Consider the following 131417-nt stretch of genomic DNA (forward strand, 5'->3'; position numbering starts at 1 on the left):
GGTTCCGCACTTTTCCAATAACTACAATGCCCCAAATGTCCCTCACATTAGGTTGGCAGCAGATGTCCCTCCACATTAAATAGACAGCAGATGTCCCCCACATAAGGTAGGCAGCAGATTTTGCCCACATTAGGTAGGCAGCAGATGTCCCCCCCCATTAGGTAGGCAGAAGAATCCCATGTTAGGTGGTACCCCCCCCCCCCATAGTAGGTGGCAGATTCTCACCCCCATAATAGGCAGCAGGTTCCCCGCCATAGTAGTCGGCAGATTCCCCCCCCCATAGTAGGTGGCAGCTTCCCCCCTACCCCCATAGTAGGCGGCAGATTCCCCCCCCCCATAGTAGGCAGCAGATGGCAGATTTCCCCATAGTATATGGCAGTACCCCCATAGTGGGCTGCAGATTTCCCCCCCCCCCCCCATAGTAGGCGGCAGATTCTCCCCATAGTAGACGGCAGTGTTCTCCCATATCAGGCAGCAGCTTGGTTCCCCCCATATGAGGCAGCAGTAGGAGTCCCCCCCATAGTATGCATTGTCAGTCTGTCATGTTTAGGAGGACCTCCTATACTGACAACAACCCCCATCATTACCACTACAGACCATATAAGAGATTATAGAGCATAGCAACTGCTGCATCAAGTGGATAACTGGCTCATCTGATGTGCCTGCTGGGCCAACTGCTGGAGCGCCACGGTGGAAGCGAGATCCGGACTATCGGGCAGAGGAACCCCAGCAGGATCCATGGCCGGATCTTGCTGTAAGGGAGCTGGATGTGGATCCTCTAACCTGTGTGGCGGATGACTCGGACCGTATCGGGGAGGGGAGTCTAAGGTGCCGCTGGTCTTCACCAGAGCCTGCCGCAAGGCAGTATGGGCTTGCTGTGGCAGGCAACACTCAGGTCACTACCCCCGACACGGCTCAACCACACAGGTAGTTGGGCAGGTACAGGAGGATAAGGCAGTAGCGTAGTCAACGTAGCAGAAGGTCAAGGCAGGCGGCAAAGGTGTGGAGTCAAATAATGTTGCGGAAGGTCTGGGTACACGGGCAAGGCAAACAGGCTATAGGGAACGCTTAATCTCAGGCTAGGGGCACTGAAGATCCGGCAGGGTAGTGTGGGAGGTGCAGGGACTTAAACCCCTTAAGGACTGATCCCTTTTTCATCTTAAGGACTCAGCCCTTTTTTTGCAATTCTGACCATTGTCACTTTATGCATTAATAACTCTTGGATGCTTTTACCGATTATTCTGATTTTGAGATAGTTTTTCGTGACATATTCTACTTTAACTCAGTGGGGGTTACCACAAAGACAAAGGTCATTTAAATAGAATATAAAATATATATAATTTTATTGACATATATTAAAAACATACAATTCATGAAAAACATAAAATGAGGGGGAGGAATTACAACCACTGAGGGAGACTAGACAGAAAGGGCCGAAACTACCTGTTTGTGCATAATTTATCAACAACAAATAAAGTGCATAACTGGTGGACAAGTTCAAAGTGCATAATAGGGGCTTATACAGCTTCCATAAAGTGCATAATCATGTCTAAGGACCAGCATACATACCGGGGAGATATAGAAAAACAGTGTAGCAACTAAACCAAACAGGAGTGACGCCACCCCAACGATTGTTTCCGCGATACCTTCGTCCCCAGGGACGTGTTCCCGACATTTTCACAAAAACCCAAACATATTTACTAAGGTTTCCACATAAAATGTGGTGGATTTGAGCTGAGGAAAACTGACAGATCAGAGCATGTATAAAAAAGCAAAGTGTAGGGAAAGTGGAAAATGTAGGGAAACCTTAGTAAATACCATGGAAAATAAATTGTAGGGAATTAAAACCCACAAAGAAACCTACACTCCACTCTTAGTAAATAAGGGTCTATGAGGGACATTTATCAATGTTTGCTTATGTATTCCTTTTTTTAGTAATTTTTTCCTTACTTTTTTTTTGCTTATGTGCGACGTATTTATCATGTGGTTTCAGCCTGTTGATAATTTTCTCTCACATAAGCAATTTTTCCTTTTTTACTTTGGTAGTAGCTTTTTCTGCTCCATGTTTGAGCTGGAGTAAATTTAGTCAATTTTTAACGCTGTTGCGACTTTTTTTTGCGCAGTTGCGACTGTCGCAGTTAATAAATACCTGACTACCCGTAGTCCATTTTAAAATTATTACTACATAGTAAATTTTAGGAAAACTTGCTTTTCTCGCTTTCCAGTCAAAATGTCGCACGAAAAAGCGTGTAGTCGCAGTTGCGACAATTTTGCGACAATTATAGTAAAGAAAACCTGACTAAACCCGTTGATAAATGTCCATAAATATGTCTACTTTATATTTGCATCATGAAGTTGACATGTTTTTACTTTTGGAAGACATCAGAGGGCTTCAAAGTTCAGCAGCAATTTTCCACAAAATGTTCAAAATCTGAATTTTTCAGGGACCAGTTCAGTTTTGAAGTGGATTTGAGGGGTCTTCTTATTAGAAATACCCCATAAATGACCCCATTATAAAAACTGCACCCCTCAAAGTATTCAAAATGACATTCAGAAAGTGTGTTAACCCTTTAGGTGTTTCACAGGAATAGCAGCAAGGTAAAGGAGAAAATTCAAAATCTTCATTTTTTTACACTCACATGTTCTTCTAGACCCAGTTTTTGAAATTTTACAAGGGGTAAAAGGAGAAAAATCCCCCCAAAATTTGTAACCCAATTTCTCTTGAGTAAGGAAATACCTCATATGTATGTCAAGTGCTCTGTGTGTGCACTACAAGGCTCAGAAGGGAACGAGCGACAATGGGATTTTGGAGAGTGAGTTTTTTTTTAATGGTTTTTGGGGGGCTTGTCACATTTAGGAAGCCCCTATGGTGCCAGAACAGCAGAAAACCCCCCACATGGCATACTATTTTGGAAACTACACACCCCAAGGAACATAACAAGGGGTCCGCTGAGCCTTAACACCCCACAGGTGTTTGACAACTTTTCGTTAAAGTCGGATGTGTAAATTAATTTATAATTTTTTTTCACTAAAATGCTGGTTCCGTGAGGGGTGTAGTTTCCAAAATAGGGTCACATGTGGGTATTTATTGTTTTGCATTTATGTCAGAATCGCTGTAAAATCAGCCACCCTGTGAAAATCGCCAATTTAGAACTTAAATGTACATGGCACGCTCTCACTTGTGAGCCATGTTGTGTGCTCGCAGAGCACTTTACGCGACATTTGGGTTTGTGTAGGGTATGTAGTGTTTTACTTTTTATTTTGTGTAGTGTAGTGTAGTGTTTTTAGGGTACATTCACACGGGCGGAGGTTTACACTGAGTTCCTCGCTGGGAGTTTGAGCTGCAGCAGAAAATTTGCCGCATCTCAAACTTGCAGCAGAACTCATTGTAAACCAGCCCGTGTCAATGTACCCTGTACATTCACATGGGGGGGGGGGGGGGGGGGCAAACCTCCAGCTGTTGCAAAACTACAACTCCCAGCATGCACTGACAGACCATACATACTGGGAGTTGTAGTTATGCAACAACTGGAGGCACATTGGTTGCGAAACACTGAGAGTTTGTTACTTAACTCAGTGTTTCACAACCAGTGTGCCTCCAGCTGTTGCAAAACTAGAACTCCCAGCATGTACAGTCTCTCAGTGCATGCTGGGAGTTGTATTTTTGCAACAGCTGGAGGCACACTGGTTGCAAAACACTTTAGGTTAGGTAACAAACTCTGTTTCACAACCAATGTGTGTCCAGCTGTTGCAAAACTGCAACAATCAGCATGCATTGACAGCCGAAGGGCATGCTGAGAGTTGTAGTTTTGCAACAGCTGGAGGCACACTGCTACAACTCCCAGCATACCCTTTTGTATGTCTGTGCATGCTGGGAGTTGTAGTTATGCAACAGCTGGATGCACTTTTTCATAGAAAAAATGTGCCTCCAGCTGTTGCATAACTACAACCCCCAGCATGCACAGACTACCAAAGGGCATGCTGGGAGTTGTAGTTGGAACTCCAGCTGTTGCAAAACTACAACTCCCAGCATGCTCTTTGGCTTTGCATGCAGAGAGTTGTTGCTAAGCAACAGCAGGAGGTGAACATCCCTCACCTCCTGTTGTATCCTGCCGCTGCCGCCGCCACCGATCCTGCTGCTCCTGTCGCCACCACTGATCCTGAGGGGACCCCAGCCAGACCAGGGCAAGGAAGGAGACCCCCGCCGGCACCGATCTCCGCTCTGATCGCCGCCTCGATCAACGCCCAGTAGGTCCGTGATTGGTCGGTCGTTCCGACCGATCAATCACGTGATCATGAGGCGGCACCCGTGCCACCTCACTCCTGCTTTGTAAGGGTGAATGGGGCTGTCTTGGACAGCCCCATTCACCCTTTTTTTTCGGGTCACCAGAGACCCGAATGACCCGGAAAAAACGCAAATTGCAGGTCTGAATTGACTGGCGATTTGCGGTGATCGCCGATATGGGGGGACCTCAGGACCCCCTAGGCGATATGCCGGGATGCCTTCTGAACGATATCAGCAGGCATCCTAGTCCTTGCCCGGCGAGTGGCAGGGGCCGGAAGAATGCAGGGTGTACCCATACGCCCTGAGTCCTTAAGGACTCGGAAACGGGGGCGTATGATTACGACCTGCGTCCTTAAAGGGTTAAAGGTAGTGTCAGGTGCAAACAGTAATTATGGGCGTACTGGCCCTTTAAATTTCAGAGCTCCGGCTCTCGAGTGCCCTAGGAGACGGGGACGCGCGCACCAGAGCTGAGACACAGGAGCGGAGGTGGCAGCAGTACAGGGTGAGTGACGGGCTGGGATTCGCATGCGGGCGCGTCCCGCGATGTGAATCCCGGCACCGCCGGCAGCCAGGGACAGATGAACAATGCGCTCATGGCCGGTGCAGGCGGCTGGAGCACAGGGCATAACACCGGGCTGTATGAGCGCTAATTTTTTGCGCCATAATCTGTTTTCTGTATCGGTACCATTTTAGTATTGATCTGACTTTTTAATAGCTTTTAAACTTTTTTTTTCTGGGATATTATAAAAATTGCAATTCTGTGGATTGGTATTTTTTTTTTACATTTACGTCACTTACCGTATGGGATACATAATGTTATAGTTTAACAGTTCGTACAATTACGCACACAGCCATACTAAATATGTTTATTATTATTATGTTTACATGTTTTTATATAGGAAAAGGGGGTGAACTTTTAACATGGAAGGGGTTAATGTGCACCTTTTAAACTTTCATTAAAACTTTTTTTTTTTCAATTTATTAGACTTTTAGGAGGAATCATTAGATTCCTCAAACAGATCAATAGAGATCTATTGAACTCCATTGATCTGTGTGCTCTGTGATCCATTGATAGAGCCTAGTCCAGCCAGGCTCTATCAATGACAGACCCACGGTACAGCAGGGAACAGAGGTAAGCCCTCCGGCTATCTCTATAGTGGATCGCCCCCCCCCCCCCACGATCGACCCACTAGCCCACCAGGGAGCATTCTCAGCTTTGACAGCGGCGATCTAAAGTGTTAATAGCCAATCGCGGTGATCGCTGCATACTCGCTGTTAGCGGCAGCCCCGGCTACTGAGAACAGCCGGGGGTTGCAGAGTATGGAGCTGGCAGGAGTCAGAAAAATCAGAAAGTTTTAGGTGGTCAAAATGGGACAAATGTAAAAATACTTGTTTTGCGAAAAATGTTAAATTATTTTAAAAGCAGTACATTAATAGAAAAGCATGTAACCATGGGTAACATTTTAATCGTATTGACCCACAGAATAAATAAAAAATTTAATTTTTACCGTAAAGTGTACAGTATGAAAACCAAACCCTCCAAAATTAGCAACATTTCTGTTCTCTTTTCAATTTCCTCAAACAAATAGTAATTTTGGGGTTTGCCATACATTTTATGGTAAAATGAGTGATGTCATTACAAAATACAATTGGTCATGCAAAAAACAAGCCCTCAAATGGTTCTATAGATGGAAATATAGTTATGGCTCTAAGAAAGCAAGGAGGAAAAAACGAAAGTGCAAAAATAAAACTGGCTGTAACCTTAAGGCCCAAATTGGCTATGTCCTTAACCCCTTAAGGACACAGCCCATTTGGGCCTTAAGGACGCAGAAAATTTTATTTTTACATTTTCATTTTTTCCTCCTCGCCTTCAAAAAATCATAACTCTTTTATATTTTCATCCACAGACTAGTATGGGGGCTTGTTTTTTGTGCGACCAGTTGTCCTTTGTAATGCCATCACTCACTTTATCATAAAATGTATGGCGCAACCAAAAAATACTATTTGTGTGGGGAAATTAAAAAGAAAACCGCAATTTTGCAAATTTTGGAAGGTTTCGTTTTCACGCCGTACAATTTACGGTAAAAGTGAGATGTGTTCTTTATTCTTTGGGTCAATACAATTAAAATGATACTCATGATAACATACTTTTCTATTACTGTTGCGCTTAAAAAAAAATCACAAACTTTTTAACCAAATTAGTACATTTAAGATCCCCCTATTTTGAACACCTACAACATTTTAGCGGCGTATAAGCGGCGGTATGAGGACTCATTTTTTGCGCCGTGATCTGTACTTTTTATTGATACCATATTTGCTTATATAAAACTTTTAATACATTTTTTATTTATTTTTTTGGGGATAAAATCTTATAAAAAGCAGCTATTTTGGATTTTTTTTTTTGCCGTTCACGCCGTTCACTGTACGGTATAATTAACATTTTATTTTAAGAATTCAGATATTAATGCACACGGCGATACCAAATATGTATATAAAATATTTTTTTAACACTTTTTGGGGGTGAATTTTTTTTTACTTAATTTTTTTACTTTTATTTTTACACTTTAATAATTCCCATAGGGGACTATTTATAGCAATCATACGATTGCTAATACTGTTCAGTGCTATGTATAGGACATAGCACTGATCAGGGTTATCGGCCATCTTCTGCTCTGGTCTGCGGGAAGGCAGATCAGAGCAGAAGACTCCCAGAAGACAGCGGAGGCAGGTGAGGGGACCTCCGGCTGCCGTGCTGGATGATCGGATTGCCGCGGCAGCGCTGCGGGCGATCCGATCATCCAATTAAGTTACCGCGATGCTGCAGATGCCGTGATCTGTATTGATCACAGCATCTGAGGGGTTAATGGCGGACATCCGTGGGATCGCGGATGTCCGCCATTACTGGCGGGTCCCTGGCTGCGATCAACAGCCGGGACCTGCCGCGCATGATCCGGGCATCGCTCCGATGCCCGCGGTTATGCTTAGGATGTAAATGTACGTCCTGGTGTGTTAAGTACCACGTCACCAGGACGTACATTTACGGCGCTCGTCGTTAAGGGGTTAAAGGGGTATTCCAGGCAAAAACTTTTTTTATATATGTCAACTGGCTCCGGAAAGTTAAACAGATTTGTAAATTACTTCCATAAAAAAATCTTAATCCTTCCAATAGTTATTAGCTTCTGAAGTTTTCTGTCTAACTGCTCAATGATGATGTCACGTCCCGGGAGCTGTGCATGATGGGAGAATATCCCCATAGGAGCTGGACAGCTCCTGGGACGTGAGTCATCAGAAAGCAGTTAGACAGAAAACAGCAACTTAACTTCAGAAGCTAATAACTATTGGAAGGATTAAGATTTTTTAATAGAAGTAATTTACAAATCTGTTTAACTTTCCGGAGCCAGTTGATATATAAAAAAAAGTTTTGACCTGGAATACCCCTTTAAGGGGTTAAACCCTACTGAACATCTCTGGAGAGACCAGAAAATGGCTTCCACTGATGCTCCCCATCCATCCTGACAGGGCTTGTGAGAATCTGCATAAAAGAATGACAGAAAGTCCCCAAATCCAGGTGTGCAAACCTTGAGGCATCATCCCCAAGACTGGAGGCTGTAATCGCTGGCGAAGGGGCTTCAACTAAGTACTGAGTAAAGGGTCTGAATACTTATGTCACTGAAATACTTTATTTAAAAAAAATAATAATAATTATCAAAGTATTTCTACCATTCTGTTTTAACTTTATGAAAGTATTGAGTGCAGAATGATGGAAGGAAATCCTGATTTTAAATTTATTTTAGAACAAGGCCGCAACATAAAAAATGTTTCAAAAAAAAAAAAGTGACAGGTCCCAATGCATTTGAGTAAGAAAGCCAATATATTAACCTCTTAAGGATGCAGGGCATACCTTTACGCCTTGCGCCCGCTCCCGTGATATATAATGCAGGGTCATGCACACTTTTCCCATTTAAAAAAAATGTAAACAAAAATAAACATATGTGGTATCGTCGCGTGCATGAATGTCAGAACTATAAAAATATAATGCTAATTAAACCGCACTGTCAATGGCGCACACATTAAAAAAAATCCAAATTCCAAAACTGCGTATTTTTGGTAATTTTATATACCATAAAAAAATATAGAAAAAGCGATCAAAATGTCCCATCAAAACAAAAATGGTACCAATAAAAACTTCAGATCATGGCGCAAAAAATTAGCCCTAATACTTCCCCATAAACAGAAAAATAAAAAAGTTATCAGTCAGAAGAGAACATTTTTAAACATACTAATTTTCGTGCAGTTATAATTTTCACCAGAAGTAAAACTAAATCAAACCTATATAAGTAGGGTATCATTTTAACCGTATGGACCTACAGAATAAAGATAAGGTGTCATTTTTACCGAAAAATGTACTACGTAGAAACGGAAGCCCCCAAAAGTTACAAAATGGTATATTTTTTTCAATTTGGTCCCATAATTTTTTTTTTGTTTCGTCGTAGATTTTTTGGTAAAATAACTGATGTCATAACAAAGTACAATTGATGGTGCAAAAAACAAGCCCTCATATGGGTCTGTAGGTGCAAAATTTTAAGGGTTATGATTTTTAAAAGGTGGGGAGGAAAAAACGAAAGTACAAAAATGAAAAAAACAATGTATTATTAATTGAGCTGTGGCCTCCAGTCCAGAAGAGGCATTTGCTGAATTCATACCAATCTTACAAACAAGCATTTAGTACAGTGCTTCCCTGCCAGGGTGCCTCCAGCTGTTGCAAAACTACAACTCCAGTGTGAGGTGACATTTTCAAACCCATGCAAAAGTCGGACCGCTCCTCCGGAGCGGTCCGACTTTTGCATGGGTTTGAAAATCTCACCTCACAGCAGAATTGTAGTTTTGCAACAGCTGGAGGCACTCTGGCAGGGAAGCACTTATTTAGTACATCCGGGCCACTGCTCTATGTAATGTCTCCTGGATACATTCCGCTCATCGCCATAGTCAGAAAGATGTTTCCCTTTTCCCCAGGTATCATCCAATCAGAGATCAACACGTCATATCCCGGCGCCCGGATGATGATGCGTTCCATTTGAAGCTGCACATTACACTCTGTCTGGTGTAGATTGCCCGGGGACTGTGTATATGTTCTGTATCCCTGAGGAGATGGCAGCACGTGCCCACTGACCGGGCAGCATGGCAGAAGTAAATGGCAGAAGGAAGGCTCGCAGAGGGCGGAAGGCAGGACAGTCTGCGGGCAGGAGGGAGCTGGTAGCCCGGTCCGTACACAGCGCCGAGCAGTGTCTGCGGGATCGGGACTATGGCACGGCGTACGCGCACTTCCTGTTGGTGCTCAGCCTGGCCCCTGAGCTGAAGGATCACTTCAAGGTATCACACAGGGCAGACTCTTCTAACATGGAGGAGAGGCCCAGCTCCGAGTGTGTAATGTACTTAACAGGGGCCACAAATGGCACAGGCCACCTTTATTCCTGCCCCAGCCAGTGGATGTCAGGATGTTCTGTAGTGTCCCATCAGCCTTTATACGCATTGGAGCAGGGCCATATCTTCAGTGGTGCAGCAGCTTTCCTCCTTACTTTCCCCAGTCGGTGCGGCAGCTTTTCCCCTTCCCTAGTCGGTGCGGCAGCTTTCCCCCTTCCCTTCCCCTGTGGGTGCAGCAGCTTTCCCCCTTCCCTTCCCCAGTCGGTGCAGCAGCTTTCCCCCTTCCCTACCCCAGTCGGTGCAGAAGCATTCCCCCTTCCCTGCCCCAGTCGGTGCAGAAGCATTCCCCCTTCACTTCCTCAATAGGTGCAGCCGATTTCTATCCTTACTCAGTAGGCACAGACAATTTCTATCCTCAGTTGGGGCAGGTAGAGCCTTCACTTCCTCAGTAGGTACAACCAATTGGTATCCTGACTTCCTCAGTCGGTGCGGCAGCTTTTCCCCTTCCCTTCCCCAGTCGGTGCGGCAGCTTTTCCCCTTCCCTTCCCCAGTCGGTGCGGCAGCTTTTCCCCTTCCCTTCCCCAGTCGGTGCGGCAGCTTTTCCCCTTCCCTTCCCCAGTCGGTGCGGCAGCTTTTCCCCTTCCCTTCCCCAGTCGGTGCGGCAGCTTTTCCCCTTCCCTTCCCCAGTCGGTGCGGCAGCTTTTCCCCTTCCCTTCCCCAGTCGGTGCGGCAGCTTTTCCCCTTCCCTTCCCCAGTCGGTGCGGCAGCTTTTCCCCTTCCCTTCCCCAGTCGGTGCGGCAGCTTTTCCCCTTCCCTTCTCCAGTCGGTGCGGCAGCTTTTCCCCTTCCCTTCCCCAGTCGGTGCGGCAGCTTTTCCCCTTCCCTTCCCCAGTCGGTGCGGCAGCTTTTTCCCTTCCCCAGTCGGTGCGGCAGCTCTTCCCCTTCCCTTCCCCAGTCGGTGCGGCAGCTCTTCCCCTTCCCTTCCCCAGTCGGTGCGGCAGCTCTTCCCCTTCCCTTCCCCAGTCGGTGCGGCAGCTCTTCCCCTTCCCTTCCCCAGTCGGTGCGGCAGCTTTTCCCCTTCCCCAGTCGGTGCGCCAGCTTTTCCCTTTCCCTTCCCCAGCCGGTGCGCCAGCTTTTCCCCTTCCCCAGTCGGTGCGCCAGCTTTTCCCCTTCCCCAGTCGGTGCGCCAGCTTTTCCCCTTCCCCAGTCGGTGCGCCAGCTTTTCCCCTTCCCCAGTCGGTGCGCCAGCTTTTCCCCTTCCCTTCCCCAGTCGGTGCGCCAGCTTTTCCCCTTCCCTTCCCCAGTCGGTGCGCCAGCTTTTCCCCTTCCCTTCCCCAGTCGGTGCGCCAGCTTTTCCCCTTCCCTTCCCCAGTCGGTGCGCCAGCTTTTCCCCTTCCCTTCCCCAGTCGGTGCGCCAGCTTTTCCCCTTCCCTTCCCCAGTCGGTGCGCCAGCTTTTCCCCTTCCCTTCCCCAGTCGGTGCGCCAGCTTTTCCCCTTCCCTTCCCCAGTCGGTGCGCCAGCTTTTCCCCTTCCCTTCCCCAGTCGGTGCGCCAGCTTTTCCCCTTCCCTTCCCCAGTCGGTGCGCCAGCTTTTCCCCTTCCCTTCCCCAGTCGGTGCGCCAGCTTTTCCCCTTCCCTTCCCCAGTCGGTGCGCCAGCTTTTCCCCTTCCCTTACTCAGTCGGTGCAGCAGTAGAGAAGATAAATGGATCAACAGTAGAATTCACTGACACGGACTACAGAATCAGCTGTAGATTAATTTAGTCTTGTAAAAGTTGTCCCGGTTCCCCCAGAGTAGTCTGAAATGACAGTCCACATACCTAAAATCTCCGAGAAGCACTTGGAAAGAGGAATGACTTTTCCACATACACATCCCTGATAGTCACAGCAGGGTCCCTTTTCTTCATCGGGCACTGACTGCATATTTTTAACATACACTATGCCTCCCTAGTAAACATGAATGTTGCCTGTCAGGTTTAGCGTTTGACTCTTTTAGGTGTACTTATAGTTATGTATGCTGTCTGTTCCTCTGTTTCATAGGAGACTTTCCAGTATGCCCTATTCAAATGGGCAGAAGAGCTTTATGCTCTAAACCGAAGTCAGGACATGTTTAATTGTTATGAACAAGCCCTTGAACTCTTTCCACGGGATGATGTTATCTGCAATAGTATGGGTGAACAGCTCTTCAGGTGAGATGCCTTTTATTGTGAAAAGCCCTCAGACAAGTGCATGTACCCAAATATCTGTATGGATGTATTTCAGGTTAATGGCCCAGATTTATCAATCTGTCTGAGACAAAAATTATCTGGTTTTGTCTATAAGGTTAGGTTCAGACTACGGAATCTCCGGGCAGAAAATTTCCGCCCGGAGATTCCGAGTGCGGCCAGCGCTGACTGAATCAGTAGGTGCTAGGACCGTGCGGACACTGCAGTCTCCAATAGACTGCAATGTGTTCCACGCGGATTTCCGCCTGAAGAAAGCGCAACGCCATTCTTCAGGTGGAAATTTCCAAGCGGATTTTCCATGCACAAATTCCGAAGTGTGAATTTGTGGATGTAAACCCATTCACTACTATGCATTTTAGCAAGCGGAATTTCCGCCTGCAATTTCAAAGCGGAATTGCAGGCGGAAATTCCGTAGTCTGTACCTAGCCTAACAACCAATCACAGCTTACTTTACCAGAGCTTGGTAAGATATAAAAGTTGAGTTGTGATTGGTTTATATGGGCAAATCTGTTTTGGTCTCAGCTTGATAAATCTGGGCCATATGTTAGTGTGTTTTGCAGTGTTGTTGTTTTTTTATTTATTTTTTATTAGTTTCAAATATACAAGTAAAAAAACTGAAGAAAAAAAAGAAAACAATCATAATCCACAAATAAAAACAGTAGTGTCATCTCTGTGAAGCATATCAGCCTGGAGTGATAACAGAACAGAGACTCGAGCAATGGATCACTATAGGTCAGAATAACAAGTATCAATAAGATTCATAATCTGGGACACGAGAAAATACAAACACAGGGAAGGACGGGAGAAAATAAAGAGGGCAAGAAGAGGAAAAGATCTTTTGGGTTGGGTTGAGAGTCCCATGGGATCTGAAGAGCTATTAAAGCATCCAATTTATTATTCATGGTAGTCCAGGCATAAGAAGGGGACCAGGCTATATACACACCTGAGGTATAAGAGATTTGGCAGATGTGAAGAAGCATTTTAGCAGGAAGTTTCCTTAGTCTTTTGGCAGACACATTGAACAAATAAATCAGAGGGTATAGGGGTATGGAAATATGAAAGAATGGTTCCAGCATGAAGCAGACATCTGATCAGGGTGCAGAAAATCTGAGAGGGTGCATACAGGGGTGTGACATCTCCAGCAATCGGATGGTTAAGAAAGCAGGAGTATGGTACCAAATGGTCATACACTTATATTGTGCTTTCCATAAACAGTACACATAGAAGACACTTGTTGCCATATAAGGTACCACACAGGTAGGGGGATAGGGTGGCCAACATCTCCGGGGACAATGAGGTGTTGGTAGATAGCAGAAATAAGGTCCTTCATAGCGTGCACTAGCTGGTAGAACCTCTCAAAGGGGGGATAGGTGGGATACCATAAGGAAGCCTGATGTGGAACTGACCCATTGGGTAATGACTTTGTAGTGTTTAATTTCAGTGTGCCGCAGGCCCAAGGAGTTAACTAAGTACCTAAAAGAGAAAAGCTCTATTGTAACAGTTAGAGATGAGCGAACTTACAGTAAATTTGATTCGTCACGACCTTCTCGGCTCGGCAGTTGATGCCTTTCCCGGCATAAATTAGTTCAGCTTTCCGGTGCTCCGGTGGACTGGAAAAGGTGGATACAGTCCTAGGAGACTCTTTCCTAGGAATGTATCCACCTTTTCTAGCCCACCGGAGCACCTGAAGGCTGAACTAATTTACGCAGGATAAGTCATCAACTGCCGAGCCGAGAAGTTCGTGACAAATCGAATTTACTGTAAGTTCACTCATCTCTAGTAACCGTGTCTGCTAGATGGAAGACTTCCCACCTGTGAGCAGTTTTAGACTGTGGAAGACCAGGGTTATGTAATACAGAGGCCGTAGAGGATTTAGGGGAAGCTAAAGAAAAGTTATTTACAGGTGGACCAGAGCTCTAAGAGAAAAGCTATAAGACCTAGAGGTTTAGGAGAAAAGGTGGGGGCTAACGTGGTCCCACAAAAAAGAGTTAGGGTTCATCTGAGCCTTTTACAGTTTTTGGCATGTGTGTTGAATATGTAAGTTAGGCTAAGATCACATCAGTATTACACAGATCCGTTTGGGAGCCTTGTTCGAGATGCTGATAACATGGCTGGACGGAGTGTGTCACAACAGACCCCAACAGATCCGAACAGGTCCCACTAACTTTAAATGCGGTCCATCAGGTTTCCTTTATGCAGTCATGGCCGTAAATGTTGGCACCCCTAAAATTTTTCTATAAAACTAAGTATTTCTAACAGAAAAGGATTGCAGTAACATCTGTTTTGCTATACACATGTTTATTCCTTTGTGTGTATTGGAACTAAACCAAAAAAGGGAGGGAAAAAAGCAAATTGGACATAATGTCACACCAAACTCCAAAAATGATTGGCACCCCTTCAAAATTGTGGAAAAATAAAATTGTTTCAAGCATGTGATGCGCCTTTAACCCCTCAAGGACTCAGCCCATTTTGGCCTCAAATGGGCACTGTCAGATAAAGAAACTTTTGATATGTTTTAAAGCAGGCTAAACCAATAGGTTTTACAATTGCTTTCATTAGAAACTTTTCAGTATTTCATACTGAAAAAGCCAGTCAAACAACTGCCCCCCCTGCCTGCTTGGACACATACTAGTCCTGTTGTGTCCATGTGTCATCACCTATGTCATGGACACACTTCCTTGATTGACAGTTGTGAGCGCAGGGCTCACAGCTGGAGGAAAAATCCTCCCACTGTCAGCTTGTGTCTCGCTACTGTCAGTGAGGACATGCTGGGAGTTGTAGTTTTGCTAGGGGAGAGAGGAGCAGACAGCATACTGAGGGAGGGGGCGGAGACCTGCACCGTGAGGCCACGCCCTCTCCCTTTGAGAGGAATTCAGACTAGTGAGCTAAATTCAAAGTGTAATGAAAAAATAAATAAAGGTGCTAGACACATAAAAATTAGATGTACATGGTCAGGAATAGGTACTGACTGAAATATAAAAAAATGTGTTTTTGTTGGATCTGACGGGTACGCTTTAAGAACTTTTCCTCCTCGCCTTCAAAAAATCATAACTCTTTTATATTTTCATCCACAGACTAGTATGAGGGCTTGTCTTAGTTGTCCATTGTAATGCCATCACTCACTTTACCATAAAATGTATGGCGCAACCAAAAAAATACTATTTGTGTGGGGAAATTAAAAAGAAAAACGCAATTTAGCAAATTTTGGAAGGCTGCGTTTTCACGCCGTACAATTTTACGGTAAAAATTACGTGTTCTTCCTTCTTTGGGTCAATACGATTAAAATTATACCATGATTACATACTTTTCTATTTCTGTTGTGCTTAGAAAAAAAATCGCAAACTTTTTAACCAAATTAGTACATTTAAAATACCTCTATTTTGAAGACCTATAACTTTTTTTCATTTTTCCGTATTTTGCAGCGGTATGAGGGCAAATTTTTTGCACCATGATCTATACTTTTTATTGATACCATATTTGCATATATAAAACTTCTAATACATTTTTTTTATCAATTTGTTTGGAGTAAAAAAATTTAAACAAAGCAGCAATTTTTTATTTTTATATTTATTTATTTTTTACATTCACACCGTTCACTGTATGGTATCGTTAACATTATATTTTAATCGGATATTAACCCCTTAAGGACCCAGCCATTTTACACCTTAGGACCCGGCCATTTTTTGCACATCTGACCACTGTCACTTTAAACATTAATAACTCTGGGATGCTTTTACTTATCAATCTGATTCTGAGATTGTTTTTTCGTGACATATTCTACTTTAACATAGTGGTAACATTTTGTGGTAACTTGCATCCTTTCTTGGTGAAAAATCCCAAAATTTGATGAAAAATTTGAAAATTTAGCATTTTTCTAACTTTGAAGCTCTCTGCTTGTAAGGAAAATGGATATTCCAAATATTTATTTTATTTTATTCACATATACAATATGTCTACTTTATGTTTGCATCATAAAATTGCAGGGTTTTTACTTTTGGAAGACACCAGAGGGCTTCAAAGTTCAGCAGCAATTTTCCAATTTTTCACAAAATTTTCAAACTCACTATTTTTCAGGGACCAGTTCAGGTTTGAAGTGGATTTGAAGGGTCTTCATATTAGAAATACCCCACAAATGACCCCATTATAAAAACCGCACCCCCCAAAGTATTCAAAATGACATTCAGTCAGCGTTTTAACCCTTTAGGTGTTTCACAGGAATAGAAGCAAAGTGAAGGAGAAAATTCACAATCTTCATTTTTTACACTTGCATTTTCTTGTAGACCCAATTTTTGAATTTTTACAAGGGGTAAAAGGAGAAAATTTATACTTATGTTTGTAGCCCAATTTCTCTCGAGTAAGGACATACCTCATATGTCCATGAAAAGTGTTCAGCGGGCGCAGTAGAGGGCTCAGAAGCGAAGGAGCGACAAGGGGATTTTGGAGAGTAAGTTTTTCAGAAATGGTTTTTGGGGGGCATGTTGCATTTAGGAAGCCACTATGGTGCCAGAACAGCAAAAAAAAAACACATGCCATACCATTTTGGAAACTAGACCCCATGAGGAACGTAACAAGGAATTAAGTGAGCCTTAATACCCCACAGGTGTTTCACGACTTTTGCATATGTAAAAAAAAAAAAAATTTCACTAAAATGTGTGTTTCCCCCCCAAATTTCACATTTTTGCAAGGGTTAATAGCAGAAAATACCCCCCAAAATTTGTAACCCCATCTCTTCTGAGTATGGAGGTACCCCATAAGTTGGCATGAAGTGCATTACGGGCGAACTACAATGCTCAGAAGAGAAGGAGTCATATTTGGCTTTTTGAGAGCAAATTTTGCTCGGGGGCATGTCGCATTTAGGAAGCCCCTATGGTGCCAGGACAGCAAAATAACCCCCCATGGCATACCGTTTTGGAAACTAGACCCCTTGAGGAACGTAATAAGGGGGGGGGTACAGTGAGCATTTACCCCCCACTGGTGTCTGTCAGATCTTTGGAACAGTGGGCTGTACAAAATATTTTATTTGCACAGCCCATTGTTCCAAAGATCCGTCAGACACATGTGGGGTGTAAATTCTCACTGCACCCCTCATTACATTCCGTGAGGGGTGTAGTTTCCGAAATGGGGTCACATGTGTTTTTTTTTTCTTTTTTGCGTTTGTCAAAACCGCTGTAACAATCAGCCACCCCTGTGCAAATCACCTCAAATGTACATGGTGCACTCTCCCTTCTGGGCCTTGTTGTGCGCCCCCAGAGCACTTTGCGCTCACATATGGGGTATCTCCGTAGTCAGGAGAAACTGCATTACAAATTTTGGGGGGCTTTTTTTCCCCTTTACCTCTTGTCAAAATGAAAAGTATAGGGCAACACCAGCATGTTAGTGTAAAAAATTTTTTTTTTTTTACACCAACATGCTGGTGTAGACCCAAACTTCCCCTTTTCATAAGGGGTGAAAGGAGAAAAAGCCCCCCAAAATTTGTTAGGCAATTTCTGCCGAGTACGGAGATACCCCATATGTGACCCTAAACTGTATCCTTGAAATACGACAGGGCTCCGAAGTGAGAGCGCCATGCGCATTTGAGGCATAGGGGTGGACATAGGGGTATTCTACACCAGCGATTCCCAAACAGGGTGCCTCCAGCTGTTGCAAAACTCCCAGCATGCTTGTACAGTCAACGGCTGTCCGGCAATACTGGGAGTAGTTGTTTTGCAACAGCTGGAGGCTCCATTTTGGAAACAGTGGTGTACCAGACATTTTCATTTTTATTGGGATGGGGAGGGGGGCTGTGTAGGGGTATGTGTTTATGTAGTGTTTTTTACTTTTTATTTTATTTTGTGTTAGTGTAGTGTAGTGTAGTGTTTTTAGGGTACAGTCACGCGGGCAGGGGATTACAGCGAGTTTCCTGCTACGAGTTTGAGCTGCCGCGCAAAATTTGCTGCATCGCAAACTTGCAGCCTAATACTCACTGTAAGCCCCCTGCCCATGTGAATGTACCCTGTACATTCACAGGGGGGGAGACCTCCGGCTGGTGCAAAACTACAACTCCCAGCATGCACAGTCTATCAGTACATGCTGGCAGTTATAGTTTTGCAACAGCTGGAGGCACACGGGTTGGGAAACACTGAGTTAGGAAACAGACAATGTTTCCCAACCAGTGTTGGGAGAGACCCGAGAGACCCGATCAGCCCGATATCGCCGCAGATCGCAAGGGCGATTTCCCTACATGGCCCCCCTCGGCGTTTGCCCTGGATGCCTGCTGAAGCATTTCAGCAGGCATCCGCTTCCGATCTCTGCCCGGGGCGCGGCAGAGACTGGAGAAACACCAGGACGTACTAGTACGTCCTGGGTCCTTAAAGCCCAGGGTGCCAGGACGTTCTAGTACGTCCTGGGTCCTTAAGGGGTTAACATATGCAGCAATACCAAATGTTTATTAAAATTTTTTTTTTTTTACACTTTTTGGGGGTGAAATGGGGAAAATGGGACAATTGACATTTTTATTGGGGGAGGGGATTTTTCAAATTTTATTTTTTTTCCATTTATTTTTACACTTTTTATGTCCACATAGGGGACTATTTATAGCAATCATTCGATTGCTAATACTATGCAGTGCTATCTGTCATCTTCTGCTCTGGTCTGCTCGATCTCAGACCAGAGCAGAAGACCCGTGGAAGGCAGAGGAGGCAGGTGAGGGGACTTCCGTCTGCCGTTCTGAATGATTGGATCTCCGCGGCAGCGCTGCGGGCGATCTGATCATCCATTTTAGTGACCGCAGCGCTGCAGATGCCGTGATCTGTATTGATCACAGCATCTGAGGGGTTAATGGCGGACATCTGTGCGATCGCGGATGTCGGATTATCAACAGCCAGGACTTGCTGCGCATGACCCGAGCATCGCTCCGATGCTCGCGGTAATGTATAGGACGTAAATGTACGTCCTGGTGCGTTAATTACCACCGCACCAGGATGTACATTTACGTCCTGCGTCATTAAGGGTTAAAGGGGTACACCGGTGGAAAACTTTTTTTTTTTTTTATTTATTTTTTTTTTTAATCAACTGGTGCCAGAAAGTTAAACAGATTTGTAAATGAGTTCTATTAGAAAATCTTTACCCTTCCAGTACTTTTTAACATCTGTATGCTACAGAAGAAATTCTTTTCTTTTTGAATTTCTTTTTTGTGTCGTCCACAGTGCTCTCTGCTGACAGGAACTGTCCAGAGCAGCTTAGGTTTGCAATGGGGATTTTCTCCTGCTCTGGGCAGTTCCTGATACGGGCATCATGGGTCAGCAGAGAGCACTGTGGACAAGACAAAAAAAAATTCAAAAAGATAAGAATTTCCTCTGTAGCATACAGCTGCTAAAAAGTACTGGAAGGGTAAAGATTTTCTAATAGAAGTCATTTACAAATCTCTGTAACTTTCTGGCACCAGTTGATCTAAAAAAAATTTTTTTACACCGGAGTACCCCTCTAAACTCACCTGTAACAGATGTAGGCAATATAAAAATCACCTGAAAGCAGATAAAAATGAGAGAAGTTCACTTAGTCTTTGCATTGTGTGTCTGTGTGCGCCACACTAAGCATTGACAACAGAAAGAGAAGAGAACTGTCTTAGGACTTGAGAACCAAAATTGTGGAAAAATATCAACAATTTCAAGGTTACATGTCCATCTCCAGAGATCTAGATTTGCCTTTTTTCCACGGTGCGCAACATTATCAAGAAGTTTACAACCCATGGCACTGTAGCTAATCTCCCTGGGCGTGGACGGAAGAGAAAAATTGTGGACGGAAGAGAAAAATTTATGAAAGGTGTCAATGCAGGATAGTCTGGATGGTGGATAAGCAGCCCCAAACAAGTTCCAAAGATATTCAAGCTGTCCTGCAGGCTCAGGGAGCATCAGTGTCAGTGCGAACTATCCGTCGACATTTAAATGAAATGAAATGCTATGGCAGGAGACCCAGGAGGACCCCACTGCTGACACAGAGACCTAAAAAAGCAAGACTACAATTTGCCAAAATGAACTTGAGTAAGTCAAAATCCTTGTGGACAGATGAGACCAAGATAGAGCTTTTTAGTAAAGCACATCATTCTACTGTTTACTGAAAACAGAATGAGGCCTACAATGAAAAGAACACAGTACCTACAGTGAAATATGGTGGAGGTTCAATGATGTTTTGGGGTTGTTTTGCTGCCTCTGGCACTGGGTGCCTTGAATGTGTGCAAGGCATCATGAAATCTGAGGATTACCAATGAATTTTGGGTCTCACTGTACAGCCCAGTATCAGAAAGCTGGGTTTGCTTCTGAGATCTTGGGTCTTCCAGCAGGACAATGACTCCAAACATATGTCAAAAAGCCCCCAGAAATGGATGGCAATAAAGCAATGGAGAGTTATGAAGTGGCCAGCAATGAGTCCAGATCTAAATCCCATTGAACACCTGTGGAGAGATGTTAAAATTGCTGTTGGGAAAAGGCGCCCTTCCAATAAGAGACCTGGAGCAGTTTACAAAGGAAGAGTGGTCCAACATTCCGGCTCAGAGGTGTAAGAAGCTTATTGATGGTTATAGGAAGCGAATTATTTCAGTTATTTTTTCCAAAGGGTGTGCAACCAAATATTAAGTTAAGGGTGCCAATAATTTTGTCCAGCCCATTTTTGGAGTTTGGTGTGACATTATGTCCAATTTGCTTTTTTTCCTCCTTTTTTGGTCTAGTTCCAATACACACAAAGAGAATAAACATGTGTTTAGCAAAACATGTGTTACTGCGATCCTTTTCTGTGGGAAATACTTAATTTTCTAGAAAAATTTTCGAATTATTTTGCAGGATTTGAGTGGAGTAAAAAGCTGACATGCAGGATGTTTTTTCTCTGCTAAGGTCCTGTCCTTTAAATGGCACTCCCTAACGCTGATGTGAACGAGGCATACTAACATCATTTATAAAAATAAAAAATACAGGTAACAATATGCTTTTCTATGTCTGCCATAGACTGGGATTTCGAGATGAAGCAGCTGGGTATTTCTACAAGGCTGTGAGGTTGAACCCAAATTCGGCCGATGCCAGAGAAAATTTTTACCGTGTAGCAAATTGGCTCGTGGAACGTTGGCATTTTGTAATGCTGAATGATGTCAAAAGGAATTTGATGTATCGCAAAGCTATTGAAAATGCTGTACAGGCTGGCTGCAAGACTGTTCTGGATATTGGGACAGGCACAGGGATTCTAAGGTACAAATGTGTTATAATATGGTGCTAAGCTAACAGTGCTACTGTCTGTATGCAGGATATACTAATATATACCTGTTCTATGTTTAGCATGTTTGCAAAAACTGCAGGGGCCCCTAATGTTTACGCCTGTGAGCTCTCCAAGACTATGTTTGACCTGGCCTGTGAGGTGGTGGCTGCCAACCACATGGAGGGTGACATCAAACTTCTACACATGAAGTCTCACGATGTGCAAGTCCCTAAACACATTCCTGAAAAGTAAGTAGCTATTGTTTCACTTGTGAAAAATGGTATAAAGTGCTAGAGAACATTGATGAATGTTTAGACTTTTTCCCCATACAGACATAGAGGGAGATTGATCAAAACCTGTGCAGAGGAAGAGTGGTGCAGTTGCCCATAGCAACCAATCAGATTGCTTCTTTCATTTTCCACAGGCCTCTAAAGAGGCCTGTGGAAAATGAAAGAAGCAATCTGATTGGTTGCTATGGGCAACTGCACCACTCTTCCTCTGCACAGGTTTTGATAAATCTCCCCCATTGTGATTGTCCTGTTTTATTTTTGTCTTTTTAGTAAACATTTTTCAAAAGTAACTACAGGAAGTGTAGCCATAATGAAAGTTGTATTAGCCATATGTTATTAGTTTTTTTTAGTAACCAATATATTGGTTGCTGAAACCTATATTTAAATTCAGATTGAGCTCCCTACCCTTTATTGTTGCATATGTTTGTTACCAACAAATTCATGTTCCTCCTACACAGTGTCAGTAGAAAAAGCAGTCTGTGGTTAAAGGGGTACTCCACTGGAAAACATTATTATTATTATTATTTTTTTTTTTTTTTTTAAATCAACTGGTGCCAGAAAGTTAAACAGATTTGTAAATATCTTCTATTTAAAAATCTTAACCCTTCCAGTACTTATCAGCTGCTGTATGCTACAGAGAAAGTTGTTTAGTTCTTTCCAGTCTGACCACAGTGCTCTGTGCTGCCACCTCTGTCCATTTTAGGAACTGGAGTAGGCGCAAATCCCCATAGCAAACCTATCCTGCTCCAGGCAGTTCCTAAAATGGACAGAGGTGTCAGCAGAGAGCACTGTGGTCAGACAGAAAGGAAATTCAAAAAGAAAACAACTTCCTCTGTGGTATACAGCAGCTGATAAGTACTGGAAGGATTAAGATTTTTAATAGAAGTTATTTACAAATCTGCTTAACTTTCTGGAGCAAGTTGATTAAAAAATTTTTTTTTTTCCAGTGGTGTACCCCTTTAAAGGTGCCAGAATCAACTAGTGCCGGAATGTTAAACAGATTTGTAAATTACTTCTATTAAAAAAATCTTAATCTGTCCATTACTTATTAGCTGCTGAATACTACAGAGGAAATTCTTTTTTCTTTTTGGAACACAGAGCTCTCTGCTGAATCACGAGCACAGTGCTCTCTGCTGACATCTCTGTCCATTTTAAGAACTGTCCAGAGTAGGAGAAAATCCCCATAGCAAACATATGCTGTTCTGGACAGTTCTTAAAATGGACAGAGATGTCAGCAGAGAGCACTGTGCTCGTGATGTCAGCAGAGAACTCTGTGTTCCAAAAAAAAATAATTTCCTCTGTAGTATTCAGCAGCTAAGAAGTACTGGAAGGATTAAGATTTTTTAATAGAAGTAATTTACAAATCTGTTTAACTTTTTGGCACCTGTTGATTTAAAAAAAAAAAAAAAAAATTATATATATATATTATATATAATGTTTGATATCTGTTCCAGTGGTAGCACTGACAATTCTCTACTGCAAACATGATTATTCTCAGAGTAGGCTAGTGTTTCCCAGCCAGGGGGCCTCCAGCTGTGGCCATACTACAACTCCCAGCATGCCCAAAGGCTGTCCAGGAATGCTAGGAGTTGTAGTTTGGCCACAGCTGGAGGCACCCTGGTTGGGAAACACCTGGAGTAGGCACCTTCATAACATTGTGTCCTTTTTGTGAATAGGGTCTCACTAGTTGTCACTGAGACAGTAGATGCTGGTTTGTTTGGTGAAGGTATAGTGGAAACTCTTATCCATGCCTGGAAGAACTTGCTTCTAGAACCTAAGGTGAGCGAAATAAAAAAACATTTTTGTTTAACTTGTGTTATGTCTAATATTAGACTCTTATGGATTGATTTTCTTTCTCAGCCCAAAGATGGAAGTTATGAGTATGGACAGGTCATACCTGCAGGTGCTGTAGTGTATGGCATGGTGGTGGAATGTCCGGAAATACGCAGACATCACAGGTGAGTGAGCTGTATCTTAAAACACAGAAATTTAGTTTGGCAAACAAAGTATGTCAATTTTAGAATGTTTTACCAGTCAAAAAGGAGTTTCTTGACCACAAAAAAAAGCATGCAGCTGTAGGCTGTACAGAAGTTTGGCATATACCATTAGGCACCATTGGGGAGATTTATCAAAACCTGTGTAGAGGAAAAGTTGCCCATAGCAACCAATCAGCTCTCTTCCTTCATCTTTCACAAGTCCTCTGCAAAATGAAAGAAGCGATCTGATTGGTTGCTATGGGCAATGTTTCCTTTGCACGGGCTTTGATAAATCTCCTCCCATATGTATAGAATTCACCCCTAGCATTGCGGAAAAAATCCTCCTACTTATGTTGACTGATAGAGCCTGTATGGCTGTACACTGTATGCTAAAGAGCTGTAAACGCCTCCATGCATTAAAGCACAAGCTACAATGTACATGAGCCCTTATTTCTTCCTCCATTGTCTTAAAGGAAAACTGTCAGGTTTCTCCCCCCCGCACCAACCAGCGGTACTGGCTGGTAGTGTGGGGGAGGCTGATCAGTTTGATCCTTACCGTGTCCGTATCCGCCTCGCTGTTCAGCTGTAATCCTCTATTTTCGGTATATGCAAATGAGGTGCTAACTGGCACTCTGACATCAGTGCCACTGGCCGTAGCACCGCCCAGCTCATCAATATTCCTCTATTGATCTGAACAGGTGAGTATGCTATATTTATTTATTTTTGGGTTTGCATGCATTAACTTTTTTTCATTTCATATCTAAACAAATGGCTGAAAGCTGTCTTAAAGGAAAACTGTCACTTTGATCACCCACACTGCAGCTCTCGCATGACTGCAGCTCTCGCATGACTGCAGCTCTCGCATGACTGCAGCTCTCGCATGACTGCAGCTCTCGCATGACTGCAGCTTTCAGCAGTCAGAGCTCAGGACATGAGAGCTGTATGTAAACTGCCTGCGTATGCGCTCTATGGACAGAGCGCAATGCTCACGTGACATGTGACTCGCGTCACTAGGACGTGGAGTCGCAGGATATGAATATGCTAACTAAGGGGACAGCTGGGACGGAAAGAAGGGGCAGCCAGCCCGTGGGGCCCCGCCTCCTGCTCGCAACTCCCTGAATTCAGGAGGGGAAATTCACCAGCCAATATTTCGGGTACCACAGTTCCGATTATAGTAAGTGACCCCTCTTTGGATTCCTGGTCATCCACACTATAACCCAGTGCTGGGAGCTCACACAATGTAAGCAAGGGGAAAAGTATGTTAGACAGCTTTTTAAAGCAGTGCAGGAGAGGTGTTAGGAGTAGTTAGGGAATATAATCTGAGGTATTTTAGAAAATATGGTTTGACAGGTACTCTTTAAGAGGTTATCTTATCAGAGGCCACCAATTCCAGAATGCAGTCCCCAAGATGATTAGCTGATCCCACTCCAGGGACACCAGGCAAAAAGCTGGATGAAGCCACCATCAGAACACGTTATTGTGCATGACTGCTGTTCAGATGATTTGACATTCACAGAGGTTTTCTTCATATGATAACCGTTTGAAACTGCTGCCAAAACTACTTGGGATATATATATATAGCTCTATCTCTATCTCCTTGGACACAATGCTTATGCTTTATGGTGCATTTAAACTGCCAAAATGTACCTTTTTTCTCTCTTTATTTTGCCCAGAGTGTTTGTCAGTGAAGTTGCCGGAGTAAACATAGCAGAAGCGGTGCGGTTTTCCAGTCCTGTACATTGCAGTCACAAATCTAGTGAAGCGAATGAGCCATATGCTACGGAGAAGATGAGCCGGGTACCTGGCGGTTATAAAGCGCTGAGCCAGCCCTTCCTAGCTCTGACGGTAGACTTCAATAGCCTAGAGGTAAACATTTATTGCTGGACCAAAATGCTTGCGTTCTGTAATTCATATGTTGTAATCACCTAAGCAGTTCCTTTCTAAGAAAACGACAGTACTGTAAATAATATCATCATTTTTTGACTACATATGTCCTTCTCTTGAAAGATCATCAAAAGATTTTTTTTATATTTTATAGTTTAAAATGTATTAATTTTGTAATTTGATTGTATACATTTTAATTTTTCCTTTACTGTGTTTTTTTTATGTTTAAAATTTTGGCCACTAGGGGTCTCCCTAGGAGTGCCTGTTTGAGTGATTTCGGACTCGCACCGGGCTGGCATGCTGAGTCCAAAACCTCATACTAAGCGCAGCTCCCTGCCTGTCAGTCAGACAGGCGGGAGCAAGAGCTGTGCTCCTATCACTGCAGGGCGCGCTCCTGACTCTGCCAAGAAGTGGTCTTCAGGCTCTGCCCGCTGACAAGGAGAGCCGGGGCGTGCGGGCCGAGAGTCAGTGGAGCGCAGCTCTTCAAGGTGGTATTAAAATCGAGGTCTTCAAAAATAATTTCATTACAAATGTAAGTTTACACTCAAACACATAATGATATAATAGTTATATTAATGCATAATTTTTTGGATTATAAATCATGTGTCCCTAAAAGAGGTGCCTCCAGCTGTTGCAACAATAAGGAGGCACAATATGAATGAAAAAGATATAGATAGATATAGATATACCGTATTTATCGTCGTATAACACGCACTTTTAAGGCTAAAATTTTTAGCCTAAAGTCTATGTGCGTGTTATACGCCGATACACCCCCAGGAAAGGCAGGGGGAGAGAGGCCGTCGCTGCCTGCTTCTCTCCCCCTGCCTTTCCTGGGGACTAGAGCGCTGCTGTCGGCCCTTCTCACCCCCTGGCTATCGGCGCCGCTGCCCGTTCTGTCCCCCTGACTATCGGTGCCGGCGCTGATAGTGAGGGGGAGAGAAGGGGCAGCGGCACCCATTGCCGGCGCCCCTGCCCCGTTGCCTCCCCCCATCCCGGGTCCGCGCTGCTGCAGGCCTCCGGCGTGCGTCCCCGGCGTCGTTGCTATGCGCTGAACAGCGCGGCGCATGACGTCAGTGCGCCGCACCGTGCATAGCAACGACGCAGGGGACGCACGCCGGAGGCCTGCAGCAGCGCGGACCCGACTCAGGTAATTATGCCACCGGGGATGGGGGGGGGCAGCGGCGCCGGCAATGGGTGCCGCTGCCCCTTCTCTCCCCCTGGCTGTCGGCGCCGCTTCTCTCCCCCTGGCTATCGGCGCCGGCACCGATAGTCAGGGGGACAGAACGGGCAGCGGCGCCGATAGCCAGGGGGTGAGAAGGGGCGACAGCAGCGCTCTAGACCCCAGGAAAGGCAGGGGGAGAAGAGAGAATGCTGGGAGTTGTAGTTTTGCAACATCTGGAGTGCCACAGTTTGGAGAACCCTGTACAGTGGTCTCCAATCTGTACTCTTCCAGATGTTGCCGAACTACAACTCCCAGCATGCCTGGACTGTCTGGGCATGCTTGGAGTTGAAGTTTTGCAACATCTGGAGGGCTACCGTTTGGACACCACTACACTGTGGTCTCCAAACTGTTCTCCTCCAGTTGTTGCAAAACTACAACTCCCAGCATGCCTTTCGGCTATCTGGGCATGCTGTGAGTTGTAGTTTTGCAACAGCTGGAGGCACACGGGTTGGGAAACACTGAGTTAAGTAACAAACTCTGTGTTTTGCAACCAGTGTGCCTCCAGCTGTTGCATAACCACAACCCCCAGGATGCACGGACAGTCAAAGGGCATGCTGGAAGTTGTAGTAGTATGCCTCCAGCTGTTGCATAACTACAAGTCCCAGCATGCCTATCTGCTGTCACTGCATGCTAAGAGTTGTAGTTTTGCAACAGCTGGAGGTTTGCTGTTATGGAACCATAGGGGCTTCCTAAATGTGATATGCCCCCAAAAACCATTTCAGCAAAAATCGCTCTCCAAAATCCCATTGTCACTCCTTCTGAGCCCTCTAGTGCACCCACAGAGCACTTTACGTTCACATATGAGGTATTTACTTACTCAAGAGAAATTGGGTTACACATTTTGGGGGGCATTTTCTCCTTTTACCTCTTGTAAAAATTCAAAAACTGGGTCTACAAGAACATGCGAGTGTAAAAAATGAAGGTTTTGAATTTTCTCCTTCACTTTGCTGCTATTCCTGTGAAACACCTAAAGGGTTAACAAACTTTCTGAATGTCATTTTGATTACTTTGAGGGGTGCAGTTTTTATAATTGGGTCATTCATGGGGTATTTCTAATATGAAGGCCCCCTCATATCCACTTCCAAACTGAACTGGTCCCTGAAAAATTCTGAATTTGGGAAAAATTGGAAAATTGCTGCTGAACTTTGAAGCCCTCTGATGTCTTCAAAAAGTAAAAACTTGTCAACTTTATGATGCAAACAAAAAGTAAATAGAGATGAGCAAAGTTAGAGTGATTCGTTTCGTCACAAACTTCTCGGCTCGGCAGTTGCTGACTTTAGCCTGCATAAATTAGTTCAGCTTTCAGGTGCTCCGTGGGCTGGAGACTCTCTCCTAGGACTGTATCCACCTTTTCCAGCCCACCGGAGCACCTGAAAACTGAACTAATTTATGCAGGCTAAAGTCAGCAACTGCCGAGCCGAGAAGTTTGTGACGAATCGAATCACTGTAACTTTGCTCATCTCTAAAAGTAGACATAGACATATGTGAATCAATATATAATTTATTTGGAATGTCTGTTTTCCTTACAAGCAGAGAGCTTCAAAGTTCGAAAAATGCTAAAGTTTTAAATTTTTCATGAAATTCTGGAATTTTTCACCAAGAAATGATGCAAGTATCGACAAAAATTTGTTACTATGTTAAAGTAGAATATGTCACGAAAAAACAATCTCTCGGAATCAAATTCATACGTAAAAGCATCTGAGTTATTAATGCTTAAAGTGACAGTGGTCAGATGTGCAAAAAATGCTCTGGTCCTTAAGGTCAAAATGGGCTTGGTCCTTAAGAGGTTAAAAATCTTAGCATTCCTATCACCATCTAAACTCTCCCTAATCCCCCTCCCCATTTATCCCTGCATTTATTTTTCTTTAAAACCCCCTAAAAATCCTTTTTTTTTTTCTCCTCTTCGGTAACTCCATTCAGAGCACTGTGCGAGGGGAGGAAGTGGGCGGGACATGGCAGGCACTGTATATGAATTGCTGCTGTTTGGCCGCATCCAGGAGCGCGCATACAGCCCCAGCACATGGCAGGGACGGCAGCTCCTGGGTCTCTCCCCTCTGTCCGGATGCCAGAGCTGCCGTGCCCTGCAGAAAAAAGGACCACTGTGGTTCAGGAGCACTCCCTGCTTGCCTACTAGCTCAGTGCTCGCTTCCGCCTGTCTGACAGGCAGGGAGCTGCACTGAGTCCTGGCTGCAGAGTGATTTCGGACTCATGCTCTGAGTCTGAATTGCTTGCGGCCAGGACTGCTAGGGAGACCCCTAGTGGTGGATTTTTCAAAGTATAAATAAGACATGAAAAAAAGAACTTTTTTTTAAATAAAACCAATTAGAAAAGTGTTTATTAGGGTTTCATCTGTAATATATAAATAAAAAATGTTCATGAGAGGTGCACTCTAATCCTTCCAGTACTACTTAGCTGCTGTATGCTCTACGGGAAGTTCTTTTCTTTTTGGATTTCTTGTCTGTCTGACCACAGTGCTTTCTGTTGACACCTCTGTCCATGTCAGGAACTGTCCAGAGCAGGAGAATATTGCTATTGGGATTTGTTCCTGCTCTGGACAGTTCCTGACATGGACAGAGGTGTCAGGAAGAAAGGAAATTCAAAAAGAAAAGAACTTCCTCTGTAGTATACAGCTGCCCATAAGTACTGGAAGGATTAAGATTTTTAAATAGAAGTAATATATACAAATCTGTTTTAACTGTCTGGCACCAGTTGATTTAAAAGAAATAAAACAATTCCAGCGGAGTACCCCTTTAAATGTGACAAATGTCAAATTTCCAGTGCTGTCTTGTGTTTTTAATTCTAGGACTTGGAAAGCATTGCTGCTGGCAGGTCCTGCAGGATCTCTGTTCTGGTCCAAGAACAAGGACAGCTTGACTGCTTTATAACTTGGTTTGTCTTACATCTGGATAAAGAACACAGTCTGTCAACAGGACCTAGCGAAGAAACGTGCTGGGAACAAGCTGTATTTCCTATCCAAAACCTCCCTGGTAAATAGCTAATATAATTTTATTTAGAATCCAAATCTTTAAGAGACGAAATTTGATCAGAAAATGGTTAACCACACCTTCTCTCCATCAAACGACACGCTGAATAAGACCATACATGAGAAGGGAAAACATCTATGATCCTATCATTGAGTGACACTGCCCATTAGAAAAAGCAGGGATTTTAATCAATAAGTTTTATCATTAAAGATATCTCAATCTACTCAGCTTTTTTTTATAGATTAGATATGATGAAAGGTTCCCTTTAAAGCAGTGTTTTCCAAGCAGTGTGTCACCAGCTGTTGCAAAACTACAACTTCCAGCATGCCCGGACAGCCTTTGGCTGTCCGGGCATACTGGGAATTGTAGTTTTGCAACAGCTGGAGACACACTGCTTGGAAAATACTGCTTTAAACACTAGATTAACATATAAAATGAATCTGACTTGCATACGGTATTCTAATTCAGAGCTGACATTTCTGCACAAGACAAACTTTGGTGCTTTGCATTGTGGGAACTTTAGACTCTTTACCCATCGTTTTGGAATTATCTAATATATATTGATAAGATATAGATAGATAGAGATAGAGAGATAGATAGAGATAGATAGATAGAGATAGATAGATAGAGATAGATAGATAGAGATAGATAGATAGAGATAGATAGATAGAGATAGATAGATAGAGATAGATAGATAGATAGAGATATATATATATATATATATATATATATATATATATATATATATATATAATATATAGAGAGAGAGAGAGATATAGGTGGACATTTATCATTAAAAGTGTACGCTACTCTTTTTTTTTTTTTAACGATATTTTTCCTTCGAACTTTTTGCTTAGCAGCATGTAATTTATCATCTGAGTCTACCATAGATAATGAATTCCCCGCGGCTGTGCACGTTTGTTTGTTTTGCGCAGGGTAGAGAGGTTTTGTACGCGTGATTTTGGTATGCGTACTTTTGCGCCTAGAAATCGGGGTTAGCGCAATATTTTGCGACTTATTACAAATGCCGCATATGATAAATAAGGGTGCAGTGCATGTCTAAATCAGAAAACGTTGTACTGCTAGACAAAACGCTAGGAAACTTCTATTCAAAAAGTCGCATATAAGTCGCTAAATTTATACAATTGCGACATTCAAGCGCCAAGGATAGACGGAAAAAAAGTCTATATTGAATGATAAATGTCCCCCATAGATGGATAGATTGAGATATATATATATATATATATATATATATATATATCTATGAGATAGACAGATATATTGTCAACAAGCTTGTCATGTTTCTAATAGCAGTTAGCAGCCCTGAACTAGCTGCAACTCGGGACCATTGGGAGGTGACTTAATAGCATTTTACGGTAATACAGTGATCCCTCAACTTAAAATGGCCTCAGGTGACAATATTTTCAACATTCGATGGTCTTTTTTGGACCATTCTAACTTGAAACCAGACTCAACATACAATGCTACAGGCAGGCTGGATCTGTGAAACGCGTCAATAGCTGGAAGAAGTGATCAATCAGAATGGGCATTCACTGGTAAAACACCTGTATTACTGAAGTGCATGTACTGACTGGCTGTCTGGTAGCGCCCCCTACAGTACAGGGTGGTATTACTTGTTCTGTACTACTCTTTACCTGTGCCAGGGTGTAACACTTACGTTTCAGAAGACAGGAACCCCTGTGGATGTGGATCCGCTGGACCTGTGTGGCAGATGACTTGCACCGTACCAGGGAGCGGAGTCTAAGGTGCCACTGGTTTTCACCAGAGCCCACCGCAAAGCGGGATGGACTTGCTGCTGCAGGCGGCACCCAGGTCGCTACCCCTGGCACGACTTGACCACACAGGCGGCTGAGGAGATGCGAGGCACAGGAGGGATGAGGCAACTCGTAGTCTGGATAGCAGAAGGTCAGGGCTGGTGGCACAATAGCATAGTCAAAGCGAAGCAGGAGTTGAGTAGGCAGGCGGCAGCGGAGCAAGGTCAAGTCACAAGAGCAAGAGATCTGATACACGGCAAGGCAATACAGAAGAACGCTTTCTCAAAAGCACAAGGCAACAAAGATCCGGCAGGGAACTGAGGAGGGTGGAGGAATTTATAAATGAGACACAGGTAGATTACACTAATGTGCATACTGGCCCTTTAAATCTTAAAGCTCCGGCGCACGCGCGCCCTAGGGGATGGGGACACGCGTGCTGGAGCAGAGAGGCAGGAGAAACACCCGGAGAGTGACGGACTGGGGCTCGCATGCAGGCGCGTCCCGCGATGCGAGTCCCAGCCCCGTCGGCAGCAGAAGATAAGGGGACCATGCGCTCACGGCCAGCATGTGTGACCAGCGTGTGTGGCTGGAGCGCATAACGTAACACAGGGTTACCTGCTCCTTGGAGCCACCCTCATCTGGTGTTCAATTTTACTTTTTTGAGACCCTGTGTGTACTGTACAGGACCCTGAAGACGTTCCTGTAATCTTACAGGGACAATGATTCCAGCAGCTCTTTCTTACTTTTATATGTAAGGAATTGCTCCTCACTTGTCCTATTTTTGGATGACAAACCAAGTATCAGGTTTCCATAGTTATGGGCCGGCATTTAGCATTGTGTGTAAGTGAAGCATTTTTCTACACCTTTTTTGTGTGCTGTAATGTGTAGGAGCACCAAATTTAGTAAATCGTCGCAGAGCATTTGATAAATTTTGTGCAGGTCACATTTTCAGAAATTTCTCTCTTCACATATACCACAAAGCTGAGCGAAGTCTGAGCTGGTGTCGTTTGAGACTTTTCAGTGGCTTTGCGCCTTTTTTGCGCCTTTTCACAAAACCATTCCATATCATGTGTATTGCCAAAATCAGTGGATTGCAACTCAAAATCAGCAGAAATGTGGAAACCAAAAGGCGCAAATAAACCCTGCTTGTGCCATTTTTGTGGGTTTTCTAGACACACAAAACAGTCTAAAGACAATGATAAATGTCGGACATGGTCTCAACATACCATAGTTTCAACTTACAAATGTCCTCCTGGGACCAATATAATATTGTAACTTGAGGGACCACTGTTGTGTGAATTTATGTGATATATATTAGTTCCAATAGGAAGGAAGAGAGGATGGCACTCGCAGGTAGGATGCAAAAAAAACTTGAATTTATTCAATCACATAAGTCAGGTGGGTACAGTAGTATGGGCAGATAGAATGGAACAACGTCCGTTTCGCGGCCACCTGCCGCTTCTACTGAGGAACCAGGTGGCCGCGAAACGGACTTTGTTCCATTCTATCTGCTCCTTCCCATACTACTGTACCCGCCTGACTTATGTGATTAAATAAATTCAAGTTTTTTTTGCATCCCACCTGCGAGTGCCATCCTCTCTTCCTTCCTATTGGAACTATTGTGTACTGCCAGTTGCCTTTTGGATTAGAGCACCGCTGAAAGTGGATCCCGCTGGGAATCGCACCTGTACCTCCGGGGAACCTGATTGTTTAGAAGCCTGTAGTGCCATCCTCCATCTTTTTCCTTTGTGTGTGTGTGTGTGTGTGTGTGTGAGAATATGCAGTTAAATACTCATCCCGTATGTGTGTGTGTGTGTGTATGTGTGTGTGTATATATATATATATATATATATATATATATATATATATATATATATATATAATCTGAAACAACTAAATGATTAATAGTTAACAATTTTCATAATCAGTTGACTGATAAGTTGGTCAGCCAATTTCCAAAGTTCACATACACAGCGATTATCACTGTGTATATATACAGTTGCAAAAAAAAGTATGTGAACCCTTTGGAATTATATGGATTTCTACACAAATTGGCCATAAGGTGTGATCTGATCTTCATCTAAGTCACAAAAATAGACAATCACAGTCTGCTTAAACTAATAACACACAGAATTAAATGTTACCATATTTTTTATTGAACACACCATGTAAACATTCACAGTGCAGGTGGAAAATAACTGGTTGCACCTGCTTTGGCAGCAATAACTTCAACCAAATGTTTTATGTAGTTGCAGATCAGACATGGACAACGGTCAGGAGGAATTCTTGACCATTCCTCTTTAAAGAACAGTTTCAGTTCAGCAATATTCTTGGGATGTCTGGTGTGAATCGCTTTCTTGAGGTCATGCCACAGCATGTCAATTGGGTTGAAGGACTCTGACTGGGCCACTCCAGAAGGCATATTTTCTTCTGTTTAAGCCATTCTGTTGTTGATTTACTTCTATGCTTTGAGTCGTAGTCCTGTTGCTACACCCATCTTCTGTTGATCTTTAGTTGGTGGACAGATGGCCTTGAGTTCTCCTGCAAAATGTCTTGCTAAACTTGGGAATTCATTTTTCCTTCGATGATAGCAATGTGTCCATGCCCTGACGCAGCAAAGCAGCCCCAAACCATGATGCCCCCACCACCATACTTCACAGTTGGGATGAGGTTTTGACGTTAGTGTGCTGTGCCTCTTTTTCTCCACACATAGGGGGAGATTTATCATTACTTTTAGAGCATTTTTTTTGTATAGGTTTTGGCGCAGTTCAGGCGCAAGCAGCATATTTAGCGACTTTTATGTCTTTTAATATAGACAGTTTCACTCTTTTTGGCTATTCGTAGAACTTTTTCTTTTTGACCATGCAGTGTTCACGTATTTATCATTTGCGACTTTTGTCAAAAGTCGCTATTTTGTGCGCAAAGGTACTTTTTTAGGCGCACAGCTACACTACCTGCCAGCAGGCGTGAGAATCACTTCTACCTTCCGCAATTCAACCTTTAACCTCTTGTGGACAACAGCGTCCCACTCCCCTTCTATGACACATGCTCGGGAGCTGAGTGTGGGTCATAGCTGGGTGGTCCTGGCGGCTATCTGCCACCAGGAACCATCTCTAATGCCAGACATCACCAATCACGGTGATGCCCGACTTTAACCTCTTAGACACCGCAATCAAATTTGATTGTAGCATCCAAAATGCAAGTAAAAATGTCCCGGCAGCTCTGTGAAATTAAGTAAAAACACCTAACCTGCCAAATTCAGGACCCGGGAAAGTTTCTAGACGCTTTTGAGGGAGGGAAGTAGACAAAGTGTATGTGGTAGAGCTTTTCCCACCACAGCAGAGCTGCGCAAAATTCATCATCCTGCTGCACCTTCTTGATAAATAAGATGCACGTTAGTCAAACCCACCACCCGAATAAACGTAGGAAAATAGCTCTACCGTAGACATTCTTTGATAAATCTGGGCCATAGTGTTGTGTGTTTCTTCCAAACAACTCGGCTTTGGTTTCACTGTCCACAGAATATTTTGCCAGTACTGCTGTGGAACATCCCGGTGCTATTGTTCAAACTGTAAACATGCAGCAATGTTTTTTTTTGGACAGCAGTGGCTTCCTCCCATGAAATCCATTCTTGTTTAGTGTTTTACGTATCATAGATTTGCTAAAAGGGATGTTAGCATAAGCCAGATACTTTTTAAAGTCTTTAGCAGACACTCAAGGATTCTTCTTCACCTCATTGAGCAGTCTGCGCTGTGCTCTTGCAGTCATCTTTACAGGACGGCCACTCTTAGGGAGAGTAGCAGCAATGCTGAACTTTCTCCATTTATAGACAATTTGTCTTACCATGGACTGATGAACAGCAAGGCTTTTGGAGATATTTTTAACCCTTTCCAGCTTTATGCAAGTCAACAATGATTAATTTTAGGTCTTCTGAGAGCTCTCTTGTGCGAGGCATCACTCACTTCAGGCAATGCTTCTTATGAAAAGCAAACCCAGAACTGGTGGGTGTTTTTTGTAGGGCAGGGCAACTGTAACCAGCACCTCCAATCTCATCTCATTGATTGGACTCCAGTTGGATGACACCTCACTTCAATTAGCTCTTGGAGATGTCATTAGTCTAGGTCAGTGGTCGGCAAGCTGCGGCTCGCGAGCCACATGCGGCTCTTGCAGTGCGGTCGGGCCGCATAGTGCCGACCACTGCTGTATACTAAAAACCAGGGTGCCTCCAGCTGTTGTGAAACTAAATCTCCCAGCATGCCCGGACCGGCAGTGGCTGTCCGGGCATGCTGGTAGTTGTAGTTTCACAACAGCTGGAGGCCCCCTGGTTTTTAGTATACAGTATTAGTTTTTACCTGCTCTGGCCGGTCCCCGCCTGCAGCCGCACACGGGAGCCGGCCCGGGCAGATAACAATAGGTTTTCCTATGCCGGACATCCCTGTGTCCCGAAAAATCTTTTCGGGCCATAAGGATGTCAGCGGGCCACTAACCATTCCCCGCCCGCCGCGCGTCCTCGTGCGATCCTCCGCCTCTCTATGGTTGTACGCACTGGACCTCAGTGACGTCCCGTGCGTACAACCATAGAGGCGCAGGAGGACCGGAGGAAGACGCGAGCCGGCCGGAGCCTGGTAAGTGACCGGCGGCACATCATCTTCAGTGTTCCGGTCACCACTCCTCCGGTCCCGGCACCTACTGCTATGGTCCATAGGCCATAGCAGTAGATGGTGACCCCGGGCCGGAGGTGCGGTGACCGGAACAGTGTGGGGGGGGCAGTATACAGACATAAAGCCTCCAGCTGTACACTGTATATGGCTTGAAGCTGTATGTCTGTGGGGGGGAGCTGCCTACCATTGTGGGGGGAACTATTCTGGCAACCATTGTGGGGGGAACTATACTGCCAACTATTGTGGGGGGAACTATACTGCCAACTATTGTGGGGGGAACTATACTGCCAACTATTGTGGGGGGAACTATACTGCCAACTATTGTGGGGGGAACTATACTGCCAACTATTGTGGGGGGAACTATACTGCCAACTATTGTGGGGGGAACTATACTGCCAACTATTGTGGGGGGAACTATACTGCCAACTATTGTGGGGGGAACTATACTGCCAACTATTGTGGGGGGAACTATACTGCCAACTATTGTGGGGCGAACTATACTGCCAACTATTGTGGGGCGAACTATACTGCCAACTATTGTGGGGGGGGGGGGAGCTGCCTACCATTGTGGGGGGGAGCTGCCTACCATTGTGAGGGAACTATACTGCCAACTATTGTGGGGGGGGGAGCTGCCTACCATTGTGGGGGGGGGGGGGGCTGCCTACTATTGTGGGGGAACTTCCTAATATTGTGGGGGGGGAGCTGCTGACCTATTGTGGGGGCGCTGCCTATTATTGCGGGGGAGCTGCTGACCTAATGTGAGGGAACTGCCTACTATTGTGGGGGAACTGCTGACCTAATGTGGGGGAACTGCTGACCTTATGTGGGGGAGCTGCCTACTATTGTGGGGGAACATGCTGCCTACCTAATGTGGGGGGAACTATACAGCCTACCTAATATGGGGGGGGGGGGCTACAAGGTACCATACATCGCGGTAGGAGGGGTAGTCTTATTCTGCGAGTATATCCCAAACTCTATATTTTAACTGTGAAAGTTGGGGGTTGTCTTATACGCCGGCATATACGGTATATGTGAGGGGCACATGACAGGGGGCATTATAAGTGAGGGGCACATGTCAAGGGGGCATTATATTGTGAGGGGCACAGGACATGGGGTATTATATATAAGGGGCACATGTCAGGGGGGCATTATATGTGAGGGGCACATGTCAGGGGGCATTATATGTGGGGGCACATGACGGGGCATTATAAGTGAGGGGCACATGTCAGGGGGCATTATATTGTGAGGGGCACAGGACATGGGGTATTATATATAAGGGGCACATGTCAGGGGGGCATTATATGTGGGGGCAAATGACAGGACCCCCCCCCCCCCCTGTCATGTGCCCCCACATATAATAAAAACTTATTGAAACTAAAAACAGTGTACCATCCTATGTATTTTCGGTTTTTAAAAATGTGGCTCTCAAAATAAATTTCAATCGTGGTTTTGGCGAGATTTGGCTCAGTTGAAAAAAAAAAAAAAAGGTTGCCCACCACTGGTCAAGGTTAACATACTTCACATACTTTTTCCACCTGCACTGTGAATGTTTATATGGTGTGTTCAATAAAAACATGGTAACATTTAATAATTTTTGTGTTATTAGTTTAAGCAGACTGTGATTGTCTGAAGATAAGATCACATTTTATGACCAATTTGTGCAGAAATCCATATAATTCCAAAAAGTTCACATACTTTTTCTTGCAACTGTGGTCCTTAATAGCCTGTTTAGTGAAGAAGGGGGCCCAGCGCACACCATCTTCTGCTTTCTGCAGCCATCGGGTGTCCTGTTTGTCGGGCTCTGTGCTGAAGGCCAGACTCGCAATAGTTGCAGAGAAAAGAAGTTGATGTGTGCTGGCTCCCTCTTCACTAACTGGACTGCTTGGCGCATGGAGGATGGGCAACTAGGGAATGTGCTGCCCCTCCTATCTGGCCACAGGTAAGAAACAGGGACGGGGGTATAGCCCTTACAAGGAAAAAAAAAAGAAAATTATATTTAAGAATTATTATACATATTAAAATATAATTAAGAGCTACTCCACTCAGCCTCCACAAAGCTCGGCATCTAGCCGTCCCCACAAACTCTGTCTTAAAGGGGTTATCCAGGAATAGAAAAACAGAGCTAATTTCTTTCAAAAACTGCTCCATGTCTGTCCCCAGGTTGGGTGTGGTATTACAACTTGGCTCCATTCACTTCAATGGAACTGAGCTTCAGAACCATACCCAACCTGGAGACAGACGGGGAGCTGTTCTTGAAAGAAATTAACTCTGTTTTTCTATTCTGAAAATGATATACTGTTGAGTGTCTTTAGTAATTTATATGGTATTCTAGATGCTCATGTATGTATTTTTGGCTTTCTCCACAGCAGATGGCTATATTGTAAACTGTGGGGATACAGTGGTTCTGGATGTACACTGCCCTGACTGTTACTTAAGAGTAGATCTGGTCACAGTTCTTAGAGCTGTTGAGGTGGATAGCGGTATGTCTTCAGATGGGATGTCATTGGAGAATGAGGTCGAATTGTGCGATGCTTTGGCCAGTCTTCACACCACGCATCAGGACACCAAGCAGGAATTGTGCATTCTGGAGCCCAGTGAGATAGCCTTACTAAACAATGTTATTTACAACGAGAGCTTTAAGAACGCTATAAGTAAAGTCTTATCTTCTCTGCAACCTGGAATGAATGGTCCATTCAGGAATGCCAATGATGCAGAGGCTTCTGAAGGACATTTCGTAGACCCTCTGTATATACTGGATGTGTCCGAGGGGTTTTCCATTTTACCTCTCATTGCTGCAAAGCTTGGGAGGGTGAAATCTTACAGCTCGGTTGAAGAGGAGCAGCACTGTGTCGCCCTAGAGATGTTATTGGAGAGGAACAGCATCTCAAAAGACAGTCTGGAATTTTGGCTGCCCCAGCTGGAAGCCAACGATGAGGTTTTACAGAGGCCCAAGTCAGACAAGTTGTGGAGCATCATTATTCTAGATGTCATTGAGCCTTGTGGTCTGATCAGACAAGAGGTGATGGAGAAGTGTGCCATAGCAAGGTAACTGAGTCCTACTATAGTATAGAAACAAAGGGAATCTTGAAGAGTCTATTTTTGTTACTCTTACAATCTACCGAACAGATGAAAATATAATTTATTACGTTTTACAGTATGTGGTAATAATAGGGGGCTATTGCCTATATAATACTATGTAAATACTGATAGGAAATGTTCAGTCCATAAATGTCACTGGAATCAGACTGGTCCCTGTAGCCACATACAAGGACAAGGCTATGTTCACACAGTCAGTATTTTTCTTACATTTTTTTCTGCCAGCCAGTGAATGGGGACATTTTCTTTATGACTGCCTGGCTTATCTTTAAAGGGGTACTCTGCTGCTCAGCGTTTGGAACAAACTGTTTCGAACGCTGGAGCCTGAGTCGGGAGCTTGTGACGTCATAGTCCCGCCCATCATGTCATCACGCCCCGCCCCCTCCCATAGTCTTGCATTGAGGGGGCGGGGCATGACGGCATGAGGGGCGGGCTATGACGACATGAGCTGCCGGCTCCAGCGTTCGGAACAGTTTGTTCCAAATGCTGAGAAGTGGAGTACCCCTTTAAATCCTGGAAAACCCCTTTTAGGTTACTAGTGACATTGACCATATATATGGACATCTGTTTTGTATGCTAATACCATGTTTTATAGTGGAGCACTTTTTGCATATGGCTTGGTCTTCTTTTTCATTAAACGTTGTTAGTGTATATTGGTGTAGATCTTGTGTCATTTATACATTTCTCTGGTTGTAGGTGCTTACTACAGTCTGGAGGAAAGATCTTCCCTCAGTATGTGGTGATCCATGGCATGCTAATAGAATCCAACGCCTTACTGCAGGAGAGTTCTGTTCAAGGCACAGAACCTACACTAGGTTTCACTATAGCGCCATCTATAAATCAGTTCAAGGTAAGCTAAGACATGTACAAAACTTCGGTGGTATATCAATAATATTATTTAAGGTTAAATCTTAATCTACAATTGTTTCTGTGAAGCATTAAGGGGGAATTTATTATTGTCTGTGCTAGGGGCAAACAGCTGCAAAGCTTTTGTGCAAGCCTCAGTTTTGCAGAAAAATGTAGTGAATTTCTAAACTCTTTCTCAAAGTGGGCAGAGTTTTGCTTGAAGTGGGCATGAAATAAGGCATGGCTTCTTGCAACACCGGATTTATCACAATTTACGCTACAGAGGTAGTTAGAATCTACACTAGCTCATTACTATTATAGATTTCAAATGTATTACATACAGCCCACTTCACAGCCTGATTTATTGAGAGGACTGCGTAGGTTAATAAATCATGGAAGTGTAAAGTGGTACACTTTAATATTAAGACCAGCGTGTGAAACACCAGTCTTGATAAATTACCCCTTATGTGTTTACAGGCTTATAACAGAAACGTTAAAGGGGTACTCTGGTGGAAAACTTTTTTTTTTTTTTTTTTATCAACTGGTGCCAGACAGTTAAACAGATTTGGAAATTACTTCTATTAAAAAAATGATAATCCTTCCAGTACTTATTAGCTGCTGAATACTACAGAGGAAATTATTTTCTTTTTGTAACACAGTGCTCTCTGCTGACATCATGACCACAGTGCTCTCTGCTGACATCTCTGTCCATTTTAGGAACTGTCCAGAGCAGCATATGTTTTCTATGGGGATTTTCTTCTATTCTGGACAGTTCTTAAAATGGACAGAGATGTCAGCAGAGAGCACTATAGTCATGATGTCAGCAGAGAGCTCTGGGTTCCAAAAAGAAAATAATTTCCTCTGTAGTATTCAGCAGCTAATAAGTAATGGAATGATTAAGATTTCTTAATAGAAGTAATTTACAAATCTATTTAACTTTCTGGCACCAGTTGAAAAAAAGAAATTTCCACTGGAGTACCCCTTTTAAAGGAGTTGTCAGAATTAGAAATATGCTGCTTCTTTCTTGCAAAAACAGCACTACTCCTTTCTTCATGTTGTGTCAGAAAAACTTTTCTATCCAAAGCATAGAGGATATGTTTTAGATCACGGGGGGTCTGACCGCTGGGACCCCCCACGTTCTCCTGCATGGGACCCCGGCTGTCCCTGATAATGGGGTGTATCAACCCCTGCACAAAGCGGCGGCCAACACGCCCCCTCCATGTATCTCTATGGGATAGTCGGAGATAGCCAAACGGCTCTCCCATAGAGATACATGGAGGGGGCGCGTCAGCTGCCGCTTCGTTCCAGGATCCCAGCAATCACTCTGCGCTAATAAAAACTTATCCCCTATCCTTTTGGACAGGGGATAGGTTTTTCTGTGCGATACTTCTCCTTTAATGCCAGATTTGTTGTATATGACAGATCATATTCTGGGCAGTAATATTCTAATCAAATGTGACAGAATTTGTGAAGCGGCTCCAACAGAAGATTTCCTGGCCATACTATGGCGATATTACTACAAACCTTACATAGCAGATATGATAAGGACCTTAGAAAATATAAAGCATTTAGGATTACACAGCCTTTCTGTATATGAATTAGATTATAGTTTAGGAGTTCCCCATCATCAAAATATTTCTTATAATAAAAAGAGCAATAGAAATGTAGTATATGAGATATGAGCCCACAATTTGAATGAAAATGGAGAATAGGACTTGAAAACATTTTATGTTGCTATTGTTATATTACTTCAAACAACCATAGTGTTTTTGAAAAGTGTTCTTAAAGGGGTACTCTGCTGCTCAGCGTTTGGAACAAACTGTTCCGAATTCTGGAGCCGGGAGCTCGTGACGTCATAGCCTCGCCCCCTAATGACATCACGCCCCCTCTCATAAACGTGCATTGAGGGGGTAGGGCTATGACGTCACTAATTCCCGGCTCCAGTGTTCGGAACAGTTTGTTCCAAATGCTGAGCAGCGGAGTACCCCTTTAATCCTTATTGCCCTATATCTATTTCTTTCAGGTGCCTGTCCATGTCTTCCTGAATCTCGCTACCCTGCCTTGTGTCCCTCTAAGTGATCCAGTAGAATTGCTTAGGCTGGATCTAATGAACCCGTATTCAAACCACTGTAGCTTAGCTACGGAAGTAAAGGTAATGCAGACGGTCAATGTAACTGTATTGTTATCTCACTGTGTGTATATGGTACATGACATGAGCAACAATGACTCTTCCGTCCCCCCTATCCCGTCCCTCGCACTAACTAGTCTCTGCACCTGCCTGACGGACAGTCGGCAATATGTTGCAGCTTCCTTTATACATTTTTGGAACATATGCTGAATGTGTGTAAAATCCTGCTATATAAACATACATATGTGAATAAGGCCTTAGAGCAAATACAGAAATTACTAGAACATAACACAATGGAAGCAATAACTGGCTTTTACTTACTTTGTACTTACTGTGGTACCAACTATTTATATCATATCAGGCATCTGGTATTAATACTCTTTTCTAGATTCAGATTAAAACTGAATAGTCACTGTACTGAACCATGTTTAGTTGCTAGACACGAACTACATAACAACTCTATTCTTTTTAATAGGGTTTGTTATGTTAGATCTCTCAGAACGGGGGCACGAACATTTGGCCATACATTTGGTTTTTGTAAGAATATATGTAGTAGATCGGCTATCATCATGTCTTATGACCATTTTGCATTGTATAGGTAAAAAGCATTTATGAAATATATATATATTTTTTTGCCACATTCAAATCCTGGACCACAGTGCAGTAAGGCAACAATAATTGCCAGTAGGATTATGTCTGTTCCTTGTAATATTACTAGAAATTAGTTGTCAATGTGAATTTCCAAATTGTAAAGAGGATAAAGTGACCATTTTTATTTAAACAGAATCTGTCAGCTCAGTATGAAGCTTAGAGCGGCAGACATGATAGGGAGATAAAACAAATGATGGTGGTCTGGAAACATCATGTTTTTTCTTATAAGCTGAAGAGTCAGAGGGTGAGGTTGAGTTGCAGCACGAATGCCCTACTTGGCTTCCAGCACTGATCCTTGTACGTCAGTCATGCAGGGCAGGGAGGGGTTGAGGGGGTAAGAGCTGTGAAAGCACCGCCTCTGACTATTTAGCTTGGAAAGAAAACATGATTTTATAGCTTTGCAAACAGGACAGGCTTCAGCTAAGAGATCGGTATCATTTGTTTGTTTTATCAGCTATCTGCAATTTTGAGCATAATCTAGAGCTGACCGATCCCTTTTTAGGGTGTGTTCACACGCTAGTAACTAGCAGCGGGTTTCCCGCTGTGGGAAACCCACCGTGAGTTACGTTACCATTCCCTTTCAATGGGTCCGCAGGCAGTCCGCAAAACTGACACTATTGTGGACTGTCCGCGCACCCATTCAAATGAATGGCAGCGTAACAGTGGGAAATACACCGCTAGTTGCTAGTGTGTAAACGCACCCTTAAAGTGAGATACATCCAACAATGCTGATACTATGCTATGATATATAAACCATGAATATGTTTCCTGCTTTCCTCTAGGTAAGAATATGTAAATCAGGCCAGGTGACTGCTATTCCGTTCTGGTATCACCTCCACCTTGATGAAGATATTCATTTGGACACCTCCAGTGACACATCACATTGGAAACAAGCAGCTTTTGTGTTAGAAGAGCCATTCAGGGTGGAGGAAGGGAAAGAACTCTTACTTGGAGTACAATTCCAGAACAGCAATGTCAGTATGACTTTAAGGCAACCGTCATAGTATCTTCACGAAAATAACATTTCACTCAATAGCTGTATAATAGTTATATAGAATATAAATTCTACCTAGGTACCATATAGCAAGTTGTATAGTATTTTATTCAGAATCCATGTGATGCAGTCAGTAATGATGTCAAAAATTAGGCCTCGACTCAAGTTATATAAAACACCTTAGGCACCCACTCTAATGAATGTCGGCATTGTAGACAGTGTCCCTGTCCTTACTTAACCCTTCAAGAAGAGTATACCTTCAGTAGTGCATTTTGAGAACAGGATGTCAGATGTGTATAAATGAAATGGTTTATTTTATACATGTCAGCAGAATTCACATGACTTCTGTTGTGAGAGCACAGCTGTGACATAGAATGGAAAATGTGCTGTGTCAGCAAAGTACATCATGTTACTGAACAGCATTTTTGTAAAATCCTGAACCACAATAGGGAGCAACCACACCAGTACATTTCACCAGCTGACTAGTAAATAGATGTAAGGTTTTATATAAAGCTTCATGTTTGGAGCCCTTTTAGATAAGATGGAATTGCAACAGCAGAAGCCTTTTTATATGTCTGTTCCCTTATTGTGGTTGATGTAATAAAGGGTAGTGGGTGAGAAGTCGGGGTCCCCACAGCTGCTCAATACAGAGATACACCTTATAGCAGTGGTCCGCATTCTGTGTCTCTTGTACTGTTCTCAAACTACAACTGGTTTATGCTGTCTATGTGTTCATAATGTTACATGTTCTGTTACAGCGCAAACTTAGGTTGACAGTCTTAACCCGTTAAAGACACAGGATGTAAATGTATGTCCTGGTACATAACGCACCAGGACGTACATTTACGCCCTGTACATAACACAAGCACCAGAAGAGTGCTTGAATCATGCACAGCAGGTCCCGGCTGCTATGAGCTGCCAGGGACCTGCCGGTAATGGCGGACATTAGCGATCGTGCTGATATCCGCCATTAACCCCTCAGATGCCATGATCAATACAGATCACAGCATATGTGGCAATGTGGGCATTTGAATGAATGATTGGATTGCCCGCTGCGCTGCCTTGGAGATCCGAACATCCAACATGGCGGAGGTTCCCTCGCCTGCTCCGGCCGTCATCCCGGTGTCTTCTCCTCTGGTCTGACATTGAGCAGACCAGAGAAGAAGATTGTCGATAATACTGATCAGTGCTATGCCTACGCATAGCACTGAACAGTATTAGTAAGTGAAGTGTTTTCAAAAATAAAAAAATAAGGTACTGATAAAAACTACTTATACTTATCTTATACAGCCCTGTATACGGAAAAATAAGAAAGTTATAGGGGTTCAAAATAGAGTGGTTTTAAACATCCTAATTTTATTAAAGTTTGAGATTTAATGAGCAGTACAATAATAGAAAAGCATTTAACCATGGGAATCATTTTCATTGTATTGACCCACAGAATAAAGAAAACCTGTCATTTTTACCGTAAAGTGTACAGCGTGAAAACGAAACCTTTCAAAATTTGCTAAATTGTGGTTTTCTTTTCAATTTCCCCACACAAATAATATATATTTTTTTGGTTGCCCCATTCATTTTATGGTAAAATGAGTGATGTAATTACAAACTGGATGCGCAAAAAACAAGCCCTCATTTGGGTCTGTGGATGGAGATATAAGAGTTAGGATTTTTAGAAGGTGAGGAGAAAGGAGTTATCCAGAATAAAAAAAACTTCTCCTGTACTCAGGATAGGAGATAAGTGTCAGATTGTGGGGGTCCGACCACTAAGAACCAACACAAATCTCCCCCCCGCAATCTCCCGCCGAGCACCCCGGCTTTTTACATGAACTTAGGTGTCGACCACCGCACGAAGCTGTGGCTGACGCCCCCTCCATCAATCTCTGTGGGTTAGCCAGAGATACACAAACTATGCCAGATTTATCAATCATGCACCTAAATCTTAGTGCATTTAGGCCAATCCCTCTTTACAGAAGCCACTTCACTTTTGTCAGACCCAGTGTGGTGCAAGTTATGTAATTTATTTCCCCCCAGAGTTGTGCACATGTGCAGTAGTAAATACAGATGAGTGAAGCATACAACAACTCACTGCAGGAGATGGGCTCCATTTTAACTTCTCCCAGCTATATCTAGAGATCATTGGTAGTCTTGGCACTGAAACCCAGATGGCAGTAAAGCTTAAAACAGTAAATCTCAGCAGTTCACTTCTGAGGCCATGTTCACACAATGGAGTGGAATACAGCAAAAAAATTCTGTTCAGATTCACCTGCAATAGAGTCCTCTTGCTTCAATGGTATTTTGCTGCATCCTGCACACAGCGGAATTTCCAAGGAAGAAACATCTGCTGCAGCAATCCTGATTCCAGCCTCCGCTGACGTGTCAGAGCTGACTCCGCTTGAAACTACATTGCAGTCTATGGATTACCAAGATGCCTTAGTGCTGGCATGTTTTGCTGGTGCCGCTATTTGCAGAATGTCTGCTCATGCTTTTTATTTAAAACTTGCTGAGTACCCGGCGTTGCCCAGTTTTTCCTTCCTAATCCTTTTTGGGGAGGAAAATAAACAAAGGAGGAAGCTTTTGACTTCATATGCAGTCCTCATATATTGTTGTCATATCCCAACCCCACATCCCGACCTCCTGTCCCGTCCTCCTATCTCGACCTCCTATCCCGACCTCCTATCCCAACTTCCTATCCAGACCTCCTATCCCATCCTCATATCCCGTCCTCCTATCTTGTCCTCCTATCCAGACATCCTATCCCGTCCTCCTATCCTGACCTCCTATCCCATCCTCCTTTCCCGACCTCCTATCTCGACCTCCTTTCCCGACCTCCTATCTCGACCTCCTTTCCCGACCTCCTATCTCAACCTCCTATCCCGTCCTCCTATCCAGACATCCTATCCCGTCCTCCTATCACGACCTACTTTCCCGTCTTCATATCTCGACCTCATATCCCGTCCTCCTATCTCGACCTCCTATCCAGACCTCATATCTCGTATCCCGACCTGTAATATGTGCACCGGGTAATGAAATATCTCCAGCCTAACAGAAATTATATGGGAACATACATTTCCCATTGATTTGCATGGGACTTTAAAAAAATAAAAAAAAATCCTGACCCTCACAAATGGGGGTAGTTAAAGGTTAAATTAACTATCCTATATTTTAAGTGGACATATAAGTAACATGTGACCAAGTATTATCGAAATATCTCCAGCCATTTGGAAGTTATGCAGTAACATATTTCCCATTGACTTGCATGGGACTTTAAACATAAACCCCGCCCCTGGCAAATGGGGGGGGGGGGGAGTAAGGGTTAAATTACCTATCCTATGTTTGTTGTTGACATATAAGTAACATGTGCCAAGTTTCATGTTAATATCTTTAGCCGTTTGGATGTGATGCTGGAACATACACACATACATACGTACAAACATACACACACGTTGAGTTTTATATATATAGATTTTTTGCATTCTGCAAATACTCTGCTGTTTTTGCAGTGGATAACTTCAAGAAGGGAGGAATTATTCATTTACGATCTATTCACATGTACAGTATACTGCACATATTTGATGTGCAGGATTTGAAGCTGCAGATTACTGTAATCTGCTGCAAATTCTTCATTTCATTTTCTATGAAGCAAGATTACCACACTTTTTTTTTTTTTTAGAAAGCATGTGTGCACACATTACGCACCAAGACCTTGCGCACAGTGAACTGCATTGCAGAATAAATGTCGTTACTTATTCTGTGCAAAAAAACACGTCAGAGATCTAGGATCTCATCCAAAGCCCTAGGTTACCTTGTAATTCTTGCAGCATATTAAAGGGGTACTCCACTGGCCAGCATGGAACTAAATGTTTTGATCGCTGTTTTCACGCTACGGGGGTCGGCCACGCCCCCTCACGATGTCATGGCCGTGCCCCTCAATGCAAGTCTATGGGAGGGGGCGTGATGGCTGTCACGGCCCCTCCCATAGACTTGCATTGAGGGGGCATGGCTGTGACATCACGAGGGGGCGTGGCAGACTCTCGCAGTACGTGTGGAACATTTAGTTCCACACTGGCCAGTGGAGTACCCCTTTAATTTTACACCATGGGCCCATACAATGATACAGAGTCGTTAGGATCAAGAGTATAAACCTAGAATAAAAGCACTGAATTAAGAAATTGCTTTAAAAAAAATATATAAAAAAAAGGGAGCTAGTAAAAGAGGTAAACCGTTACAGTTTTTGACACTTATTTTATTCTATTCCACATTATCAAAGTGTATTCTTTCAACCCTGCTCTGAATTCAAATACATGTGAGGTAAGTCATGTTTTCCCATTGACATAAATATGAAACCACAGGATTCCTGGCTCCAGTACAAGTGTTCTGCCGGCATTTTAATATTTCACATACCAAGACTAAAGTGTGACACCTGCCAGGTTTATTTATGTTGTATTTACATACCAGTAGCCTCTTGTGACTGCGGGAAGTCCAGTCACCCACAAGGGTTCTAGCACATTAAGGATTGCAGTTAATGAATGTGCGCTGCAGCTAGCCATTCACTTCTGTAACTCTGGTTAGTGCTTGGTGCCATCTGGCACATGTGGTCATCTCTAGAACTCATCTCATCGTACGCATACCGACTTCCATGCAGCACATTGCTGGCAAACCACATAGTCCAAAAATAGCTGCGGAGAAAATACTAAGCCTCCATTCTCTGTACAGATTAACTTCTTAAAGGCAACGGTGGACCTTGCACGCCATGGCACTTAGGAGAATTAACTGATAGATAGAAGGGATGTTTTCATCTTTACCTGTTATATTAGGGTGTATATAGTTCGGTCTTAGGCAAATACAGAGAGCTGTGGCACACTTCTTTCAAACAGGTGCCCTTTAAAGAAGTGTATTTAGGTGAATGTGTTGCCATTTCCTATAAAGGCAGACCACATGAAAAAAAAAAGCTAATTTTTTTGAAATTTTTTTTAATAAAAAAAAAATGCAGAGTGGAGAACATTTACAAATTTTAAATAATTTCAAAGGGGGTTGTTGGTCTCACCATTTTAATGACAGGAGGAAAATAAACAACTATTTAATATACAGCCAGACGAGGCAAACATTACCTGTGATGAGTAAGAACATTAAAAGAAATCGGATAAATGTCTATTAACGCCAGTCTGAGAGGACAGAAACTATAACTACTGTAATCCCAACAAAATAGTGCCCAGCCACAACCAAACAAACATTTTCTCTGCAGCGCCCCTAGAGACAGAAATGCAAATGGCTTTAAAAATTGCATTCTCTGTATTTATATCTGGTGCAACAAGAGAACCTACAAAGATTCTCAGATTTCTTTAATGGATGTCCAAATGTTATATACTCTGCTAAAAAATAAATAAAGGGAACACTAAGATAACACATCCTAGTTGTAGATCTGAATGAATTAATCGTATGAAATACTTTCGTCTTTACATAGTTGAATGTGCTGACATCTAAATCACACAAAAATTATCAATGGAAATCAAATTTATCAACCCATGAAAGTCTGGATATGGAGTCACACTCAAAATCAAAGTGGAAAACCACACTACAGGCGGATCCAACTTTGATGTAATGTCCTTAAAACAAGTCAAAATGAGGCTCAGTAGTGTGTGTGGCCTCCACGTGCCCGTACGGCCTCCCTGCAATGCCTGGGCATTCTACTGATGAGGTGGCAGCTGGTCTCCTGAGGAATGTCCTTCTAGACCTGGACTAAAGCATCCGCCAACTCCTGGACAGTCTGTGGTGCAACGTGTCGTTGGTGGATGGAGCGAGACATGATGTCCTCAATCACATTCAGGTCTGTGGTACAGGTGGGCCAATCCATAGCATCAATGCCTTCCTCTTGCAGGAACTGCTGGCACACACCAGCCACATAGGGTCTAGCATTGTCTTGCATTAGGAGGATCCCATGGCCAACCGCACCAGCATATGGTCTCACAAGGGGTCTGAGGATTTCATCTCGGTACCTAATGGCAGTCAGGCTACTTCTGGCAATTACATGGAAGGCTCTGTGGCCCCCCCCAAAGAAATTCCACCCCACACCATACCAGTCATGCTGGAGGATGTTGCAGGCAGCAGAATGTTCTCCACAGCGTCTCCAGACTCTGTCACACATGCTCAGTGTGAACCTCCTTTCATCTGTGAAGAGCACAGGGCGCCAGTGGCGAATTTGCCAATCTTGCTGCTCTCTGGCAAATGCCAAACATCCTGCACGGTGTTGGGCTGTAAGCACAACCCCCCACCTGTGGACGTTGGGCCCTAATAGCACCCTCATGGAGTCTGTTTCTGACCGTTTGAGTGGACACATGCACATTTGTGGCCTGCTGGAGGTCATTTTGCAGGGCTCTGGCAGTGCTCCTCATTGCACAGAGGCTGAGGCAGAGGTCCTGCTGCTGGGTTGTTGCCCTCCTACAGCCTTCTCTACATCTGATGTATTGGCCTGTCTCCTAGTTGTGCCTACATGCTCTGGACAGTACGCTGACAGACACAGAAAACCTTCTTGCCAGCATTGATGTGCCATCTGGTCAACACCTGCAGAACCACTTCTTTATTGGGGGAGTCTTGCTAATTGTCTATAATTTCCACCTGTTGTCTGTTCCATTTGCACAACAGCATGTAAAATTGATTGTCAATCAGTGTTGCTTCCTGAGTGGACAGTGTGATTGTGTTACATTGTCATTTTAAGTGTTCCCTTTATTTTTTTGAGCAGTATAGTTGGAATACCATCTTATAAAAATATTTTAAACCCTACTTTTTCTCCAATTTTTCCAGAAACTTTTTCCCCATTTTCTCTTTTTTTCGCCAAGGTCTTCCCATCTGTAATCAGATGCACAGAAGGTGTGATCAACTGCCGAACATGTGTTTGTCCTTTTGTCGGATGACTGCTGGCCCTTTTACACATGTTCCTACGAAGGCTCTTTTGCCTGATATTCTGCCTATGTTAAAGGAGTAGTGCAGTGAAAAGTTAATTTATCCCCTATCCAAAAGGATAGGGGATAAGTATAGTTCGCTAGAGGTCTGACCGCTGGGACCCCCCACGATCTCCTTAACGGAGCACCGGCAGTTTAATGTAAGCTGCTCTTCCGACCCCCACAGGAAGCCATGGCCGACACGCACCCTTCTTGTATCTCTATGGGCCGAAGCTCCGTGCACACTGCCGCGACCCCGTTCAGGAGATCGCAGGGGGTCCTAGCACTTGGACCCCTGCAATCCATAACTTATCCCCTATCCTTTGGCTATGGTATAAGTTATCTTTCACTACACTACTCCTTTAATGGGCTTTAAAGGGGTACTCTGGCGAAAAACATCTTATCCCCCATCAGAAGAATAGGGGATGAGATGTCTGATCGCGGGGGTCCCGAAACTGGCATCCGGAACACGGAAGCTTGGAGCTTCTGCTATCATGACGTCAGGCCATGCTCGTAGTAGTCACGCCTCCTCCCATAGCCGTGAATGGAAGCGGCGGGACCCCCATGATCAGACATCTGATGTTTTTAACCAGAGTATCCCTTTAAGGCATACATCTCTAATACAGATCTGAAATATTGATGTATTTCATCCATAATTCTGTACAGTAAATGGGATGTCTTCTAGACAGGAAATTGAACTACACCTTGATAAACAGATGAAATACGTAGGACAGTAAGAATTTAGTATGCATTTTCTATCCACAAAGATGATGAAAGCAGCACATGCTGTATTTATTTAAATATGTGAGGATATACTTTGGTGAAATTAGCCTTAGATGGGACTAAGCTTTAACACCATTCAGAAACAATGGGCTAGAGTAGCACATTTACTGAAAAAAAGCAGCCTAGTTCTCATTTTGTACAATCCCATAATGCTACTATACACAACATAGCAATTTTTCTCCCCAAAAACATGCACACTAAACTCTGCAATTCTTGCTGCTTTACTTAATAGTTGAGGAGGCAAGAAAAGTCTATCATGATTGATCATCTTAATCTGAGATAGAAAGTTACCTTATACATTTACAGTCATGGCCGTAAATGTTGGCACCCCTGAAATTTTTCAAGAAAATAAAGTATTTCTCACAGAAAAGGATTGCAGTAGCACATGTTTTGCTATACACATGTTTATTCCTTTTGTGTGTATTGGAACTAAACCCAAAAAGGGAGGAAAAAAGCTAATTGGACATAATGTCATACCAAATCCAAAAATGGGCTGGACAAAATTATTGGCACCCTTTCAAAATTGTGAAAAAATAAGATGGTTTTAAGCATGTGATGCTCTTTTATGGTCTATTCACACGTACAGTATTCTGCGCAGATTTGATGCGCAGGATTTTCTGCTGCAGCTTTCAATGTAAACTGAATGACTGAATACAGCTTGAAATCCTGTGCATCAAATCTGCGCAGAATACTGTACGTGTGAATAGACCCTTAAACTCACCTGGGGCAAGTAACAGGTGTGGGTAATATAAAACTCACCTGAAAGCAGATAATAAGGAGAAAAGTTCACTTAGTCTTTGTAGTGTTTGTCTGTGTGTGCCACACTAAGCATGGACAACAGAAAGAGAAGAGAACTGTCTGAGGACTTAAGAACCAAAATTGTTGAAAAATATTAACAAATCTCAAGGTTAAAGTCCATCTCCAGAGATCTAGATTTGCCTTTGTCCACAGTGCGCAACATTATCAAGAAGTTTACAACCCATGGCACTGTAACTAATCTCCTTGGGCGTGGACAGAAGAGAAAAATTGATGAAAGGTGTCAACGCAGGATAGTCCGGATGGTGGATAAGCAGCCCCAAACAAGTTCCAAATATATTCAAGCTGTCCTGCAGGCTCAGGGAGCATCAGTGTCAGCACTAACTATCCAATGACATTTAAATGAAATGAAACGCTATGGCAGAAGACCCAGGAGGATCCCACTGCTGACACATTTTGCCAAAATGAACTTGAGTAAGCCAAAATCCTTCTAGGAAAACATCTTGTAGACAGAAGAGACCAAGATAGAGCTGTTTGGTAAAGCACATCATTCTACTGTTTACCGAAAACGGAATGAGGCCTCAAAGAAAAGAACACAGTACCTACAGTGAAATATGGTGGAGGTTAAATGAGGTTTTGGGGTTGTTTTGCTGCCTCTGGCACTGGGTGCCTTGAATGTGTACAAGGCATCATGAAATCTGAGGATTACCAACAGATTTTGGATCGCCCTGTACAGCCCAGTGTCAGAAAGCTGGGTTTGTAACCGAGATCTTGGGTCTTCCAGCAGGACAATGACCCCAAACATACGTCAAAAAGCACCCGAAAATGGATGGCAACAAAGCGCTGGAGAGTTCTGAAGTGGCCAAGCAATGAGTCCAGATCTAAATCCCATTGAACACCTGTGGAGAGATCATAACCCCTTAAGGACTCAGTGTTTCAGTTTTTGCATTTTAGTTTTATCCTCCTTACCTTTTAAAAATCATAACCCTTTAAATTTTTCACCTAAAAATCCATATTCTAGCTTATTTTTTGCACCACCAATTCTACTTTGCAGTGACATTGGTCATTTTACCCAAAAGTTCACGGCGAAACGGAAAGAAAAATCATTGTGCGAATTTTTTTTTAGAAAAAACACCATTTTGTAACTTTTGGGGGTTTCCGTTTCTACGCAGTGCATTTTTCGGTAAAAACGACACCTTATCTTTATTCTGTAGGTCCATACGATTAAAATGGTACCCTACTTATATAGGTTTGATTTTGTCGTACTTCATGGAAAAAATCATAACTACATGCAGGAAAATTTATATGTTTAAAAATGTCATCTTATGACCCCTATAACTTTTTTATTTTTCTGCCTATGGGGCAGTTTGAGGGCTTATTTTACGCTGTAATCTGAAGTTTTTATTAGTACCATTTTTGTTTTGATCGGACTTTTTGATCGCTTTTAATTCAGTTTTTAATTGTATAAAAAGTGACCAAAAATACGCTATTTTGGACTTTGGAATTTTTTCCGTTACGCCACTGACCTTGCGGTTTAATTAACGATATATTTTTATAGTTCGGGCATTTCCGCACGGGGCGATACCTCATATGTTTGTTTTTTTATGGGAAAAGTGGGGTGATTCAAACTTTATTAATGAAGGGGTTAAATCACATTTATATTTAAAAAAAAATCACCTTTTTTTTGCAATGTTATAGTTCCCATAGGGGGCTATAACACTGGAGACACTGATCTTTTACACTGATCACTGGCGTGTATTAACAGGCCATTGATCAGTGGTATCAGCGCTTGACTACTCCTGCCTGGATCTCAGGCACGGAGCAGTGATTTGCCGATCGGACACCAAGGAGACAGGTAGGGATCCTCCCGGTGTCCTGTAAGCTGTTCGGGACACCGCGATTTCATCACGGCCGTCCCGAACAGCCTGACTGAGCTGCCGGGATACTTTCAGTTTCACTTCAGACGCGGCGGTCAACTTTGATCGTCGCGTCTGAAGGGTTAATACAGGGCATCAGCCGCGGGTCCTGGCCGTTGATGGCCGCCGGGACCGACCCGTTATATCGCAGGAGCCGGCGCAGGCCATAAAGCCGGAGCAGGACGTCCTGCGTCGTTAAGGAGTTAAAATTGCTGTTGGGAAAATGCGCCCTTCCAATAAGAGAGACCTGGAGCAAAAGGAAGAGTGGTCCAACATTCCGGCTGAGAGGTGAAAGAAGCTTATTGATAGTTATAGGAGGCGACTGATTTCAGTTATTTTTCCCAAAGGGTGTGCAACCAAATAGTTAAGGGTGCCAATTTTGTCCAGCCCATTTTTGGAGTTTGGTGTCACATTATGCCCAATTAGCTTTTTTCCCCCTCAATTTTTTGGTTTAGTTCCAATACACACAAAGGGAATAAACATGTATATAGCAAAACATGTGTTACTGCAATCCTTTTCTGTGAGAAATACTTCATTTTCTTGAAAAATTTCAGGGGTGCCAACATTTCGGCCATGACTGTAGATGAAGAGACCATTTTAGAGTAATCCCAGTACTCACTGCAGACATAAGCGGGTTATTGGTAGCAATGTATTTTTTTTTTTAATGACCATATGACAAGAAGCATTTCAATAAACTGAGGTTCTGCTTTATTTTGAAGATTGCAGTAGATTTATGAGCAACAAAGCCATGCTCGAAGGAAAAAATAATGTTCCATGGGATATGTTATATGGTTAAATGCTAGTGCAAATATTTGAGACATAAAATTCTAAATGCAAGTACAAACAAGATTTAACCGAGCTCACACAATGCGAGTAATGGGTACTATTCAACTGAACTATACAAATACTATCCATAGAACATGAAATGATAGGTAACACATACCAAACAGTAATACATTCAGATAGTCTAAGCTTCCACTGTGCTAACTCAAGAACATAACAAAAGAACAAGAAGCTCTCAGTACCTCTCATTAATATTATTGGCACTATGAAAAAACATGATATAACAATAGGGTCATTTTACAGGGTCCCAAATGTAACTGATTTAAAAGGGGTACTCCACTGCCCCTTAGTTGGGAACATTCTTTTCCGAACACTTGGAGCGGGCGGCGGGGGTTGTGATGTCACGACCACGCCCCGTCATGCAAATCTATGGGAGGGGGCGTGGCGACCACCACGCCCTCCTCCCATAGACTTGCATTGAGGGGCGTGGTGTGACATCACAACCCCCGCCGCCGGCACCCAGTGTTCTAAACCAATGCTGGGTGCTGCAGGACCCCCTGCAATCAGACATCTTATCCACTATCCTTTGGATAGGGGATAAGATGTCTAGGTACGGAGTACCTCTTTAAGGGACAAACATGTCCAGGATCTCCACCTTTTTGCCAGTCTCTACCATTAGTGGACAGAGACTGTGGCTGTTGTGGTAGAATTGTAAAGCAGGACAATGTTGACACCTTTATTATGCATAGTACCACAAAAGATATAGGACAATGTGTTCATCCAACTAGGGGGTAAGTTTGCCAGAAAAGAGTGCAGGACTCAAAATGCAATGCCCTGTCGCACAAAGTTTTTGCCTAAAGTAAGCAGACTTATAATTGGTCTAAACTAAGACTAAACAATGCAACCTTAGAACTAGCAGTAAACAGATGGATCAAATTGTGAGAGACACTTTTAGAAATCAGGTCCTAAGTTTGTACTGTTTAAGAATTAGAGAGTATTAATAAATGCCCCCCTTTTGGGGAGTGCTGGAGCCTCTCCTAAGTGATAGCCCCAGACACATGTAGCTTCACATAATGTGTGTGGATTTTCACTGAAAATGAACGATCGCTGGATCTTTAGTGCGGTACTTACCTGCATTTAGTTGTTGCCTGTACATTACCTTTCACATGAGGAGATGTGCAGCTGACCGCTGATGATTTTTGAACAGATCAAAGCGATTCGCTCGTTGGCTGATGGCTAGTCCTGTTACACAGGGTGATATCTGCCCGTTCAACCGATAATTACCCCCCCCCCCCCCCCCCGCCCACCATAATAGGGCCCTAACAGTCTAAATTATATGTACAACTGTAGCATGTAAATGGTAGTCTAAAAGACAACCTCATTATAGGAAGAGGGGCTTATTCTCCCAAGATGAGAAATAATAGGGTCCATTTTTTTCCTGTAACAGTTCAACCCTTACAAAATATCTGTGCTTTAGAGGGGTTCTCCGCTGCTCAGCCTTAAGAACAAAATGTTCTGAACGCTTAGAGCCAGCGCTTGTGACTTCATGCTCCGCCCCCTCAATGCAAGTCTATGGGATGGGGGCGTGTCGATAGTCACATTCCTTTCCATGGACTTGCATTGAGGGGGTAGGGCTGTGACGTCACAAGTCCCCGGCTCTGGCTCTAAGCGTTCGGAATATTTTGTTCCTAACGCTGAGCAGCGGAGAACCCCTTTAAATGATTGGCGAAGCGCTGCATATACTGAGCTTACACTGAATACAGCAGCAATATATACATACAATAAAATACCTTTATATTACAATACAGTGTAGATGGTAAAGGAGGGATGAACAGTCATTTATTTTACTTATTGGCACAAATGAGTTTTTACTAAGGACATTTTGTAAAGAATTGTTAGTCCAAGTATCCTTCTTCTGTGGCTTAGAATCAATAAAAGGTAATAAAAATGATTTGTTGCACAAATGTCTGACTGTCATTCATCTAAATGGAGCTTACAGAAATTCATGGAATGGATTGTAAGTCACAGAAAATTGTGCAACAAATAGGTGTGTGAATAAAACCTTGTGGTATACATGGTGTGGTATCACTTGAATCGATTTGAGAATGTACCACCTGTGTGCACACCCTTTATTCCTGATGTACCATGCATAAGGCGCACACACATTCTTTTCTACATTTCATCATGGTACATTCACAGATTCAGATTTATTTCATTGTAGTTTAAAGGAGTATTCCAGTATTTTATTTATTTGACTATGCTACAGGGGCTGTAAAGTCAGTGTTGTTCATGATATAGTGTCTTTACCTGTGTGTGATGGTTTTCTCACAATTCTTCTGTGATTTTCACCCCAATATTTATTTTTAACAGCATACAAAATGACTGTTGTCTCAGATTTTCCCAGCTTGCAATGTGGCCGAGACCTTGCAATGTGGCTGAGCTGATGACAGGGAGCCTGTCTGCTTCAATGGGTGGAGAGAGCAATCTGCAAGTAATGCAATAGCTGTAGGCACCCTGATTGAAAACCACAGGTCTTTTGTTTCAATGGGTGGGGTGGCCGATGTGTGGGAGGGAGGGAGGAAAATGGAATTATGGGATTTGTAGTAAAAAAAAAACATAAGTCAAACATGAAATACAAGTTCACAAAAAGCTAGCCACAGTGTTATGGTAATCTCATGACATAGCCATTTAGCTCCAAGACCAGCGCAGATCCTTCCTAAGCATGTCCATTACTGTCTGCCAGGTACGTACTAAAATCACCTTATGGTGGATAACCCCTTTAATGTAATGGACCAACACAGATTAGTGAATCATTTGGAAGTAGGCAAAATTTTGAAAAAGTATTGAGTGAATATGTATTCACCCCCTTTACTGTCAATCCCCTAACAAAGATTTCCTTTACAAGTCATATTATTACTATGATTTTTATAGTACCCTTGGTTTTGTACATACAGAAAAAAAAATGGCAGACTGATACAGAGGGAGAAAGGGTCTATAAAATATAGCAAGTAGCACCCACCTGTAACTGCTTCTGGAAGCGCTGGAGGCTCTCAGGTTAATTTTTCCCAACCACGGGGACAGAAGATCGTGATGTCACGACTCCGCCCCCATGTGACGTCACACCCCGCCCCCTCAATGCAAGTCTATGGGAGGGGGCATGATGGCCGTCACGCCCCCTCCCATAGACTTGCATTGAGGGGGCTGGGCGTCACACGGAGGCGGAGCGTGACGTCACAATCTTCTGTCCCCATGGTCGGGAGGAATTAGCCTGAGAGCCTCCAGCGCTTCCGGAAGCAGTTACAGGTGGGTGCTGCTTGCTATATTGCGGGGGTCCCCTGAGGTGAAACCCCGCCGATCTGACATCTTATCCCCTATCCTTTGGATAGGGGATAAGATGTCTAGGGGTGGAGTACCCCTTTAATCTCAGTACAAAGACACCTGTTCTGTGAAGGCCTAAGAGTTTGTTAGAGCATTACTTGACACAAAGCAGCATGAAGACAAAGGAGCTCACCAAACGGATCAGGGATAAGGTATAAAAAAATATCCCAAGCTTTATACATCTCACAGAGCACCATAAAATCTATCATCAGACAATGTAAAGAAGAGGGCACAACTCCAAACCGACCAAGACAGGGCCATCCACCCAAACGGACCAGCTGGACAAGGAGTATATTATTCAGATAAGCAACCACGAGGCCCATAGTAACTCTGGGCGAGCTGCAAAGATCAACAGCTATGGTGGCAAAACCTATGCATCCAACAGATGCTTATTGTATTGTTCTTATTATTGTTTGTCACAGTAAAGGCTATGTTCACACGCCAGAATTTCTGCATGAATTTATAGCCAATACACTTCAATCGGATTCTACTGTACCGTTGCAGGAATTCCTTGGAAGCAAATGGGCAATTCATTTCTGTGAAATTCACTGCAAATTTTTCATCCAGAATTTGTGCAGAAATTCTGCCGTGAGAACATAGCCTAAAAGGTCTTTTGCAAAGTACTATGCATGTTGTGTTGATCCATTGGTAAAAGTCTATTTGAATTCCAGTTTAACACCTTACGGATGCAGGGAATTTTCATTTTTGAACATTCGTTTTTTTCCTTCTCGCCTTTTAATAGCCATAACTTAATTTTCCACTGACAGATCCATTTCAGGGCTTGTTTTTGCGCCACCAATTGTACTTTCTAATGACATCACTCATATTATCACCATATCTACGGGGGGTATCCTCTGTTTCTACACAGTTCACTTTTCGGTAAAAATTACATATCTTTATTTTTTATTACATATGATTACGACGATACTCAATTTATATAGGTTTTATTTTGTTTTACTACTTAAAAAAAAAGTTTTTTTTGTATGAAAATTTGTATGTGTGAGGTCTCATTTGGTCACAGTGATCTGTAGTTTTTGTTTTGATGGGACTTTTTGATAGGTTTTTATACACTTATAATGGTATATTAAGTGACCAAAAATATGTAGTCTGGACTTTGGTATTTTTTTTTTTAAGGTATATGCCACTGACCACGTGGTTTAATTCACACTATATTTTAATAGTTCTGACATTTATGCACGTGGTGATATCACGTGTTTATTTTTGTTTACAGGGTGTGTGATTTAAACTTAAAGGGGTACTCCGCCCCTGTCATTTTATCCCCTATCCAAAGGATAGGGGATAAGGTGTCAGATCGCCGCGGTCCTGCTGCTGGGGACCCCTGGGATCGCCGCTGCGGCACCCCGCCATCATTACTGCACAAAGCGAGTTCGCTCTGTGCGTAATGATGGGCGATACAGGGGCCGGAGCAGTGTGACGTCATGGCTCCGCCCCTCATGACATCACGGCCCGTCCCCTTAATGCAAGTCTATGGCAGGAGGCATGACGACCACCACGCCCCCTTCCGTGACGTCACGAGGGGCGGAGCTGTGACACAACAAGGCTCCGGCCCCTGTATTATCCGTCATTACGTGCAGAGCGATCTCGCTCTGCGCAGTAATGATAGCGGGGTGCTGCAGCAGCGATCCCCGGGGTCCCCAGCAGCGGGACCATGGCGATCTGACATCTTATCCCCTATCCTTTTGATAGGGGATAAGATGTCTAGGGGCGGAGTACCCCTTTATGGCAGCGGCTTATTCACATTTATTAAATTTTTTTTTTACCTTTAATTCACTTTTTTGGTCCCCATAGGAGACTATTATATGCAATCTTTAGAGTGCATACATGTACTCGCTTCAATGCGCCAGGCTGCCATGGCTTCCTGGAGCACTGAACGGATGGGCTGGAGGCAGGTAGAGACCCTCCTACTGTCCTCTCAGCTTATCGGGACCCCACGATTTCAGCATCTGTGTTCCGATCAGCTGGGATTCGATTTTTTGCATTTTAGATGCCGCAAATAACTTTGATCACAACGTCTAAAGAGTTAATGACGGGAATGATCTTGATCAGTGATGTCTGGCATTAGTCATGCGTCCCGGCTGCTGATAGCTGCAGGGACAATCCCAATATGATGAGCGCTCAGCTCCTGAGCTTGCTTCATAGACCGGGAGCAGGTGCCGGACGTCCATGCACGCCTTGCGTCCTTAAGGTGTTATAACAGTAACAAAATGGGAAAAAGTCCAAGGGAGAGAATACTTATGCAAGGCACTGTAACTCATGCTGGAAGTTGTAGTTTTGCAACAGCTGGAGGCACCCTGGTTGGGAAATACTGGTATCTAAAGATATGCCTGATTTACCAAACAGCCTGAGAGACTGTGATAAATCTGGCAGTTTCTGAGACTGGCTAGTATCCATAACTCTGCTTAAGTTTATTCTGAAAACTTGAAGGAGTTGTCCACTAGGTCAGGAAAAACCATCTACAAGTCAGAGGTCGTGTAATAGCTTCATAGGGTAAGTGGATAACCTCATTACTGTGGATAGCTTGGAAGGTGGAAAGGCACTGTATCTAGTACTGGCAAGTTGACCCATCTTGGTGAAGCCTCTCCAATTGTGGCTGCGGCCTACCCTATATGTTATATACATGTGCTGGAGAATCTATTCACCCCAATATGCACAGTAAAATCTAGAATGGGTTTTAAAAACAACCACAGCAGCTGAATGTTATACATAGGAGCTTAATGTGATGCATTTGGTACAAGTGTCAAAGTGAGCTGGTTGGTTTAAAATACCTTTAGTAGTGGGGTAAAAGGTCCAAATATCTGTTTAGCTGTTGGTGTTTATTTACATGGACACTCGCTCTTTAGCCAGTTTAAAAACACAGACGCTTACATAGAAAATACATAAAACCAAAAACTGCCCAAACTAGACGTCATCCAGACCTTGATTTGTTACAGCAGCAGATGTCCACTTGGGCACCATTTTCCCCACAAGGGGCTTTCAAGTCATAAGAACATTTGGCATGGTTTCCTATGATTTAGGAGCCTACATGTGATACCTCCACCTCATCAGGCTCTGGCGCTAGCACCTGGACATCTTCCTCCACCTCAGGGGACTCTGCGCTGTACAGTTCTTCTGGAATTGTAGCAGATGTGGGTGTAGTTTGAGGGGTTATCGTCTGACCAAACCCTTGGTAGTGTCCAGAAGGAGACGGTGGCATAGATGATGCCGCAGATACTGGGTCCTGAGTTGAGGAAGACAACAAGCTAGTGTGCTCATTCTGTTCCAGGTCATCAGGAAAAAACATTTTTCTGGGTCGACCCAAAACTGTCCTTCCTGAAACAAAAGAATAAAGCACCATATTAGTAGTGAACTTATTACTACTCACTGGCTAATACATATATTGTACATATTTATTAGGTTATTATGGTCACAAAAACAAACTTATCTATATTCAAAAACACATGTGATTGGATGCAGAATATCTATAATGAGAATAGATATTCAGAACTATGGGGGAGATTTATCAAAACCTGTGCAGAGGAAAAGTTGACCAATTGTCCATAGCAATAGATTACTTCTTTCATTTTCCAGAGCCCTTTTTGAAAATGAAAGAAGCGATCTGATTGGTTGCTATGGGCAACTCAGCAACTTTTCCTCTAGACAGGTTTTGATAAGTCTCCCCATTTGGCCTTAAAGGGGTACTCCGCTGTTCAGCGTTTTGAACAAACTGTTCTGAACGCTGGAGCCGGCGTCGGGAGCTCATGACGTCATAGCCCTGCCCCCTATGGCATCAAGCCCTGCCCCCTCAATGCAAGTCTATGGGAGGGGGCGTGATGGCTGTCATGCCCACTCCCATAGACTTGCATTAAGGGGGCAGGGCTTGACGCCAAGAGGGGCGGGGCTATGACGTCACGAGCTGCTGGTTCCAGCGTTCGGAACAGTTCGGAGTACCCCTTTAATATCTATAAAAATAGAACTTGTAACTTCTTAAAAATAAAAAAAAATCTATATATATATATATATATATATATATATATATATTTATATTATTGGTCATTGTCTATAATATATATATATATATATATATATATATATATATATATTAATAATAATAATAATAATGGAGGTTAACACCTGAAGAGGACCACAAGACAGGAGTAAGGTCGGACTTACACTGTGGAATCTCTGGACAGAATTTCCTCATAGACAGAAATGCATTTCTGAGTAGATTGCCGTCTATGGGGATGGCAATGCAATTTGCATGGTCTTAGCACCACCTGTGGGATCCTCGGTGGAAATTCCGTCCGGAGATTTCCCTGTGTGAATCTGGCCTAATACAGCATTAATCTAGACACATACATGTTAAGCAGTGTTTGCGTGGAACAACTTCAGCGGCAGAATTGTCCGCCGCTGAAATTCCGCAGTGTGAACGGGTCTCGTAGAAGATCCATTTACACTGATGGTAATGTTCACAGCGCGGAATTCTACTCGTGGAATTCCGCAGTGTGAACATACCCTAAAGCAGTCATAACTTCTACCAACTGAGTCAAGTATGAAAAAACCTTTGTCAAGGAATATAGCCTAGAAAGAATGAAAAGTATTATATAAGAGACACAGTTGTAAGGGGATATTCATCAGTTCATCTAGTACCTCTCTAACCTGGATGTAAGAGGAGATGTGGTTGGGCACGGAGGTGTACAGGTTCTGTATGGTATCTTGCATTTACAGCTGGGCCTGTAAATCCCGCACATACGGAGGTTGCTGAATATGGCTCACCAAAAAGGTTCACTTTGTGATAAATCTGGTGACTGGAAAGTCCAGTGTTGCAGACGGCAAAAACATTTCTGGGAAACACTGGCTGTGTGGACAATAATTATTTTGCTGAAAAATGCCTGTTAAAAGCCCTGCCATGAGAGGCAACACATGGCTGCAGGGAGTGCTGCACATGTCTGGTAGGGGCCCTCGTATCACTTCTAGGGGTAACAGACGGTCGTATATAATGGCTCGCCAGATCATTATACCAGCAGTGCGGGCAGGGTGGTGCTCATCTGTAGCGGTCACTACAGTTTTAGTGGCAGTCTTTCATTTAGATTTTTGAGCCAATCCACTTCTGGCACTGGCTAAAAAATGCACCAAAAACTGCAGTGAGTGACACTATATATTTTTTATACATTTAAAGAGAATATAAAGATGAAGGGAAAGAGTGGGATCATGCACAACAAGAATGTAACCTTTTAGCCAAGTATTATGCTTAAAGGGGTACTCTGGTGGAAAACAATTTTTTTTTTAAATCAACTGATGCCAAAAAATGAAAGATTTGTAACTTACTTCTATTAAAAAAAATCACAATCCTTCCAGTACTTATCAGCTGCTGTATACTACAGAGGAAGTTGTGTAGTTCTTTTCAGTCTGACCACAGTGCTCTCTGCTGACATCTGTCCGTGTCAGGAACTGTCCAGAGCAGAAGCAAATCTCCATATCAAACCTCTCCTGCTCTGGACAGTTCCTGACATGGACAGAGGTGTTATACAGAAAAGAACTACACAACTTCTTCTGTAGTATAAAGCAGCTGAGAAGTACTGGAAGGATTAAAGGAGTAGTCCAGTGGTGATTCAGTGGTGAGCAACTTATCCCCTATCCTAAGGATAGGGGATAAGTTGCAGATCGCGGGGGGTCCGACCCCTGGGGCCCCCTGCGATCTCCTGTACGGAGCCCCGACAGCCCGCTGGAAGGGGGCGTGTCGACCTCCGCACGAGGCGGCGGCCGACACGCCCCCTCAATACAACTCAATGGCAGAACCGAAGCGCTGCCTTCGGCAATCTCCAGCTCTGCCATAGAGATGTATTGAGGGGGCGTGTCGGCCGCCGCCTCGTGCGGGGGTCGACACCCGCTATCTCGGCGGAGAGCCGGGGCCCCGTACAGAGAGATCGCAGGGGGCCCCAGCGGTCGGACCCCCCGCGATCTCAAACTTATCCCCTATCCTTAGGATAGGGGATAAGTTTTTCACCACTGGACTACCCCTTTAAGATTTTTTAATAGACATAAATTTACAAATCTGTTTAACTTTCTGGAGCCAGTTCATTTAAAAAAAAAAAAAAAATTGTTCTTCACTTGAGTACCCCTTTAACATTTTGTACTTACCAACATTGCGTACTTGCTCTGATATATCTGCTCGGATATCCGATATATCCCACATAGCAAGGAAGGAATCAAAACACGAGCCTTCTTCAGCTTCTTGCACATAAGGTTTGTAGGAAAAGCTGAAGTGATGAGCGATGGCTGCCAGGAACATTTCAACACAAATCACAAAATCCTGATTCAGGGGAAAAATATTTTGGTGTTAGATCTGCCAGACATCAACTACACCACACAGATGTGTCCTTGAATATCACTACACTGGTCAGGTTTGACAGTTTTTTTGTTTATTTTATTCTTATTGTAAGGGTGCTTTCACACCACGTTTTGTACTTACGGTTCCCAAATACGGCTGGGAGGAGGGGGCGGGGCTTAATCGCGGTGCCCGCACTCAGCCTTATACGGGAACCGTATTTAATGCATGTCTATGAGCCGACCGGAGTGAACCGCAGTCTCCAGTCGGCTGCGTTTTCGGCCGTATGCGGTTTCCCGACCGAAGGCAAAAACGCGGTTGACCACGTTTTTGCCTTCGGTCGGGAAACCGCATATGGCCGAAAACGCACCCTAAGCTTTTTTTCCCCTTCAGGTTTTATTAAGGCTAAAGCATACACATCATAGGGACCCTTCTAATTTAGCATTTTAAAGAAATTCACATACACCAGCTATTAAAATTACTTAACCCCTTAAGGACGCAGGACGTAAATGTACGTCCTGGTGCGGTGGTACTTAACGCACCAGGACGTACATTTACGTCCTAAGCATAACCGCGGGCATCGGAGCGATGCCCGTGTCATGCGCGGCTGATCCCGGCTGCTGATCGCAGCCAGGGACCCGCCGGCAATGGCCGACGCCCGCGATCTCGCGGGCGTCCGCCATTAACCCCTCAGGTGCCGGGATCAATACAGATCCCGGCATCTGCGGCAGTTCGCCATTTAAATGAACAATCGGATCGCCCGCAGCGCTGCTGTGGGGATCCGATCATTCAGAACGCCGCACGGAGGTCCCCGCTCCTTCCTCCGTCCGGCTCCCGGCGTCTCCTGCTCTGGTCTGTGATCGAGCAGACCAGAGCAGGAGATGACCGATAATACTGATCTGTTCTATGTCCTATACATAGAACAGATCAGTATTAGCAATCATGGTATTGCTATGAATAGTCCCCTATGGGGACTATTCAAGTGTTAAAAAAAAAAAAAAAAAAAATGTAAAAGTAAAAAAAAGTGAAAAATCCCTTCCCCCAATAAAAAAGTAAAACGTCCGTTTTTTCCAATTTTACCCCCAAAAAGCGTAAACATTTTTTTTTATAGACATATTTGGTATCGCCGCGTGCGTAAATGTCCGAACTATTAAAATAAAATGTTAATGATCCCGTACGGTTAACGGCGTGAACGAAAAAAAAAAAAAAAAAAAAGTCCAAAATTCCTACTTTTTTAATACATTTTATTAAAAAAAAATTATAAAAAATGTATTAAAAGTTTTTTATATGCAAATGTGGTATCAAAAAAAAGTACAGATCATGGCGCAAAAAATGAGCCCCCATACCGCCACTTATACGGAAAAATAAAAAAGTTAGAGGTCATCAAAATAAAGGGATTATAAACGTACTAATTTGGTTAAAAAGTTTGTGATTTTTTTTAAGCGCAACAATAATATAAAAGTATGTAATAATGGGTATCATTTTAATCGTATTGACCCTCAGAATAAAGAACACATGTCATTTTTACCATAAATTGTACGGCGTGAAAACGAAACCTTCCAAAATGAGCAAAATTGCGTTTTTCGTTTTAATTTCCCCACAAAAATAGTGTTTTTTGGTTGCGCCATACATTTTATGATATAATGAGTGATGTCATTACAAAGGACAACTGGTCGCGCAAAAAACAAGCCCTCATACTAGTCTGTGGATGAAAATATAAAAGAATTATGATTTTTAGAAGGCAAGGAGGAAAAAATGAAAACGTTAAAATTAAATTGTCTGAGTCCTTAAGGCCAAAATGGGCTGAGTCCTTAAGGGGTTAAAAATAAGGTTGAAACGAAAAAGAATAACAGAAAAATACTGGCTAGAAAGCATGACCAGAGGATCCGTTTCCTTTACCATCTCCCTTAAGTGCACTTAAATTGACTTAATTTGAGGGGGAAGAATTTCTCCTTTCCCCTTAGCTCCAAGTCCGCTTTTCACCTTTACAGGCTTGTCCACACCATGCATAATGTACCAGGCACATATGGTTCCAGGACTAAGTTCAGTAGATTCTGCTATGTTAATGTGACCTATATTTTGAACAATTCTTTGAGGGGAATAGAAGTAAAAAACACACACTGGCTGCATTAGAGTGCACACCCTGAGGCTAAGTTCACACCTCAGAATTTCCGCATTGGAATTCTGCATGGAGACTCCACTGCAGAAGAGTCATGTTAAATTCAATGGGATTCTGCTGCGCTAAGCACACAGTGGAAGTTCCATGCCAGATGTTTCTAGTGTAGAAATTCCAAATTCCGTGTCAGCAGAAAGAATGAACTTGTTTATTCTTTCTGCCGACTTTGCACGGAATGCATTGCCGTCTATGAGACATTCCTGTGCGGTCCAAATGCTGGTGCCCGCTGTCTCTGAAATGTCCACATAGAGATTTTCCATGCGGACATTGTGAAGTATGAACATAGCCTTAGGGTAGGGTCACACGTGCCTTATCTTGCTGCAGCTGATTTTGCTACCCATTGACTTCAATGGATAGGAAAATACAGAGCAGTAAAATACAGAATGTGACCCTACCCTTAAAGGGGTACTCCACTGGCCAGCATTCGGAACATTTAGTTCCAAACACTGTGTGCCTGCTGAGGGGGTCGGCCATGCCCCCTTGTGACATCACGCTACGCCATCTCAATGCAAGACTTGCATTAAGGGGGGGTGGTGTGACATCACAAGGGGGCATGGCTGACCCAGCGTGCACACAGCATTCGGAACTAAATGTTCCGAATGCTGGCCAGTGGAGTACCCCTTTAAACTAATACTTTGTGGTAACACCTTTTGATGCTATACCAGCAATCAGTCTTTTTGGATAGGAGTCTATTAGCATGGCACATCTTGACATGGCAATATTGGCCCACTCTTCCTTGCAAAAGTTCTCCAAATCTGTCTGATTGCGAGGACATCTTCTATGCACTGCCTCTACAGATCACCCCACAGATGTTCAATTGGATTAAGGTCTGGGTTCCGGCTGGGCCATTCCAAAACAATCTGCTTCTGGTGAAGCCATGCTTTTGTGAATTTGGATGTGTGCTTTTGGTCATTGTCTGCTGAAAGGTGAACTTCCTCTTCATCTTCAGCTTTTTAACAAACAACTGAAGGTTTTGTGCCAAAATTGACTGGTATTTGGATGAGTTCATAATTCCCTCCACACCCTAACGTCTCCAAAGCATGATGCTGCCACCACCGTGCTTCACTGTGGGTATGGTGTTCTTTGGGTCATGAGCAGTGTTGTGTTTGCACCAAACATGCCTTTTGAAATTATGTCCAAAATGTTTAACCTTTGTTTCATCAGATCATAACAGGAATTTGCACACATGCAAGTGGGGGACTTAACCCCTTAAGGACTCAGCATTTTTCAGTTTTTGCATTTTCATTTTTTCATCCTTACCTTTTAAAAATCATAACCCTTTCAATATTCCACCTAAAATCCATATACGCCACCAATTCTACTTTGCAGTGACATTAGTCATTTTATCCAAAAATCCATGGCAAAATGGGAAAAATTGTGTGTGACTAAATTGAAGAAAAAAACTCAATTTTGTAACTTTTGGGGGCTTCCGTTTCTACGCAGTGCATTTTTCGGTCAAAATGACACCTTATTATTCTGTAGGTCCATACAATTAAAATGATACCCTACTTATATAGGTTTGATTTTGTGGTACTTCTGGAAAAAATCTTAACTACATACAGAAAAATTTCTACTTTTAAAAATGTCCTCTTCTGACCCCTATAACTTTATTTTTCCGCATATATGGATGTATGAGGCCTCATTTTTTGCTCCGTTATCTGAAATTTTTATCGGTACCATTTTTGTTTTGATCTTACTTTTTGATCGCTTTTTATAAATTTTTTAATGGTATAAAAAGTGACCAAAAATACGCTATTTTGGACTTCAGAATTTTTTTACGTGCACGCTATTGACCGTGCGGTTTAACCTCTTGGGGACGCAGGGCGTATGCATACTCCCTGCATCCCCGATCCTTAAGGACTCAGGACGTACCTGTACACAAGTTAAACCCGGTGGGTCCCGGTTGCTATGGGCAGCCAAGACCCATGGCTAATTCCAGGTGCGGCTGATCGGGCAGATGCCCGACATTAACCCTTTTGACGCCGCAATCAAAGTTGATCGCAGTGTCTAAAAAGAAAGTAAAAGAATCCCAGCAGCTCAGCGGAGCTGATCGGGACTATCGTGACAAAATCTCGATCAGCTTACCAGACGACGGGAGGGTCCTCACCTGCCTCTCCGTTGTCTGATAGGCTATCTACTGCTCCATGCCTGCAGAGTGCCGGTTACGCTGATCAGTGCTTTGCAAGGGAAGATTTTTTTTTAGCCCTTTTTTTTAATAAAAGTTAATTAACCCATTCCCTGTTAACATTTTAAATCAACCCCCTTTTCCCATTTTTTAAATAAAATAATGTAATAAAAAAAAATAAAAATTAGGTTAGCTAAACCACACGGTCGATGGCGTGCACGTAAAAAATTACCAAAGTCCAAAATTGTGCATTTTTGGTCACTTCATATACCATAAAAATATTAATAAAAACGCGATCAAAAAGTCCCATCAAAACAAATGCACAAAAAAAACTACAGATGACGGCACAAAAAATTAGCCCTCATACCACCCCGTACACGGAAAAATAAAAAAGTTATAGGGGTCATAAGATGCCAATTTGTATTAAAATAAAATAAAACCTACATAAGTTGGGTATCCTTGTAACCATATGGACCTACAGAATAAAGATAAGGTGTCATTTTTACCAAATATTGCAATGCGTAGAAACGGGAGCCCCCAAAAGTTACAAAATGGCGTTTATTATAGGGCTTGCTGGGTCTAGATTTGAGATCCAAACCTGTTACTGTTTATATTTTCAGTGAGAAGCCACCTCAGTCCCTTGTCTTATGCATGTGCACTTTTTTGGCAATACATCATCAGTACTGTATACTAATAGGTGTCATTACAGTCAGAAAGAAATGTAAGGTCGGCACTACTTGCTAACCTGCACATCTGGTTCACTCACAAGCATGGGCCATGTATACATTCACAGGAGATATGGTGCTCAGTTGTAACAGATACAGTTTCTTCAAAATACCATAGATGTAAATTAAAAAAAAACAACTGCACTCCTGTACTAGGTTTTTACATAGTTACATAAGTTAGTACGGTTGAAAAAAAGACATCCGTCAAGTTCAACCAAAGAACTGAAGGGAAGGGTTATGGTTGGATGAAGGGGAAGGGATGTGATTTTATATTTCTGCATAATCATTAATGTTATTTTGTTCTAGGAATGTATCTAACCCTGTTTTGAAGCCCACAACTGTTCCTGTCGTGACCAGTTCCTGAGGTAGACTGTTCCATAAATTCACAGTTCCTATGGTAAAGAAGGGGTGTCACCCCTTGAGACTAAACCTTTTCTTCTCCAGACTGAGAGTGTGCCCCCTTGTCCTTTGAGGGGCTTTAACCAGTAAAAATTTTTCCCCATATTTTTTGTATGGGCCATTTATATATTTATATACATTGATCATATCCCACCTTAAACATTTCTTCTCATGACTAAATAAATGTGATTCTTTAAATCTTTCCTCATAGGTAAGATGTTCCATGCCCCATATTAGTTTAGGTGTGGATCTCTGCACCTTCTCCAGCACCACAACTTCCCTTTTATGAACTAGTGCCCAAAACTGAACAGCATATTCCAGGTGAGGTTTATAAAGGGGGAGTATTATGTCCCTGTCCCTCAAGTCCATGCCTCTTCTGATACAGGACAATATCCTGCTGGCTTTAGAAGCAGCTGCCTGACACTGCATGCTATTCATGCTATCTGTAATCTATGATCCTTCTCTACCAGTGACTCTGCCAGTTTAACCCCCCTAAGACATACGTTGCATGCAGATTTTTAGTACCCAGATGCATAACTTTACATTTATCCACATTGAACCTCATTTGCCAAGTGGATGCCCAGACACTTAGTCTATCCAAGTCATCTTGTAGCCTATACACATCCTCTATAGACTGTACTGTACTAAAAAGCTTGGTGTCATCTGCAAAGATTGGATTGAAACAGAGCTGTTAATGCCATCCTCTATATAATTAATAAATAAATTAAACAAGAGCGGGCCCAGTACTGAACCTTAGGGTACACCACTAATTACCGGGGACCAATCAGAGTACGAATCATTGACCACCACTCTCTGGGTACGATCCTTAAATGGGCACTGTCATGAAATAAAAAAATTGATATGTTGTAGTACTTAAGTACTACAACATATCTCTGATATACTTTAATAAAAAAAAAGTGATTTTAAAACAGTTTAAAATCACTTTTAAATTCGGCCACTAGGGGTCGCCCTCCTAGTGGCCGAGTGCATTCGGCAGTGACGTCAATAGTAAATTTCGACTCATTGAAGCCTGGCAATGAGTCGGAATTCACTCACTGCGTTGCTCGCTCCCGCCTGTCAATCAAACAGGCGGGAGCGAGCGCTGAGAACAGAAAAAGCGCGCATTGGCTCCCCTGCTCCCTGGCCTTGCACGCCGGCCCGGCATCCCGTCGCTGCACTGTCCTGGTATGTCTGGGGGGTGGTGTTCGGGTAGCGGGGTTCAGGGGAGGGGTAGCGGGGTTCAGGTTGCGCCGCGGCCATGTATTGTTTTTAACACAGTTTTTCCAGTTTTTCCCCACTACAACTCCCAGCATGCCCTGACAGCCTATAGATGTCAGGGCAAGCTGGGAGTTGTAGTGGTGAAACAGCTGGAGGCACCCTGTGTAGATGAACTAAGGGCGGAAGTCAGCCCCAGCAGGCATCAGTGCTGTTACGCCTGCTCTGGAAGTCTGCCTGGTAGTGAGCACACTACCAGGCAGACAAAACTGCATTTTTTATACAGTAAAAAAAAAATAAAAAATTTAGGCAGGGATAGATGGGAAATAGGCAGGGACAGAGAGGGGAAAAAAAGGGATGGTGGGAGCTACCCTTTAAGCCAGTTTTCAATCCAGTTACAAAGTAAAGTTTCCAAACCCAAAGACCTTAACTTCCCTATCAGACATCTATGAAAGACAGTATCAAACACTTTTGCAAAATCCAAAAACACTATGGGGGGGTATTTATCAATTTTGCCTGTTGACAGTTTCTTTTTACCCTTTTTTTTTCACTTTGGTTTTCGTGTACATGCACCAAATTTATCATTTGGTGCAAGTTGTTAGTAATTTTGGCTCAAATGTTGAAATCAGCTGTTCCCAGCGCCTTTTACACAGAATTTACCGCCACAGAGGACGCGTATTTTACCCTGTAGAGCAGCCATTTCGGAGTCCCTCCTGCAGTATAATCAGCAAGCGACATGAGTTATTTTCTTTTGTGGGGTTTATAGCCACCATGTGAAAGGGATTTTATTTTCAACTTGGGTAGTTTTTTTTTTTGTTGTTACTTTAGTGCAGTGGTCTTAAACCTGAGGACCTCCAGATGTTGCAAAACTACAATTCCCAGCATGCCCGGACAGCCTTGGCTGTCCGGGCATGCTGGGAGTTGTTGTTTTGCAACATCTGGAGGTCCGCAGGTTGGAGACCACTGCTTTAGTGCTTACCTTTCCTGAACCTGTGTGGCCATGTCCAATGCTGGCTCAATGGAGGGTGAAGGTCCCTCAGAGACAACTATGTCACAGGATAGTATTGAGCAGCCCTGGAGGCGTCGCTGCTTTCACAAAAAAAAAAAAATGTAATGTATTTTGACGCCTTTACATTTTCTGACATTGCTAAGTGGGTTTTCCATGTGCAAAATTTCTTGGCGGGGATTTGTGCCAAAAAAAATGGGATTTGCGCCAAAGATCTATTGGCGCAAATGATGAACTACTGACTAAAGTTAAAATCACACACATGACCGGGTGATTTTGAGAAAGTTGTAAAAATGGCAGTGGAGAAGATGCGACAAACTTTGGCGCAAAAAGACACTGCGCCAAAGTATTGCACCAAAGTTACGTGAAAAAAAAAAAAATAAATCCTTTGATAAATCTCCCCCTATATCCACAGCCATTCCTCTGTCAAGGCTTCTACTCACAGCTTCACAAAAGCAAATTAGATTGGTTTGACAACTTCTATCCTTAGTAAACCCATGCTGGCTATCACTTATAATACAATTATCCCCTATGTATTCCTGTATGTAATCCCTTATAAGTCCTTCAAACAATTTACCCACAATGCACGTTAAGCCCTACTGGTCTATAGTTTCCTGGCGAAGACCTAGAGCCCTTTTTGAAGATTGGCGCCACTTTTGCCTTGCCCAGTCCCTTGGAACAATACCAGACACCAGAGAATCTTTAAATATCATGAACAAGGGTACAGATATTACTGAACTTAGTTCTCTAAGAACTCTTGGGTGTAATCCATCTGGCCCTGAAGATTTGTTTACCTTTACTTAATTTACTTTAAACCATATCTACATTAAGCCAATTCAGTACATTACATGATGTGTTAACAGCGCTGGCCCGGCCTGCGTCAGCTGCTCCCTCTTCCTTCTTATATACAGAACTAAAAGAACCCATTAAGAAGATCTGCCTCTACCTCCCCATTATCATTATTAAGGGGTCCTACATGCTCTGTCATTGTTTTTTTTGTTTTTTGCATTTATATATTTAGAAAAATATTTGGGTAATTGTGGTAATTTCAGGATATCAGGTATAGGACAAGAAAGCGGAGGAATGGGACAAAATCAATTTCGCATCACACCGCTGCTTCTGCTGGACCCAGCAGAATCGGTGTTGTGCTGCAAAACGGATGATGCATACTGGTGCAAACCAAGCTTACAAGATTTTCTGAACCACAAGCAGCATGAAACAGAGACAGAGTCCCGTATTGCAACAAACTAGGACTTATTTATTTAATTAATTAAAATCTGTTTAAAAACTGTCTGGAAATGGGGCTTCAAGACACAGGGATGGTTCTTGGAAGTTCTTACTCTTCAAGTAAGGAGCTGCAGTGGATGGTGATCCCTATACAAGGGAGAAAAACGCTAAATAGTAATGTGCCTACCTGTGGAAGTACAACCCTAAAAGGTTAGTACACCAGAGACACAAAAGAATGAATGTTCATTCTACAAACCATGATTACACTAGAGAAAGCCCCCGTCTATTTTATACAAATATAGGAAGAGACCTGTCAATCAAGCCTCGTAGGGAGAAGCTGCCAGGGACTGTCGATGCAGTGACTTCATTCTCAGTTCCTGGGTGTTTTTAAAACAAAACATTTCTATAAAATACTGCAGCATCTCAGAATAAATCATAAGTGCATTGTTATTAGGGAACCTGTTTTCAGGCAGCATGAAACTTTTCACAAGTTTCCTTTAACAAATTGCTTATATTGTCTTTATGATATATGTTACCTTGGTTTTTGGACATTTTTTAAAGATGTTATGAAGATGACTTGTTTTAATGTCTTCATCAAAGGATATTTTAAAATGAAATAGATTCTACCAACAATATACTTCTAATATATCATCTTACCTGAAGGCCTGTAGCAACATCTTTGACAGATTTCCAGTCCCAAAGATGTTGATCAGAAATAATTCCAACTTTCACCATGAGTGCGATCAATACAGCTTGCCTGGGGGAAAGAAAGACGTGATTTATTTTACAACAGATGCCAAGTCTAATGGCATCAGGGACACGAAACCTAGAAATGAATGAGGGATAAGAAAAGTGCCAAATTGTCAGTCTGAACCAGAAGAGAGAAGCAAGTGCCTTTTACACCTTGGTGCACTGTGTGGGTTCCTACAATAATAAAGATACCAGACTTGTATTTAACAGATTTTATAATATGACCAATTCCTTTTTCTGTGGGTTTCTGTGTGAGTGGGGATGGTGATCTGTACTGTTTCTAGATACTATTTGGGGTAAATGTCCATGTATTTCTGGATGCAAGGTGATTTACGGCATTCACTGTTCAGAATAAATAATGTTATAATTCAATTGCCCTCAGTACCAATTCCAATTATGTTAGTTTTTGGGAAAGGAGGAGGAGAGGGGGGGGGGGGGGGGGGGAGGGGGTTATATTCTTTTGTCCCACTATGGAAGTTATAAAAGCAGTGACTGAATTGCGTGTACAGTACACTGGAATACTAATGTACTGCAGGGTACTGTCCCTCTTTTTAAACATGGATGGCTAGGTAGCTTTCAGTAGGCCACTGGCAGCTAACCACTGCAGCATTTTGGGATTAAATGTGATGGCCAGCTGCAGTTAGCAGCTGGTACCCACAGCTCCTAAAACATCTCCATTCATATGGATCTCACATTTGGTGTATGCATGTCAAATGTTAGGAAGGGGTTAAGCAGGTTACTGCTCAGCCAGGATAATCCATTACATGTGGTTAGGCAGCACCACTCCCATGATAGGGTATTAGACTGAGGTGGTTCATCTCCAGGCGCACAGTTGGCTGTCTGCACACTATTTTTGAAGTGATGATACAAAAATGCACCATTCTTATAACTCCATGTGCTGCCTACACCAGTGTGATGAAGAGCATCTTCTGTGGCAACATTACCACGGCTCCTCTATTCCTTTACACATAGTTTGATAAATCTCCCAATGTGTGCTAACTCTCATTTGTCTACTCAGCCATCATGCCAGTCTTCATCTATGACCCACACCATCCTGGACCAATACCAAATAAATAACTACAAACCTAAACACTCCCAATGTAATGAAACAATAAGGCTACTGTACAAAGGCTTCAATAATTAAAGCCACACATACCAGAAAGAGACAAAGACGACCATCTTCACACACAGAAATTTGCCAACTGGTTGAATCGGATTCAATTCTTCCTTCAGCACTTTGTAGAACAGGACAAGACAGTACATAGCAAACTAGAAAACAAAAGGTAGTGCACAGACAAATAGTTAGGGAAAAGAACAATGGGTATAGAGGTGAATTGTAATAGTTCTTCAAGAAATCTGGACTCTGACTGCAAATATACCTGAAGTATAAGATTGTTCTCAATAAATGCTTTTTACATTTCAAACAGAGCAAGCGGCTCTTTCCAGGGATCTTAAAAGGGGTACACTGCCCCTAGACATCTTACATCTTATCCATTATCCGAAAGGGGGATAAGATGTCTATTCGCAGGGGTCCTGCCGCTAGGAACACGCCCCCCTTGTTTGTTTAGAATGCCGGCTGTGGCACCTGAGGCTCGTGATGTCACGTCCCCTGAACGCAAGTCTAGGGAGGGGGCAAGGTGGCCGCCATGCCCCCCTCCCATAGACTTGCATTGAGAGGGAGGCCATGACGTCAAGAGGGGGGGCGAGCCTGTGATGTCAGCGCCGCTTCGCTAGTCATCAGGCAAGGAGCGAAGTTCGCTCTGTGCACCGGATGACTGCAGTGCCGCAGAATAGATCGCTGTGACCCCCACGATCTCTCCTTTGGACAGGGGATAAGATGTGTAGGTGCAGAGAGCCCCTTTAAAGAAAACCTGTCAGGTCCTTTGGGCCTCAGACACCAGCCTGGGGACCTGACAGGTCAAAAGAACAGTGTTCCAATGTTATTCTCCTCAACTATTTGAAGAGCCATAGAGAGTTGAAAATAACTTTATTTGTGGAGGCCATGACTGGTTTTATAATGACAGAAAGCAGCTAGATACAGTCACTATGCCCCCTCCCACACAGACAGTGGTGATTGACAGCCTAAATGCAGTAGTAAGTTCCTTCCACAAGTAATCTGAGGGAGGGCATCTGGAGTGCCAGTGATGGGGCCACAGGTGCCCAAAGCACACTGCTGTGCAAAGGGAGAAAAGGTTAGCCTGTCTGGTCCTATCATACACATGAGCTACAAGCCCACAAATTGCTGAAAAACTTGTTGCAACTCACTCTGTATATATCACAGTGTAGTTGCAAACAGGTCAGTGCCCATGCTAACCCCCTTCTGTCAAAAGAGCCGACAATATCTGTAGGATGAGCTGGAAAAACAAGTTTGATCCATTGAGATGACACGTCACAGATTGAAGGACCTAAAGCATCTGTTCTGTTGCGAACATGCCAGGTTACTTATAATTTAGCTTTTAGGAAAATGTCACCATGTCATGTGCCAGTGTGAGTTGCCCTATTGGACATCAGCTGAAGGCAGCTCCATTTGACTCTACATGAACCTGAAGAAGCTTCTAGCAGCCGTTTTTCTCTAACCTTCATTTTTAATTTGGGAGGACATTTTGGGGCCTTCAGAACCAGTTATTAGCTTTTCGTAGAGCTTTGGCCTCAATATACAATATTTTCAACCTACAACAGTTGTCCTGGAAGCAGTTCATATTGTAACTTCAGTAACCACAGTACAGGTACACTGTAAATATACATATCATACATCACTTACCAGTTGTGAGGCATTGTTAATTATGACCAAGTACGTCCAAGCATTTTTTAGACTAAAATCTCCTTCACCATAGATACCAGTCAGCTGACAAATCCTAAAGACAACAGCAAAAGTAACAACTGGTTAGAGTTTTTCCACCAACATTTTCTAATTTCTCCTATGGATATTGTACCTCACCATGACATGCAGTAGCAGCAAGGTGGAGATCTCAGCCACACAATGTGGAGAAAATCTGTGCAGAAACTGACCTGTGGAGCAGATTTCAAATCCACTGCATGTTAGATTTACCATTAAAAAGACTGGATTTATTGGGAATTTTTCCCCAACCACTTCAAAGGGGAGTCAAAATGGCCAATATATGGGCTCTGTAATGAATTTTGCTGCAGATATTCATGTTGCCTATGAAAGCAGGAGGCAAGGACTGGGATTAGGAGTATGTATATAAATCCGCACTGGCTAAAAATCGATGATATAACTAAAGGGACTGGAGAAAGAAATCAGGGAATTCTGGGACATAAATGTTGGGTCTACTTGTACATTAATGGTATGGGATACTCTTAAAGCATTCCTTAGAGGACTCCTAATAAGGAATATTGCTAGGTTTAAAAACAAAATTATTATTACAACTATTATATTGTAAAATTTTACTGTGCTAATGTAATTTTGTATGGATTTAAATAAAAACCTTTAAAAAAATAAAAAAAAAAGATATGAAAGCAGAGTTCTGATTGGTTTCGATGATAGTTAAATTTTACCTTAATATTGCCCACATTTGACTTCAACTGTACTAGTTGCCTATAGCTACCAATCCCAGTGCAGTTCTCATTCCTCAACATGGCTCTAAGAACATGAAAGGTGAGCTGTGATTGGTTTCTATGGGCAAATAAGACAGTTTTTATAAATAAGGCCCATATTTTTCTTCTACTTGCATTGGTGTGGATTATGTACCATTAATGTACATCCAATGTGCAATCCTAGTATGATCTGCCTTAAAGAAAACCTTGCTTTTGTGCAATACAGGTTTCTATGAGGCTAGATTCACACATTGGGGGATATTTATCAAAGCTGTCTATGGTCTATATTAATGCGGGACAAACTACAGAGCGTTAGGCTGGTCTATTGCGCGCCTAATTTATCAAAAGGTGCACGGCTCTTGATAAATTCTGCGCACGGACTTCGTGATCTATGCTTTATACTGTATTTAAACCTGCTCCAGTATGGTCTGACATTTTGCGTACTTTCAGCCGATGCGAATTGTCGCTGAAAAGTCGCTTTTGATAAATTCAGAATTTTATAGACTAGACTAGAATGCATCATGTTCTACAATTCCTCTAAAGCAAAAGTAATCAGAAAAGTCGCACATACCGTATTTATAGGCGTATAACACGCACTTTTTAGGCTAAAATTTTTTGCCTAAAGTCTATGTGCGTGTTATACGCCGATACACCCCCAGGAAAGGCAGGGGGAGAGAGGCTGTCGCTGCCCGCTTCTCTCCCCCTGCCTGTCCTGGGGTCTAGAGCCCTGCTGCCGGCCCTTCTCTCCCCCTGGCTATCGGCGCCGCTGCCCGTTCTGTCCCCCTGACTATCGGTGCCGGCGCCCCATTGCCGGCGCCGATAGCCAGGGGGAGAGAAGCGGCACCGACAGCCAGGGGGAGAGAAGGGGCAGCGGCACCCATTGCCGGCGCCGCTGCCCCGTTGCCTCCCCCCATCCCCGGTGGCATAATTACCTGTTGCCGGGGTCGGGCCCGCGCTGCTGCAGGCCTCCGCCGTGCGTCCCCTGCGTCGTTGCTATGCATGGCGCGGCGCACTGACGTCATGCGCAGCGCATAGCAACGACGCAGGGGACGCACGCCGGAGGCCTGCAGCAGCGCGGACCCGACCCCGGCAACAGGTAATTATGCCACCGGGGATGGGGGGAGGCAACGGGGCAGCGGTGCCGGCAATGGGTGCCGCTGCCCCTTCTCTCCCCCTGGCTATCGGCGCCGGCAATGGGGCGCCGACACTGATAGTCAGGGGGACAGAACGGGCAGCGGCGCCGATAGCCAGGGGGAGAGAAGGGCCGGCAGCAGGGCTCTAGACCCCAGGAAAGGCAGGGGGAGAGAAGCGGGCAGCGACGGCCTCTCTCCCCCTGCCTTCCTGGGGGTGTATCGGGGTATACACGCACACACACGCACCCTCATTTTACCATGGATATTTGGGTAAAAAACTTTTTTACCCAAATATCCTTGGTAAAATGAGGGTGCGTGTTATAGGCCGGTGCGTGGTATACCCCGATAAATACGGTATTTAGACTGCGACTTTCGGTGCGACTAATTTAGACAGGAAAAACCAGTCTAAATCCTTTGATAAATATCCCCGTTAACTTTAAGCCAAAGCTAGGGGGCGGGGATAAAACGTTACGAGCTCCCGACGCCGGCTCTAATCGTTTTTGTACATTTTGTTCCAAACGCTGAGCAGCGGAGTACCCCTTTAAGGAGTATTCAGTGCAGAATGATGGGGTAAAACTAGATTTTTTTTATTTTTTTTTTAATACACTAGGACAAGACCGCAACATAAAATGTGAAAAAAGTGAAAGGCTCTAAAGACTTTCTAAAGGCATTCTATCAGTCTTTCTTGTAAATTTTACCTTCCTTTTATTTCTACTCGTGACTTCAGCTAAAAATCTAAACCAAAACACTGTACCTATCCTTAGAAAAACTTAAAGGGGTATTCTGGGTTTATACATCTTATCCCCTATCCGCCGCTGGGGACCCCTGCGATCTAGGTGCAGCCCCTGGCACTGGGGTTGTGATGTCATGGCCATGTTCCCTTGTGGCGTCACACCACGCTAGGGATCGACCGATTATCGGTATGGCCGATATTATCGGCCGATAATCACGATTTTGGGCATTATCGGTATCGGCAATTATCTTGCCGATAATGCCCCGCCCCCACCGCACCGCGACCGCCACCCCCTCGACCCGCCGCACCGCACCCCCGACCCACCGCACCGCCCACCGTGATGCTAGGTGGTATACCGGTATGGATTTTTTCCCATACCGCTATACCGGTCGGGCCCCTCCCCCACCCTCTGAGTCAATAAAAAAAATTAAACTTATCCGTAATGGGGGTGGTCCAGGCCATCCTTCCTTCATGTAGTGTCCGGGGGTGTTTCGGGTGGAGGGTGGTCCGGTCCGGGCTGTCCTTCTTCTCCCACGGTCTTCTTCTCCACTCCGGGCAGGCTCCGGCCTAGTACGCTGCATAGACGCCGCTACGCCGTGACGTCAGGTGCGTCGCTGCGCACGGGCGTCACTGCGCAGCGACGTCTATGCAGCGTACTAGGCCGGAGCCTGCCCGGAGTGGAGAAGATGACCGCCGGAGAAGAAGGACAGCCCGGACCGGACCACCCTCCACCCGGAACGCCCCCGGACACTACATGAAGGAAGGATGGATGGCCCGGTAGGGGAGAGAAGCGGGTGGTGGCGGCGGCAGTCTATGGCCCCGCAAAAGCCACTGCAGATCATTGATTTAAAGCGCCCGCTTTAAATCAATGATCTGCAGCGGTGTCGCAGGGGGTTAAATAGCCGATAACTTATACCGGAATATCGGTATAAGTTATCGGCTATCGGCCCTAACCTGCACCGATTATCGGTATCGGCCCTAAAAAAACGATATCGGTCGATCCCTACACCACGCTCCCTCCAATTATGTCTATGGGAGGCCCCCTCCCATAGACATGAATGGAGGGGGTTTGGCGCGACGTAATTAGGGGGCGTGGGCGTGACATCACGTTCCTGTCTCGGAGGCAGCGCCCAGGACAGAAGGCTGGGGGCTGCACCGAGATCGCAGGGGACCCCTTTGGATAGGGGATAAGATGTATAAAGCCGGAATACCCCTTTAAAGCACATCTGCATTAAAAACATTAGAAAAAAAAAATGTAAACAACAGCACTAAAAAGTCTTTAAATTACTGCAATATCTTTACCCATATAGTTTAGCAAGGATGAGAGGGAAAAGCAGGAACAAGAAAGATTTTAATTTATATTCGGTCTGTGTATAAGAGAGGCCTGCTAAAGGAGGAGGCATAAAAAGAAGTGAGGTTTTATATTTCCTACTGCAGGATCTGACTAATATAGCCCTTCATGTAATACAATATTAATTATTGCCACACTGATATTTGGAGGGGCTTCAAAAGTAAAAAAAAAAAAACTACTTCCAGACTTTTCCCCGGAAAACCCTCTCCCATAGCATTGAATGTTTATCACTTTTATAAATGATAGCATCGATGAAGAGAAGACAAACACACACGACTGCATAATATACTTACAAAGCAATTATAGTTGTAACTGGTCGAACCACTGTATACTGGAGCACGCCCAACTTACACCGAAACAACAGCACGCTGCAAGAAAATTACCATATGTGAAAACAGAAAAGTGTCCATATGTCATCCTCACTTATACACATATATCTGTAGTAAGGTTTCAACCCAAAATTTATTTCTAATAACTGTACTAATAATTTCTTATATAAAGGGACATTGTTACCATTAAGTTTTGTAAAGAAGAAAAAATGCTACAGGTGTTTGTTGTTTTACAGGGTTTGAGGAAAAAAACAACATGGACTAAAAACCAGACGGACCTCTCCGTGCAAAGAACCGTCCAGCTAGTTTTTATTTATTTTTTTAAACCAGGAACGGACTCTGTGACAAAGCTCTAAACTGGATATGAACTTAGCCTAAAGGTAGTATTAGGCTGGGTTCACACCACGTTTTGTTAATACGGGGACTGGATTGGGCTTGGGGGAGTGAAAAGCCGGCCAGGTGGGCTGGGTGCTCCCGTAAGCCAGCCAGACTTGGCCAGCATCTCATTCATTTGAGAGTCAGATAGTGACTTCGGTCAGCTAATTTTTGCCCCGTATCCGGTTTTGTGACCGAACCTAAATGAATGAGGTGCAGTCCACGGTTTTCACTCCCCCAGCCGGATCTGGTCCCCGTATTAAAAGGGGTACTCCGGTGAAAACCTTTTTTCTTTTAAATAAACTGGTGGCAGAAAGTTAAACATATTTGTAAATTACTTCTATTAAAAAATCTTAATCCTTCCAGTACTTATTAGCTGCTGAATGCTACAGAGAAAATTCCTTTCTTTTTGGAACACTGATGACATCACGAGTACAGTGCTCTCTGCTGACATCTCTGTCCATTTTAGCAACCATGCATAGCAGATGTATGCTAAGTGCAGCATGGTGGCTCAGTGGTTAGCACTGCTGCCTTGCATTGCTGGGGACTTGGGTTCAAATCCCACTAAGGACAACAATAAATAAAGTATTATTATTATAATAACGTCAGCAGAGAGAACTGTGGTCGTGGTGTCATCAGAGAGCATTCCAAAAAGAAAAGAATTTCCTCTGTAGTATTCAGCAGCTAATAAGTACAGGAAGGATTAAGATTTTTTAATAGAAGTAATTTACAAATATGTTTAACTTTCTGCCACCAGTTGATTTAAAAGAAAAAAGGTTTTCACCGGAGTACCCCTTTAACAAAATGTGGTGTAAACCCAGCCTTACACAGGCAGACGTGACCGATGTGTGCACCAATCAGGTAGACCCCTATGACACAGGGACATGTGCAGCCGACAAACAATGGTTTTTAAGATGTAATCAGCCGTTTGCTTGTTTGTCAGTCGACCACTAGGCCTATTACCCAAGGCAGTATTGGTCTGTTCAACTAATAATCACCTTGTGTAACATGGCCTGAAATGGGAATGGTCAGATGTAAAACCTTCTGATATATGGTAGAGGACCAAAAAATGTGCATATTTGTAATATGCTTTATTAATGAAATATATGTTTGTGAATAATGTGCATCATATTATGAGCCACTAAGGGTCTTTGTATATAGCAGATGCTAACATGTGCCTGAATAACAGCAGTCTATGTCTCAGGAATGGGCACAGAAGCGCCACTAGAAAAGAATACCTGCAACTTTACTGCAGCCACCGGGCCAGGAGATCCTGCACTGCACGTGATGAGTGATGCCCCCCTATTTTTCCCTATTGTCACTGTGTCTCTATGGCTCCTCTCGCCAGATCTCCTCATACTTGCCTCTATGCCTGTGCCCATCCGTCAAAAAAACATCAATAAAATAAAATGTCCTTATATCACCAGGATATTATATAAGCCCCTCCAATAATCTCCAGACATGTCCCAAATAGTCTCAAATCTACACTTGTTACCTATGGTAACAAGTAAAACTACATTGCTGCAGTATGAGCTAGCCAAAAAACCTTGGTTCTACTCACATTTGTAAATCCTGTCCTTTTGTCCGGGCACAGTGGAGTTAATCGGGTTGCCTGGTTACCGCTCCCTAACACAGAGCGGCCACACATTTCCGGATTGGCGGCGTGAACCGGAAGCTGCGTCATCCGGGCCCCGCCTCCCTTCCGCCCGGCGATCGGATATTACACAGAACGCCGCGGCGTCTCTCCATGTGCAGCATAGAAGCCGACAGGACTGTACGGCTCCCCGCAACCAAGCGGGTATGCACATGGAGACTATCGTTAGACGCCTAATCGTAAGTAATACGGCTGTTTTCTCTTTCAGGTTTAGAACGAATATGTGACATGACCTGATAGCAGCTTGTATCTATATGTGCTTTTTTTCAGGGATTGACCATATCCTAGGCGCTCCAGGGTCCGTTATTGGTCTATTCAAGACTCTGGATTTTAAATATTATCAAGAGGCGGTACTGTATCACTGCCTGCTTGTGATGAGTGTCTTGTTCCCTGCTATATCTAGATGTGGCGTAGGACTGTACCACTTATAAGCAGGGCTCATTTGGCATATGAAATATATACCCTACCTGTCCCTGAGGAGGTCATGGATGGTGACCGAAACGCGTCGGGCATTAAGGGAAATAATCTATGATGCTAAAGTTATAATACTAAACACTCGTGGTCATTTAACAGTGTGTAATTATTGCGTCTTTATGGTGGGGAGACAACATCAGATCTACCCCACACTGTACATTCACATATAATTTATATACAATTTTAAGATTACTTGATTAAAAGTTAAGTCTTAGTCACTCCTCTCCCCCCCCCCCCCCCTTTTTGATTGCAGAATTGACTGGGAGTATAGCTAATATTCGGTTGGGAGATACCCAAAAATTCTCTACATCATTATTTGATGCCCCCCTGCCAAGAAGAACACCCCCTTCATTCTAGTGCAGTGGTCTGCAACCTGCAGACCTCCAGATGTTTCAAAACTACAACTCCCAGCATGCCCGGACAGCCGATGGCTGTCCGGGCATGCTGGGAGTTGTAGTTTTGCAACATCTGGAGGTCCGCAGGTTGAAGACCACTGTTCTAGTGGATTGTATAGCAGTGAGCAGCATACCAGTGGGCATTAAAGGCATAAAACATCCAAAAAAAGGCTGAAAACACCTTAGGCATGAACCTTTGGTAACTCAGAGTAAGCCTAGGTGTTTACTAGGTGGTACTCTGCCCCTAGAAATCTTATCCCCTATCCAAAGGATATGGATAGACTTGTCTGATCATGGGGGTCCAGCCTCTCATGAATGGAGGGGGTGTGGCATGACATCACGAGAGGGCGTAGCGTGACGTCACACACACGGCCACCTACACCAAGCGTTCTTAACATAATGTTCAGAATGCCGGGTACTTGCACAGAGATCGTGGGGGGGTCCCAGAGGCCAGACCCTGCGATCAGACATCTTATCCCCTATCCTTTGGATAAGGGATAAGATGTCTAGGGGCGGAGTACCCCTTTAAGTAAAGCTACTCCAAACAGAGCACATGGCTTTTCCATCTCTCCAAAATGAGTAATAGCAATAAGCATCATCATTTCTAAGTCATATAGTGCAATAACTTACTCTCCCATAGGCCAGGATGGACAACAACACAGAGGAGGTAGATGTCTCTGCTGATCTTTTGCTTCAAGAACCAGTGCCAAATTTGGACAGCGATTTGTTAAATAGTTCAAGAGGAAAATCATGAAATTGTAGATAACATAAGCTTCATAGCATTCTCTGCAGGTATCCACATATATGGCAATGTCAGGATACTTCAAGGCAATCCACTGTTATACAGAAGAACAAAACAGAAGGCGTTTTATAGAGATAGAAAGTTTTGGAGATGATAAATGTGAAAAATCCTCTGACAAAACCCATCAGCAAAAAATACTGCATAAGACTGCATTCACATCTCGTTTTTTACATACGGGTGCCGGGTCCGGCTGGGGGAGGGGCAAACCGGGCGCTCCCATACCCCAGCCGGATCAGCCCGTGACTCCATTTACTTTAATGAGCCGACCGGAGTCAAACGGTGACTCCGGTCGGCTCAGTTTTGACCCGTATGTGGTTTCCTGACCGGACCTAAAACCGTAGTTTACTACGGTTTTAGGTCTGGTCCAAAACCGCATACGGGTCAAAACTGAGCCGACCGGAGTCACCGTTTGAAGCTTATCAAAAGTCATGATTACTATTTATTTTAACCCCTTAAAGGGGTATTCCAGGCCAAAACATTTTTTTTATATATCAACCGGCTCCGGAAAGTTAAACGGATTTGTAAATTACTTGAAGGTAGAAATAGCGAAAAAAGTCGGCAACTCGCCAGCGCTGGTTCATGTGAGGTCTTTCTTTATTGCGACATACTCACTGTACAAAATGCAGGGGAGAGACAGACAGGTGGGGGGTACAAGGGTGGGCAACGGAACCGTTTCACACGGTGAACGTGCTTCTTCGGACCTCAAAGGCCCGAAGAAGCACGGTCACCGTGTGAAACGGTTCCGTTGCCCACCCTTGTACCTCCCACCTGTCTGTCTCTCCCCTGCATTTTGTACAGTGAGTATGTCGCAATAAAGAAAGACCTCACATGAACCAGCGCTGGCGAGTTGCCGACTTTTTTTGCTATTTCTACCTTCAAGTACACTGAACTGTTTGATTTAGTCTGAGCACCACCCGAGTTCTTACAGCAGAGACCGTGATCCCCTCACCCACTTGCACCACTCCGCACACAGACTTGGCAGTGCCGAGTCCACGTTTGCTTTTGTCAGATTTGTAAATTACTTCTATTAAAAAATCTTAATCCTTCCAATAGTTATTAGCTTCTGAAGTTGAGTTGTTGTTTTCTGTCTAACTGCTCTCTGATGACTCACGTCCCGGGAGCTGTGCAGTTCCTATGGGGATATTCTCCCATCATGCACAGCTCCCGGGACGTGACATCATCATTGAACAGTTAGACAGAAAACTTCAGAAGCTAATAACTATTGGAAGGATTAAGATTTTTTAATAGAAGTAATTTACAAATCTGTTTAACTTTCCGGAGCCAGTTGATATATATAAAAAAAAGGTTTTGCCTGGAATACCCCTTTAAGGACACTGCAGAGCTTGTGCTTTGTAATGACATCACTCATTTTACCCTAAAATGTATGGTAAAACCCCCCAAAAAATTTTTTCGTGCAAGGACATTTAAACAAAAACCATAAATTTTCTAATTGGAATGGGAGGGGGATTTTGTTTTCACGCTGTACACTTTATGGTAAAAATGACATGTTTTCTTTATTCTCTGGGTCAATACGATTAAAAGGATACCCATGGTTACATATATTTCTATTATATCACTGTTTTTAAAAAAAATCTCAAACTTTTTTTTTTTTTCTACAAAATAAGTACGTTTAAATTTGCACTATTTTGACCACCTAACTTTTTAATTTTTTCGTATAAGAGAGGGCTCATTTTTTGCGGCATGATCTGCAGTTTGTTTTAGTACCACTTTTTGCATATATGTGACTTTTTGATTGCTTTTATTTTTTGCAGTTTGATGTGATAAAAAAGCAGACATTTGGTAATTTTTTTTTTTTTTTAAGTTTACACCGTTCGCCGTACGGGATCATTAACATTATATTTTTATAGTTCGGACATTTACACAAGCGACGATACCAAATATGTTTATTATTTATCGTTTTTTTACACTTTTTTTTATTAATATGGGGAAGAGGGGTGATTTAAAACTTTATTGGGGGAGGGGCTTTTTCAAATTTTTTTCTTCACTTTTTTTTAAAAACTTTTTTTTAAACCTTTTTTGTCCCCATAGAGGACTGTTTAAAGCAATCATTTGATTGCTAATACTGTTCAGTACTATGCATAGGCATAGCACTGATCAGTATTATCAGGGATCTTCTGCTCTGGTCTGCTGGAGGCAGATCAGTGCAAAAGACCCGGGAGACGAACGGAGGCAGGTGAGGGGACCTCTGTCCGCCATCTTTGCTGATCTGATCCCTGCGGCAGTGCTGTGGGCGATCAGATCAGCCATTTTAAGTGCAGCACTGCCGCAGATGCTGTGATCTGTAATCATCACGGCATCTGAAGGGTTAATGGTGAACATTAGCACGATCGCTGATGTTCGCCATTACTGGTGGGTCTGCGGCTGCTGACAGCCGCTGGGACCCGCCGTGAATGAATCTAGTGCAGCTCCTGTGCTCACGTCACAGCTGCACCGTAAATGTGCGGTGCTGTGCGTGAAGTAGCGGCTCCCATCAACTTCAATGGGGGCTGGGCTGCAGTAACTCAGCATGGCCATTACATAATGTATGGAGCCTTCGGGTTGTTGATCTGTTCTCTGTGCCAGTTGGCCACAGTGAACTAGCAAACAGGGCCACCATTCTACTCATAGGTGAGAGTCCCAGAGTGTATAAGATGACAATAACCCATTTATATGTACAACCCCAGAGAAGAACCTGAAGGAAAGACCTGATATAAACCATTAAATAAAATGTTATGCAAGTATAGCTATGCGTCGATAAATATCCTTATAAATAAATCATAAGGTATAATATAACCAGACACATTACTGGCCACCAGCAATGCACAATATCTGCCGTGTCTATAATATTACAAAAAATATGGGGCTCAGGGTCAAGGATATTTAACCAGTTTATTACAAGTAAATTATACACAATTATATAATATTACCGGCGACTCACAGGGCTCTTGTGAGTCGTCTGGGTCGCCTCTTAATCAATAAAATACTATTCAGATAATTGGAAATGTAAAAAATATATAAAAGATAATACTGATATAACATGTGACCATACACCTAATAGAACTAATCCAAGTATTCCAAATAGCAAGTTCTGTTACTGTCTCTTAGTGAAAAAAATACTTGGCTGGTATACTTAACAAGCAGACTTGAGGATAGTACTCCGTTAGTATCCTCAAAGGTTATATGCAATGCATGCAGTACGTTTAATTCAGTAGTAAAGGAAGCTGGTGCGCTCGGCGGCTTCCTCGTGTATGTAATGTACACCTGCCGGTGTTATGATTGACAGACAAATTTCCCTTAGGTAACAAAAGCCAATAAGTGCCAAATAGGGCACAATGGGGTACTGGTGATGATCACAGATATCAGTATATCATAGGCTAGACGCGTTTCAGGACCCCCCATAGGTCCTTTCCTCAGCAGCTTGATAAAAATGCATTTTTATCAAGCTGCTGAGTAAAGGACCTATGTGGTCCTGAAACGCGTCCAGCCTATGATATACTAAAATCTGTGACCACCACCAGTACCCCTGCTTGTTAAAGGAAAACTGTCCGCTTGCTTCCCCCGCACTAACCAGCGGTACTGGCTGGTAGTGCGGGGGACGCTGATCAATTTGATGCTTACCGTGCCCGGATGCGCCCCACCGTTCGCCCGCAATCTTCTATTTTCGATATATGCTAATTAGGTGCTAACTTGCATTGGCCGGGCTAACTAGCACTCTGACGTCAGCGTTTTTGGCTGCAGCGCCGCCAAGAACATCAATATTCCTCCCCTCCCTCCGTCTCTCCCTCTTCTCCCCGCTCTGTAATGAAGAGGGAGAGGTGGAGGGAAGGGAGGAATACTGATTAGCTGGGCGGCGCTGTGGCCAAAAACGCTGACGTCAGAGTGCCAGTTAGCCCGGCCATTGCAAGCTAGCACCTTATTAGCATATACTGAAAATAGAAGATTATGGCCAAATGGCGGGGCAAATGCGGGCACGGTAAGCATCAAACTGATCAGCAACCCCCGCATTACCAGCCAGTACCACTGGTTAGTGCGGGGGGAGCAAGCTGACAGTTTTCCTTTAAGCATACCAGCAGAGTATTTTTTTTTCACTAAGAGACAGTAACAGAACTTGCTATTTGGAATACTTGGATTAGTTCTATTAGGTGTATGGTTACATGTTAAATCAGTCTATTATCTTTTATATATTTTTTACATTTGAATAGTATTTTATTGATTAAGAGGTGACCCAGACCACTCACAAGGGCCCTGTGAGTCTCAGGTCACATTATATAATTGTGTATAATTTACTCGTAATAAACTGTTTATTGGTTAAATATCCGTGACCCTGAACCCCATATTTTTTTTTTGTATTATAATTCCCTATTGTTCAGACACCGTGGGTTTAGGTGTCAGTTGGGCAGCTCGGGTCTTCATTGCTGAATAGCTAGACAAGAGCCTCTCCATATTCACTGTTATTGAGTCTATAATATAACCAAAGAATACTTACACTGTCTACACTGTAAATGGGCACCATCCACAGTATTCTGTTATAAAAGAGAAAAAAAAAAGACTGTTCCGTATAGTAGCTCAACAATGATATGCAAAGCAGATTTCTGAAATGAGACAACTACGGTACCGTATTATGGGTTTCTGCAGTTCAGGCTGTGTGTAGTGAACCAAATGCTGTAAAATTCCCCATAGAGAGATTGGTATAGTCATAAGCACAAATATCCCAGCGATAAACCATGCTTTGGTGTGCACGCTAACCTGCAAGAGAGCGCATAAAGGCTTCCATTAGTCAATATGAAAGATAAGAACAAGCTATATCATTCCTAGCTTCAATGGACACCGGATACATTCTTCTCCAAGGGTTAGTCCCGTGTAATGTTAATAAAGCTTCATCATTGTATTATGAAAAGTTTTCCAAGATTTCTACTTGCACAAACAGCTAAAGAGTTAGTTGTTACTATGGAGGACATGTATCAATGTTGGGGTAGGTAGATGATTTTTGTAACAAACAAGCAATGATCCAGCACTTGCAAACGACAACAGCTTTATTGAAGATTACTGGACACAGGTAAAACCAACCATTCCATAAGACGCGTTTCGAGCGCATGCGCTCGAAACGCGTCTGTTGGAATGGTTGGTCTTACCTGTGTCCAGTAATCTTCAATAAAGCTGTTATCGTTTGCTAGTGCTGGATCATCGCTTGTTTGTTCCGAATTGACTTGCCCTGCCGGGCACAGGATCCGAGCACGGCCTTGAGGTGGGGAGTTGGAATTTCTTTTATGTTCGCAGATGATTTTTGTACATCGTTTTGGTTGGTCTCAATTTTGAGCACCAAATCTACCATACTTGTGCAAGGCGCATGATAAATTTTGTGCAAAGTTCTAAATCTCCACAGAGTTCTATTTTTACACCTGCGCTGCACCTCACAGGAAAAGTGGTGTGTCCCGACACAGGGATCTTGTTCTAATGCTTTGAGGCTCAGATTCCCATTGAGCTTTTTTTTCCACCAGCAAAAATGCCAGAAAAACTGCCACAGCTTTTTCGTGCTTTTGGTCAGTTTTTCTGCGTTTTTTTCTGGCACTTTTGCTGGTGTGTGGAAACAGTGATTTTTGTACCCTGTGGCAGTTTTCTCACTGCCCTCAGGGTATCACTCCATGGGTCAGATGCAGGGGCCCTAGTCCCCAAAGTGTAAGGAGGTATGGAGTCATGTACAGCATATAAAGGGTGCAGTGTGCAGTGTAGGGCTGGGTGGTATGGCCAAATATGTGTATTGCGGTATTTGTGTAACTTATGGCGGTTCCACGGTATATAACAGTATCCCCCCCTCCCTCAAAATGAATTATTAGCCCAGCGCCGCACTGTCCCCATCGGGGTACTACTCACGTCACCCGCAAGCGCTGCTTTCCTCATCCTCCTGTTTATTGCGGCCGCCGCCGCTGGCACTCTCTATACTGTGCTGTATTCCCTATGCCCGGGCTGCAAAAGGTAAATAAAATAAAACTAACGCATGTTCTGACGTCGGCCTTACGCTGGGAACGTGAACGTCGTCAGCCGTCAGCCTATCACCGGCCGCAGCGATGTTCCACCTCGGCCGGTGATAGGCTGAGCGCACTGTCATGTAAGAAGCCGGCTGTCGGACGTTCCATTCCCTGGGAAGCTGGTCCAGACCGACGGGGAAGGTGAGTTAAAGTTTATTTTGCTTACCTTTTGTAGCCCGGGCATAGGGATACAGTATAGAGCAGTGGTTTGCAATATGCGGACCTCCAGATGTTGCAAAACTACAACTCCCAGCATGCCCGGACAGCCACGGCTGTCCGGGCATGCTGGGAGTTGTAGTTTTGCAACATCTGGAGGGTGAAGACCACTGGTATAGAGTGTCAGTGCTGGCGGCCGCAACAAACAGGAGGACGAGGAGGGCAGCGCTTGCGGGTGACATGTGAGTAGTAGCGCTGGGCTGATAATTAATTGGGGGGGGTGAGCAGAACAGCGCTAGCGAGTGAGATATGATTAGTTCCCCGATGGGGACGGCGCAGCGCTGGGCTGATAATTCATTCATTCCCAAGGGGGAGGGGCCAAACCGGTATTGCGGTATGGGGAAAAATTCATATTGCGCAGCACAAAAATTTCGGTATTCGGTATGAACCGATATACCGACCAGCCCTAGTGCAGAGCATCACTACTTACCTCCGTAGGCTGTACAATATACAGGGGTGCATAGTGTACCCATGTATACTATACAGTAGCCCAGCAAGGAAAGAGTTAACGCAATGTGTAAGTGTAGGAAAGAGGAACCAGTGTACATATATTTGTGCATCTGTCGTGAACAGAACCTCCATGTTGACGGCTCATTCAGAGAATCAATGGCGCACTGGTAGTGACCTCCAATTTCATTTTCCTCTATTCTTGTGATCTGTGGGGGTTTCAGGGGATGAACCTTCACTAATAGGCTTGGCATTACCTGTCCTGAGGATAGGGGATAACTTTTGGAAATTGGAATGCCTCTTTTATGCTGCACCACAATATTGGTGAAAAAAACAATTCATTAATAAAACAACTCAAGTTAAGTTCATATCTGTGACGGAGCTCTGCTCGCAGAGGGACATGAACGGAGGGAAAAACTGAACAAACGGACTCCATTAAAGTCAATACAACTCGTTGGGATCTGGTAGTGTCTATTGGGCCACAGACTGTACGGCTCCGTTTTCTTTTGTCATGAGTGGACTTTGTGACGGAGTCCCCCCGCAGATGTGCACTTAGCTAAACATGTAATGCAAAGTGACACTCCACCCAGAGGGTTGCTGTAATTCTCAATATTGCCCAACCACCGGGCTGTACTAGGTCTTATCTGAGAGGTTGTGTCATATGTATGGCTTCTTTATAGGAGTACATAGACAGGCTGCTGGGAACATTGATCCCATTTACTATTTATATAGCACCCGTCCATTTACACATTTATTCGTGTGGAACATGTAAAGAAAGAGCCTCCGTCTTGTTCTTGCAGTCAGATAACATGCTGTGTATTATTTCTATCTAGATTAGTCTAGTGTACAACACAAAGTAACAGAGGTGGAGGAGGTTTATTGTAACAAAACCTGTACGCCTTCTCCATGAATCCTTCATGTGCATATACAAAGGCTGCTATTAAAGGGAATATGGCAGTCTGGAGAGCACTGATCATCTAGATACAGCGGGCACAGGACAGAGAGCACTGATCATCTAGATACAGCGGGCACAGGACGGAGAGCACTGATCATCTAGATACAGCGGGCACAGGACAGAGAGCACTGATCATCTAGATACAGCGGGCACAGGACGGAGAGCACTGATCATCTAGATACAGCGGGCACAGGACGGAGAGCACTGATCATCTAGATACAGCGGGCACAGGACGGAGAGCACTGATCATCTAGATACAGCGGGCACAGGACGGAGAGCACTGATCATCTAGATACAGCGGGCACAGGACGGAGAGCACTGATCATCTAGATACAGCGGGCACAGGACGGAGAGCACTGATCATCTAGATACAGCGGGCACAGGACGGAGAGCACTGATCATCTAGATACAGCGGGCACAGGACGGAGAGCACTGATCATCTAGATACAGCGGGCACAGGACGGAGAGCACTGATCATCTAGATACAGCGGGCACAGGACGGAGAGCACTGATCATCTAGATACAGCGGGCACAGGACGGAGAGCACTGATCATCTAGATACAGCGGGCACAGGACGGAGAGCACTGATCTAGATACAGCGGGCACAGGACGGAGGGCACTGATCTAGATACAGCGGGCACAGGACGGAGGGCACTGATCTAGATACAGCAGGCACAGGATGGAGAGCACTGATCTGGATACAGCGGGCACAGGATGGAGAGCACTGATCTAGATACAGCAGGCACAGGACGGAGAGCACTGATCTAGATACAGCGGGCACAGGACGGAGAGCACTGATCATCTAGATACAGCGGGCACAGGACGGAGAGCACTGATCATCTAGATACAGCGGGCACAGGACGGAGAGCACTGATCATCTAGATACAGCGGGCACAGGACGGAGAGCACTGATCATCTAGATACAGCGGGCACAGGACGGAGAGCACTGATCATCTAGATACAGCGGGCACAGGACGGAGAGCACTGATCATCTAGATACAGCGGGCACAGGACGGAGAGCACTGATCATCTAGATACAGCGGGCACAGGACGGAGAGCACTGATCATCTAGATACAGCGGGCACAGGACGGAGAGCACTGATCTAGATACAGCGGGCACAGGACGGAGGGCACTGATCTAGATACAGCGGGCACAGGGCGGAGGGCACTGATCTAGCTACAGCGGGCACAGGACGGAGAGCACTGATCTAGCTACAGCGGGCACAGGACGGAGAGCACTGACCTAGCTACAGCGGGCACAGGACGGAGAGCACTGACCTAGATACAGCGGGCACAGGACGGAGAGCACTGATCTAGATACAGCGGGCACAGGATGGAGAGCACTGATCTAGATACAGCGGGCACAGGACAGAGAGCACTGATCTAGATACAGCGGGCACAGGACGGAGAGCACTGATCATCTAGATACAGCGGGCACAGGACGGAGAGCACTGATCATCTAGATACAGCGGGCACAGGACGGAGAGCACTGATCTAGATACAGCGGGCACAGGACGGAGAGCACTGATCATCTAGATACAGCGGGCACAGGACGGAGAGCACTGATCATCTAGATACAGCGGGCACAGGACAGAGAGCACTGATCTAGATACAGCGGGCACAGGACGGAGAGCACTGATCATCTAGATACAGCGGGCACAGGACGGAGAGCACTGATCATCTAGATACAGCGGGCACAGGACGGAGAGCACTGATCTAGATACAGCGGGCACAGGACGGAGGGCACTGATCTAGATACAGCGGGCACAGGGCGGAGGGCACTGATCTAGCTACAGCGGGCACAGGACGGAGAGCACTGATCTAGCTACAGCGGGCACAGGACGGAGAGCACTGACCTAGCTACAGCGGGCACAGGACGGAGAGCACTGACCTAGATACAGCGGGCACAGGACGGAGAGCACTGATCTAGATACAGCGGGCACAGGATGGAGAGCACTGATCTAGATACAGCGGGCACAGATTGTTCCCTATGTGAATATATTGGCCCAGCTGACACACTGGACACATGGAGCACTATGGCTCTTACCTTTATTTTCTGCAGCTCCCAGATACATACAGGAATTCCCACTACTAGTCCTATAACATAGAGGAAAACAACCAGAGGACGGATCCATCTTCTCCAGTTCCCACATGAACAAGGCATTGTGGAGGGACACAGCGCACGTAGTCACTGACCTAATGCTTGTACAGTAGGCAGCAATGTGTGGCCATGTGCTGCTAGCACCAGTCTATGAGCTGTCCCCGTGTGTCACAGGTGTGTACACTGCAGCATAGGGTACTGTACACCGCTACCACTGCTCAGCAGCACGGCGCCATAGCCTCCTGACAGACAGACAGCTGCAGCTCACCCCCTGCACACAGCAGCCTCCAGGGGATACAGCGCCGCACAGCCCATAGCAACAAGTACAGGTGCGGCAGTCACCACCGTCCCAGCCCTGCACTATACACTTCCGCTTACATCACAAGTGCCCGCCCACATGGAGAGGCACAGCGGCCGCATCTGTTTTCCTATTGGATAATTCTACAATCAATCATCTTCCCCGCCCCCAAAGGCTCGGACCGAAGAACAGATTGGACACGAGGATAGGCGATGTTTTTGTGGTTTACGTATTATGCTCGTGATGCAGTCATGTGATTAAGTGTGTACGTAAATGTACAGACGTCATATGATTAGTGGGAGGACCTTGGATTATGGAATGATCATGTGATTAGTCACTTGGGTGGGCGGAGTAAATATGTCAGCTGTGCTGGGTGAGGAGGTTTATGAATTTCTTGGTTATATATATTGGCACCATAGAGTTGTGTGTGCTGCCTGAGCCGTGCACGAACGTATATGTGCTGCCTGCTCTACTGTGTGAACTTTACACACAGATCTGCATTGCATGCTTCACCACAAACACTGTACAGCTCTGCAATATATGCTACACACACACACACACACACACACACACTGTACAACACACACTGCACAGCTCTGCAATCTATTCTACACACACACACACTGCACAGCTCTGCAATCTATTCTATACACACACACTGCACAGCTCTGCAATCTATTCTACACACACACACTGCACAGCTCTGCAATCTATGCTACACACACACTGCACAGCTCTGCAATCTATTCTACACACACTGCACAGCTCTGCAATCTATTCTACACACACACACTGCACAGCTCTGCAATCTATTCTACACACACACACTGCACAGCTCTGCAATCTATGCTACACACACACTGCACAGCTCTGCAATCTATTCTACACACACTGCACAGCTCTGCAATCTATTCTACACACACACACTGCACAGCTCTGCAATCTATGCTACACACACACTGCACAGCTCTGCAATCTATTCTACACACACACTGCACAGCTCTGCAATCTATGCTACACACACACACTGCACAGCTCTGCAATCTATGCTACACACACACTGCACAGCTCTGCAATCTATTCTACACACACTGCACAGCTCTGCAATCTATTCTACACACACTGTACAGCTCTGCAATCTATTCTACACACACACACTGCACAGCTCTGCAATCTATGCTACACACACACACTGCACAGCTCTGCAATCTATGCTACACACACACTGCACAGCTCTGCAATCTATTCTACACACACTGCACAGCTCTGCAATCTATTCTACACACACACTGCACAGCTCTGCAATCTATTCTACACACACACACTGCACAGCTCTGCAATCTATGCTACACACACACTGCACAGCTCTGCAATCTATTCTACACACACTGCACAGCTCTGCAATCTATTCTACACACACACTGCACAGCTCTGCAATCTATTCTACACACTCACACACTGCACAGCTCTGCAATCTATTCTACACACACACACTGCACAGCTCTGCAATCTATTCTACACACACTGCACAGCTCTGCAATCTATTCTACACACACACACACTGCACAGCTCTGCAATCTATTCTACACACACTGCACAGCTCTGCAATCTATTCTACACACACTGCACAGCTCTGCAATCTATTCTATACACACACACTGCACAGCTCTGCAATCTATTCTACACACACTGCACAGCTCTGCAATCTATTCTACACACACTGCACAGCTCTGCAATCTATGCTACACACACTGCACAGCTCTGCAATCTATGCTACACACACTGTACAGCTCTGCAATCTATTCTATACACACACTGTACAGCTCTGCAATCTATTCTATACACACACACACACTGTACAGCCCTGCAATCTATGCTACACACACACTGCACAGCTCTGCAATCTATTCTATACACACACTGCACAGCTCTGCAATCTATTCTATACACACACACTGCACAGCTCTGCAATCTATGCTACACACACTGTACAGCTCTGCAATCTATGCTACACACACTGTACAGCTCTGCAATCTATTCTATACACACACACTGCACAGCTCTGCAATCTATTCCACACACACACTGCACAGCTCTGCAATCTATTCTACACACACTGCACAGCTCTGCAATCTATTCTACACACACTGTACAGCTCTGCAATCTATTCTATACACACACTGTACAGCTCTGCAATCTATGCTACACACACACTGCACAGCTCTGCAATCTATTCTATACACACACACTGCACAGCTCTGCAATCTATGCTACACACACTGTACAGCTCTGCAATCTATGCTACACACACTGTACAGCTCTGCAATCTATTCTATACACACACACTGCACAGCTCTGCAATCTATTCTACACACACACTGCACAGCTCTGCAATCTATTCTACACACACTGCACAGCTCTGCAATCTATGCTACACACACTGTACAGCTCTGCAATCTATTCTACACACACACACTGCACAGCTCTGCAATCTATTCTATACACACACTGCACAGCTCTGCAATCTATTCTATACACACACACACTGCACAGCTCTGCAATCTATGCTACACACACTGTACAGCTCTGCAATCTATTCTATACACACACACACTGCACAGCTCTGCAATCTATGCTACACACACTGTACAGCTCTGCAATCTATTCTACACACACTGTACAGCTCTGCAATCTATGCTACACACACACTGCACAGCTCTGCAATCTATTCTACACACACTGCACAGCTCTGCAATCTATTCTACACACACACTGCACAGCTCTGCAATCTATTCTACACACTCACACACTGCACAGCTCTGCAATCTATTCTACACACACACACTGCACAGCTCTGCAATCTATTCTACACACACTGCACAGCTCTGCAATCTATTCTACACACACACACACTGCACAGCTCTGCAATCTATTCTACACACACTGCACAGCTCTGCAATCTATTCTACACACACTGCACAGCTCTGCAATCTATTCTATACACACACACTGCACAGCTCTGCAATCTATTCTACACACACTGCACAGCTCTGCAATCTATTCTACACACACTGCACAGCTCTGCAATCTATGCTACACACACTGCACAGCTCTGCAATCTATGCTACACACACTGTACAGCTCTGCAATCTATTCTATACACACACTGTACAGCTCTGCAATCTATTCTATACACACACACACACTGTACAGCCCTGCAATCTATGCTACACACACACTGCACAGCTCTGCAATCTATTCTATACACACACTGCACAGCTCTGCAATCTATTCTATACACACACACTGCACAGCTCTGCAATCTATGCTACACACACTGTACAGCTCTGCAATCTATGCTACACACACTGTACAGCTCTGCAATCTATTCTATACACACACACTGCACAGCTCTGCAATCTATTCTACACACACACTGCACAGCTCTGCAATCTATTCTACACACACTGCACAGCTCTGCAATCTATTCTACACACACTGTACAGCTCTGCAATCTATTCTATACACACACTGTACAGCTCTGCAATCTATGCTACACACACACTGCACAGCTCTGCAATCTATTCTATACACACACACTGCACAGCTCTGCAATCTATGCTACACACACTGTACAGCTCTGCAATCTATGCTACACACACTGTACAGCTCTGCAATCTATTCTATACACACACACTGCACAGCTCTGCAATCTATTCTACACACACACTGCACAGCTCTGCAATCTATTCTACACACACTGCACAGCTCTGCAATCTATGCTACACACACTGTACAGCTCTGCAATCTATTCTACACACACACACTGCACAGCTCTGCAATCTATTCTATACACACACTGCACAGCTCTGCAATCTATTCTATACACACACACACTGCACAGCTCTGCAATCTATGCTACACACACTGTACAGCTCTGCAATCTATTCTATACACACACACACTGCACAGCTCTGCAATCTATGCTACACACACTGTACAGCTCTGCAATCTATTCTACACACACTGTACAGCTCTGCAATCTATTCTATACACACACACACTGCACAGCTCTGCAATCTATGCTACACACACTGTACAGCTCTGCAATCTATTCTATACACACACACACACACACACACACACACACTGTACAGCTCTGCAATCTATTCTATACACACACTGCACAGCTCTGCAATCTATTCTACACACACTGTACAGCTCTGCAAACTATTCTATATATACACACACACACTGTACAGCTCTGCAATCTATTCTATACACACACTGCACAGCTCTGCAATCTATTCTACACACACTGTACAGCTCTGCAATCTATTCTACACACACACTGCACAGCTCTGCAATCTATTCTACACACTCACACACTGCACAGCTCTGCAATCTATTCTATACACACACACTGCACAGCTCTGCAATCTATGCTACACACACTCTACAGCTCTGCAATCTATGCTACACACACTGTACAGCTCTGCAATCTATTCTATACACACACACTGCACAGCTCTGCAATCTATTCTACACACACACTGCACAGCTCTGCAATCTATTCTACACACACTGCACAGCTCTGCAATCTATTCTACACACACTGTACAGCTCTGCAATCTATTCTATACACACACTGTACAGCTCTGCAATCTATGCTACACACACACTGCACAGCTCTGCAATCTATTCTATACACACACACTGCACAGCTCTGCAATCTATGCTACACACACTGTACAGCTTTGCAATCTATGCTACACACACTGTACAGCTCTGCAATCTATTCTATACACACACACTGCACAGCTCTGCAATCTATTCTACACACACACTGCACAGCTCTGCAATCTATTCTACACACACTGCACAGCTCTGCAATCTATGCTACACACACTGTACAGCTCTGCAATCTATTCTACACACACACACTGCACAGCTCTGCAATCTATTCTATACACACACTGCACAGCTCTGCAATCTATTCTATACACACACACACTGCACAGCTCTGCAATCTATGCTACACACACTGTACAGCTCTGCAATCTATTCTACACACACACACTGCACAGCTCTGCAATCTATGCTACACACACACACTGCACAGCTCTGCAATCTATGCTACACACACACTGCACAGCTCTGCAATCTATTCTACACACACTGCACAGCTCTGCAATCTATTCTACACACACACTGCACAGCTCTGCAATCTATTCTACACACACACACTGCACAGCTCTGCAATCTATGCTACACACACACTGCACAGCTCTGCAATCTATTCTACACACACACACTGCACAGCTCTGCAATCTATGCTACACACACACTGCACAGCTCTGCAATCTATGCTACACACACACTGCACAGCTCTGCAATCTATTCTACACACACTGCACAGCTCTGCAATCTATTCTACACACACACTGCACAGCTCTGCAATCTATTCTACACACACACACTGCACAGCTCTGCAATCTATGCTACACACACACTGCACAGCTCTGCAATCTATTCTACACACACTGCACAGCTCTGCAATCTATTCTACACACACACTGCACAGCTCTGCAATCTATTCTACACACTCACACACTGCACAGCTCTGCAATCTATTCTACACACACACACTGCACAGCTCTGCAATCTATTCTACACACACTGCACAGCTCTGCAATCTATTCTACACACACACACACTGCACAGCTCTGCAATCTATTCTACACACACTGCACAGCTCTGCAATCTATTCTACACACACTGCACAGCTCTGCAATCTATTCTATACACACACACTGCACAGCTCTGCAATCTATTCTACACACACTGCACAGCTCTGCAATCTATTCTACACACACTGCACAGCTCTGCAATCTATGCTACACACACTGCACAGCTCTGCAATCTATGCTACACACACTGTACAGCTCTGCAATCTATTCTATACACACACTGTACAGCTCTGCAATCTATTCTATACACACACACACACTGTACAGCCCTGCAATCTATGCTACACACACACTGCACAGCTCTGCAATCTATTCTATACACACACTGCACAGCTCTGCAATCTATTCTATACACACACACTGCACAGCTCTGCAATCTATGCTACACACACTGTACAGCTCTGCAATCTATGCTACACACACTGTACAGCTCTGCAATCTATTCTATACACACACACTGCACAGCTCTGCAATCTATTCCACACACACACTGCACAGCTCTGCAATCTATTCTACACACACTGCACAGCTCTGCAATCTATTCTACACACACTGTACAGCTCTGCAATCTATTCTATACACACACTGTATAGCTCTGCAATCTATGCTACACACACACTGCACAGCTCTGCAATCTATTCTATACACACACACTGCACAGCTCTGCAATCTATGCTACACACACTGTACAGCTCTGCAATCTATGCTACACACACTGTACAGCTCTGCAATCTATTCTATACACACACACTGCACAGCTCTGCAATCTATTCTACACACACACTGCACAGCTCTGCAATCTATTCTACACACACTGCACAGCTCTGCAATCTATGCTACACACACTGTACAGCTCTGCAATCTATTCTACACACACACACTGCACAGCTCTGCAATCTATTCTATACACACACTGCACAGCTCTGCAATCTATTCTATACACACACACACTGCACAGCTCTGCAATCTATGCTACACACACTGTACAGCTCTGCAATCTATTCTATACACACACACACTGCACAGCTCTGCAATCTATGCTACACACACTGTACAGCTCTGCAATCTATTCTACACACACTGTACAGCTCTGCAATCTATGCTACACACACACTGCACAGCTCTGCAATCTATTCTACACACACTGCACAGCTCTGCAATCTATTCTACACACACACTGCACAGCTCTGCAATCTATTCTACACACTCACACACTGCACAGCTCTGCAATCTATTCTACACACACACACTGCACAGCTCTGCAATCTATTCTACACACACTGCACAGCTCTGCAATCTATTCTACACACACACACACTGCACAGCTCTGCAATCTATTCTACACACACTGCACAGCTCTGCAATCTATTCTACACACACTGCACAGCTCTGCAATCTATTCTATACACACACACTGCACAGCTCTGCAATCTATTCTACACACACTGCACAGCTCTGCAATCTATTCTACACACACTGCACAGCTCTGCAATCTATGCTACACACACTGCACAGCTCTGCAATCTATGCTACACACACTGTACAGCTCTGCAATCTATTCTATACACACACTGTACAGCTCTGCAATCTATTCTATACACACACACACACTGTACAGCCCTGCAATCTATGCTACACACACACTGCACAGCTCTGCAATCTATTCTATACACACACTGCACAGCTCTGCAATCTATTCTATACACACACACTGCACAGCTCTGCAATCTATGCTACACACACTGTACAGCTCTGCAATCTATGCTACACACACTGTACAGCTCTGCAATCTATTCTATACACACACACTGCACAGCTCTGCAATCTATTCTACACACACACTGCACAGCTCTGCAATCTATTCTACACACACTGCACAGCTCTGCAATCTATTCTACACACACTGTACAGCTCTGCAATCTATTCTATACACACACTGTACAGCTCTGCAATCTATGCTACACACACACTGCACAGCTCTGCAATCTATTCTATACACACACACTGCACAGCTCTGCAATCTATGCTACACACACTGTACAGCTCTGCAATCTATGCTACACACACTGTACAGCTCTGCAATCTATTCTATACACACACACTGCACAGCTCTGCAATCTATTCTACACACACACTGCACAGCTCTGCAATCTATTCTACACACACTGCACAGCTCTGCAATCTATGCTACACACACTGTACAGCTCTGCAATCTATTCTACACACACACACTGCACAGCTCTGCAATCTATTCTATACACACACTGCACAGCTCTGCAATCTATTCTATACACACACACACTGCACAGCTCTGCAATCTATGCTACACACACTGTACAGCTCTGCAATCTATTCTATACACACACACACTGCACAGCTCTGCAATCTATGCTACACACACTGTACAGCTCTGCAATCTATTCTACACACACTGTACAGCTCTGCAATCTATTCTATACACACACACACTGCACAGCTCTGCAATCTATGCTACACACACTGTACAGCTCTGCAATCTATTCTATACACACACACACACACACACACACTGTACAGCTCTGCAATCTATTCTATACACACACTGCACAGCTCTGCAATCTATTCTACACACACTGTACAGCTCTGCAAACTATTCTATATATACACACACACACTGTACAGCTCTGCAATCTATTCTATACACACACTGCACAGCTCTGCAATCTATTCTACACACACTGTACAGCTCTGCAATCTATTCTATACACACACACTGCACAGCTCTGCAATCTATGCTACACACACTGTACAGCTCTGCAATCTATTCTACACACACTGTACAGCTCTGCAATCTATTCTATACACACACTGCACAGCTCTGCAATCTATGCTACACACACTGTACAGCTCTGCAATCTATTCTATACACACACACTGCACAGCTCTGCAATCTATGCTACACACACTGTACAGCTCTGCAATCTATTCTATACACACACTGCACAGCTCTGCAATCTATTCTATACACACACACACACACACACACACACACACTGTACAGCTCTGCAATCTATTCTATACACACACTGCACAGCTCTGCAATCTATTCTACACACACTGTACAGCTCTGCAATCTATTCTATACACACACACACTGCACAGCTCTGCAATCTATGCTACACACACTGTACAGCTCTGCAATCTATTCTATACACACACACACACACACTGTACAGCTCTGCAATCTATTCTATACACACACTGCACAGCTCTGCAATCTATTCTACACACACTGTACAGCTCTGCAATCTATTCTACACACACTGCACAGCTCTGCAATCTATTCTATACACACACACACTGCACAGCTCTGCAATCTATGCTACACACACTGTACAGCTCTGCAATCTATTCTACACACACTGTACAGCTCTGCAATCTATTCTACACACACTGTTCAGCTCTGCAATCTATTCTATACACACACACACTGCACAGCTCTGCAATCTATGCTACACACACTGTACAGCTCTGCAATCTATTCTACACACACTGTACAGCTCTGCAATCTATTCTATACACACACACACTGCACAGCTCTGCAATCTATTCTATACACACAACCAGTGCACAGCTCTGCAATCTATGCTACACACACTGCACAGCTCTGCAATCTATTCTATACACACACACTGCACAGCTCTGCAATATATGCTACACACACACTGCACAGCTCTGCAATCTATTCTACACACACTGCACAGCTCTGCAATCTATTCTACACACACACACACTGCACAGCTCTGCAATCTATTCTATACACACACACTGCACAGCTCTGCAATCTATTCTACACACACACACTGCACAGCTCTGCAATCTATGCTACACACACACTGCACAGCTCTGCAATCTATTCTACACACACTGCACAGCTCTGCAATCTATTCTACACACACACTGCACAGCTCTGCAATCTATTCTACACACACACACTGCACAGCTCTGCAATCTATGCTACACACACACTGCACAGCTCTGCAATCTATTCTACACTCACTGCACAGCTCTGCAATCTATTCTACACACACACTGCACAGCTCTGCAATCTATTCTACACACACACACACTGCACAGCTCTGCAATCTATTCTACACACACACACTGCACAGCTCTGCAATCTATTCTACACACACTGCACAGCTCTGCAATCTATTCTACACACACACACACTGCACAGCTCTGCAATCTATTCTACACACACTGCACAGCTCTGCAATCTATTCTACACACACTGCACAGCTCTGCAATCTATTCTATACACACACACTGCACAGCTCTGCAATCTATTCTACACACACTGCACAGCTCTGCAATCTATTCTACACACACTGCACAGCTCTGCAATCTATGCTACACACACTGCACAGCTCTGCAATCTATGCTACACACACTGTACAGCTCTGCAATCTATTCTATACACACACTGTACAGCTCTGCAATCTATTCTATACACACACACACACTGTACAGCTCTGCAATCTATGCTACACACACACTGCACAGCTCTGCAATCTATTCTATACACACACACTGCACAGCTCTGCAATCTATGCTACACACACTGTACAGCTCTGCAATCTATGCTACACACACTGTACAGCTCTGCAATCTATTCTATACACACACACTGCACAGCTCTGCAATCTATTCTACACACACACTGCACAGCTCTGCAATCTATTCTACACACACTGCACAGCTCTGCAATCTATTCTACACACACTGTACAGCTCTGCAATCTATTCTATACACACACTGTACAGCTCTGCAATCTATGCTACACACACACTGCACAGCTCTGCAATCTATTCTATACACACACACTGCACAGCTCTGCAATCTATGCTACACACACTGTACAGCTCTGCAATCTATTCTACACACACTGTACAGCTCTGCAATCTATTCTATACACACACACTGCACAGCTCTGCAATCTATTCTACACACACACTGCACAGCTCTGCAATCTATTCTACACACACTGCACAGCTCTGCAATCTATGCTACACACACTGTACAGCTCTGCAATCTATTCTACACACACACTGCACAGCTCTGCAATCTATTCTATACACACACTGCACAGCTCTGCAATCTATTCTATACACACACACTGCACAGCTCTGCAATCTATGCTACACACACTGTACAGCTCTGCAATCTATTCTATACACACACACTGCACAGCTCTGCAATCTATGCTACACACACTGTACAGCTCTGCAATCTATTCTACACACACTGTACAGCTCTGCAATCTATTCTATACACACACACACTGCACAGCTCTGCAATCTATGCTACACACACTGTACAGCTCTGCAATCTATTCTATACACACACACACACACACACACACTGTACAGCTCTGCAATCTATTCTATACACACACTGCACAGCTCTGCAATCTATTCTACACACACTGTACAGCTCTGCAATCTATTCTATATATACACACACACACTGTACAGCTCTGCAATCTATTCTATACACACACTGCACAGCTCTGCAATCTATTCTACACACACTGTACAGCTCTGCAATCTATTCTATACACACACACTGCACAGCTCTGCAATCTATGCTACACACACTGTACAGCTCTGCAATCTATTCTACACACACTGTACAGCTCTGCAATCTATTCTATACACACACTGCACAGCTCTGCAATCTATGCTACACACACTGTACAGCTCTGCAATCTATTCTATACACACACACTGCACAGCTCTGCAATCTATGCTACACACACTGTACAGCTCTGCAATCTATTCTATACACACACACTGCACAGCTCTGCAATCTATTCTATACACACACACACACACACACACACACACACACTGTACAGCTCTGCAATCTATTCTATACACACACTGCACAGCTCTGCAATCTATTCTACACACACTGTACAGCTCTGCAATCTATTCTATACACACACACACTGCACAGCTCTGCAATCTATGCTACACACACTGTACAGCTCTGCAATCTATTCTATACACACACACACTGCACAGCTCTGCAATCTATTCTATACACACACACACTGCACAGCTCTGCAATCTATTCTACACACACTGTTCAGCTCTGCAATCTATTCTATACACACACACACTGCACAGCTCTGCAATCTATGCTACACACACTGTACAGCTCTGCAATCTATTCTACACACACTGTACAGCTCTGCAATCTATTCTATACACACACACACTGCACAGCTCCGCAATCTATTCTATACACACAACCAGTGCACAGCTCTGCAATCTATGCTACACACACTGTACAGCTCTGCAATCTATTCTATACACACACACACACACACACACACTGTACAGCTCTGCAATCTATTCTATACACACACTGCACAGCTCTGCAATCTATTCTACACACACTGTACAGCTCTGCAATCTATTCTATACACACACACACTGCACAGCTCTGCAATCTATGCTACACACACTGTACAGCTCTGCAATCTATTCTATACACACACACACACACACTGTACAGCTCTGCAATCTATTCTATACACACACTGCAGAGCTCTGCAATCTATTCTACACACACTGTACAGCTCTGCAATCTATTCTATACACACACACTGCACAGCTCTGCAATCTATGCTACACACACTGTACAGCTCTGCAATCTATTCTATACACACACACACACACACACACTGTACAGCTCTGCAATCTATTCTATACATACACTGCACAGCTCTGCAATCTATACACACACAGACTGTACAACACACACTGCACAGCTCTGCAATCTATTCTACACACACTGTACAGCTCTGCAATCTATTCTATACACACACACTGCACAGCTCTGCAATCTATGCTACACACACTGTACAGCTCTGCAATCTATTCTACACACACTGTACAGCTCTGCAATCTATTCTATACACACACACTGCACAGCTCTGCAATCTATGCTACACACACTGTACAGCTCTGCAATCTATTCTACACACACTGTACAGCTCTGCAATCTATTCTATACACACACACACACTGTACAACACACACTGCACAGCTCTGCAATCTATTCTACACACACTGTACAGCTCTGCAATCTATTCTATACACACACACACACTGCACAGCTCTGCAATCTATGCTACACACACTGTACAGCTCTGCAATCTATTCTATACACACACACACACACACACTGTACAGCTCTGCAATCTATTCTATACACACACTGCAGAGCTCTGCAATCTATTCTACACACACTGTACAGCTCTGCAATCTATTCTATACACACACACTGCACAGCTCTGCAATCTATGCTACACACACTGTACAGCTCTGCAATCTATTCTATACACACACACACACACTGTACAGCTCTGCAATCTATTCTATACATACACTGCACAGCTCTGCAATCTATACACACACAGACTGTACAACACACACTGCACAGCTCTGCAATCTATTCTACACACACTGTACAGCTCTGCAATCTATTCTATACACACACACTGCACAGCTCTGCAATCTATGCTACACACACTGTACAGCTCTGCAATCTATTCTACACACACTGTACAGCTCTGCAATCTATTCTATACACACACACACTGCACAGCTCTGCAATCTATGCTACAAACACTGTACAGCTCTGCAATCTATTCTATACACACACAGACTGTACAACACACACTGCACAGCTCTGCAATCTATGCTACACACACACAGACTGTACAACACACACTGCACAGCTCTGCAATCTATGCTACACACACACACTGTACAGCTCTGCAATCTATTCTACACACACACACACACACACACACACACACACACACACTGTACAACACACACTGAACAGCTCTGCAATCTATGCTACACACACACACACACACACTGTGCAACACTGTACAGCTCTGCAATCTATGCTTCACACACACACACACACACACACACACACACTGTACAGCTCTGCAATCTATGCTACACACACACACACTGTACAGCTCTGCAATCTATGCTTCACACACACACACACACACACACACACACACACACACTGTACAGCTCTGCAATCTATGCTACACACACTGTACAGCTCTGCAATCTATGCTTCACTCACACACACACTGTACATCTCTGCAATCTATGCTACATACACACACACTGTACAACACACACTGTACAGCTCTGCAATCTATGCTACACACACACACTGTACAACACTGTACAGCTCTGCAATCTATGCTTCACACACACACACACACACACACACACACACTGTACAACTCTGCAATCTATGCTACACACACACACTGTACAGCTCTGCAATATATGCTTCACACACACACACTGTACAGCTCTGCAATCTATGCTACACACACTGTACAGCTCTGCAATCTATGCTTCACTCACACACACACTGTACAGCTCTGCAATCTATGCTACACACACACACACACACACACACACTACAATCTATGCTTCACACACACACACTGTACAACACTGTACAACTCTGCAATATATGCCACACACACACACACACACACACACACTGTCCAGCTCTGCAATATATGCTACACACACACACACACACACTGTCCAGCTCTGCAATCTATGCTACACACACACTGGAAATGAAGAAAGTAAACTGCAGCTCGGCTCAGGAAAATGTGGCTTTATTCACAGGTGCTCCTGGCTGAAACGCGTCACTTCCTCTCTGTACCTGTTGCCTCGTTGATGTGAATAAAGCCACATTTTCCTGAGCCGAGCTGGAGTTTACTTTCTTCATTTCCATTGTTCTGGGTGAGGTCCACACCTTCTCCATGCTCGGGATCCAGACCAGGGATAGAGCCCGAATTTCTCTACCTTTTCATACACACACACACTGTACAGCTCTGCAATCTATGCTTCACACACACAAAAACACTAGAACACACACTGTACAGCTCTGCAATCTATGCTACACACACACTACAATCTATGCTTCACACACACACACACACACACACACACTGTACAACACTGTACAGCTCTGCAATATATGCTTCACACACACACACACACACACACACACACACACACACACACTGTACAGCTCTGCAATCTATGCTTCACACACACACACACACACACACACTGTACAGCTCTGCAATCTATGCTTCACACACACACACACACACACACTGTACAGCTCTGCAATCTATGCTTCACACACACACACACACACACACACACTGTACAGCTCTGCAATCTATGCTTCACACACACACACACACACTGTACAGCTCTGCAATCTATGCTTCACACACACACACACACACACACACACACACACACACACTGTACAGCTCTTCAATATATGCTTCACACACACACACACACACACACACACACACACACTGTACAGCTCTGCAATCTATGCTTCACCACACACACACTGTACAGCTCTGCAATCTATGCTTCACACACACACACACTGTACAGCTCTGCAATCTATGCTACACACACACACTGTACAGCTCTGCAGTCTATGCTTCACACCACACGAACACACACACACACACACACACAGCTCTACACTCTGCTCCACACACACAGCTCTACACTCTATACTTCATACACACACAGCTCTACACTCTATACTTCATACACACACAGCTCTGCACAATATGCTACACACACACAGCTCTGCACTCTATGCTTCAAACCACACACACAGCTCTACAATTTATTCTTCACCACACACACAACTCTGCACTCTGTGCTCCACACACACAACTCTGCACTCTATGCTTTACACCATACAAACACACTGCTCTACACTCTATGCTAAAGCCTGTGAAAAATGAAAGAAGCGGTCTGATTGGTTGCTACGGGTAACTCAGCAACGTTTCCTCTGGGCAGGTTTAGCTAAATCTCCCCCCTCTGCTACACACACACAGCTCTACACTCTATGCTACACACACACACACAAACACACACACACAGCTCTACATTCTATGCTACACAAACACAGAGGGCCGGCTTTGCCTATAGGCAAAATAGGCAGTGGCCTAGAGCACTCTCTTGATGGGGGCTCTGCTCTGCCCGCAACAATAAGGTTAGGCTGGATTCATACTAAGTTTTATGTAATACGGGACTGCATATGACTCGGGGGAGCTAAAACCGGGTGCTCCCATATCCCTACCATATGCGGCCCATATGTAATGTATTTCAATGAGCCGACCGGAGTGAAGCGCTGACTTCAGTCGGCTCATTTTTGTGGTCAGAAAGCAAAGTACAGGAAAAAGGGAAGGCACACCTATAATGCACTGTCCTGACCTGACTATCCGCCGGGATACACCAAGGAGGACTCCTAGGGCGAGTGCGGGCAGGACCTGCGGGGTGCACATACGAGGGTGAAGTATCAAATAACTAACAAGCAACAAGAGGTATAGTGCACTCACCGCTCGGTCCGTGGTCAGCTGCTAGCGAAGCCGGTCCAGGGTAACAGGATCACGCGGTGTTGTACGGAGCGCTCATTTTTGTGGTGGACCACAATTTTAGGTCCGGTGGGAAAACCGCATATGGGACAAAATGGGCCGACCGGAGTCAGCGCTTAACTCCGGTCGGCTCATTGAAATACATTACATATGGGCGGCATACGGCAGGCATATGGGAGTGCCCAGTTTTAGCTCCCCCCAGCCATATGCGGTCCCGTATTGCATAAAATGTAGTGTGAACCCAGCTTTAGCCAGCATCTGAAGCACCTGCCCATCCAGTTAAACCTTGCCACCCCAGTAGTAAGATGATTACATGAGGAGGAGGTTTGTTACAGTGTGTCACCCCAGTAGTAAGATTACATGAGGAGGAGGTTTAATACAGTGTGTCACCCCAGTAGTAAGATGATTACATGAGGAGGGGGTTTATTACAGTGTCACCCCAGTAGTAAGATGATTACATGAGGAGGAGGTTTGTTACAATGTGTCACCCCAGTAGTAAGATGATTACATGACGAGGAGGTTTATTACAGTGTCACCCCAGTAGTAAGATGATTACATGAGGAGGGGGTTTGTTACAGTGTGTCACCCCAGTAGTAAGATGATTACATGAGGAGGAGGTTTATTACAGTGTGTCACCCCAGTAGTAAGATGGAGCGTGTCAAAGGGCAGAGCCAATGGGTGGGGTCAAGGGGCGGCAAAATTAGCTTTCGCCTAGGGTGGCAAAAATCCTTGCACCAGGCCTGCACACAGCTCTGCACTTTATGCTACACACACAGCTCTCCACTCTATGCTCCATATACACACACACACACACACACACACACACACACAACTCTACACTTCATACTGCACACACACTAAGCTCTAGTCTACATTCTATGCAACACACACACAGCTCTCCACTCTATGCTCCATATACACACACACAGCTCTACACTTCATACTGCACACACATACTAAGCTCTAGTCTACACTCTATGCAACACACACAGCTCTACACTCTATGCTCCATATACACACACACAGCTCTACACTTTATACTGCACACACATACTAAGCTCTAGTCTACACTCTATGCAACACACACAGCTCTACACTCTATGCTCCATATACACACACACAGCTCTACACTTTATACTGCACACACATACTAAGCTCTAGTCTACACTCTATGCAAAACACACAGCTCTACACTCTATGCTCCATACACACATACAGCTCTATACTCCACACACTAAGCTCTTTTCTACACTCTATTCTCCACACACAGCTCTACATTCTATGCTACACACACACACACTAAGCTCTAGTCTACACTCTATACTCCACACACACAGCTCTACACTCTATGCTCCACACACACACAACTCTTCATTCTATGCTCCACACACACACACACACACAGCTCTACACTCTATGCTCCATACACACACAGCTCTACACTCTATGCTCCACACACACACAGCTCTACACTCTATGCTCCACACACACACAGCTCTACACTTTATACTCCACACACACACAGCTCTACACTCTATGCTCCACACACACACAGCTCTACACTCTATGCTCCATACACACACAGCTCTACACTCTAGGCTCCACACACACACAGCTCTATACTCTATGCTCCATACACACACAGCTCTATACTCTATGCTCCACACACACACAGCTCTACACTCTATGCTCCACACACACACAGCTCTATACTCTATGCTCCACACACATACACAGCTCTACACTCTATGCTCCACACACATACACAGCTCTACACTCTATGCTCCATACACACACAGCTCTACACTCTATGCTCCACACACATAAGCTCTACACTCTATGCTCCACACACATACACAGCTCTACACTCTATGCTCCACACACACACAGCTCTATACTCTATGCTCCACACACACACAGCTCTTTACTCTATGCTCCACACACACAGCTCTATACTCTATGCTCCACACACATACACAGCTCTACACTCTATGCTCCACACACACACAGCTCTACACTCTATGCTCCACACACACACAGCTCTTTACTCTATGCTCCACACACACAGCTCTATACTCTATGCTCCACACACATACACAGCTCTACACTCTATGCTCCACACACACACAGCTCTATACTCTATGCTCCACACACATACACAGCTCTATACTCTATGCTCCACACACACACAGCTCTATACTCTATGCTCCACACACACACAGCTCTATACTCTATGCTCCACACACACACAGCTCTATACTCTATGCTCCACACACATACACAGCTCTATACTCTATGCTCCACACACATACACAGCTCTACAATCTATGCTCCACACACCACACAGCTCTACACTCTATGCTCCATACACACACAGCTCTACACTCTATGTTCCACACACACACAGCTCTACACTCTATACTGCACACACACACAGCTCTACACTCTATGCTCCACACACACAGCTCTACACTCTATACTGCACACACACACACAGCTCTACACTCTATGCTCCACACACACACAGCTCTACACTCTATACTGCACACACACACAGCTCTACACTCTATGCTCCACACACACACAGCTCTATACTCTATGCTCCACACACACAGCTCTACACTCTATGCTCCACACACACACAGCTCTACACTCTATACTGCACACACACACAGCTCTACACTCTATGCTCCACACACACACAGCTCTACACTCTATGCTCCACACACACAGCTCTACACTCTATGCTCCACACACACAGCTCTACACTCTATGCTCCATGCACATACACAGCTCTACACTTTATGCTCCACACACATACACAGCTCAAAACTCTATGCTCCACACACACACACATACAACTCTACACTCTATGCTCCATATATACATACAGCTCTACACTCTATACTCCACACACACTAAGCTCTAGTCTACACTCTATGCTCCCCACACACACACACACACACACGACTCTACACACTCTATGCTCCATACACACACAGCTCTACACTCTATGCTCCCCACACACACACACACACACGACTCTACACACTCTATGCTCCATACACACAGCTCTACACTCTATGCTCCACACACACACACACACACACACACACACACACGACTCTACACTCTATGCTCCATACACACACAGCTCTACACTCTATGCTCCACACACATAAGCTCTACACTCTATGCTCCACACACATACACAGCTCTACACTCTATGCTCCACACACACACAGCTCTATACTCTATGCTCCACACACACACAGCTCTTTACTCTATGCTCCACACACACAGCTCTATACTCTATGCTCCACACACATACACAGCTCTACACTCTATGCTCCACACACACACAGCTCTACACTCTATGCTCCACACACACACAGCTCTTTACTCTATGCTCCACACACACAGCTCTATACTCTATGCTCCACACACATACACAGCTCTACACTCTATGCTCCACACACATACACAGCTCTACAATCTATGCTCCACACACCACACAGCTCTACACTCTATGCTCCATACACACACAGCTCTACACTCTATGTTCCACACACACACAGCTCTACACTCTATACTGCACACACACACAGCTCTACACTCTATGCTCCACACACACAGCTCTACACTCTATACTGCACACACACACACAGCTCTACACTCTATGCTCCACACACACACAGCTCTACACTCTATACTGCACACACACACAGCTCTACACTCTATGCTCCACACACACACAGCTCTATACTCTATGCTCCACACACACAGCTCTACACTCTATGCTCCACACACACAGCTCTACACTCTATGCTCCACACACACAGCTCTACACTCTATGCTCCACACACACAGCTCTACACTCTATGCTCCATGCACATACACAGCTCTACACTTTATGCTCCACACACATACACAGCTCAAAACTCTATGCTCCACACACACACACATACAACTCTACACTCTATGCTCCATATATACATACAGCTCTACACTCTATACTCCACACACACTAAGCTCTAGTCTACACTCTATGCTCCCCACACACACACACACACACACACGACTCTACACACTCTATGCTCCATACACACACAGCTCTACACTCTATGCTCCCCACACACACACACACACACACACACGACTCTACACACTCTATGCTCCATACACACAGCTCTACACTCTATGCTCCACACACACACACACACACACACACACACGACTCTACACTCTATGCTCCATATACACATACAGCTCTACACTCTATACTCCACACACACTAAGCTCTAGTCTACACTCTATGCTCCACACACACACACACACACAGCTCTACACTCTATGCTCCACACACACAGCTCTACACTCTATGCTCCTCACACATAAGCTCTACACTCTATGCTCCACACACACAGCTCTACACTCTATGCTCCACACACACACAGCTCTACACTCTATGCTCCACACACACACAGCTCTACACTCTGTTACACACACACACACAGCTCTACACTCTATGCTATGCACACACACACACACACACACACACACAGCTCTATGCTCCACACACACACAGCTCTACACTCAATGCTCCACACACACACACACACACACACACAGCTCTACACTGTATGCTCCACACACACACACACACACACACACACACAGCTCTACACTCTATACTCCACACACACTAAGCTCTAGTCTACACTCTATGCTCCACACACACACAGCTCTACACTCTATACTCCACACACACTAAGCTCTAGTCTACACTCAATAAACATACAATGAGATATGTACTCAACATACAATGGTTCCGGGGCTCCAGAACCAATTACCAGGTTTCCATAGAGTGATGGTCTCAACATGTGATGGTTTCAAGATACAATGGTCCTTCTGGAACCAATTAATATCGTGGGACCACTGTACCTTAAAAATACCACCAACCTCTCGGTGCCAACATACTGACACTTTAGTCACCAACAGAATTGTCCAGGTGTCAAAAGTAATGCTTCTAAGCTCAAAGGGGTTATCAGCACAGGGAAAAAAAAATAGAAAAAAAAACTATACTTACCTGCTCCTGTCCCCCACAGCTCTTGTTCTAGTCCTCCAATATTCTGTCTTCTTGGTGCAGGGTTTGGTACAGGACCTGCCAATTAAGACAGGACTTCTGCGCCAAGCGCTTGTCTCGGAAGCAGGAAGAAGAAAATTGGGGGACCAGACGGAGATGAATGGGAACTGTAAGGGGCCAACGGGGAACTAGTGCTAAATGAGTGTAGTTTTTCTTTTTCTCACCCACCCCAGGATATACATTCTAGCAAAATGCTAGATTAAGCTCTTTGAAGGGAAAATGACATTTGATTCACCGACCAATACAAAACACTGGGTTATAGTGCAGGCGTACAGGATTAAAATGATGTATAATTTACCTGGATCGGCGACAACCATTTTAGAGATACATGCTGTATTAGCCTCCATTGCTTATATGTAAATGTCGTCCTTTGCGCGATAGAGGCCAGACCCGGCATATCCAGGATCCCTGCCTCCATCCCTTCTTCTCCTTTGTGCCCATCCACCTTGTAATTATTCCTGTTTAGTGCTAGGTGGGCTGGAATATCAGAGCAGAGGGGGTGGAGGCAGGGAAGCTGGGTATGCCGGGTCAGGCCTCCATCACACAAAGGACAACATTTACATATTAGCAATGGAGGCTAAAACAGTGTGTATCTTTGGAACAGTGCAATGATCCGGGTAAATTATGCATCATTTTATTCCGGTTCACCCACACTATATAACCCAGTGTTTTGGGTTTAGTGCGGGTTAACCTGCTGACAGTTTCACACAGTAAAACTGTGTTGGACCACATACGAAGCACTTTTTTTCCCATCTGGACGGATTCTGTCGGTGATTATTTTTTTTTATAGTGCTGGATTCATCATACAACAGATATCACAATGGTGGACAATGTATAACATTGACTTAGAATTTAATTGATCTGCTCTTTATGGGTTGTCTGCTGTCTTTGATTTTCCACTGTCTAATGCAGGGTATATTTCTCTAACTTTATATTTTATTCTATTTATTTATCGGGCACCAAAAGCCGAAAGAAGACCGGGGCCAGAGGACAGAACTGCGATATTGGCGACACTCAGGGAGTGGTGGAAGGTATGTTAAAGTTTATTATTTTTATTTTGGCAGCCCGGGCATAGTGGATAAAAAAAATTCACTGGAGTTCTCCTTTAAACACAGAAAATATTCACTATAGATCTTAGATTTGGACCCTATGATACGATTGTGTTATGGCCTTAGATGCATTTCCCTTCATTGGAGTCTCAGGCCGTATTCATATGGTGCAGGATCAGTAACCTAGATCTGTGTAGTCTCTATCACAAAACAGAGGAAACCAGGAGAACTGTCCCCAGTAGAAAGTTTTGTTCAGGAGGATGTCCGGCTACCTCTGATTGGTTTCTAATCTGTTTTTGGTATAAAGTATGCAGCGCTCAGACTGACAATACAGTGGTGGGAATACAGGCATAAAGAGGTGTGAGGTGTAGGGCATTGTAATGCTGTAAGAGACACAAAGGGGGCATTATTACACAGTAAGGAGCACAAAGGTGGGTATTATTACAGTGTGGGGCACTAAGAGAACTATTACTGTGTGAGGAATAAAATAAGCGCTGTTATTATGATCACTGTGTATGCGGTGATTATTACTGTATAAAGAACAAATGGGGACACTATTTGACTAGGGCTACATGGCAAAAATGGGTTGTGCAGTCAAAGATCGCCATGTTGCGCTCCTTGAATCGTGCTGAATCTCAGTTAATGTAAGTAAATGTAGACACACTGAACAAATTTAGCACAAATCAGTTCTTGCTCTTTAGGTGGTTTATTAAACGCATTAAGCATTTAACCCCTTAAGGACCAAGCCCATTTTCACCTTAAGGACCAGGCCAATTTTTGTTTTTGTACTTTTGTTTCTTCCTCCTCCCCTTCTAAAAATCATACTGTTTTAAACTTTGCCCCTACAGACCCATAATAAGAGCTTGTTATTAGCGCCACCAATTGTACTTTGTAATGACTTTGAAATTGAAAAAACAAACAAACACCATTTTTGTAATTTTTGGGGGCTTCCGTTTCTATAAAAATGCAGTAAAAATTACACCTTATCTTTATTCTGTAGGTCCATACGGTTACAAGGATACCAAATTTATGTAGGTTTTATTTTATTTTACTACTTTAAGAAAATCCTAACTACATGCACCAAAATTAGTATGTTTAAAATTGTCATTTTCTGACTCCTATAACATTTTTATTTTTCCGCATACAGGGCTATATGAGGGCTCATTTTTAGTGCCGTGGTTTTTATAGGTATCATTTTTGTTTTGATGGGACTTTTTGATCAATTTTTATTCATATTTTTATGGTATATGAAGTCACCAAACATGCTAAATTTTGGACTTTGGTAATTTTTTTTACGTGTACGCCATTGACTGTGCGGTTAAGCTAACCTTATATTTTAATAGTTTGGACATTCATGCACGCGGCGGTACTACATATGATTATTTTTATTTTTTATTACATTATTCTATTTACAAGGGGTTAATTCACTTTTATTTTAACTTTTTTTTTTGCCCCCACAGAAGACTATTACATGCAATCTTCTGATTGCATATACTGATCAATGCTATGCCATAGCATAGCATTGACCAGTGTAACCGTCGCTCTGCTGCTATAGCCTGCTGCACAGGCATGGAGCTGTAGATCGCCGATAGGAAGACGGAGAAGCAGGTGAGGTCCCCCTCATCATCTACTAAGCTCATTATACTCTGCTGAGCTGCCGGGACAGTTTCACTTTCTATTTTAGATGCCGCAATCAAATTTGACCACGGCGTCTAATGGGTTAATGCTGGGCATTGGCCCGATCGGCGGTGCCCAGCATTAGCCGTGGGTCCTGGCTGCCCATATCAACCGGGATCCACAGGGTTTAACCCATTCTCCGCTGGTGAGAACGGTTTAAACCCCGCAAATGGGACCAGGGCGTACCTGTACCAGGGCTTGTCCTTAAGTACCAGAATGTTAGGGTGTACCTGTACACCCTGTGTCCTGAAGGGGTTAATAAACCACCTAGAGCAAGAACAGATTTTTGCTGGATTTTTCTACGTGCCCTTACAAGTTGCTGTTGCTCCACAGCTATCTCTGCACTTCGTTCTTGCATAGGAAGAAATTGAGCTGACTTGCACTAAATGGGGTCACTTTGCGATCCCCAAAATACTGCAGCCAGAAATTCAGCCTGAATGGAATTATTAGGCTTGTCATGTTGTAGTCACAGCCACTTGTGGTTTGAAGTTCGACCCAATTACTCACATTAGCTGAGAGGCAGCACAATTAAGGTGTGCAACACGGTGATTTTTGGTCATGCAATCCGGGGGCCCCATTTTAAATTTTTGCCCAGGACCCCACTTAGTCTAAAACCATCATGTCCTAGGGGGTCCCAGCGGTCAGACCACCCGCAGTCAGACACTTATCCCCTATCCTGTGGTTAGGGAATAAGTTGACTTTCCGGGGTACCCCTTTAATGCTTATGCCATACATCTGTCATACATTGTGTTTCTTATATCACTGGTCAGCCAGGGTCAGACACAGAACCTATCTGTTATATGGGACTCTTATACACCTGTACAGTGTGCATGTATGGTCAGCGTCCAAAAAGATTATTATATAGGTGAATGAAAACTAAACTTTCTGATTTGCTGGGACTTTTTAATTGTCTTGCTGGCATTTTCAATGAATGTGTAGACTGACTGGCAGACTATTAGGGCAGTCATTAATATGCACAAGTAATGTGCCTACTGTTTGTAAATGTTTTAGAAGCACTAACCTTAGGCTGAGATCACATCTGTGTCAGAGGCTCTATTGGGGTCCTCTCTCACAGATTCAGTCCAAAATACCAGACAGAGTAACATAGCAAGCAGTATTGTTTGTCCGGTAAAGTTCAGTAAATGACGGACAACATGCCAGAAACCCAATTGATTTAAGTAGTGGGTTTGGTCAGACGTTGTTGGTATCTGGCATGCAGAGGATTCACCAGCTCTGTTTTTTTATTCCTCTGCTCCATTGGTGAAGCAGATGAACAGAAGAAATAATGCAGATGTGAATCCAGCCTTACTGTGCTTCATAGTGATCTGTAATTATCCATAATAACCACTAGAGGGAACCATCCAATCACTTTTGACTTTGTTCAGTTTATTGTTAAATGTCAGCCGGTAAGTGTCACATTGAGGTTTCTGTTTTTTCTCTTTTATATGTTAGAATATTTAGAATATTGAAACCTGCACCAAAACCGTCTAAACTTTTTGAAATCTCAGTTTAGTTACATTTTGATTGGGTCATTAATATAAGCTCCATAAGAGTCCAGTTACTTTACTTACACTGGTCTGCTGTGTTTCAAATAAGTATCTAGATTACATCTAACCAATCAGAGAATAATGCCCATCAATATATTCTATGAAAATAAAATGTGATCAAAACTGAAAGAACTTTTTTTCTGGAGCTATGGTTCAAAGTCTTTTGGCTTAGTATCATGTACACAGGCTATTCTTGCTATAGTTTTACCTGTAGTGTTGACACTTTTAGGATCCCCATTGTTTGAGATTCTTGACATTGTCATTATCTATGTATTTAAGCAAGGACAAAAAACTACTGAACAGCTGAATTTAGAAACATGAAAAAGACATGAAACATGAAAAATGGTCAGAATAAGTATTTTTAAACTTTTTTTACTTGTTCTGAAGGCTAAAATTTTTCATTCTGAAGCATACAATTACGTGTAATACTGTAACAACACATACATATGAACATTTCAACAGTCACGCATTTGCATAGGCCTAAAGGGGGTACTCCATTGGAAAACATTATTATTATTTTAAATCAACTGGTGCCAGAAAGTTAAACAGATTTGTTTCCTTCCAGTACTTATTAGCTGCTGTATGCTCCAGAGGAAGTTCTTTTCTTTTTGAATTTCTTTTCTGTATGACCACAGTGCTCTCTGCTGACACCTCTGTCCAGAGCAGGAGCAAATCCCCATAGAAAACCTCTCCTGTTCTGGACAGTTCTTGACATGAACAGAGGTGTCAGCAGAGAGCACTGTGGTCAGACAGAAAAGAAATTCATAAAGTAAAGAACTTCCTGTGGAGCATACAGTTGCTGAAGTACTGGAAGGATTAAGATTTTTAAATAGAAATAATTTAAAAATCTATTTAAGTTTCTGGCACCAGTTGATAAAAAAAAAAATGTTTTCCCACTGGAGTACCCCCTTTAGATAAAAATAAGCAGAAAAGGAGTAAAAACCTAAGGATTGAGGAAAGGAAGAGAAAAGTAGAATTGGAGATGAAAAGGAGAACCTCCACATAACAAACTCAATTGTAATGCTCTCAAATATCATGTTGTGTGTCTGAATGGGTAAACCAAATCCTAAAGCCGGGCAGTGGAGTAATGGGCAACCAAAAAGGTTTTCCACTTTCTGCTGAGTGTTAGCATCCAGTCTGTCCACCTCCAAGAATATCTTATGGTTGATAATGACCCAATCCAAGTTTGGAACTATTGGCAGGAGCCAGGCCTTCATAAGTACTCTTTTGGCTACTTAAAGGACCACATGGGCTAAATCAGGCACAGTACTCAAACCTGGGGAGTCAATGGAATCCAGATCAATGTCATGAAAGAGTAAAGGTAATGGCATCAAGGTTAGTTTCATTCTCCAATGCCTAGCAATATAATCAAGAACCATAGACCAGTAGGACTGAATGGAAGAACAGGACCGGATACCTGAGTGGCAGGTGTTTTACATTTGGCACACTGTAGTATCCTTTCAGGGTGAAGATCTGACTATGGAAGACTAAAGCCAAAATAGACATTGTGCTTAAGTTTGGAGAAGGTTTCATGCCAGGTTTCACTAGCAACCATTGCTCTATTCATGTGTCAACCTGCCAGGATCCGCTCCCTCACATCCTCTGTATCCAATTGAGCTCCCCATTTTGCAGAGATGCTCCACTTCTGGATTTTCAAGAAACCTTTATTGAAGGCTTTATAGATCACAGAGAAACCTTTTGGGGAGAGGACCCAAAAAAATTCTGAACTATGAGGGGACACCTCCTTGACACGATTGGCCAGTCTCTGTTTACAAAAAGATAAGACTTGGGTGACTTGAAGAAAATGACGGTCACCAGGATAAAATTTGTCCTGTGACAAATTTTCTCAAAGGCATGCCAGCGCTTCTGTTCTGCATGGTCGATGCCCCTCTCTTTTCATTAATTTTCTTCTCTGCAGAAACTCAGGGTGACCCCAAAGAACAAATTTCGTAGACCTCAGCAATGGCAGTCCAAAAGCCTTCTGGAGTTCCTTCCATGCCTGCACATTATCCCTGATAATTGTTGACAGTCGTAATAGGGGAAGCAGAGCTAATACTTTTGGGTGCAGGCATGAAAGAAGATCCCAAGTAGATGCCAAAGTGGCTTCAATATCATAATTCGAGTGAAAGCTGGACATATGAATCCAATCAAGGGCGTGGCGAAATAGACGTGAGACATTGTAACACGTGAAAACTGTGTAACCGTGGGGAAGTTAACCCCCTCCCCTTTTATCAGATTTTGAGAGAATCAGCTTCTGCAATAAAAGGGACCTTTTGAATTTCCAAATAAATTGAACAAAAGCCAAAATTAAAACTTGACATATCTTTGTTTTTCAGCAGGGTAGGGATAGTTTGGAGAGGATAAAGAAGCATCCTGACACAGACTTTTTATATGTTGTACATCTTGACAATCTTGACAAAGCACTAATATTTCTAATATACTTTATATAAACATTTTATCTCCTTTTTATACAAATCATGGCTTATAAAAAATAAGAAAAAAGAGTACTAGGGGTCCCCATACCATCCAGAACATAATCTTGTCCGACTGCAGCATCTTCTTTGTTCAAGCTGAAGCACAGACAGGGAAAAAGTCCAGGAAGTAAGTGCAGGACTAGTACTCCTCTGTGCTCACTCCTGTCCTATCAGACAGCAACATGAAAACAGAGGAGGGGGTTACAGAGCAGCCTGCATTAATTGAATGAAGAGACCCAGCATAGCACAGCAGACTGAGGGAGAAAATGAATGCATAGTGAGTAAGGACGGGCTCAGTGTTTGCCTAAGACACGCCCCTTCCTGAGCAATGGATGTCAGTGAGCAGCAGAACAGAGGAATTTGTGAGCCTAAACCCATGAAAAAGAAATATTTAGCATTTGCATGACCTAGTCATTAATATATAAAAGCAATATTTTTTTTAATGTGATATGACGTATACCTGTGGGTGACATTGACTTAAAAAGTGGCAACCCATCTAAAATCTAATCAAAAAGAGAAGTATAATTTAATTGATACAGAGAATGCAGATCTCTACCAGTTTTGACCCCTAAATTGGTGATGTGTGATTTTACAGAATCACTGGAGAGACCCATAGACTCCCAGAATCCCTAAGGCCTTCCTACCCTTAACTCCAGAAGGTCGCTCTTAGATGGGTTGATTCGATAACTGGAGAAGGAGCCAAAATGTGCAATCTGTGTTTAGAACGGTCAGATACAAAAAGCAGGTTTTCTGTGCAATAGGCTCCAACGCTAGATCAAAAAGATGGGGTGATAATGGACAACCCTGCCTAGTGCCCTTATACATCGAAAACAGAGATGAAAGACATGAGGCTAAATGAATACACACCTTCAAGCATGAAGGTCCGAGACCAACTATCCCAAAACAATCTAACACTATCCCGAGCCAGTCACATTGTATGTTATGAAAAGCTTTCTTAGTGTTTAACGCTAGGAGGATCGAGGATTAACCTGGCTCGGGATGGAGCTGTAGGTGTTCCAAAATCGCAAGAACCTTCCTTAGGTTGGAGACCGCTGCAAAGTTTCTAAAGAAGCAAACCTTTGGGGGGCATCCTGGCAATAAGCTTATCAGCAAGAATACTCCCTGTCTACAAAGCCCTGAAGAATCCCCCCCCCCCATTAAAGCCATCCAGACACAGTGCTTTATTGTTAGAGAATCTCAAGGCCAGTAAAATCTGCATTCAGACAATCTAGTTAAGTCTAAGAAAGAGAAGGAAAACATACTAAATCAGAAATGCTTCCCCCCCTGCTCTTATTGAGGACTGGAGTACCATACAGTTCTTCATAATAACCCCCAAGAAGGGAGAGGATATGGGCAGGGTCACTTAGAATAGTTCTCTTAAGATTCTCGCAAGGCAGTGATATTGTGGCATGTTACGTCCTTTCTGTAGAGCAATCAAACGGCTTGACTTATTGCTGAACTGAAAAAGATCGGCTTGCAAATGAGTGGCATCAGGCTGACACGTCCTCTCAGTCCATAAGTTTAGCTACCTGCCAAGAATTACAGTTAAAGGGGTACTCTGGTGGAAAAAAAAATATTTTCAAATCAACTGGTGCCAGAAAGTTAAATAGGTTTGTAAACTGTCCAGAATAGGAGAGATTTGCTATGGGGATTTGCTTCTACTGTGGACAGTTCCTGACATGGACAGAAGTGTCAGCAGAGAGCACTGTGGTCAGACTGAAAGGAACTGCACAACTTTATCTGGAACATACAGCAGCTGATAAGTACAGGAAAAAATATGATTTCTAAATAGAAGTAATTAACAAAATGTTTTACATTTCTGGCACCAGTTGATTTGAAAACATTTGTTTTTCACTGGAGTACCCCTTTAAAGCGCAACTGTCATGACATTTTGATGCAATAACCTGCACACAGCCTTTGTACTGTTTGCAGGTGGTGGGTATAGCAATATTTTTACCTGAAATTTGCAGGCTTTTATGACTGCAAAAAATGCTCTTATTCAAAGCCACTGATGGTCAGATAGGCATGGCGCGAGGTACGCGATGCTCCGACGCCGCCATGCCCACCCCCACGCCTACCCCATATGTCAGTGCTGGGACTGCTGTGTGATTGACACACAGGTCCCAGCGCATGCACCCTTCAGCTAATCTAACCTGCGCGCCGCTGTGTGTCATCCAGAAAGTGCTCGCTCCCGCCGCCATATTCCTCCTCAGTGCGCCTGCTCAGTGCTATGTGCAGAGAGCACGCTTCCTCTCTGTACCTAGTATCAAGAACTAACCTGATTGCGCGCTGCTCTGCGCAGGCTGTGTGCAGGTTATTGCACCAAAATTTCATGACAGTTGTGCTTTAACACAGGAAGGCAAGGACAGGTAGGGCAGTCTGTAGTTTATCATTGGCACTGCGGTAATTATGTGGACATAGGCAACTTAATGACAATACGGCAACCCAGATTTGTGTATTTAACATCCTGGGAAACTCTCTAAACACTTAAGGTGAAAATGTATTCTAAAATCCTTTAAGACATTTAAAAACAATGGAATTGTGCAGAACAAAGGTCAACAGGGGCCAACATTAAGAATATGTCAATGTGAACCAACATCAGGGAACACCAAGACACTTCATACCAGAATCTTCCAGAATTGTCCAAACAGAAGTAGTGTCCAGAGAAATATAAAATTACTCCATCCCAGAGATAGGCAGTTGCCTCAGATAAGGTGAAAGCCGGCTAGGTGAGACAAAAGGAACCACCTCCAAGGACAGGCTTCCAGAGGCATCCACTAGGAGAGAAGTGCAGGGAAGAGAAGGAGATCTGGACCGAAGCACAGAGGACATCAGGATAATCTCAGCTTCTTCTGGAGAGTTGAAAGCAGAAGCAGAGCCATCTTTATGGTAGATCCTGAATATACGAGGGTATTGGAACTGGAAATGAACTTGTTTCCTATAAGGATCTGTGCTAACCTTGCTAAAGAATCTCCTGTGACTGTGGACATCACATGAAAAGTCTTTGATAAGGAGTACTTGTTAACCTCTAAGCTGAATTGGGGTATTCTGATGGTGAAATGCCCAGATCATCTCATGCAGATCATTACAATCCAGAAGGCACATAATAACCTGACGTGGTCTCAATGGAGATGCTTGGTGTTGAGAAGATGACCTGCCAGAATATGTTGGGTCTAGGCTGATCCTGTACGCATGCTCCACCCTACAGAAATGAGTCAGTCCCAAAGCCTCAGGTAACTCGCTATCACACAAGACATACAGGTCTTGTGTCTTGATGGTTTCAGGCACACCCACCAAGCGGAGGTTGTTTAGTCTTGTGTGGTTTTCCAGGTCCTCAACTTGGACCATAAGCGATGGGTTTCATTGCGGAATGCCAACTTGTACACCCTTGTGATCGTAGAGATCTCTGTGGAAAAGGATACCTGGATGCCCGCCTCGACCCTGTGCTGTACATCAGAAACCACGTCAGCGGATAAACAAGTGTAGTCCAGTGTCATATGGGTTACCCTTTCCAGAAACTTGTGAGAGATCCTCACCCGTTATGTTGGGTAGATTACAGAGCTCTAAGGTTGGGAAGAAGAATGGTGCCGCTGACGAGAGAGGCACCTCAGTCTGCAAGACTTATTTTTTGGTCAATTTCTTGCTGCTGTATAGTAAGTCGTCGGGAGCTCGTGACGTCATAGCTCCGCCCCCTCATGACATGACAGACTTTAACTCTGTTGTGCTGCGGGGCCACAGCAACAACGGCCGGGACCCGTGGCTACTAGCGCGCGGCACTGATCGTAGTGCCGCGCGCTATTAACCATTTAGACAAGGCGTTCAAAGTTGATCGCTGCATCTACAGTGAAACTAAAGTGCTGCCGGTTAGCTCAGGGGGCTATTCGGGACCGTCGTTAGTTGCAAAATTGAAGGAATTATGATTTAAAGGTAAGGAGGAAAAAACTAAAGTGCAAAAATGGAAAAACCCTGAGTCCTTAAGGGGTAAGGCCAAAATGGCCTGTGTCCTTAATGGGTTAATGAACTGTAGCTTTCCAGTGCCATCAGCAGTCATGCAGCCCCAGACTATGACACACCCACCACCATGCTTGACTGTAGGCAAGACTCACTTGTCTTTGTACCTCTCACCTTGTTGCCACCACACAAGCTTGACACCATCTAAACCAAATAAGTTTATCTTGGTTTCATTGAAGCACAGGCTATGGTTCCATTAATCTATGTCCTTAGTCTTCTTGTCTTCAGCAAACTGCAGGTTTTCTTGTGTGTCATCTTTAGAAGAGGCTTCTTTCTAGGCCAACAGCCATGCAGACCGATTTAATGCAGTGTGCGTCATATGGTCTGAGCACTTACAGACTGACACCCCACCACCACCACTACAACCTCTGCAGCAATGCTGGCAGCACTGTTATGTCTTTTACCAAGAGACAACCTATGCATATGATGCTGATCACATGCACTTATCTTCTTTTGTTGACCATGGTGAGGCTTGTTCTGAGTAAAACCTGTCCTGTGAACCTGCTATATGGTATTGCCCACCATTCTGCAGCTCAGCTTCAGCCTAGGCCATCTTTATGGAGCAAAAATTATTTGCCATGAGTTGCCATGCTGAACTGCCAGTGACCAGTATTAGAGTGTGAGAGTGATGACACCAAATAGAAGACACCTGCTCACATTAACACCTGAGACCTTGTAACACTAACGAGTCACATGATAATGGGGGGGGGGGGGGAGGAGGCTAATTGGGCCCAATTTCACTTAGGCATGAACTCACTCTTGTTGCCAAGGTGTAGACATTAATGGCTGTGTGTTGAGTTATTTTGAGAGGACACAACCTTAAACACTGTTATACAGGCTATGTACTCACTACTTTTCATTGTAGCAGTGTTATTTTTCAGTTTTGTCACATAAAAAAAGATATAATAAAATATTTCTAAAAATGTGAGGCATGTACTCAATAATGTGGGATACTGTATAGACAGTATATTTTTGCTTTCTACAATATCATAGTTGCTAGGGATGAGTGAATCGAATCTGACGCATCCAAATTCATTACGAATTTCAGGAAAAATTGCTTCATTAAACTCCATTTAGTACGGTCCAGGCTCCAGGGCATCTAAAATGGCGGATCCACATGTGATATACACCCAGAGAAACCACCAGTTGATAATCAATATTAGATGATAAAAAACAATATCTTTATTAATACAAATAGCATAATACATACATAATTGGTGCTCAGATAAAAGTTACACACAAACAATAGCTAGGAGAACACTCAGGATCACTTGAATCACTTACTACCAAGTGATCCCGTGTGTTCTTCTAGCAATTGTTTGTCTTTTTATCTGAGTACCAATTATGTATGTATTATGCTATTTGTATTAATAAAGATATTGTTTTTATCATCTGATATTAAATATTAACTGGTGGTTTTTCTGGGTATATATTGGTAATTCAAGTTGATAGAGGATGCAATTTATTAATATTAGTCCATTACTGGTCCCATAGCAAAATGCATATTCTAGGAAAGGGGGTTAGGCGGGGATGCCTGATGGAACTTTTTCTGTGAGTTCCGTCAGGCGTCTTCGCCTAACCCCCTAACATGTAGTATTGTTGAGCGCGAATATTCAGATAGGGAATTTTTTGGGGAATACCGGCACTTCACGATTTCGCTTAGAATATTGCGAATTATATTCATTATGACGAATATTCCTTTTTTTTTCACAGTACACATCACAATGATGTGTATTGTGTAAATAAATGTGATCATCCCTCCCTGCTTCCAGCTTGTGGTCCAAAGAAGGCACTTCCAGAGGACACTGATCCCTCCCTTCTTTAAGCTTGTGGGCCAATGAGAGGGATGGAGTTACAGTTCAGAGGTTAGCAACATCCTTGCCAACCAATAGGAAAGTAGTTAGTTGAACGATATAATTGCGCATGTGCATGTTGCAAATTTAATTACGAATTTTGCATGGAAAAAAAACTTAAGGAATATGCAAAATTCATGAATATAGGATGAATATTCATCCAAATATTTGCGAAATATCACGAATTCGAATATGGCCTATGCCGCTCATCACTACATGTGAGGACATGGGGCAAGGAATCCTGGGAAGGCGGGAACAAGGGTAGGCAGGATGACCCTGAATCACATGCAGCATGCAGCCTATCAGCAGCCAGCCACCCCTGTGTCACAGCCCTATATAATCGTCAGCCATCTTGCAGAGAAAGAGGGACAGAGAGCAGTGTGTGTTGCACAGAAAAGCATTTTTACAGCAGCGATTCACCTAAAGCGCAAATCCAGCCTAGATCCACTGACAGAAGGGAGTGAGATTGAGAGAGAGTGCAATTTTGGGTGTAGTACACAGCGACTGTGTGCTGCAGCACTGGTGTGTACAACAACTGAAAAGCTAATAGTAGCCAGCCAGTAAGGGTGAGCAGAGCACTAAAAGCATATTGTTCTCTATTAAGTATAATCTGTGTGTACATTTAAGTGGTGTATCATTTTGTTCCTGTTAAAGTCGTAAGGGCCTAGATACTGTGAAAGGCGAGGCAAAAGTACACACCTGCTGGTGTTGTAGACAAATACTGTTTTAAGTGTAGTGGAGCCCATTGTCCTCCCCTCATAAGTGCATACCACGTATGTACATCTAAGTGGTGTACTATTTTGTTCCTGTTAAGGTCTTAAGGGCCTAGATACTGTGAAAGGCCAGGCAAAAGTACACACCAGCTGGTGTTATAGACAAATACTGTTTTAAGTGTAGTGGAGTGTATTGTACTCCCCTCATATACTCACTAGTATGTCAGGCAGAGAAGTGCCAGGACATGCACAGAGGAGTGGCAGAGGACTAAATTCATCAGACAGAGGTAAAGCAGACTAGGGACGAGTGGCAGCAGGAGTCGCAGCAAGAGGCCTGAGCTCCCGGTATCAGCTAGTGGTCGTGTCTCGACCAGCAACCCATCTGCTGTCATCGATTGGTTAACACGGTCATCTACTTCATCACAAGTGACATCTGACACCCCCAGTCAACAGTCGGTGGGATACTCAGGCACAACTCTCAGTTGGCATGGCCCGGGAGCAGTCCCTGTCCTCCCATTGCCTCTGTCCTATGATGTTTCCTCCCCCACAAAAGTATCTTATGCTGTGGGTTCAGCTCCACTATGTAGTGAGGACGATCTACTAGAGGACAGTCAGCAGCTACTGCCCAGCCAAGAAATGGAGGAGACATGCACCGCTTTCTCGGCTAGGCGGGCAAATAGTGATGAGGAGAGTGGCATAGGAGGTGGTGTTGCGAGTGTTCAGGCTCCTGAAGCAGACACTGATGAGGAACCTGAGGAGGACATTGTGATGTCCAGACACAACTCTAAGATGATGAAGCCAATCGCACTTGGGAGCCAGGTGCAGAAGGGGCTTCATCATCATCAGGAGAAGAGGGTTGCCGGTTGCCCGTGAGGCAGCATCTGAGTCAGCAAGGTGGTAGCATGGTTGGCAGTCAGCATGGTTCATGATTTGACACACATGTATAGGGCACAACTCCAGCTGACACGCCGGCAACTGAGATTTAGGTGAGTGTACACATGAATGTTATGACTCATTGTTTAGTAGAAAGTTTCTTTCAGGTTTATTCAAGTGTATTCAGGTATTTCATTGTCTCGCAGGACATCAGGTTAGCAGCATAATATGCAAGCAGCAAAGGTGGATACAAGCTCCGTGCTCCCTTAAGTCATGGCCCAACGTTTCAGGGGCAAGCCCCCTTAGTCATGCGCATGACTAAGGGGGCTTGCCCCTGAAACGTTGATCCATGACTGAAGGGAGCACGGAGCTTGTATCCACCTTTGCTGCTTGCATATTATGCTGCTAACCTGATGTCCTGCGAGTCAATGAAATACCAGAATACACTTGAATAAAGCTGAAAGAAACTTTCTACTAAACAGTGAGTCATAACATTCATGTGTACACTCACCTAAATCTCTGTTGCCTGCGTGTCAGCTGGAGTTGTGCCCTATACATGTGTGTCTAATCATGAACTATTGAACAGAGAGGCTGGAGCTCTGTCGTATAGGCGTTGTATATACGCTCTACACATTGACATAACTCGCTTATTATCGTGCATACCAGTCAGCATGGTGGCAGAAGTGTAAAGTCTGAAGCCAAATGTGCCTGGGGTAGACCACCTGCTTCGCGTCAGCCTGCCTTCCCGGGAGGTAGTGAAACAGGGATTCCTGGAGTTGTCGGCAGTAGTAGTCAATCAG

The 131417-nt window shown here is 43.9% G+C and overlaps 2 protein-coding genes across 4 annotated transcripts; one reads left to right on the forward strand and one right to left on the reverse strand.

The window, feature by feature from the left end:
- The first annotated feature begins 9269 nt into the window (after positions 1-9269).
- On the forward strand, positions 9270-46374 carry PRMT9 (protein arginine methyltransferase 9). 2 transcript variants are annotated; one of them, XM_056562834.1, is made up of 12 exons: positions 9270-9655; positions 11743-11891; positions 20903-21139; positions 21227-21394; positions 23113-23215; positions 23297-23394; positions 25086-25278; positions 29322-29505; positions 38308-38983; positions 39731-39884; positions 41904-42032; positions 43442-46374. In XM_056562834.1, exons 1-12 carry the CDS (start codon positions 9464-9466, stop codon positions 43661-43663), a joined length of 2505 nt encoding a protein of 834 aa, XP_056418809.1. In that variant the 5' UTR covers positions 9270-9463; the 3' UTR covers positions 43664-46374. The 2 variants fall into 2 exon arrangements, with proteins under 2 accessions (XP_056418809.1, XP_056418808.1); XM_056562833.1 differs by having other exon boundaries at positions 9272-9655; positions 38305-38983; positions 43442-46368.
- Positions 46375-59922: 13548 nt separating this feature from the next.
- Positions 59923-95219, reverse strand: TMEM184C (transmembrane protein 184C). 2 transcript variants are annotated; one of them, XM_056562836.1, is made up of 10 exons: positions 95077-95219; positions 89569-89699; positions 89440-89476; positions 84782-84987; positions 81218-81292; positions 76914-77007; positions 75309-75421; positions 74060-74159; positions 64343-64514; positions 59923-61534 (listed from the first exon to the last, which is right to left on the reverse strand). In XM_056562836.1, exons 1-10 carry the CDS (start codon positions 95116-95118, stop codon positions 61236-61238), a joined length of 1269 nt encoding a protein of 422 aa, XP_056418811.1. In that variant the 5' UTR covers positions 95119-95219; the 3' UTR covers positions 59923-61235. The 2 variants fall into 2 exon arrangements, with proteins under 2 accessions (XP_056418811.1, XP_056418810.1); XM_056562835.1 differs by lacking the exon at positions 95077-95219 and adding an exon at positions 94645-95070.
- Between the last annotated feature and the right edge of the window lie 36198 nt (positions 95220-131417).

The sequence above is a fragment of the Hyla sarda genome, chromosome 1 (genome assembly GCF_029499605.1).
Source record: "Hyla sarda isolate aHylSar1 chromosome 1, aHylSar1.hap1, whole genome shotgun sequence".
NCBI classification, from domain to species: domain Eukaryota; kingdom Metazoa; phylum Chordata; class Amphibia; order Anura; family Hylidae; genus Hyla; species Hyla sarda.

Coding starts and splice junctions, on each gene's coding strand:
- PRMT9 (XM_056562833.1), top strand. CDS start 9,464: ATGGCAGAAGTAAATGGCAGAAGGAAGGCTCGCAGAGGGCGGAAGGCA. Junction 21,140..21,226: donor ACAGGCACAGGGATTCTAAG/GTACAAATGTGT, acceptor TTCTATGTTTAG/CATGTTTGCAAAAACTGCAG. Junction 29,506..38,304: donor TCCTATCCAAAACCTCCCTG/GTAAATAGCTAA, acceptor CTTTCTCCACAG/CAGATGGCTATATTGTAAAC.
- TMEM184C (XM_056562835.1), bottom strand. CDS start 94,761: ATGCCTTGTTCATGTGGGAACTGGAGAAGATGGATCCGTCCTCTGGTT. Junction 84,988..89,439: donor CCATTTACAGTGTAGACAGT/GTAAGTATTCTT, acceptor TCTGTATAACAG/TGGATTGCCTTGAAGTATCC. Junction 74,160..75,308: donor GTCGTCTTTGTCTCTTTCTG/GTATGTGTGGCT, acceptor TCTTTCCCCCAG/GCAAGCTGTATTGATCGCAC.